This window comes from Bubalus kerabau, chromosome 12 (assembly GCF_029407905.1).
Source record: "Bubalus kerabau isolate K-KA32 ecotype Philippines breed swamp buffalo chromosome 12, PCC_UOA_SB_1v2, whole genome shotgun sequence".
In the NCBI taxonomy this organism is placed as follows: domain Eukaryota; kingdom Metazoa; phylum Chordata; class Mammalia; order Artiodactyla; family Bovidae; genus Bubalus; species Bubalus kerabau.
The window spans coordinates 90,157,649-90,299,994 of NC_073635.1; the positions used below are offsets into that span (position 1 = coordinate 90,157,649).

A 142,346-nucleotide genomic window follows, 5' to 3' on the forward strand; every position below is an offset into this window, starting at 1 on the left:
AGATGAGCGCTGCCCGCTCAGCCGTCGGCGCTTCTGTGAGCACAGCCTCGGGCCCTGAGGAGGCCACGGCAGAGGAGCCTGGCGGGCTAGCCCGTGGGGTCACAAAGAGGCAGACAGCACTGAGCAGCTGGGCACGCACGCACGTCTCATGTATAGACAGACACGTGCATGCATTTTGCTTGTTTACTTGCTCAGTCCTGCCCGCCTCTTTGTGGCCACACGGACCGCAGCACGCCAGCTTCCTGTCCGTCACTCCCGTCATCTCCCGGGGTTTGCTCAGACTCACATCCGTGGGTTGGCGATGCCATACGATCACCTCGCCCTCCGTCACAAGAAGCATAACTTTATCCGTCTCTGTGTGTGTGCAGAGATCTGAAGGTGCCCTCCTCCCCTTCTTATGTAAATGGTAACAGACCACACACCTAGCTCTTCTGACCCTGTCTAGGCTTCCTCTCTGCCTGTGTGAATAAACTATAAATTTACTCAAGATACTAGTTTAGTGAACGTCGCTCAGTCATGTCCGACTCTTTGCGAACCCATGGACTATACAGCCCATGGAATTCTCCAGGCCAGAATACTGGAGTGGGCAGCCTTTCCCTTCTCCAGGGAATCTTCCCAACCCAGGGATCAAACCCAGGTCTCCCGCATTGTAGGTGGATTCTTTACCAGCTGAGCCACCAGGGAAGCCCGCTCAGGGTAGAAGGTCGCTTCCAGTTTGGGGAATGTCCTTGTTTTTGTCTCTGCCGTCACAGTCGTTGAAACAGGGAGCAGCCGCGTGAATCTCCTTCTGTATCTTTGCCCATGTATCTCTGGAAGAGATTTCTGGGAGCAGGACCTGCCATTTTCCCACGTCACCCCTGATTTCCTCCACGGGGGCTGGGCCGCGCGTCTCCCCGCCAGGAGTGAGTGTGTTTACTGGATGGCGGTACCAACAGAGTGTACTGTTGCGAGCCTGGGCTTTTATCTGACAGAGGAAAGCAGGATCCCGCAGTATTGAAGCGGATCAGAGGATGGAATGGGACCTCTGGAGTGCTTCGCTGCGAGGCAGGCTGGAGGAGGGAGGGGACTTACCCTTGCACAGAGAGTGGAGTTTGGTAAACGCGATGGTTCTTTGAAAGAGTGAGTGACTGCCTGAGTGAATGAAGGTTGGGATTAAGCATCGCTAAGTGTCCCCTGTGTCACTTGTCAGCCCGAGCTGCAGGTGGCCGGGGTGGGGGCGTCAATGCTCCCGGGGTTGGCTTCGCCCCGGCCCGAGCTCACCGCTCGGTACCACGTCAGCCTCTGTCTCAGCACGAGGCTCTCGTGGCCTCGGTCCTGGGGATGGAACCTGAAAAGACGCGCCTCTTGCTGCTGAGAAGGGTGACGTTCCCCCCACAGTGAGGCCGCGTCACCAGGCAGCCCCAGTGAAGGTGCCGACACGCCGCTCAATCGCGCCGAGTGATGTGTGTAAATAGCATTGATTAGCGTGTGATTGCAAATGAATGGCATGATCAGGTCTTATCACAAAGTGTCTGCCCCCGTCAGTCACTGCTCCCCACCAGGTGTGGGCGGTGTCCCCCGGGGCTTGGGTTCTCATCCCCCCCACCCCCCGTGGACAAGGCCTCCCCTCGGGGCCGCACATGGGCCTGGAGGGGACAGGCGGGGAGTGAGGCCCAAGGGTGATGCTTCCCCGACGATGCCACCTCGGGCCGCACCGCCCTCCCGCCCTCCCATCCATCCACGACGGGGTGGGGACCCCACTCAAGCGAGCAGCTGAGGTCCCGAGTTCCTCCCTCTGGACCCAAAGACCGGAGGCTTTGCCCGAATCGTGGCCGTCTGCAGCTGTTGTGCTTAACGCCACGTTCATGATGGAGGCCCAAGTTCTGCAGAGCTTTACTGAATCGCTTCGCTACCAAGACAGGTGCAGAGGGCAAAGCGGCATGTACACGGAGCAGAGATCTGTCCCCCCATCCCCGGTTGTTGTCAGGAAGTTGTTGCAAAGAGCTGAGCTTCCTGAATAGTCATGGCTTTTTAAATGACTGAAATGCATCTAGGTCTCCATGTGCCACAGCCCTGGCCCTTCTAACTTTGGGTGCAGACCCCAGATCCTGGGTCTTCCTCTGAGAAAGGACCCCAGTCCATTCCTCACATGCCAGTTCTTTGGACACAGTGAGGAAGTGCTCAGACGTGAGTGCTGGGCTTCACAGCCCACCGTGAGATGGAGGGCATCCCTGAATGAAACAGACGCCCTCTCAGGCATTGAGGAAGCAGAGGCCTCTCCTCCCTCATCGCCGGTCAGTTACTCAGCTTGAGAACCACTGCGAGTCCATTCTTGACGTGGGGCCAGGTGGGCACATGCAGTCAGGAGGCAAGATCTGGGGATATTTCCCAGCCTTTGGGCATCCCAGCGAATAGGCACCAAGGGCAGGGCTTCCCCTTTCATCTCTTTAGAAGATAAACGTCTGGGGAAAGAACTAACTGCTTCAGCTGCCGCTTCCCTACCAGAAACACAACAGGAGGTGCTTCCCGAGGAAAAGGTGAAATTTATGCTTCTGCTAGATCCCGAAAGAGCCTCCCATTGGGGCGGGGCGGGGGTGTATGTGTATGTGTCTGTGTGCGCACATCTCAGTGTATCAGCCTCTCTGCCTTCTATCAGGTGTGTGTGTGTGTGTGTGTGTGCGCGCGCGTGCATGTCTCTGTGTATCAGCCTCTCTGCCTCCTGTCAGGGGTGTGTGTGTGTGTGTGTGTGTGTGTTTGTGTGTACATCTCTGTGTATCAGCCTCTCTGCCTCCTGTCAGGGGTGTGTGTGTGTGTGCACGTCTCTGTGTATCATTCTCTGCCTCCTGTCAGGGGTATGTGTGTGTGTGTGTGCACGTCTCTGTGTATCAGCCTCTCTGCCTCCTGTCAGGGGGGTGTGTCTGTGTGTACACACGTCTCTGTGTACCAAGCTCTCTGACAAGACAAGAGAAATGGATGGGTTAGTCCTGAAAGTCCGTAACTGCCACAGTGACTGAGACAGGTAAGGTGGCTGCCTTGTGTCCACCATGAGTCCGTGGTTGGAGCTGTGCAGGGTCGTCATGCCCAGGCCCACAGCTCACAACACTGGGGCCAGGCACCCTGCTGGCTGTGCCACAGGCCCAAACAAGTCCCACATTTGACGCGAACATGGGATACTCAATGCAGTCCTGTGCAACCTGTGTTCTGGGGTGTGATAGAGTCATTTTAGGAATAAACAAAGTGAAAACACATAAAATGACTTATTAAGTCATAATTTAACAATTATAATCTAACAATGTAGAACAATTTCCTGTGATTTTGTGAGACCCCAGACCTAACACTGCAATGTTCTTCTCTCAGCAGCAAAACCAGATGGTGGTTGGAAGCACCTCCCCAACTGCCAGCAGCACAAACAGCCGGCTGCCCCCACCCCACCCCAGTTCTTCTGCGTTTATGAGGTGCGAGGTTCAGAACCCCTGTAAACTGAGCTAATCAGCCAAGAAATCAGAACACCGGTTCTCGAGCAATGCCTGAGGATGCTGCCATGGGGTCCGAGCCTCTGAGCCTCGGGGGTGAGACGGTCCTCGCCAGGAGGCAGCAGAGAAAGCCCAGAACCTCCCCCCTCTCTGGGTGGGCAGCTTCTGGGAGTGGACTGTGGGGCAGGAAGAAGGAAATTTGGAGCAAATCCTAGTGACTTGAAAAACACGTTGTCATCCAAACTGGAAGAGAAACACTGGAAAGAAGGGAAAAGATGAAAGCAGGAAAAGATAAAAGCAGAGGGCGTCAGCCAGCCCTCTTCTCTGCACCCTCCTAAGAGGGATTCAAGCCCGACACGCTGCATCTCTGAGGGCCGCTAACCACCGAGCGCTTCACACCAAGTCCAGTCCTAGGGTCAGCTCCGTCCCTGGAAACGGGCAGCTCACGGGGAAGGGCAGACGTACTGAGGGCCCCCCAGGACCACTGGGGTCCTTGACAGGCCCTCCCAGCAGAGGAAGAAGAAGCCTTTGCTGAGAAATATGTCTCACCCACCCCCTTCTCCTTGTTTTTCTCTAGGAATATTTGTGCTGAAAACCACAAGAGCCCGTTGTCCCCAGCCCCCACCCCGCCCCCTGCGTCCCCCTCCCGAGGCTGAGCGCGCATGCCCGGGGTCCATTCCTGCTGCAACGCGCACTGATGTCCGTCTTGGAGCATCTCTCCTTGACCCGTGGTTTTCATATTTGTGATAGTGAAATACCGTCGGGCTTTCCGCAACTCTGAACAGGATTTGCAGCTGGGAAACGTGGCCATCCTCGATCGTGTTTGAATTTGCATAATTGTCATGATGGTTTTCTAACGCTTCCAGCCACAGACTCGGGGAGAGGGCCATTCCTCGAACTACACCATGTAGGGTTCTTATTGAACAAGATGTCCAACCACGAGCAGAGAGGAAAAACGGAGAAGGCTGATATATATTTAAATGCAGGCAGAATCCCATGACATGGTCATTATTTCCTGGCTCAAATCAAAATTTTAAACAGTTTACTTCCTTCATGTCTTCTCAAGAGTTTCACGCACCAAACTTTCAGTGTCACGACTAATAGCGGCTCTTGCCGAGGCTCACGCTCTTAAAACCCTCTCCAGCCTCCGTGATGTGCAGCGCCTTCCTTATTACGGGATGCATTATGCCAGACGCGCCCGCGCGGTGATGGGACATGGCAACCCTGCTGTGAGAATGCCTATCAGAGCTTCTTTTAAGGCCCTTTCTCAATTGTCAGCAAAGTATTTTTTAAGGTTAAAAGGTGTAAAATTATTCTGAAATGCTTTTCTGACCTGTCGCCTATCATGGCAAAGAGCTAGAGTTCATTTTTTTTTCTCTAAAATTGTATTTTTTGAAATGCAGTAATATTATAAGAATAAGCTTTCTATGAGGAAAATAGTCCCCTGAAATGTTCATGATATTTTTTTGCATGCCTTCTGCTCCAATGACTGCAATATTAATCACTGTTTCATGCTTAGAATTTTTTTTTTTCCGATGCAATTTTTCTTATCTCAAGCCTCGGCGGCTGCGGAGAAATTAATATAAATGACCGCTACGTTTCTGCATCTGCTTCTTTTCTCTCTGCTTTTTTACCCCCCTTCCTGTTTCCGTGGTTGCTTCATATTCCATCAACGTCAAGTCAGATCTGTCGCTGGCCCGAGGTCCAGCCTGGTTACGCGGAGGCGGGGGCCACACACTGGCGTTGATGGAAACCAGCTGAGGGTGTGGGGCCTCCTGGTCTCGTGCCTTCCTGGCCCCAGGCTTGCCCACCAGCAAAGGGCCTTGCCAGGCACCCTAGGCCGGCCAGCCTGGCGTTCCCTGCTCCGGGCTGTGAGGCCCCCTTTGCTACAGTGTGGACTCACCAACCATCCTGACCATTTCCATTCCAGTAAAATGACTGGTAGGTTTTGAAATCTGGCTTCTGCCAAGGCCTGCAGGGAGCTTCCCAGGGACAGAAAAAGCCCCAAGAGGCTCCCCTGGGGACTACGGAGGCCCACATGGAGCACTGGGGGACAAAGAGGGAAGCCGCTAGTGGGGGACAGCCTGCGCTGAGCCCGCCTCCCAGAGCTGCTCCCATCCCTTAGCAGCCCCCGGCGTCCGTGCCTGGCCCCGTGCAGGCTGTCTCTCACCACCGGGGCCCAGGTTCCATCCCTGGGTTGAGAACTGAGGTCCCACAAGCCATGCTGCACAGCCAAGAAAAAAAAAAAAAACCTGGTCGAAAAACATTTTTCACATGATCAATAACTGAAAACAAACTTGCATTGCCCTGAGAATAAAGACTTGACTGTGCTCCTCTCGTCTGTGTGGGAAACGCCGGAGCAGGCAGGCAAACGGTGGTGGGGGAGGTTCCCAAAGGCAGGGCCAGGTGGGTAACACAGTTCTCCCTGAATTTTGTGATGTCTGAAGAGCTGATCAGAGCATTAACATTTGTGCTCTGCTACCATTTCTCATCCTTTGAAACAAATGCTCACGTTGGTCCCTGACTTTGTGTCTTTGACTTTACATTTTCTTTCCTACAAAAGCCTGAGAAAGCCGGCTGTTAGCTCCTGATGACCCCACTGACGTGCACCAAGTTCACACCGAACGTGCTTTAAACGCGACCCTCAGCTCCCCTCCACCCGACCTGCTGTGACGGGGACGAGGCTCTTCTCTGCATTAACGTGGCATCGTCTCCTGAGGGCTCAGCACCCACACGCTCGGCCACAGCTCAGGATGAAAGCAGACTGATACGGCTCTCTGTGCCTGGTAGACACGAGGGGCAGATGCTGCGACGTAGAGCACTCAGCCTCCTGCCTCTTCCTTCTGCACGCCACGTCACCCCCGCAAGTCAAAGGCTTCCAGCGCCCCGGTCCACTCCTGAGCACGTGTCCCCACGCACTGAGCTGGGCGTCGTCTGCCTCACTCACACGGGGCTCATGCGCTTCTAACCCTGGTTACCACATGGCCCCTGACACTCTGGGGCTTGGGAGACCATCCTGATGAACGACAGTCTTAGAGACCCGAGACGGAACGCGGACACATTTCCCTGTTCCTACGTAGGTAAGCGGGAGACGTGGAAAGACTCATCCCCAGTGGTCACTTTTAACCACGAAATCTTGCTAGAGAGTATCTCACGGCTCTTGTGCTCTTCAGAGGCATTCCTGGACACGTGGCCTCAAGACAAACCATTCCCCACGCCAGAGAATACTTACTTACAGTGGATGAGGACAGGAGACAGCATTTTCATCTTAATTTCAGAAGAGAAAGGCTGGATTAAGACAGCCAATAGTCCACCAGCGGTGGGGAGTTCCGTGGCCCCACATCCTCACCAGCCCTGCCTCGAACTCAGCCCACTGACCTCAGCGAAGTGCCCTTCCCTATTCCGTGCCATTCAGATGTGCTTGCTTGTGGCAGCTCTTTTTGCTCATTTTATTATCTTTTGGCCTCTTTCTTACTGACACGTAAGACTTCTTTTTTGGAGAAGGAAATGGCAACCCACTCTGGTGCTCTTGCCTGGAGAATCCCTTGGATGGGGGATCCTGGCAGGCTACAGTCCATGGTCACAAGAGTTGGACACAATTTAGTGACTAAACCAAGGCTTCCTCACTTGTTTTAGATAACTCATCTTTTGTTGTTCTGCTTGTGCTGCAAATATCTTTTCCTGGTTTCTGGCCTGTGGTTTTGTCCTCTTTGGTAACTTTAGACTAAAAACAACTTTTTTTCTGTATAAATTTTTTAAATTTATTTTTAATTGGGGGGAAATTGCTTTACAATGTTGTGTTGGTTTCTACTGTACAACAATGCAAATCAGCATAATTATACATATATTGCCTCCCTCCCCTCTCCCCATCCCACCTTCTAGAACATCATAGAGCTCCAGCCTGGGCTCCCTGTGTTATACAGCAACTTCTTACCAGCTATCTATTTTACGCATAAAAAGTGAAAAAGTGAAAGTCACTCAGTCGCTTCAGACTCTTTGCAACCCCATGGACTGTATAGTAAAATTCTCCAGGCCAGAATACTGGAGTGGGTAGCCTTTTCCTTCTCCAGTGGATCTTCCCAACCCAGGGATCAAACCTAGGTCTCATGCGTTGCAGGCAGATTCTTTACCAGCTGAGCCACAAGGGAAGCCCTTTTTTTTTTTTTTTTTTTTTTTTTTTAACACATGGTGGTGTTAAAAAGAACTTCTTAAATTGAATGGAGATATTTCCAAGACACTGCTGAGCGGATGTGTGGACCCTGGTCCCAGGGTGAGGTCCCCTGCTCTGGAGTGGGTGATGTCTCTCTGATTCTGCTCCTGAAAGTGGCTCTGGTTCACTCTTCTTCCTTCTAAAAGCTTCCTCCTTTTCCTTCAGCCCCATTGGCCATATTCATTTCAGACATCAGAGATACAAACTCCTTCCCAGTCTCCTTCTGGTTTACAGGTGGGGAGAGGGGGGCAAAAGTCATCTTGTACCTAAAATCACTGCCTCTTTTAGCCCTGGCTGGTGGCTCCTTGGACTGTAAAATGCACAGAAGTTTAGTTCATTTTTATCCATTTGATTTCTCTGAGCCCCAGGTGCTAAGAGCTGCACCCTGGGTTCTTATCCAGAACTTCCTCGTAGATTTCCTTATTTTTTTTTTTTTTGCTATTTCGCCCTTGTTTTTTTCTCTGTGGCCTGCCTGCGGGGGGAGCCCCATCGGGGCCTCTTCCCCAAGCCGTTCTGTGTGCACTGAAGAGCCGCTGATGAAGCGGTCCCCGTACAGCTCAGTATGCTGAGCAGGGACCCGGGCGTGAGCTCAGTCTGACGTGAAGCAGCCTCAGCACTTTGCAGCCCTTCTGAGTTCCCTTTTCACTGTGAGGAGTGGAGAAGCAGCGACCTTCTCTAATCTTATAAGCCCATGAATTTGTGGACTTTCCCATTAATTCTGCTTGTAAAGTAGCCAGATCTTCTCTGAGCTACACCCCATGTTGTAATGCTTTGTCAAATGTGGACAGCGTCAGCTGTTGTGGGTTTGGTGGTGTTTCCCTGCAAAGAAGAGATGCTGAAGTCCCTCTCCTCGGGGGTGCCCGTGGACGTGACCTTATTTGTAAATAGGTCAAGGTGAGGTCACAGTGGATTAAACGGACTCTAAATCTAATCCCTGGCGCCCACAGGGAGGATGCCCCTCGAGGACACCACCACCAGTCACCCAGGGAGAGGCCCTAGTGACCTGAGACAGAGGCGGAGGGTGCCGCTGACAGGCGAGGAGCACAGGGTCCCCAGGAGCCGCCAGGACCTGGGAGAGGCGAGGAAGGACCCCCAGGCCCATCGGAGGGAGCCCGGCCACGCCCACACCTCCCTGACTTCTGGCCTCCGCACCCCTGCTGTTTCATGCGTTTTGTTACTGCCTCGAGCAAACCAGCACCAAGACCCAGCCTCCGGTCCAACAGCCTCCTCTGGACCCGCACATCTGGAGCAGGTGAGCCGAGGGCCCGGGAACCGGAGGCGCTTCTTTCCCCTGAGACCCTCTCCATCCTCACACGGATCCTCGTCTTTTCAGCCTTCACTAAGATTCCTTTCTTCTCAGCACCTCCCTACAATAACAGCGCTGCACATTGCGGGATTTTTAAAAACAGGCTTTTTATTTTATTTAAGATTCACAGTAAAATTGAATGGAACATACAGAGATTTCTGCACGTTAGTAAGAGGTAGTCTAAGCGTACATATCTTCATCACCAAAGAGAATACACTCCAGGCTTCCCTGGTGGCTCAGAGAATCCACCTGCCAATGCAGGAGACACAGGTTCGATCCCCAGGTCGCAAAGATCCCCTGGAGAAGGAAATGGCAGCCCACTCCAGCATTCCTGCCTGGAGCATCCCATGGACAGAGGAGCCTAGCGGGCTACAGTCCATGGGGTTGCAAAGAGTCGGACACAACTTAGCAACTAAACCACCACCGCCAAGTACAAATGTCTTCATCACTGAGGAAAATACACTCCAGATTAAATGGCCTGGTGGGGCTGGGAGGTCACTTCCTCAGTTTCTCCATCTGAAGTGAGTGGCGGGACAACCTCGGATTGAAATGCTGACTCTGCTGTAGCTCCTCCTCAAGGATCTTCCTAAAAGACAAGTGGCCCCACACCCTCTTGGACACAAACTGTCCAGTTTAAGCCACAGTGAAGAAATTCTCCTGATAAAGTCAACAGAGACATTCTTCAAGAACCACGGGGACTGGGTTCTAAGCCCTCTGTGGGAACAGCCCCTAACAAGCAAGGCCTTTGGCACCTAAACACTCAGCCCCTGACGGTGGGTAGAGGTCAGACGGAGACGGTCTGGATGTGGCTGGCACTCAGTGAGGACCCTCTAAGGCAAGGGCACCGTGACTTTGGACCACACAAAGACCAGAAGGCCGGTAAGGTATATATTTTTTCTGCCAACCCTCTTTTCTGATTTACAGATTTGTACTTCTCTTCTTTAAATGGTCAAGTTATTCTTGATGTGTAAAGACTAACAATGTCTTTTACTGGGAATAATCCATTTTGGATTAGAGAATTAATGTCCTCCTGGTATTTATATCAGTTTCCTTCAGTCGCTCAGCTGTGTCCAACTCTTTGCCACCCCATGGACTGCAGCAGGCCAGGCCTCCCTGTCTATCACCAACTCCCAGAGTTTACTCAAACGCATGTCCATCGAGTCAGTGATGCCTTCCAACCATCCCATCTTCTATCATCCCCTTCTCCTCCTGCCTTAAATCTTTCCCAGCATCAGGATTTTTTCAAATGAGTCAGCTCTTCAAATAAGATGGCAAAAGTATTGGAGTTTCAGCTCAGCATCAGTCCTTCCAATGAATATTCAGGACTGATTTCCTTTAGAATTGACTGCTTGACTCTCCTTGCAAGGGACTCTCAAGAGTCTTCTCCAACACCACAGTTCAAGAGCATCAATTCTTTGACGCTCAACTTTCTTTATAGTCCAACTCTCACATCCATACATGACTACTGGAAAAACCATAGCCTTGACTAGATGGACTTTTGTTGGCAAAGTAATGTTTCTACTTTTGAATATGCTGTCTAGGTTGGTCATAACTTTTCTTCCAAGGAGCAAGCGTCTTTTAATTTCATGGCTGTAATCCACTCCCACAGTAATTTTGGAGCCCCCAAAAATAAAGTCTGTCACTGTTTCCCCATCTATTTCCCATTAAGTGATGGGACCAGATGCCATGATCTTAGTTTTCTGAATGTTGAGTTTTAACCCAACTTTTTTACTCTCCTCTTTCATTTTCATCAACAGGCTCTTTAGTTCTTCAGTTTCTGCCATAAGAGTGGTGTCATCTGCATATCTGAGGATATTGATATTTCTCCCAGCAATCTTGATTCCAGTTTGTGCTTCATCCAGCCTGGCATTTCACATGATGTACTCTGCATAGAAGTTAAATAAGCAGGGTGACAATATATAGCCTTGACATACTCCTTTTCCTATTTAGAACCAGTCTGTTGCTCCATGTGGAGAAGGAAATGGCAACCCACTCCAGTGTTCTTGCCTGGAGAATCCCAGGGACAGGGGAGCCTGGTGGGCTGCCGTCTATGGGGTCGCACAGAGTCGGACACGACTGAAGTGACTTAGCAGCAGCAGCAGTTGTTCCATGTCCAGTTCTAACTGTTGCTTCCTGACCTGCAGACAGATTTCTCAAGAGGCAGGTCAGGTGGTCTGGTATTCCCATCTCTTTCAGAATTTTCCACAAAGTCAAAGGCTTTGGCATAGTCAGTAAAGCAGAAGTAGTTTTTCTGGAACTCTATTGTTTTTTTGACAATCCAGCAGATGTTGGCAATTTGATCTCTGGTTCCTCTGCCTTTTCTAAATCCAGCTTGAACATCTGGAAGTTCATAGTTCATGTACTGTTGAAGCCTGGCTTGGAGAATTTTGAGCATTATTTTGCTAGCGTGTGAGATGAGTGCAATTGTGTGATAGTCTGAGCATTCTTTGGCATTGCCTTTCTTTGGGATTGGAATGAAAACTGCCCTTTTCCAGTCCTGTGGCCACTGCTGAGTTTTCCAAATTTGCTGGCATATTGAGAGCAGCACTTTCACAGCAACATGTTTCAGGATTTGAAATAGCGCAACTGGAATTCCATCACCTCCACTAGCTTTGTTCATAGTGATGCTTCCTAAGGCCCACTTGACTTTGCATTCCAGGATGTCTGGCTCTAGGTGAGTGATCACACCATCGTGATTATCTGGGTCATGAAGGTCTTTTTTGTACAGTTTTTCTGTGTATTCTTGCCACTTCTTCTTAATATCTTCTGCTTCTGTTAGGTCCATACCATTTCTGTCCTTTATCGAGCCCATCTTTGCATGAAATGTTCCCTTGGTATCTCTAATTTTCTTAAAGATATCTCTAGTCTTTCCCATTCTATTCTTTTCCTCTATTTCTTTGCATTGATCACTGAGGAAGGCTTTCTTATCTCTCCTTGCTATTCTTTGGAACTCTGCATTCAAATGGGTATATATATCCTTTTCTCCTTTGCTTTTTGCTTCTCTTCTTTTCACAGCTATTTGTAAGGCCTCCACAGACAACCATTTTGCCTTTTTGCATTTTTTTCTTGGGGATGGTCTTGATCCCTGTCTCCTGTACAAAGTCATGAACCTCCATCCATAGTTCTTCAGGCACTCTGTCTCTCAGATCTAAGCCCTTGAATCTATTTGTCACTTCAACTATATAATCATCAGGGATTTGACTTAGGTCATACCTGAATGGTTGAGTCATTTCCCCTACTTTCTTCCATTTAAGTCTGAATTTGGCAATAAGGAGTCCATGATCTGAGTCAGTCAGCTCCCAGTCTTGTTTTTGCTGACTATATAGAGCTCCCCCATCTTTGGCTTCAAAGAATATAATCAATCTGATTTTGGTATTGATCATCTGGTGATGTCCATGTGTAGTCTTCTCTTGTGTTGTTGGGAGAGGATTTTTGCTATGACCACTGCATTCTCTTGGTATTTATATATGACAGCCTCATTCAATCACCTTCTGACCTAAAAATGTATTTGTTTTAGGACTGAAATATGGACATTGTAACCTGAATCCCCTGTGTGAAGAATTCTAAAAGCAAGGGGTCATAGTGCAAACATTTTTTTCATCTTAAAAACATACACAAACAGGAAAAGAAAATGGAAAAAATTCATGTCATGCAGTGTGCAAAAATTCATTGTGCCAACTTCAGAATCTGTCTTAATCTGTTTTGAAATGAGCTTGATCTTTGACACTTAATTCCTTCTATTGACAGCAAGATTCAAGGCTCTAATTTTTAGAGGTTTATAAAACAGGGGAAAAAACCTTTCTAAATATCAAGTGTTCAGTTGCTTCAGCTGTGTCCTAGTCTTTGAGACCCCATGGACTGTGGCCCACCAGGCTCTTTTGTCCATGTGATTTCCCAGGCAAGAATACTGGAGTTGCCATGCCCTCTTCCAGGGGATCTTCCCAACCCAGGTATTGAACCCACGTCTCCTGCATTGCAGGCAGACTCTTTACCAGCTGAACCATCAGGGAAGCCCAAATATCAAATAGTGCTCACAGAACCAGAACGTAAATGAAGTGGATGCAGTCTAGTGCCAGATTTAATTCATTTGCATATACATGGAATCTTTTTTCCTTAAGGATCAAACATTTGGGGCCGTATTGGGATCTCCTTGGAACTGAAAGTTTTAGAAGTGGAGGCGCTGAGAAATTCTAACAGCTCTCGACATCCAAGCTCTTGATGGCGGCTCTGTGTACTCTCCTGCATCTTGGAAAGCTTTTTCTAAGTAGAAGACTTTTAAAATTCAGAAGTTGAAATCCCCTCTCTGCTGAAGAGAAGACAGAAGCCACTCTTAGGCATTACAAATATTATCCATCCTATGTTCAACATCAAAAGCTACAAACCAACAAAAAGACAAAATAGTCAAGGGAGGAAAGAGCACACAGGAGAACACATGTTTTCCCCTTAAAATGTCGATGGGTCTTCACAGACCCACTTGCAGGAGCCACAGGGCAATGGCACCCCTCCTGAGAGAGAGACCCCAGGCTCTGAGGACCCCTCGCCCAGCAAGAGGCTCAGCCCCTGTCCTCAAGCCCCTCCCCTCCCAACACGCACTTGGCTTCCAGAACAGCTTTAGAGCAACCCATGCACGTTTACTTCACAAGCACGCACTCGACGGCACACGCAACTTGTGCTTACTAAACATTTCTCTGCCTCGCCACACACCGTTGGCCAAAGCACAACGAGATTAGCAGTGAGTACCAAAACCCAGAGGATAAATCAATTACACTTCCATGTAATTCTTTTTGGCTCTAAATTCTGTGGGTGTTTCTAATTTATAATAGTTTCCCTGCTATCATGTTCCGATTAGCAAATATAGAAAAAAATCATTGTACTACAGCAGCCTGGATGGCGTTTGGTTTTCCTTTTTTCTGCTTCCACAGTCCCTGAAGCTCATTCAAAGGGTCCACCCCCCATAATCCAAACCAAAAGCATTTACTAAATAACTAGTATAGTGATATCTCACTCAAGTGATTTTAAGGACAAGTGAACAAAGATAAAACTTTACCAAGAAAACATGCTAACACAGGGTCTCGGTGGTCTCCGGGTGAGTCTGAATTTTTGTCCAGAACATTCCTGTGATGGACAAGAGAGTAAGCGGGGAGGAGGGATGGGGGAGGGAAAGGACAACCAGAACTTCTAATTCAACCTTAGAAGGCAGGCCCACTCCAATCTCAACTATATTGTATAATAAAATTGATGCTTCATCTGATGGTACATAACACTTTTTACTATATTTGCAAAAGTGTCTTTTGGTTAAATATTCCAAAACCTTGCAAAAATAAATTAGCAGTTTCTCATTAACTGGGCCTTTAAAAGGTTTAAAATGACTGGGTTTAGTTGTGGTAATTTAGTAATAATGCTATCTCGGTTTTGACTTCAGATTTTGGAAGCATCTATCTTTATGTCTGTCTTCCCCCAACAGAACCCCTAGAACAGGTCTTCTCAAACCATCTGTGGGGAAGCCCTGTTTGCTTTTTGATTCCAGCCCATTGAAGACACTACTCTGCAAATTTAAATGAAGCTAAATTGCTAGAAAAATAAAAAGCAAATACAAAACACCAGCCTTAATCAGAAGAAACATCCTGTGTCAAGTGACTGAAACGCTTTCTAGGCTGTCTCTCCATTTCCATGTTACCGTGGACTAACAAGCAGTTTGGAGCACAAGTCATCTGAGACGGGGCATTGCATTGTGTGGCCTAGACTGTGGTTCCCAAAGTGTGTGCCTGGGTACCCAGGGGTGCCGCAGTAAACCCACAGGACACAGAGAGACTGTTTGCATTTTCACAGGGAAGACCCTGGCTCTCAGCTTCGGTGGCCCAGCTGGTGCACCCCACAGACTATCCACTGGCTGGGCTAGTTCACCATTTTCCGTATCAGGCTGTACTCCATTCCTTCCCATAACAGCGTGTTTGCAAAGCCTGATGTTCAACAGTTGCTGACATAAAAAGCAAGTATGCTCTGAAATCCATGTTGAGCAGGAAGGGACTGGGGCAGAGCCCAGTCTGATCACACGTGGCCACATGTCATTCAGCACCCAGTGGACATATGTCACCCCATGGACATCACATCCCCTTGATAAGGAATTCTGGTGACTGGAAAATGAAGCAAAAATATTGTTTCTTTTTCCTTCAGTTTCATAAATTCTCATTGTTTGGACCTAACTACCGAATAAACAGACCTGTTCGGGGTTTGTTCTGGCCTCAAGCACTGAGGAAAAAATCACTGCAGCTCTGCAGCCACCAGGAAGGAGCGGGTCACTCCGTGCTGTGCGTTCTGAGGGGGTGCCCGTTAGGCGCTCACTGAGTGAACGGATGACTCGGTCCATCAGTCCTCCTCCACCTCAGGAATATGCAGGGTCTCAGTAACCTCCCAGATTCCATGCGGAGGTTTCTGTTGAATCATGAAGACGCCGTAAGTGGTGCCCGCTATTCCCCCCTCACCTTTAAGTCTCACATGTCCAGTGGGAGACCTTCTCCTTACCTTGACACCACCCGGGACTCTCACATGCTATTTTGCTCAAAAAGGATGAGAATGAAGCGGTTGGGGGCAGAAGGTGATGACTATTCTGGAAATTCTTATTTGTGGAGAAAGTCTCGCATCTTCCGGGCAACACATCGGTCCAGGGTGAAAGGAGGGCAGAGCCCAGGAGGGGCCTAGAGAGCTGTTTTGAGTGCGGGATGCAAACTGTCCGCATTGTTAAATAACGAATTAAAACAGAAAGGTTTAAGTCTCCTCGGATTTCCTTCTCCTCTAAATCGTTCATTACTCCGGGGTGTTTTAACTAATGTTTTCCCCATTTGACATTTGGACCCACTCGACTTTTAAAAAGTCACAAATTGTCCCTAATAACAGCACAAATTATGTCAGCTGTTGACTATCACGGCATTTTTTAGCACTTTATCTTTTCCACGTTACAGTGCAATCATTTTCATTAACCATTCCTCTATCCAAACAAAGTGCCCATTTAGCATAATAATAAAGCAATTTCCTGTTCAGTGATGTTGACTGAGTCCACGGAAGTGACACTTGGTGGCTAAAGTCACAGAGCAGAAAAGCACCAAGGCTCAGTAGAATCATCCCCCTAGCGCGGCCTGGGCTCCAAGGGGACACCCCCCCCCTGCCCGGCGTCATGCGGCTTGGGTACTGACCCCCCAACTGCAGGCGATGGGGAGCAGCTGACCCCCGGCACCCTCAGCCTCACTGGTTTTGCCAGGAAACTGAATTTGTTGATCCAGGCCTCCTCTGTTTCCCTCCTCACTCCAAGTGCATTCCCAGGGGCCATGCCGCAAATGCTGTTCACTGCATCCTTGGAAATTGACCTCAGATCCCCCCGGAGCAGATGAAAAGGAGGAGAGGGTTCTTATTTTAAGAGAAGAAAAACAAGCAGAAAAATGTGATCATTCAAAAGGGAATCTGTTAAGGACCAGTCATCACAGCGGTGTTTGTGGCCCGCTTCCTGTGCCTGGAGACACTCTCCACAGACACGTGGGTGGTGCCAACCCTCACCGCAAGCCCCGCTGAGTACCAGTGTCACTGGGATCTCAACCACTGCCGACAACCAGGAACAGTCCCCTGGCACACCCACCAAAACGCCATCTTCATCAGCTTTGACAAATCTCTTTGCAACCAACAGCTCCCGAAACGGCACTTGCGATGGAATCCTTCAGTTCTTAGTCCCACACGGTGGACACTGTCACCATCGCACAGATGGGAAACAGAGGGCGAACACTGTCAGTCAGGGCGCTCCAGAGGACCCTGCTCATAAACAAACCAGCTTAAGCAAACAAGCAAATGAACAGAGACATCCATGTCTACCCACGTGCATCTATATACATTTCTACTTAAAGGTTTATCTCAGTGATCCTGGCGGGGGCTGGCAAACCTGAGACCCACAGAGCAGACCACAGGTGGGAACTTTAGGGGAGTTGATGCCACAGGGATTTCCTGAGGCAGAATTTCCCTTCCTCTAAGGAAACTGACCAGGGGAAGCCCAGCCACGTGAAGAAGGCTGACTGTGGGTGTTACCACATCTGCAAACACCTCCTAGTGACATGCGGGTGTTTGACAGAGTACCTGGGCACTACCCGGGCACTGCCTGGGCACTGCGGCTGGCCAAGCTGCCACCCACGCTCTCACCACCAGGGCTCTGCCCAGGCTCACCAGGACCCGCGTAGCAGGGTAGACTCAGAGGCCTGGTCCAGTGCATGAAGAAGAACATGGGCTGAAGCAGAGCTCGGTCCCAGCCAGATGCTGAGAAAGAGGTGTCCTCCCGACAGCATGTGACCCACCTGAGCCGAGTGAAGGGCAACCTTGCGGGGCCAGGGCTGCAGTTCTGCCCTTAAGTATCGGGAACTTGGGGTGCCACCGCGTGCCTCTTTCTGACATATTCCTGCACCCCCAATGGCACCAGGCATGGCCCCAGGGAAAGTTTTGCATCTGGCTCAGTTGATGCTATTAAACAAGCCACCATCCAGGCAACATCAGAAATTACCAGAAAGAGTCAGGTGGGGTGGGAGCAGCTGCTGACTCAAGCCCCAGATGCCCCAGTTCAGCACGCAGAGCGAAGCAGACGGGGCGGCCGGAGCTGCCGGCTGGACCCACCTCCCGAAGCCAGGGAAGATGGGGACCACCATGCAGGTGGCCTGGGCAGCTCTCCAGGGACTGCAGGGCGTCCTCCTGCTCATCAGGAGGACTGCCTCCTGTCTCCCTCCCCAAACTGAACATCTTCAATGCCAGCCTCCATCTTCCTGCGTCTCTGGATAGGCAGCTCTGGGCAGTGAGACGCGTAACAGGAGAGGGGGTGACAGGAGAGGGGTGATATGGAGGGGTAACAGGAGAGGGGTGACAGGAGAGGTGACAGGAGAGAGGTGACAGGAGAGGGGTGACAGGAGAGGGGGTGACAGGAGAGGGGGTGACAGGAGAGGGGTGACAAGAGGGGGGTGACAGGAGAGGGGTGACAGGAGAGGGGGTGACAGGAGAGGGGACATGGGAGAGGGGTGACAGGGAGGGGTTGGCAGGAGAGGGGTGACAGGAGGGGGTGACAGGAGGGGGTGGCAGGAGAGGGGGTGAAAGGAGGGGGTGACAGGAGAGGGTAGTAGGAGGGGGTTGGTAGGAGAGGGTGTAGTGATTTTCTTTCTCCCTTCCTTCCTTCTTGTTTTTTAGAAATGAAATTTTAAAACAGCCAGCAACTAAGGCAAACCCCGAGGATAACAGTCTCAACCTTTTGCATAATGCAGGGCTCAGGGGGAGGACGCAGGCAGGCCTTTGACTTGTGTGACACAGTCTAAAACAGGGAACCCTGGCTGGCGTTAACCCGCGTCCCCGGAAGCACGATTATCACGCACTTAGGGCCCCGGTCTGGCTGCGCGTCCCCAGCCTGCAGTCTTGGGGGGGCCGCGCTCTCTGCGGTCCGGCGCCCCCCGCGGACGGTCAGCGCTGTGCGCTCATGGAAGGTCACCCCTCCCGCTTTGGTCCCTGTTCCCAAGGCGCCAGTCCCGGTAACGGCCCTTTGTTCCTAACGACACTGGTCCCCGTGGAGGCCGCGGGCTGGGAGCCGGTGGAGCCCGGGGTCTGCACTCAGCCCTGGGCTGCCGACGCCGAGGCTCCTCACAACCTGGCGTGGGCCGCCCGTGAGCCGCCCTTCCGCCCGCCGGTGTCCTCACCGCCAGCGGGCGACGCAGCTCCTGCGTCCCGCCAGCCCGGCTGAGGGGTGACCGCGACTGGGCCTCGGGCCACCGAGGGGCCACTCGCTGGTGCGTCCAAGCTGCCGGCCTTTCCTCAGCGCCCGCCCAGGGGCCACTCGGGGCCTCGCCCAGCTCCTCGGTCTTTGCTCACAGCGTCCGGGCGCTCACCGCCTCCTCGTGGGCCTCAGGAACCTAAGGTCTCGACACCGTCTGATGAGTCAGGGGGGCCAAGGGCTCTGGGAATGAAGCCCTGGGAAGCCCGAGCCCCCGTCTCCAGCCCCCAAGGCCGCAAGAGATCGAGAGACTGTCTGCCTTCTCTCTGTGGCCGAGCGGACAGCAGTGAGGTGCCGTCCATGCTCGGGGAAGGGCCTGTGTGGCCAACACCCCACAGCGGGTAGAGAGCTGGCCAGGCGTGAGGAAGCCCTAACCCATCACCTAACCCTGGAGAGCAGCCTCCCAGGTGGCGCTTGTGGTAAAGAATCTGCCTGCCAAAGCAGATGTAAGAGACCTGGGCTGGATCCCTGGGTCAGGAAGATCCCCTGGAGGAGGGAATAGCAGCCCACTCCAGTATTGTTTCCTGGAGAATCCCATGGACAGAGGAGCCTGGCGGGCTACAGTCCGTGGGGTCACAGAGAGTCAGACACAACTGAAGCGACTTAGCACTCACGCGTGCATCCACAGAAAAGTGGCCGAGGGCTAACCCACCCCCCTGGGCTTTCAGATGTCCAAGCAGAGTCCCAAGCCCCAGGCCCCTCTGGCTGGCAGGCTGGACCCTCTCCAACGGTCTTTCCACTCACACGAGGTTCCCGCACTCACCCTCCTGTGCCTCCACCCTGGACCATCTTAGGGTTTAGGGGGAGTGACTCGGGGAGAAGAGAAGGAGAAGCGCTGACCACCCCAGGGAGAGAAGCCGTGTGTCTGCCCGACTCCAACCCCACAGCCACCTGCTTGTCCAGGCAGGTGAGAGGGGGGCGGCTCGTGGCCCTGTCATCCACGTGACCTGAGACCCCAAGCCAGGTCCAGGGAAGAGTTTTCTCCTTCAAGATGGCCCCTGGACACTCAGTTAGGATTGGGATAAGAACCACACTCTTCATTCTCTGAATAAGTTGGCAATTTCTAAGAATAAGGAGAAAAAATAAAACTTCAATAAGAAGAGGGGTCAATTTTGTTAATATACAAATTACCTATAAAGGAAAGATATTCAGGCTGGCACTTGATATTTTCAACTGCAGCACCAAATGCTAAATAGCAATAAAGTCATATTTGCAGAGTTACAGGTAAAGGATGATGAATTATATGATTAGTCAATTATGGTTTAAATGTTAGGACAAATAAGCCTGTATTTAGATGGGCAAGAACTCAGAAACCATATACTCACTTCTAAAGAATTACTCAAGCAGGCACTCCATACAAGCGAAAAATGAATTAGTAAAGGAACTTTGCATGAAATGCAGAAAAATGTGATGTTGAACAAACAGCAAAAGTTACCAGGTCTAAACCTCCATCAATGATGTAGAGCTGATACAACAGTTAAGCCCAAGGTTTTGAACACTTTTAATGTGTTTTGCTGGTTTTTTAGTTGTTGGGGCTGGAAAGCAAATTCAGCTCCTATTTCTCCATCTTGACCAGATGCAGATTTCAACTCATTCTTATCAATTAAGATTTCTAAATGTTTCTGGTAGGAGAAATGCCATTTGGTTTTTAATATTGATACACATTGCTCAACATTGGCAGATGTCCTGTGGATTCTAAAAGAGATTCTAAGTGTTCGTGGGGGGTGATGTCGATCCACAGTCTAGTCACCAAGATGGTGACAGTTTGGGTTTTCTTCTCAGTGTTTACATTTCCTACTTTTTCTTGTCTTTTATGTTAATTCAGTGTTGAACAGAAATGGTGATAGCCAGCATTCTGGAATTGATCTTGATTTTTGTGAGAAAAATTCTAAAATGTTTTACTATTAGCAATGAGTTTTGTTGTAGTTTAGAGTTTTTCTTTTTCTTTTTTTCTTTTTGCTGTTATTTGAGTGATTCATCCACTTAAACATAATTTCTATTTTAACAAGATTTTTGTGACATATGTATATTGAATCTTATCAAATGTCTCTGAGAGTTTTAAGATCACCAGGCTTTTCTTAATCTGGAAGGACACTAAACTCAACTCATAGGATTTTCTGAAGTTGAACCAACTCCAGAGAAACGCCCTTGGGTGGGGCCTTTGACATATTTAAGGTGTTCAACTTGGGGTTTTGCTCAGGACCTGTGCCCTATGCAAATGTACGAATGCCTGTGTGCACACTCAGTCGTCCAGTCGTGTCCGACTCTGCGACCCCAGGGACTGTAGCCCGCCAGGGTCCTCCATCCATGGAATTCCGCAGGCAAGAATACTGGAGGGGGTTGCCATTCCCTTCTCCAGGGGATCTTCCCAGCCCAGGGGTCAAAGCCGCGTCTCTTGAGTCTCCTGCATTAGCAGGCGGGTTCTTTACCACTAGCACCGCCTGGGCAGCGTGAGTCCAGTCAGCCTGTAATTTTCACAGGGGATCCTGCCTCTTCACCCACACTGAAATGTGAACATTTTTGGAGCCCAGTCACTCGGAGACTGTGGTCTTCCTTATCCTCAGCACAGTACATGACCAACATCAGCACGAAGCAGACATCTCTCACAAACAAAATCGAGAGGAAAAGGACGGGAAGACAGAGGTGGGTCACGACCACCGGGGCGCACCAATGATGCGCATCCTCCGGAGCAAGCGGCGGGGGCGTCCGGGGTCTCCCAGCGGCAACGGCAGGGGTGGAGGCGGGGCCCGGCAGAGACGAGGGAGAAGCCGACTCCAGCTGAACTCCGCCTCCGCGGGGCCGAAACCTGGTTGCCATCAGCTGAGTGACGGTCAAGCGCCTCTCTGCTTTCCGCCAAGAACCCAACTCCGTGTAGCGGTTCCCGCACACTTAACGACAGTTGACCTGAGCATGTCACGCACGACAACCATACGCACCCCCCAGAGGTTCTGACTGGGGCGCCTGTCCACCCGCTCCCGGCAGGGCGTCGGGGGGCGCGTCTCTGCTCCGGCCGGGTCCAGGTTTCTTATCTGCCAGCACAGAGCCCCTGGCTCCTCCTGGGCACACGCTAACCTTGTCGTAAGCCGGTCTGTACGAGGGGCCGGCTTCCCCGAGCCGGGCACCTGGCTCCCATCCATGTAAACCGCTGGCGTCCGCGTCCGCAGTGACTCCAGGTTCACGCGGAGCCCTGCGACTCATCAGTTACTAACGAGGCTCCCCTCGGGTCTGCAGAAATGCTTCTGGACGCGTTCGGGGCCACACAGGGAGCCCTCTGCGCTTTCCGGACGAGAGTCCATGCGTGATGATGAGGATGGTGGTGACGACAATAACCTGTCTGATCTCACCACGAGCTGGACGCGTGCTGAGACCACGTGAACATCATCGCTCATCCTCATGGCCCCTTGAGACCTCACTTTACCAATGAGAGTGCTAACTCCCAGAGCTTGCGGAGGGGCGTTTGCTCGAACAAAAGCAGCCTCGGTCGCCCAGGGGCTCCCCTTTTGAGCCCTCCCGACGGGCTCGAGGAGCTGCTGCGAAGGTGCTGGGCGCGGCTGTGGGGCAGCCGACCTGGAGGAGGAGATGCTTGGTCCCCTTCGAGCCCCTCCTTCAGGGGCTGCTCTGACCCCCCCAGCAACCGACATCCCCCCGTGTCCTGCAGGCGCCCTCCCCCAGGAGTGGGGAAGTCTCCCTTCAGCCAAAGGCATGTCCTGGGGAAGGGCCGAGCTGTGTGCCCTCGACGGGCCTGGGGGGCTCAGCCCACACTGCCCACTGCGGGGGCCCAAGCTCGACCACCACTGGACCAGAGGGAGGAGAGTGGAGAGCTCTGAGCCCCCCGTGTTTGTAGGAGTGTTGCTCATAACTCTGTAAGTTTTACAAAGATTTTTAACAGCAAGTAGTGAAAATGCCCCTCACACTCGACACAGGTGGAAATAAACTAAGGAGCGCGCCCCGGGCAGGCAGGCCCACAGGGCAGCGGGTCCGGGCAACACGACGCACAGCCCCGCTGCACAGCCCTGCGCCTGCAGAGCCTCGGGCCCTCCCAGCGCCTGCGGCCCCCAGCGCGGCCTTCTCCCGCGACGCGGGCGGGCTGGGGAGAACCCAGCCGCAACCAAAGTCTCTCCCGAGACAGCGAGAGGAGCCTCCTGGAGAGGCCGGTGAAGAGTCGCTGGGAAGGACCCGAGAACAAGAGGTAACGTCAACTGCGTAATGATGGCACAATTTCCAAATATTATGTGCGAGGCAGCCTCAAGACAAATATTTTTGAATTTTTAATGGAAAAATGGCATTTCTTTTATTTATTTTATATGTATTTTTGAGTGTTAACAAATAGTTCTAGTGGTAATTAGCATCTTTGTATATTTATTGAAAACCAGCACTAAATCTGTATATTTACAGAAAAACGCCTTCGACATAGATAATAGCACAATTCCATGTTTGTGAATTGACAGTTTCCTCTAAACACAGAGGAGAAATTCAGCAATCGTCACTACAGCTGTTTGTGAAAATTTGACAATAGATAAATAATGACTAGAAATCAATCTTTTCATTAAAATGCAAGAACCAAAAAATATCTAAAGGAATTTTATTATCCCTTTAGCAAGTCCAGGCCGGTCTTTAGGAAGCTCCTACACGTCCGTCGTGGCCTTGTTTCTGTCTGTGGATGCCGAAGCGTCTCTTTCATTTCACACATGCGTGGTGGGGACGCGGTGGGGGCGCGGTGGGGGCGGTGGGGGGGCCCTGACTTCCTCTGACGCTTAACTCACCTTCAACATCCGCTCCTGACTTTTCCTCACTCACTGAAGGCCTGGGCTGCACATACACACAGTACACACATTCACACACACAAACATGCACACACACTACACACATTCATACACACACGTGCGCACACACACACTGTACACACATTCACACAGACACGTACACACACTGTACACACATTCACACACACAAGCATGCACACACTGTAGACACATTGACACACAGTGTACACACATTCACACATACACACACTACACATTCACACACTGTACACATTCACACACATGCACATACACTACACACATTCACACACACACTGTAGACACATGCACACACATGCACACACACCCTGTACACATTCACACATACACACACACTGTACACACATTCACACACACGCACATACACTACACACATTCACACACACATGCACACACACACTGTACACACATTCACACACACACTGTAGACACATTCACACACACGCACACACATACACTGTACACACATTCACACACACAGGCATGCACACACTGTACACACATTCACACACATACTGTACGCACATTCACACACACACTGTAGACACATTCACACACACACATGCACACACACACACCCTGTACACACATTCACACACACACACAGATGGCGGTTCAGCCGAAGTGTTCACACTCCTTATTCTGTCCACTGACCTGACCATCAAATGTGTTCCATATATAACCCTCCTCCCCCTCAAAAAATAAAACCAAAACAACAAACAAACACAGACCATTGGCTTACATCACAGCTGTTCATTCATTGAGAGCATTGACTTAGACATTGTCTGTGCGGGAGAATTAGCTGTGTTGCGGGGTTTTCTCACAAGGAGGCAGGAACCACGTCTGAAGCGAAGGTGGACCAACATGATGAGCCACACGCTCTTGGCCGCTCTCAGCAGGTGAACGCCATGGCCGCGTGGGCAGCAGCTGAGAAAGACCCTCTCCGGTAAGTGTCAGCAGGGTCTGTGTCTGGTCCCGCTTGTAGGCATGAGGGCAAAAAACAAGAAAAAAGAAGAAAGATGCTGATTCTAAACCAACGTCCTTCCGAGGACTGGGCCCCAGGAAGCCCCTCCTCTGGTGGCCTCTGGCGTTTCTTCATCGTTTCCATCCCACCGGCAGCACCTATGCTCAGGCGCGTGTGAGCGGACGCCCACCCTGAGCTGTGGGGTGAGCTGCAAGGCAACCCTTGCGCTGGAGGAGTGGGCTGATCCCCATCACCAAAGCCCAGCGTTGACAGACCTTCAGTTTCCAGCTTCCCTTAAAGGAGAAACAGAGCATTCTCCATTTTGGAGCTGGAGACATTTCCTGCCTCTCTCCATTTGTACCCGTCTTAAACAGTCCAGTGGGGTGCTGCCTCTCACAAGGAAATTTTAGAAATGTAGCAATTCTTCGGAAATCAAGCAGCAAGCCCGGGTGTGTCTGTAAGTTGGCTTCACCCGTCCCACCAGATGAGGTGCCTGGGGCCCCCTCTGTGGCATGGCTTCCGTAACTGTTTGTCGGGTGAGCCGGCCAGGACCCTGTCTGTAGAATATGGTTCCCGTCTAGGTCAGCGTCTTAGGAGAGAGAAAAGCCCTTGAGCGCCTCTTCGCAGAGGTCTCCGTGCTGGGCCTGGCAGGGGGGCTGTTGAAACTGTTCGTCGGGAAACATCTCGGCTTACGAGCTATGTGAGGTCCTTTCTGCTCGAGGCCGGGTGCTGGGCTCCCGGAACAGGCGCATGTACATCCGTGGTGTACAGACACGTGGAGTGGAGAAGGACAGGGAGGTGACCAGGTCCCCTGGGGGAGCCAGGTGGTCTGGTGACTCGCTTCCGGGTCTACTTGCAACTCACCCTCCCCCCACTTTGCAAATCTTCAGTGAGACAGAGATGAGTCTAAAGCTTCTTCTTCCCTGATGGCTCCAAGCAACCAGGCAAGGCTCGTGGGCCGGAGGAGTTGATGCCCCCCACTCCCCTCCCCTCTGTGCAGGGCTCTGCTGACCCACCACCCCCCACCCCAGAGCAGGTGTAAGGGTCAACCTCAGCACCCACGGGCTGGTGGGAGGAGGGGACGTTGTCTCCTCAGGGAGGCTGGGGTTCTGTTGTCAAATGAGGGGGCGTAGTCCTGCCACCCCCAAAACTCCCCTCAGCGGCCTGCAAGCTGTCACTGCTTCTGGTCTGCTGAGAAAAAGCCGTTGGGCCACCATCACCAGAAGTAAAAGCACGAAGCTGCAATTCCAGCCCGAAAAGTTGCAAGATTGATGAAAATCTAGATGTAATCTGCTGTCCACACCCGTGATGGGGCCTCATCATAGAAAGAGGTGAGACGGGCTAGGAAAACGGTCATGCTCTTTTTGAAGAAAGCTGTCTTCCCCGTTTGTTTACAAAAACAAGTAGCTTTCTTCAGAAGTGGCAATAGATGTGGTCAATGGGGTGGTTTTATCAAAATGTCGAGTAACATACAACAATTACAATTAAGCACCGAAATCCAACCAAAACCAAGCCCTTTAAATGAACTCGAATGCATAAGAAAACATCAGACTGGTATAAAATGTGGGGTTGAAACTTTCCGCGATCCCTCGAGTGGTGTCAGTCACAGCAGCACGGGGTCTGGGGGAGAAGCCCCTCAGAGCCAGAGACGGTCTCCAGAATAAAGTGCTGCGGGAGCCAGCATCCTGTGTGCTTTTAATAAAGCAGAGAGATGGCCCGGGCTCCGACAACACTTTCTACATATTTATATTTGGATTGTTGCATGTTTAACGTTAATGCTGTCTATTTTCTGCCTTTTAGGTGCTTAGGCGATTGTAACATTTTAACACTGCTCTGAAATAAGTGCTTTTTGTGAGAAGTTCATCCTCCAGGTTCAGACAGACTGCATTTCCTGGTAAAATTTTATTTTGCAATTATTACACGTTTTTTAAAACATCTTCATGCCACAAGATGCGAAGTCCAAAATATTTATGTTCCTGATTGTCAGCCTTTCCTTCTTATAGATGTCGAAGTGAAAGGAAAATAGACAACTCATTTTGTTGAATCAATACAGGCGTATTATCACAGCAAGATTATAATTCAGGTGCACAAAACCTGCATTTTCCGAGCCCAGCAAGGAGGCGAGTAGGTGCTCAGAGGCACAGCAGGTAACTAATATCAATAAAGTAGCCCAGATTCGAGTTCCAACAACAGAGAAGGGGTCAAGCGGCCACCCACAGAAGCGGTGAAAAGCAGAGTTAAGGCCAAAGTCCCCCCTAAGCCCACCTCCCAGCTCTGGAAGAAGTGTCCACCCAGGGACACGTCCACACCTCCTCCTGGCACCCACAGGACAGAGTCGGGGCGGAGGCGCCTCCAGCAGTGATGACTGGCTTTCTGTCCAGAGCAGGTGGGAGATGGGCGCCAGCACCCCGTCTGACACCCCGTCTCTCCGCGGCTCTCCCCTCGAGCATCTCGGCCGCCCACCTGTCACCTGGCACCCCGTCTCCTCGTCGTCCCTCTCCATGCTGGGGTCTCTCTTCACGGCCATGGTCTCTGTTCCAGAAACAGCCGTGTAATAGGGTAGAAGAGACCTCAGTCACACTCGAGGAAAGCAGTCTTCTCAGTGTCTAAGCTCACTTCTGAACGCACTGAATGTACGTATACTTTGAATATAAATGCTATGTCTGTGTTGGCTTCCAGAGTCGGTCTCTAGAACTTCAGCTCCACGCAGAGTTCCCTCCGATGAGTCAACAGCAGATCCCAGATATAGGACGTCTAAATGGGCTGCCGACCCAGCGAGACTCTGAGTTTGCAGGGCCAGCGTTCAGAGAGGAGAAAGCACCGTGTTCACCAGCAGAGGCGTGGGCTGACCCTGACCTAGGCCACGAAGGGCCACCAGGGTGACAGTGGGGACCCCAGGGTGTTTCCCAGGGAAGCCATGAGCCCCGGGCCCGCACAGGGAGGTCGTGCGGAGGTTACGAGAGTCTGGGTTTAGTTTAAGGAAATCAAGACGCTGTTTTCAGATGTGAGTCATCACAAGGCTCCCTCAGAAGACCATCTCGTCCTGAGGGCGTCTGCACGCGGGCCCCCGCTCGGCGCCAGGCCAGGCCTCCAACTATCTGCCCGGGGTGAGCGGCCTCAATCACGGGCACCAGGCTGGCCCGTGAGTAGGTGGGTGTGTGCCAGCTGGAGCCTCAGGGCCACGTGTCCAAGTCCGCAGACAGCCTGGGGCAGCGCGGCGGGGCTCGGTTGCCCGGCGCCGCCCCCGATCCCCAGGGCCAGGGCTGGGGAGGCAGCACCGCCCAGCATGGCGGCGCCGGGACCGTTAGGGACAGAGGGTCTGGGCGCAGCTCCACCCGGGTCCTGGCCTGACGGCCCCACAGCCGACGCCCCCGTGGGTGAGGACCGCCGGGGAGCGGGCATGTCCAGGCGCTCATCACACCGCGCTCCCAGCCTCCCCGCCTGCCTCTGCCCCTTTCTCCCCCAACCCCTGAGCTGACCTCTGACCGCACACCCTCTGAGAACACAGCCGCCTCCTGGGGATGGGGCCAGGGAGGGTCGGAATGCAGCGGGGTGTGTGTCTCCACCCTTCTTAGGGGATTCAGAAGCCAAAAAGGTGGACTCTGGTCTCATGTCACTTCAAGGGTCCCGGGCACGCCCAGCACCCTGAGCGCCCGGGGTCTCACTCTGCCGTCGACACCGGCTGTGAGCAGCGTGCAGAGACTGAGGACAGACCCGCCGGGCCTGCTCTCCGGGCCTCGGTGCTGGTGGGTCTGGGTGGGCGCTGGGCCTCTCTGCCGGGATCCTGCCGCACACCGAGTTGGCAGTGCCTGGGGTCGGGGCAGCCCCCTTTGCAGGCGGCCCTGGACACTCCCAGCACTTTCCGGGTGGTGCCTGCCGGCCACGGCCCCCAGGCCCACCTGGGCCCTCGACGTCACCACCCACCTGGGCTCCTTCCCTGCAGACCCAGCCTGTGCTGAGCACATAAACCTGTGCTCCTTAAGTGACGGGAGCCGTCTGCTTTTTAAAAGAAGACGCGAAGGCTGCTCTCCAAGCCTTGGGGACGCCCCCGCGCTGTCGTGCGGCGGGTCTGCAGCTGTGCCGGCAGGTGACAGAGCCCGTCTGTGACTCCAGCAGTTCGCCCTGCCCGACTCCGCGTCTCGGCCCCACAGACGCTGATTCCAGGCAAGTGTTGGGCAGGCTTGGTCCACCAGGGGCCCTGGGGGGCCTGCCCTCCAGAGTGGCCGAGGTGAGACCACCCCCACAGAGCTGCTTTAGTTCTGTGATGTGGACGAGAGACCATGTGAATCCCCCAATCCCTAACTCCCACCTCCCAGTCACGGGGACCCCCGCTTGGAGCTTCTTCTCTTCAAAGAGGCCTCTTTGCATGCGAGCTCCCCTGGGGTGTTCCCAAGGCACACCCTCACGGGGCGGGGGGACTCCCCCAGCGACCTTTGGGGCCACAGAGACCCAAGAAAACTGCTCTTCCAGCTCTTGGAGGCTCTGAAGCTTCTCAACAGGCTCCTGGCCTCTGCAAACGAAACTGGGGACATTTATCAGCATCAAGTTGACACGGGCTCGGGTTAGATGTTAAGGCAAGCCTCGTGGACGTGGCAGGAAGGGGACCGCAGGGCCATGAGATTGCGAGTGCCTCCCACGGCTAGGCCAGGGACTCCGGACTCTGTCTATGGGCTTGTGAACCCCCTGAGAGCCGGCGACAAATGCCCGTGGGCCACTCCACGAGGACCCAGACAGTCAGAAAGGACGCCCATCGCTGTGCCTGCAGCTCCCGAGGCCACCCTCCGGCCACACGTGGCTCCAGGGCCGCCCGGGGCGCGGCACGGCCTCTGCCACCGCCATTCACGGGGCAGCCTGTGCCGAAAGCCAGTCCTTTCTGGCTCAGCAGACTCCAGGCTGCCTCTGGTGGTTTTCGTTGCTTTAATTTAATTGACTTTAAAAGACCGGCAGGGTATTGGTAAACTTGCTCCCCCGTCACATCTCCAGGAGGGTTAACGACCTGCCCAATTATAGGAGGGGTCCCGACCTGCACCTGGTAATTAAAATTGCTGATCGCCTGCAGTTATCTGGCTGGGCTTAGAGGCTGAAGAGCCGTCTGACCCTTCGCCGCCGCGGGAACAATGCTTGCTGCCCGCCGCCGGGCGCTCGGCCCAGCTCGCCCGGCCCATTAAGGGCTCCTAATGGGGAGCAACAAAGACCCTGCGGCATCTGCGGGGGCGCGGGCCCCAGGTCTGCGGCACAGGTGCCTCGCGGGGCTGCCAGGAGCGCAGGCCGGGAGACGGGCAGCAATTAGGCGGCTGTGCTTGTGCAGAGCTGGGAGCGGGCCTCCAGCCTCCCCCGGGCCCCAGGCCCCCGGGGAGGGGACGCCTGCGCCTTTTGTCCCAAAGGGCGCTTGGTCAAAGGCCCTGAAAGCGGGTCTTTCTTCTCTTTTTTTAATGTAGCTTCTCCCTGCTCCCGCGCAAGTGGAGAGGCTGGGCAGGCTCGACTTCGGGGAGATGGGGGCTTCCCACTGTCGCTCTGAGAGGTCGTGGCTGAAGGGTGCATGGGCCAGGCGCTGCGTTCAGGCCCCCAGATGGCGGCTCCCACAGCCCCCCCGACCCCCCGGTGTCAGCACGGCTCCTGAAAACACACCCCTCCGTGCAGCCCTCTTCTCCTCAGCGTTTAGGGGTGAGATGGTGCCAGTTTAGAAATCTGTGCTCCAAGTGGCCTCGACTGCTTTGGACATAAAAGCAGTGTAAGTCAGTCTATGAGCAAAAGATCTGTTCCAAATCTGGTGGGTCTCAATGCAGCAGAGAATGAGGAATTCATCAATGGAGCCTTAGATCCATCGGTGTTAGTACTTCATCCATGTTAGGTTAGTAACCACCTCTCAAGAAACTACCACTTGTCTGGACTTCCCTGGTGGTCCAGAGGTTAAGAATCCACCCGCCAGAGCAGGGGACATGGATTTGACCCCTGGTCCGGGAGGATTCAGCATGCTTCAGGGCCGCTGAGCCCATAAACCACGCCTAGAAAGTAGCCCCCCACGCAGCAGTAAAGACTGAGTGTGACCAAAAAGGTAATAAAAATAGAAGAAGCCTCCACTTGTCATATTGTGGCGGAGCGTCAGAGCAGCTTATCCACATGTCCTTTTTCCAACCACATGTTGGAGGGAATCTGAACTGCCTTATATCTCAACCAAAACAACATAATTAAGAAAGAGAGGAGAACTCAGCACCCTGCTCGCTAAGTCACACATTAAAAAGACTTGCAAACATGTAAACCAAGACTATCCTTCTCATTAAATTTAATTTCGGTTTGGAAAATATCGCCTTTCATAAAATTATGCTATTTCAGCTCAGTTCAGTTGCTCAGTCAACCGACTCTGCAACCCCATGGGCTGCAGCATGCCAGGCCTCCCTGTCCATCACCAATTCCCGAAGCTTGTTCAAACTCATGTCCATCGAGTCCGTGATGCCATCCAACCACCTCGTCCTCTGTTGTCCCCTCTCCTCCCGCCTTCAGTCCTTCCCAACGGCTGTGTTTGTACAGAGCTGGCAGCTGCGCTGAGCAGCCGGCCTCCAGCCTTCACTGGGTCCCAGCCCCCCAGGGAGGGACTGCCAGGGCCTTTTGTCCTGAAAGGCGCTTGGTCAAAAGCCCTGGACATGGGTTTTTATATTTATATAGTTATATTTATCTTGTATGATGTATTATGATTATAAATAAATATTTTAAATTATGAGTTCTAATATCTATTATTGTAACTATGAAAGTGAAAGTCGCTCAGTCATGTCTGACTCTTTGCAACCCCGTGGACTAAACAGTCCATGGAATTTTCTAGGCCAGAATACTGCAGTGGGTAGCCTTCCCCTTCTCCAGGGGATCTTCGAAACTCAGAGATCCAACCCAGGTCTCCCGCATTGCAGGTGGATTCTTTACCAGCTGAGCCACCAGGGAAGCCCAAGAATACTGGAGTGGGTAACCTACCCCTTCTCTGGCGGATTGTAACTATAGATAGGTGTAAGTCACGCAAATAAGAGCTGTCTGGTGTCTCAGTAGCTGTGGAGTGTGCAAAGCTGCCCACAGGCTAAAGCATTTGAGAACTACTGCTCCCCACCCTGCATCGGCACCACCAAACCGCCAGTGGCGGAAAGGAGCTTAGCTATGAAACAGGAACAGACTCAGAGAACAGGCTTGTGGCTGCCAAGGGGAGGGAGTGGGGAGGGGTAGACAGGGGGGTTGGGGTTAGCAGATGCAAACGATTGTATACAGGACGGATAAAGAATAAGGTCCAACCGGGGAGCCCAGGGAACTGTATTCAGCATCCTGTGATAAAGCATAAGGGTGAAGAACATGCAAGGGAGCGGACGCATGGCGTACACACGGGCTTCCCAGGCAGCTCAGCAGTGAAGAGCCCGTCTGCCAATGCAGGAGACAGGGAACGTACACACGGGCTTCCCAGGCGTCTGCCAATGCAGGAGACACAAGAGACACAGGTTTGACCACCGGGTTGGGAAGATCCCCTGGATGAGGGCATGGCAACCCACTCCAGTGTCCTTGCCTGGAGAATCGCAGGGACAGAGGAGCCTGGTGGGCTGCAGTCCACGGGTTGTAAAGAGTGGGGCATGACTGAGCAACTAACACTTTGACACTTTCCTCATTCATCTCGAGAGCTATTCAACTTGTAGCTGGGTTACCGGGAGTAGACTTTCTATAGAGTCCCTTCTCCCAAACCACAGGCCATGGTTTTCTCTCTTGCTGAATGTGCATTTTTCCTGTACGTATTTTACTTAAAATTCTTAAGGGTTCAGAACAATCAGAATCTCTGTTTCCATCCTGGCCACCTGCAAAGCATTCCTTCCTTTCTCTTTTTTAAGGTCATGAGCCATCCAAGTCATGAGCAGGAGGAGACATGCAGGGCCCCTCCACTCACGTGCCTCCAGAGGCGTTAATAAGGCTCCTGGACCAAGAATGAAACAACGGTATCCATCATCACCAAGAATGAAAGAATGGTATTCACTGTGCACTTCTCATGCTAAACTGTTGATCTTCTCATCAGGAATCCCTGAAGGGAATGGGTCAACCTAGACAGCATATTAAAAAGCAGAGACATTACTTTGCCAACAAAGGTCCATCTAGTCAAGGCTGTGGTTTTTCCAGTGGCATGTATGGATGTGAGAGTTGGACTGTGAAGAAAACTGAGCACCGAAGAATTGATGCTTTTGAACTGTGGTGTTGGAGAAGACTCTTGAGAGTCCCTTGGACTGCAAGGAGATCCAACCAGTCCATCCTAAGGGAGATCAGTCCTGGGTGTTCACTGGAAGGACTGATGCTGAAGCTGAAAGTCCAATACTTTGGCCACCTGATGTGAAGAGTTGACTCATTGGAAAAGACTCTGATGCTGGGAGGGATTGGGGGCAGAAGAAGGGGATAAAAAAAGATGAGATGGCTGGATGGCATCACCGACTCAATGGACATGAGTTTGAGTGAACTCTGGGAGTTGGTGATGGACAGGGAGGCCTGGCATGCTACGATTCATGGGGTTGCAAAGAGTCGGACACAACTGAGCAACTGGACTGAACTGAGGGGGTCACTTTGGCAAGGTTGCCCCTGCAAGTGAGCCCACGGAGGCCAGGGGGACGGGGTTCTGGGCAGATGTGCAGCATCCCTCAGGACAGTGTCCCCAGCAGGCTCCACACACACAGGCCCCTGGGAGCCTGCCTGCCCCCGAGCGGGCACCATTCCCACATCCCAAAAGGAAATGAGCACGGACGTTTGGAAACCAGGTGCCGTTGGGGCCGGGCCTCCGCCAGGCTGTCCCAGGGATGCCGGAGCTCATCGTCACCTCCGGGGGCTCCAGGCCGAGACCAGCCCAGGGCTGTGTGGGACCCAGGGCTCTCAGAGGCCCCGGGACCAGGCTGTCCGCAGACCTAGCTGCCCCCGGGGACGCTGGAGGCCCATGCCCTCTGGCAGCCCAGCTGCCCTCTCATCCCTCATCAGAGGCTGCGGGGAAACCGCTTTGCGTGAGGCAGGCGGGAGGCAATTCCCTGTGACTGATAGCACTAAATATGAAAGCGCATGTACCTTATCCTCGGAGCGGGGGATCAGAGGCTCATTGTTAGTGGGGAGATGAATGGAACTTGAGATAACCTTGGCAAATTAGGCGCATGTTAGCGTCAGGCTTTGTCACTGAGCAGGCTATAAATTACAGGCATATTGTAAGTCCGTAAACTCTTCTAATGAATTGAATGACAGTGGTAATTCAATGCGGGACATGCCAGCTTAACCCTTTTAAGAAATTAGCCCCAGGTTGCTACGCTGTTACAAGCCAAGATGCCTGTGAAGTTAGAGTCTGATACCTCCTGAGGGAGCGTGGCCAGTGGATAGAACACCTGATTAAGTGCTCCGCAGATGGAAATGCAAGTCCCAGCCCTGTGGGCAGCTATTTACTTCACAGTTCACTCTTTTAGGAGTTTTTCCTCCCGCTTGTCATCTTCATTACGGTCCTTTCCCCTGGAACGGTCCTGCTGACTGTACGAGGGATAAGACGGTGCGCAGCGCGCTTCTGCGTGATTACTGAGCGCGTGGGGCATCTTGTGTGCTTCCGGGCTAAAGGATCAGACACTAACAGAAACGGGGCAGAGCTCCATACAAAGGCACCACGGGCGGAGTCCTGCTGCACCTACGAAGTGGAATTTATAAATAAAAATAAGGTGCCAAGGCAGCCCCATGCATCTCGCAGCCGTTCCTGACAGGTAGGCCGCTGGTGACAGCCACGTGGGAAGGTGGGACACGGTTTCAGAATGTGCTGTATATTGGAGTAAAAGTTGCACCTAGAAATAGCTGAGAAATCAGGGTTGATCAAAAGAAAAGTTTAAAATCGAATGGGAAAATTAAAGGTAATATGTCATGATTTAACATGTGTTGACATAGTGAAAAGCCTTCCTTCGTTCTTGTTCAGATGGAAGTAATACAAAGCAGGACCTGCAGATATGATTATTGTACAACGGGTACCGCTCTGGTGCCTAGTGTTACCAAACTCAGGATTTTAAGAACAAATCGCCCCTGTCTGGGTGCCCTTTCTCTTACAGAACACGGTTATCTTGTACTGTAGGTGTTCAGGGAGAACGTGCCTTTTATTTCCTTTATCTTGGGGCAAGCACTCTGCAGCTGTCCGCCACGGCGAGGAATTCCAGGCAGATTCGATGCCTGCAGCTCTTATGTGAGCAGATCCTAAGTGGCGTCACTTCCTCTGCCTCCAGGAGGAGGTGTTCACAGAACACTCTGTCAAACTGAACTGAGGAACTTACGCCGCCAGGGAAAGCGAGCAACAATCGTAGCTCTTTACTCAGGTGGTCTTCAAGGGTCTTGACCACAAATGCCGGATAAGGGTCTGTTTTAGTAACTTATGAACTGGGATCACTAAAGAATCTGAGTCATTTGCCTAGAAATCTAACTCAGGAAAACGAGCCATGAGGCTGCCGTTCGCCGTTACGTGAGAAACGAGAGACGCTGCGCACCGTGGGGCTGCTGTCGCTTCTCTGGGGCTGCACAGACCGTTGCGTTAAACCGGACCTTCATCTTGTCAACGGGCATCCTTTCAGGCTGTGGGCGGAGCAGACGGCTTCCTCTGGGAGGTCAGTCTTGAGGGGCACTGGCCCGGGCGCCCCACCCGGCTTCGGGCCCCTCGTGACCGAGGCGACAGGCATGGGTCAGGGTCAGGGAGGGAGGGAGTCCTGCTTGAGGCACCCTGGGCTTGTGGTCCCGGCTCCTGGCCACCAGCCGTGGCGGCAGAGCCCGCGGGCACAGCTGTGGACGGTGCTGGATCCTGTGAGTGAAGAAGTGCTGCTGCCAGATGGAGCCCCCAGGGCATAGGACCAGGCCCAGGGAGGTCTTCCCGTCCTCAGGAAAACGCTGAACTCCTTAACCGGGGGCGTCTGGGTTTCCTCAGTTAACAGTAACCTTCTGCTGTTCTGACCACTGGTCTGTTTCCGGAACTATACACCCTGACCCCTCCCTCGCCTGTTCCAAGGATGTCTCAGAGCCATCTGAGAGGCCACGTCCTGGGCTGCAGTCCTCAGAAAGTCCCCCACATAAAACAGGACCCTCAACTTTTGCATGCATGCATGCCAAGTCGCTTCAGTCGTTTCCAACGCTCTGTGACCCCATGGACTGTACCTGCCAGGCTCCTCTGTCCATGGGATTATCCAGGCAAGAATCCTGGAGTGGGTTGCCATGCCCTCCTCCAGAGGATCTTCCTGACCCAGGGATAGAACCCACGTCCCTTGGGTCTCCTGCATTGGCAAGTGGATTCTTTACCACTATGGCCACCTGGGTTGTTTTTAAAAAGAGAAAACGTTGAGTGCTTCACCCCGAAGCCCATGCACTTAGCGCCTGGCCCTCCCCCCGACCTGGCATTTTAGACCCAGGTCCTCCTGGCTCTGGCCTGCCGCGGAGGCCCACACACCTGCGGCTGACACCCCCAAGGCCTTTCCCTAGGGAGCAGGCACGGGGTGCCCACAGAGCCTTCGCACCTGCTGCGGCCGCTGTGTGCAAGTGACTGCCGGGGCTGGGGGTCAGGGGACGTGGGCCTGGCTTCTCACCTGCTGCGGCCGCTGTGTGCAAGCGACTGCCAGGGCTGGGGGTCCGGGGACATGGGCCCGGCTTATCTAGGGAAAACCAGTTTGAAGCCAAATATAATTGTGTAAATTGAGTCATTTCAGATTAATTCTGCTAAAACCACATCATGGAACTAGAGCGTAAAACTAAACCACAGAAGAATGGTTTTCAGAAAGAAACCAAAGTCTCTAAATATCGGGTTCACACCCAATACCGACGACCAGGCATCACAACTGGGGCTGATAAAAATGAACGCAAATACAGAGATCACGTACCACAATTTGAAAATAACAAAACTTCAGTGCCCCTGCTATGGAATCTGGTGGGGTGGGGAGGAACACTAACATATTCTGACTCCCGTTGGAGTCATACTGAAAACCTCGAAAGCATATGTATTTACACCCGAGAGTGTTAGAGCAAAACTGTGAGAGCAACGTTAGATCTGAGCAGAGAAAGCCTAGGCGTGTGGGAGGGAGTGGAGTCAGGTTTCCTTCGCACTGAGGTCCCATTTTCAATCCACTTCAGCCCAAAACAGACGACAGCCGTGGAGAGGGAGCCAGCTGACCGAGCCTCCAAGTCACACCCAGAGAGCCTGCACACACGTGTATAAATCACAACGGCAAGCTGCACCTCCAGAATTCTAAGACGGGGCCGGGGTGGCGGGATGAAGTTAAGGAAACTGGCCAAAGTCAGCAACGCCTGGTCTTTAGCTGCGCTGTGCGGAGGACTGGTCTCACCATCAGTCCTGGGCGTTCCGTCCCCTGGGCCCACAGCTCGGGGCCGCCTGGCCGGGCCAGGCGAGAAGCGCCTGACGCCATCTGGGCGAGCCCAGCATCCATGTCCCCAGGGACACACCAGGCAGAGCAGACTCACCGCCTCCCGCCCTCAAGCCTCTGTCTGTCCGCCCCGGGTGGGCGCCTCTCCCAGCCCGTCTAGGGGGAGGCCGGGGGAGGAGCCCAGGCCCTGGGAGCCCGCACAGGCCCGCGGTGGGGAGAAGCAGCCTCCAGCCGGCGCCCGCAGATGGCCCGGCCTGAGAGCCGCCCCCAGGCCCGTGTGGCTGCCCCCATGTGCGCAGCGGGGCTGGCGTTGCGGCTGCCGTTGTAGAAAGTCGCTCTGGCCACGCGGACCCAGGAGGTCTCCATAAGGAGTGCACACCAGGCCGGTCTTACAGCAGCGGGATCCGGGTCGCTGCCCACTACCACTGTCTGCCCAGGCCCAGTCTGCCCAACGATCCTGAGTCCAGAACAACCTGGACAGGACTCTCCTGGGGCCCACATCAGGACAAACCGCAGGAAGGTCTGGATGCTTCGAATCGGCTGAACCTCCACACTCCCTGCTCGTGCTGATTCCCCTCCTGGGGGCTCAGACACCCGACACCTCACCCCAAACCGACCATCAGCCTCCCCTCACAACCCCCACCCCAGGCCCACCTGGCTGCCGTGGAGAAGGCCCACCGCCCCGCTGGTCTCCAGCACCCAGCAGTGCCCCCACGTGACTCACGACTGCTCAGCTCCGTGGGCTCCTGAAGGTGGGGCTGGCCTCCCGGCTGGCAGCCCACCTGCCCCACACACAGACCCCCCTCCTGGAACAGCTCCCGCCCACGGGACCTGCCCACCCCCCAGGAGCAGGGCGCACCTGCCGGGCCATCCCATGATGCTCCCAGGCCAGAGGAAGGCCACAGGCTGCTGGGGTCAGAACAACATCCTCTTCACACCTGCGGGTGCAGAGCTCCAAAGCCCCTGCAGCTCTAAACCCCACCACCAGCAATGGCCACGCTCGGACTGTCTCCCAACCCCCTCACCACAGGCGGCAGCGCCAGCACGCTGGGCTCGCTGGCAGCGCCTTTGCAGCTCCGTGTTCAGGCGTGTGTGTGTTTGTGGATGACTGTGGTGACTGGCCATGGTTGTGTATGGTTGCCCAGCACTGTGGACGGTAGTCACTGGTTGTGGACGGCTGTATATGGTCGTGGATGTAGTGTACAGCTGTCCATGGTTGTATATGGTTGTCCATCACTGTGGATGGTTGTCCTCGGTTGTGGATGGTTGCATATGGCTGTAAAAGGCTGTGGGTGGTTCTCTATGGTTGTGGATGGTTGTCCCTGGTTGTGGTTGGTTGTGTGTGGCTGTAGATGGCTGTGGGTGGTTCTCTATGGTTGTGGATGGTTGTCCCTGGTTGTGGTTGGTTGTGTGTGGCTGTAGATGGCTGTGGGTGGTTCTCTATGGTTGTGGATGGTTGTCCTTGGTTGTGGTTGGTTGTGGTTGGCTGTAGATGGCTGTGGGTGGTTCTCTATGGTTGTGGACGGTTGTCCCTGGTTGTGGACAGGGGTGGATGAGCATAGCAGCTGTCTGTGGCTGTTCAAATGATTTTGGAGTGCTCAGTTCATCTCGCTGACTTCAGGTGGGTGAGTCTCCACAAACACTGCAACCCTTTGGCAGCCTCCGGGGCCACAGGCTTTGGCCCAGGACCATCTGAAAGTCGCTCCACCCCTTAAACTCCAACAGGCTCCCACGGAGGAGGTGCCAGTGTTTGTCCATTTAATCTTGCTCTATTACATTTTCTTTAATGCATTACATTTTGAAATATATGCTATTACTAACTAACTCCCTTTTATTACAGTTGATTTTGATTAATTTCCCATTAAGCATAACACGGGTTTTCAGGAGCACAAGTTATTCATATTAGCCATGACTCTCATTCCAGAAAACACAGGTTACAACCTTTTTTGTTATAAAAGGGGGCTTGACTGGATCGGGGACCACATGGCCCCACTTGGGTGCCCCTTCGAGTCACCAGCTGATAGACTGGGCTCAGGCAGGCGGCCCTGTGGCCACTCAGTGGAAAACACACAAGCTTCGCGTGGTAAATGGGTCACCCTCCTGATAAAGCAAGCAGGCCATCTGCAGTCGGCCTCCGCCCGCACCCAGAGGCTGCGCGTGTAACAGAACTACCGGAGTTCTGCACGCTGACTCAGGTGCACAGAGCCGTCCGAGCGCCGGAGCTCCGACTTCAGCATCAGCGCGTTCAGAACAAGGAGCACTCGGGGACTCGAGGCTGAGCCTGCCCAGCGCCTCTCGTCCTTGGAACTGCGCGTCTGCCAGGCATCGTGGGGACAGTTACTAAGGACGAGCCGTCTCCTTCTTAACCCCCAAACACTCATTGTTTTCAACCAAACAACAACCAAAGTTTTTTTCAGATATTCTTATTAGCCTCCCCTCTTGAGGACGCTTCGTCTGGAGACTTCCCTTGACTCGCCCTCTCTGAGCCGCCCCCGAGGAGCCGGGACCTTGCAGGGCCGCCCACGCTCAAGGGCGCCGTGGGCGGACTCCGGGTCGTGTTTTCAGAAGGAAGACTCTTGGAGCTTCAGAAGTGCGGGCAGCGGGAGGGGACGAAGTGACAGGCCCCAGGAGGGTGAGGAGTGTGGGAGACGCAATGGGCTCAGCTCCAGGCCCAGGGGGCGGACAGGTCACCATCCGAAAGCCACGAGCTGCTCGGCAGAGGGGATGATTTCTGTGCCCGTGGGGACATGCCATCTCACTAGCCCTTCCAGGCTCTGCACTTTCCACAAGGGCCAGGGGGAGGTCTGACCACATGAAGGAGCCCGTCTGGCCAGGCCCGGCATCCAGGGGGGGACCAGCCCCTGCAAGGGAGCCTGGAGCCTGGCCAGGGAGCAGCTAGGGGCGGGAGGGTCAGGGAGCCATGGGGAGAGGCAGAGGGCACAGCAAGGCCAGACTCTGACCCCCAACTCCAGGGGCGGTGCCAGACCCACCTCGGAGGAGTCTTGGAGAAGGAGCTACTGCTCTTAGAGCCGCCAGACAGGAGGCCTGAGGAAGTGACCACGACCTCTGACTCCTCCTCCACTCCCCCAGCAGGAGGACCCCGGCAACAACACCCACGCTACCCGGTATTTGATCCGCACGCCTCCCAGGGGCTGCAGGTCAGCGGGAGGGTCTCGGATGCCCGGTCAGGTGAGCTCTGTCTGGATGGTGCAGCCCCCCGGGGGCTCCCGCCCGCCCCGCCACCCCTCCACCCCCGCCCTGCCGCCCCTCCACCCCCTTGCTCTGCGCCCCTCGGCCCTGGCCCCTCCGGCCTTCCCTCCCTTCTCCCCCTCCTGCTGCACCCAGAGAGGGGGCGCCCATCCAGGACCAGGCAGTGTGCGGGCGGGAAGGAGCCCAGCCTCAGGTCCCCGGGGCCCGAGCTCCCCACAGGCAGCGGGCTCAGCCCAGGGGGCCCCGGGGGCGCGGGCACTTGGCAACCCCAGACACTGTGTCCTGGTAGGAAGCGTAACTGCAGACAAATGCGTCTGAGCCTAGAGCAAGCCCTGCATTTCCTTCCCTTCAAGGGAAATTTGAAACTTCCAAGTTCAAAACAACTCCGTTGTTCAGGTTTTTATTAATTCAGACGTTGCCTCAGGATACTAAGTGAAGGTTTTCCGCCCCGGGCCATGGGCTGTCCACGGAGTCGGGAACGTGACCGGCTGCAAAACACGCCTGTGAGGACGCAACGTCGTGTCCCCACGACGTAGAGTCGGGACGGCGGGAAGCGTCACTGGGCCGGGCCAGGGATCTGTCCACCCGGCTTCCCAGGCTAAGGACACGGCATCTTGCTTTTCAAGATCAAAGTTAGTTTTTAAAATTTTAAGCGCTTGTTTCAAATAAAAACATGAAGACACATCCAAACACCATTGGTTTTTGAACCTGCAGTCGATCGGGACAGGTTTTTGGCAGGGATCGTCCAAGCCTGGCTCCGTGGCCCACAGAATTACGTTCCCCGGTTCTGTGCGCTCCAAGAATACAGATCCAGACGCTGCGTCTTCCTACCCTAGCCGCCAGTCGCTGGACTTTGTGCTTCAGCAGCGGCGTTGGCCCATGACCTGCTAAGCGCTTGGCACGAATCTGATCTCACAATAACATTAGCCCTGGATCCCTCGTCCCCGTGGAAATCATATGGCCTCTCCTCTCCACTTCCTTAATGGCTCCTCCACAACAAAGCCGCAATTGAATGACCAACCTGGCCATCATTGAGATTTGGAATTAGATGTACTGAGTGCAAATCAATAGAAAGGAAATCAAAACTAAAAGGCCAGGATTATTTTTGCACTCGCTTTGTGCAAAACAACTTTGCATTGAACCCCGGGGCCACCTGGAGACCCCAGGACAACTCTGCACGCCGGCTCAGGCCACTAATGTAATGAAGAAAGTTTTATGAGCAGACTCAGTGACAGGTCTATTACAATGGGATCATAAATCTGGCCGGTTCACCTCCAAGAGCAACTAGATAACAAAATTAGACAATTCAGGATTCCAAGTGTTCGATTCTAAATTGAAAGGGACGATGCCCTTGGAAGGGTCTCAGCTGTGTCTCCTGGGTTCCTGACTTGGATTTCCATGGAATTTCATGTTCCTGGGAATTTTAAATGCATCGCTTTCTCGATTCTATGGGGGTAGGGGTGGGGGTGGGATGCGAGGAAGCCCTCCAGGCACATCTGAGGACCTTTGGCAGCTTTCTCCCTCCAGGACAGCCGGCCCAGAGCACTGGTCTCCTCCAGCAGACCACACCAGGTAGGGTCCTTCCGTCGTCTCTGATGCCCACCCTGGGCCTGCATCTTCAGACTTGCCTTTATCGCGTTGGGAAAGCCATTTTCCAACCCACTCAGCTCTTGGATATCAACAGCCGATAAATGATTAACAGGCTATCCCTTCCAGAAGCGTTTCATGTGACGTGGTACCCCCCATAGCATACTACTTTAAGCAAAGGAAGAACTCTCTAACGGTGAAAATTCAACCACCTGAGCCAATAAGAAAACGGTTAGTACCTTTGCGGTAGGAAGGAGCTGCGTACTGTGTCGCCATCTACAGTTGGGTCTGGGAACTGCGGGTCCCGGTGGCGTTTCCACGGCGGTTAGCGGGGCGGGGCCGAGCACAGCTGCTGCCCTGTTCTGAACTCGTGTCCGTCAAGAGAGGTCTCTCTCCCACCCTTCCTTCTAGTCCCAGCGCACGGGGGCTTTCATCTATCCTGCATCCTGTGAAGAACATGGATGCTCACAACGGAGCGTGAATGCTGGAGCGCGGGTGCTGGGGGTGGAGGATTTCGGGGTGAGAGGAGCTGCAGACGCAGCCGGGTCTGCAGGCTGCGCTGGGTCAGCAAACGAGAAAGCGGTTTCCACCAATTCGTCCCTGCAGCGTTTCACGGCAGGCAGAGTGAGCTTTTCTGCTCGGGTGATCTTACCTGGAAAGCACCAGAGTGACAGAAAGAGACCTTAGCACTTTAAAGAAGAAAAATAACAAATTCGACCTCTTTTCTGGAATCTCTGAGGTCTGGGACGCACTGACCTACGTGAAGAATAGAAGAGAGAATTTCTCTGGGAAAACATGGGAGAATTGAAACGAAACATGAAAATGGTGTTAAAAAAGAAAAAAGTGTGTGTGTGTGTATTTAATAAACACATGACCGATCTGCGTGTTTTGAAATAGAGCTCCCTAATTCTATTTTGCAAGTGAGATTCTCTCTGTGCCCAGACAGCTGTAACTGATAACCTGTGATATTTCTCCAAGAATGATTTCAGGTTAAAAAAAAAAAATGTTCCATGTTAAGCTGACATTCTCACCAAATGTACAATTTTACTGCCAGTTCACACATTCAGCCAAAATTCCCTGGAGTTAATTATACATTATCTGCACACGTGTGTACACATTCAGTCTCTTCATATCTGTACACATTTTCTAGCACTTCTGCTCTGATTCGTAAAGAACCTTGACTGATTCACTTTAGCCCACAGCTAATCCCATACCGTAGGGCTAAGTATAAAGCAAGTGACATTCTCAAAAGGGTGACAAACATGAGCAGGCTGGGACCCTTAAGTGCTCGTTAGCTGTGTGTTGTCACATTAACTACGGGGTGTAGCACCAATTTTCTCTTCTTTGTCATGAGCCAACACTCTCCCCTTTCACGGAGCAAGTCTCCTCGCGATGCCATGCCCCGCGCACACCCAGCTTCAGCTGCGTGCGTGTGGGGTCCTCTGGGCCTTATTTCCTTCACCACAATGTTAGCAGACCACCGGCAGAAAGCTGCCCACCCCCACGTGTGCTGGTCACAGATGAGTAACTGAAACGGTCAAGTATCAGAAAAAAAATAATCTAGCCATGTTATCATTCAATCCACACAGCGCTTAGAGCCACAGCCGTGGACAGAGTGGTTTTATTTCAAGTTGTGATTTTAGGATCTTTTTCTGCCATGTGAAATGTGGGATCTTAGATCCCCACCAGGGACTGGACCCGTGCTCCCTGCATTGGAAGCATGGAGTCTTAACCTCTGGACCTTCAGGGAAATCCCAAGGGTTTTAGAATCCTAAAGACGGTTATGAGACCCAGACATGTAGGATCTCCAGTTTCAATTCTTAGTCGCTTAGTCCCAGTAACTAGGACTGACAACTGGATTTGTGAATGCTCCTCGAAGAAGGCCGGGGTATAAGCCACGGTCTGCTTCCACAGTGACGGGGAAAGCAGCAGTCAGGCTGGAGCACACGCATGACTGTGAGTGCTGCTGGTTTAAAAGCATCTTTCAAGTTTTTTTACCCTGTTTCCCTGTTTGTCTTTTTCTAGTTAATGATGTCCTTTGGGGGAAAAAAACCTGCAATTAAGCTCAGCTAACAGAGGTCCTACTCCATAGCGGTATATTTTGCAAGGAGTGGGTCTGGATAAATATATCTAGCACAATATTACGTCTAAGCCCTGATTGCTTGATACTAATCTATATAAGCAATTTTTTCTCTTTTTTGTAAAGTGATCTGTACTCAAACCACCGTGTGTTTTGTAGAATATATTGAATTTTGCCAAACTTATTCCTTAAAGCAATACTACGTTCTTTATCTGAATTCAAAAGACTTATACAAAACAAAGCCTGCAAATGGAGGTGGTCTTCTAGGCCAGTCTTTGCCTGGAGATGCTCATAGCCAAGCATCTATGCCAGACAGCCAAGAGACTGGGTCTCATTGCAAGTGTGTGTGTGTGTGTGTGTGTGTGTTTTAGTTACTCAGTCGTGTCGGACTCTGTGACCCCATGGACTGTAGCCCACCAGGCTCCTCTGTCCATGGGATTCTCCATGAATACTGGAGAATACACTCCAGAATACTGGAGTGGGTATCCAGTCCCTTCTCCAGGGGATCTTCCCTACCCAGAGATCGAACCCAGATCTCCTGCATTGCAGGTGGATTCTTTACCAGCTGAGCCACCAGGGAAGCCCTTATTGTATGTAGTAACATGTAAATAATTGGATTTCCTGTAAGAGCAACATTAAAACATCTTCCTCTCAGAAGACGCAGACCATGTAGAGACGAGGAAAATGAATGGATGGATGCGTGGATGGGTGGATGGATGGATGAGTGGATGGATGGGTGGATGGATGGGTGGGTGGGTGGATGGGTGGATGGGTGGGTGGATGGGTGGATGGCTGGACGGATGGGTGGATGGGTGGGTGGGTGGGTGGATGGGTGGATGGGTGGGTGGATGGGTGGATGGCTGGACGGATGGGTGGACGGGTGAGTGGATGGGTGGACGGGTGGATGGGTGGGTGGACGGGTGGATGGGTGGGTGGGTGGATGGGGGGATGGGTGGGTGGGTGGGTGGATGGGTGGATGGGTGGACGGGTGGGTGAGTGGATGGGTGGACGGGTGGATGGATGGGTGGACGGGTGGATGGGTGGGTGGGTGGATGGGGGGATGGGTGGGTGGGTGGGTGGATGGGTGGATGGGTGGACGGGTGGGTGAGTGGATGGGTGGACGGGTGGATGGATGGGTGGACGGGTGGATGGATGGGTGGGTGGGTGGGGGGCCGGGTGGACGGACGGGTGGACGGGTGGACGGACGGGTGGACGGGTGGGTGGATGGGTGGACGGGTGGGTGGATGGGTGGAAGGGTGGGTGGACGGAGGGGTGGATGGGTGGACGGAGGGGTGGATGTGTGGGTGGACGGGCGGGTGGATGGATGGGTGGACGGGTGGATGGATGGGTGGACGGGTGGGTGGACGGATGGGTGGACGGGTGGGTGGATGGATGGGTGGATGGGTGGACGGATGGGTGGATGTGTGGGTGGACGGGTGGGTGGATGGATGGGTGGACGGGTGGGTGGATGGATGGGTGGATGGGTGGACGGATGGGTGGATGTGTGGGTGGATGGATGGGTGGATGGGTGGATGGATGGGTGAGTAGATGGGTGGATGGACGGGTGGACGGGTGGACGGACGGGTGGACGGGTGGGTGGACGGGTGGGTGGATGGAGGGGTGGACGGAGGGGTGGATGGGTGGACGGATGGGTGGACGGGTGGGTGGATGGATGGGTGGACGGGTGGGTGGACGGATGGGTGGATGGGTGGGTGGATGGATGGGTGGATGGGTGGACGGATGGGTAGATGGGTGGGTGGACGGATGGGTGGATGGGTGGGTGGATGGATGGGTGGACGGGTGGATGGATGGGTGGATGGGTGAGTAGATGGGTGGATGGACAGGTGGACGGGTGGATGGATGGGTGGATGGGTGGGTGGGTGGGTGGGTGGACGGGTGGATGGGTGGGTAGATGGGTAGATGGACGGGTGGATGGGTGGGTGGACGGGTGGATGGGTGGGTGGATGGGTGGATGGGTAGATAGGTGGATGGGTGGATGGGTGGATGGATGGGTGGATGGCTGGGTGGATGGGTGGATGGGTGGGTGGATGGGTGGATGGCTGGGCAGATGGGTGGATGGGTGGGTGGATGGGCGGATGGGTGGATGGATGGGTGGATGGGCGGATGGATTGATGGATGGGTGGGTGGATGGATGGGTGGATGGCTGGGCGGATGGGTGGATGGGTGGGTGGATGGGTGGATGGATGGATGGACAGATGGGTGGGTGGATGGATGGATAGATGGGTGGATGGGTGGATGGGTGGATGGATGGGTGGATGGGTGGATGGATGGGTGGATGAATGGATGGATGGGTGGATGAGTGGATGGATGGGTAGATGGGTGGATGGATGGGTCGATAGATGGGTAGATGGATGGGTGGATGGGTGGATGGATGGGTGGATGGGTGGATGGATGGGTGGACGGATGGGTGGACGGATGGGTGGACGGATGGGTGGATGGATGGGTGGATGGGTGAACGGATGGGTGGATGGCTGGGCGGATGGGTGGATGGATGGGTGGATGGGTGGACGGATGGGTGAACGGATGGGTGGACAGATGGGTGGACGGATGGGTGGATGGATGGGTAGATGGGTGGATGGATGGGTGGATGGATGGGTAGATGGATGGGTGGATGAGTGGATGGGTGGACGGATGGGTGGGTGGGTGGACGGATGGGTGGATGGATGGGTGGATGGATGGGTAGATGGGTGGATGGATGGGTAGATGGGTGGATGGATGGGTCGACAGATGGGTGGATGGGTGGATGGGTGGATGGACGGATGGGTGGATGGGTGGATGGGTGGATGGGTGGATGGATGGATGGATGGGTAGATGGATGAGTGAATGGATGGGTGAATGGATGGTTGGATGGGTGGACAGAAGGATGGGTGGATGCATGGGTGGATGGGTAGATAGATGGATGGATTGGTGGACGCGTGGGTGGATAGGTGGATGGGTGGACGGATGGATGTAGAGGTGTTCTCAGGGGTCTCATTACTCAGACAAACCCTCCCTCCGCTTTCTCGGCAGCGGCGGCCTTTCCCCGCAGCGTTTCACTTTTGCCACCTGCCCTTAGAATCCTGGAGGAGGAGTCCTGTGAACTCAGAGCTATTATAGGCCACAGAGGTCAAGACTGGGGTCCCTAAGCACAGTGTCCAGCATTGCCGCTGGGCAGCATCAGGGCTGTTCTGCTTGGACTCACTTCCCATGGGCCCTTCCCAGGAGAAAGGGTCCCCAGAAGGAAGGCCCACTGTCCCCCATGACTTCCACGTGAGACCAGGTCCCTCCCGACCTTTACAGCATCGGTGTAACCAATCTCTACAGTTAATCTGTGAAGCATCAGAATGCAGTGACTGGCACAGTTCATCTTTTCCAACAAGTCTATTTAAAGCTTTCTGAAGACAAAAGTAAGAAGACAATGGCACAGATTGCGGAGACCAGAGAGAGAGAGCGGGAGAAGGCGCGATGGAGCGCTGCAGCCGGGCAGCGTCACGGCCCTTAGGCTGGCGGCCCAGCGCCTGAGCGCACCCACACGGCTGACTCAGCGCCACACCGGGCAGAAGGCTGTGCCTGCAGGGAGCAGAGGTGCCCGCTGTGCGCTCCTCCAGTTACAGAGCCCTCGTTCTCTCACTTAGAAGAGCTCACAGTGTAAGGGCCAGCCTCACTCCCACTTTAAAACAGCCGATTACATGGCCTTTGCCAAACTTCGGGTCCACTGGCTACTTCACAAGTGAAAACAACTGCGAACATGCTTTGAAAATGATCTCAGGACTTGCTGTGACCAGGGTCGCCTCCCGCCCAGGCCCCAGGAGGGTGGCATGAGCCAGAGATAAATGACCCAGCCCTTTGGGAACGGCCGTCCCTGTGGGACCAGCCCATACATGGCTAAGCTGGGGAGGAAGTCAGCCCTGTGACTGGAGCTGAGCTCTTGACCACGGCTGCTCTGAAGCATAACCCCGCAGGACACGGCCCCACATTTCACAGAGAGCCTGCATGGCCTCCTACGGCGTGAACGTTGGAGCAGATGTCCTTTTCCCTGTTCTTCCCGCTAGGTACCACGAAATGGCCCGGACGTCACAGATGAGGCAACCGCAGGAAGCCTCTGGAAGGAGCAGGCAACTCAGACACTCAAGGACCCGAGGACCAGCCTGGCCAGGAGCCCCTAGATCTGCGGTTTGGCCCAGGGCTCCCACCAGGCACCAGAGAAAGCGGCCAGCAGAGAAACACGCAGAGATCCGAACACAAAAGCCTGCTCTCCAGCCTAAGGACCGAGAGATGGGTCGGCTCCCCAAGGTCAGCGGTGTCTCCACAGTAAGGCTCCTCTCTAGCCAAACAGCACAGAAGAAATGTGGACCTGCCCCGAGCCCACCGGCAGAAGGCGGCTTGCACCACCATGGAGCTGAAGACAACGTGGCCAGCACACCTCTGGGGTCAGGGTGGAGCAGGCTGAGAGGGGAACCCAGGCTTCCACCCCGGCTGACAGTAATAAACACCCCAGCCTGGGGTCAGCAGCCTGCCTGCTATGGACAGGTTTCAGAGATCCACGTCTTACAAGGTGATCTGCACACCATCCACGCTTCCGTAGATGGCCGTCTGCCACACTAAGAACCAGGAAAGCAACAAGTGCAACAAGAACAGAAGCTCAGCAGATGCCAGCCCTGAAATACCAAGCGCGAGAAGTCTCTGAAGAGGATGTGGAACCAGCGATGGTAAAAATGCTTCAACAAGCATTTACAAACGCAGTGGAAACAAATGAAAAAATAGAAAGTCTCAACAAAGACAGAGAAGGTTTCAGCAAACAAAGAGAAAATACAAGGCCGAAGCATACAGACATTTCAGAATTAACAAACACTGCATCTGAGAGAATTTAAAACTCAAGATGGGCTCAACAGCAGAATGGAGAAAAGAGAAAACAATCAGTGATAAAAAGATAAAACTATGGAAATTTCTCAGTATGACTGGCCATCTTAGCAAGCTAATGAAGAGGCACTCAGTCATATCAATTCAGGCAGAAAAAAACATTTAACAAGTCTCCTCAAATTGATGTACAGGTTTCACACAAATTCCAGCAAAACATTTTGCAGATATAGAGCAGATTATCCTAAAATACACTCGTGCATGTGTTCTCTGCCACTTCAGTCATGTCCGACTCTTTGCGACTCCGTGGACTGCCGCACTCCAGGCCTCCCTGGTCTTCACCATCCCCAGGAGCTTGTTCAAGCCCATGTCCATTGAGTGGGTGATGCCATCCAACCATCTCATCCCCTTCTCCTCCTGCCTTCAATCTTTCCCAGCATCAGGGTCTTTTCTGAGTCAGTTCTTCACATCAGGTGGCCACAGTATTAGAGCTTCAGCTTCAGCATCAGTCCTTCTAGTGAATATTCATGTTTGAGTTCTGGGATGGACTGTTAGAAGTTACTCTAACCTGTCTTCTCCGGGAAGCCCGTAGGTATTTATAGAGATTTATTTTAAGGAACGGACTCACAAGTGTGACGGCAGGGCAGGCGAGCAAGCTGGAGACCCAGGGAGCAGCTGCTGCTGCCTTCCGTCTGCACGAGTCCCTCTTGCCTGAACGCAAGTCTTTTTTTTTTTTTTTTTTCTATCCAGGCCTTCAACTGATTGGACAAGGAGCACCCACAGTCACCCAGTTTATTTTTTAGTTTCCTCTCATGCCTAGCGTTTACTGAGCACCTAACACATGCCACAGACTCTTCCATGCACTTTCTCTCTGTATAGCTTTCCCTCCCAATTTGGAAAACAACGTGACATAAAACTTCACACTAGAAGCATGCTCAGGTGTGAGGTTCAGAGATATAAAGTACAGTCACGGGCCTGTTCAGTCATCACCCCCATCTATCCCCATAGCTCCTTTTAAGAAAAAAAGACATTTCTTTGAAGAGCAGAATATACTTAGAATTATTACCTTCTAAAAAGCCCATTACCGCCAACCTTTAACTGTAATTTCATATTTTATACAAATACGTTAAACCGTTGAATGGGAACAGCCCCATAATTCTCTTTATCTTGTGAAAGAGAAAGTCTGTCCCCTTTAAACAGTCCCCATTCCACCCCTCCTCCATCCTTCTACTTTCTATCTCTATGACCCTGACCACTTCAAGTATTTCATATAAGTGGAATTATACAGTATATGTCTTACTGTAACTGCAAAGCCCCCCACTTTAAACATAAATCTCACTCTGAATAGCCTCACAGAAACATCCAGAATATTGTCCCATCCATGCAGGTGGTGTGGCCCACTCAGCCTGGCACACGCAGGCGCCAACCAGAGCTCTACAAGTCACGCAGGATGGGCAGGACGGGCTTCGAGGAGGGAGGGCAAGGACTACAGCCCAGGAAAGCGGCGCCTCCCAGGAGCAGGAGGAGGAAACAGCTCCACGGGGCCCCCGGGAGGCACGCGGCGCTGCGCTCACCTTCACCGTCGCCCCGGGACCCCGGCGGGGCTTCTGCCCCCAGAACCCGCAAGATGACAGCTCTGGGTGTTTGGAGCGAGTCTTCAGGACAACCCTGCCCGAGGCGGGGCTCCCCACACCCTCGCAGGGAGACGTCCGGAGCCTCCTGTGTGTGAGCCGGCGGCTCTGCTTGGTCTGAGCTCCAAGTGGAGGCTAAACCTCGGGAAACTGTCGGTTTCTGACCCGGTCCAGGCGGGGGCTGACCTGGACGGTGATTGACAGCTTCACCTCCGGGGCTGGTTGCTGCAGCGAAGCTTCCACCTCCTCGGTTTGCTGTGGGTGGTTCTTTCCCTCTGGACGGTCACTGCAGACGCTGGCCTCCCTGCTGCCTCTGGCTCCCACAGACAGCGGCTCAGACTGTGGTGCTGTTTTCCCCTTGAGGATGCTGGTCCAAGGTCCTCAGACCACTGACTGGCCCACGTAGGACACGAACCCACCATGCCACCTGCAAACGCGAGCTCTGTTCACATTTAATAAGGCTACGGACGCTGCAAACGCTCGCAGCATCCTCCGGGGCCGCTCCTCAAGGTGGACTGCTGCCCGCACGTCCACATTAGCTCCTGGTATCCTTGAGAAAAACAGCCAAAGTCCTCCAGCAGGTGTGCCATCTTTAGGCTCCGTCCCAGGCTTAGGGGGCACAGCTGTTGTGTGTCCAGGACCACCACCCTGTAGCTGGAGGACTGTCCACCTGGGCCCACCCCGCCCTGGGGGAACCAGCCACCCCACTCCGACCCCAGACACGGGAGGCGGTCCAGGATTGGGATGTGGGATGGCTTAAGGCCCACAGGCTTCCCTGGAGGCTCAGTGACAGAGTCCACCGGCCAATGCAGAAGATGTAGATTCAATCCCTGGGTCAGGAAGATCCCCTGGAGGAGGAAATGGCAGCCCACTCCAGTATTCTTGCCTGGAGAATCCCATGGACAGAAGAGCCTGGGGGGCTACAGTCCATGGGGTTGCAAAGCCAGACATGACCGTGCACACACGGGGCCCAGCTGAGCCCGCCTGAGGGCCTGCCACGGGGTCGTCTCACCAGTGCGAGTGGAGCGAGATTCCCCCAGGGGTGGAGAAGGCGGCTGCTGCTGCGGGGCCCTGGGGGCGTGGGGAGGCCTGGGCGCACCCCCGCTGCCCTGCCGGCTCCAGCTCGCGGCTCGATGAGCCCCGGCCTCCTTCCAGCCACCTCTTTTGCCCGAAGCTGAATTGCTGGGTTTTGCCAGGTCCCAGGGCCGACAGGCCTGAAGGAGGAGCTCACCAGGGGTGAGGAGAAGGGTCCCCGCTCCCCCCGACCCCAGGGGGCCCCTCTTCCCCATCACGACCCCCCCACATGGGCAGGACCCGGCTCCTCTCCTGCCGTGATGTCACACACCCTGGGCATTCCACTGTGTCCCGGAGACCAAGGCGAGAGAAGCTGAGGGGCCTTCAGGAGAGGGTCCTCCTTCTGCTGGAGGGGCATGGCGGCCACCACGGGAGTGACCCTCCTGGTCCTGCTGCTCTACTGCGGGCAGGGAGCCGAGCTGCCGCCGATCAGCGTGACCTCAGGTACAGCCTCGGCGCAGCCGTGGCCGGGAGGAAACGGGGCCCCCGGGTGAGTCCGGGGGCATGGGGTTCTCCCAGGCCCTTCCCCTGCGTGCGGCCCCAGATTTACCACTTATTCCTGGAGGATGCAGCAAGCTGCACAGCTATCCTATATTCGAAGAGTTTTTCGGATGGGAGAGTAGCATGCATTATATACTTTAACTTTTATGATCGACATTTCTAGCTTACCCAAAAGTACAGGAGTCCTGGAAAGAAACTCCATTCCCTGGTTTCAGTCGTACACATTTTGCCATCTTGTTTGGCACACATACACACTTTTGTGGTTATTGGAGTATTTTAGCATCGCCCAAAATGTCTTATGATTCCCTGCAAATGCGTCTTGCTAAGATAAGGGCATTTTTCTTTTACGCACCTTCAGCGTCACTGAAGCACTAACAAAATGAAGAAAGCCCCCAAGCAGGGCCAATCCTGGCCCACGCCCAAACCTCCCCCGGGTCTCAGAACGTGCTTTACAGGCGGCGGGTTCGAATCCCACCCAGGCAGGCCCCGCTGGGCTCCGGCCGCTGCACCCTGACCCCTGGGTCGAGGAAGGCGACAGTGGACGCCACCCTCCTGGGATGTGATCGCTGCCCGAGGACTGCAGGGGGCAGGGTCCCCCGTGACCCCACTTTTCTGCCGGGAGACCTGAGCCCAGGCCCCCTCCCACCCTCCTCAGAGGGACGAGCCCAAGGAACGAGGCCCTGCCAGGCCCCCTGCCTGGTGCCCAGTGGACGAGTGGCCCTGGAGGTCCCCACAGGGCTTGAGCAGCTCCCCTGAGAAGGACACGGCCTCAGCCCAGCCCCAAGTGACCAGGGAGGCCCAGCCCGCTCCAGGTCTGGCGGGAGGGCAGGGGGTCCCCTGCCTGAACTTGCCGTGAAGAAGCTGGCATTTCTAGCGATCTTTCCTCAGGACACTGAGTTTTGAAGCGCCTGCAAGGAGGCATCCTCTGGGTACTGGGGCACGGGGTCTGTGACGGGCAGCAATGGGGGCTCACCCCGCGCTGGGTTCCCCCTGCCGCTGCTTTTGTGGCTCCCCACCCCTGGCGCCCACAGGAACGGCTCCCGCTGGAACTGACCCAAGTCTCCCGACGCAGCCCTAAGCCTGTCTGGCTCCTCGTCCCGACAGAGCGTCCATAGCAAGCCCGAGGGCAGCTCAGGGACGGTCCTGGGCCGTAGTCTCTGCTCCAGCCTTCAGCCTCGGTGGACACTGGGCTGGCCTAACCACGAGGGCAGCTCAGGGCTGGTCCCGGGCCGTGGTCTCCGCTCGAGCCTCCAGCCTCGGCGGACACTGGGCTGGCCTGACCCCGAGGGCAGCTCAGGGCCGGTCCAAGGCCGTGGTCTCTGCTCTAGCCTCAAGCCTCGGTGGACACTGGGCTGGGCTGACTCCAAGGGCAGCTCAGGGCCGGTCCCGGGCCGTGGTCTCTGCTCTAGCCTCAAGCCTCGGTGGACACTGGGCTGGCCTGACCCCGAGGGCAGCTCAGGGCCGGTCCCGGGCCGTGGTCTCTGCTCCAGCCTCCAGCCTCAGTGGACACCTGGCTGGCCTGACCCCGAGGGCAGCTCAGGGCCGGTCCCGGGCCGTGGTCTCTGCTCCAGCCTCCAGCCTTGGCGGACACCGGGCTGGCCTGACCCAGAGGTCAGGAAGGGGGTGGCCCTGGCCCCGGGAGGACAGAGGTCACCGTCCTGCTTTCCCCGGGTGGAGCAGAGCACACCCGCAGCGCTCCACGGTGAGCCCGTGCCGGGGCCAGGACACACACATTCAAACACGGAGCAAGCAGCGTCGTCCCTGCGCGGGCACAGGGCACAGGGCACAGGGCACAGGGCACAGGGCCGGCGGACCCTGGACGGCGGGAGGAGACGCAGGCAGACAGGCAGCCACACTGGACGGGCCGGGCGGGCGTCACAAACATCAATATTTCTCTGCACACGCGCACGGCGGGCTTGCACAATGGCCCCATTATAATTAGGGACAGACGCGAAATGAGAAGAATGTTTTTAACAAAGCGCTCACAGGAGCAGCTGTGCCCATCCGTGATGGCTCGCTAACGTCGCCTCCGAAGAGGACTGTACGTTTGTTTGCGGCGCTGACGGGGGTCGCGCACTGGGAAGCGATTGTCGTCACGGCGCAGACCTTTCTGTGCAGCTTCCCTGCATTGTTCTGAGCCCGCGTGTGCGCAGATGAGCGATTGCTATGCAGATTGTCCGTCATTAAAACCATTTCAAAATCAGCGTCGTCATTGGTTTAGTGCTGGAACTTGAATGCCTGCAGACACCACCTGAGCGCTCTGTGTGAAGCAACGGGAAGCTGGCCTGGCCCGGGGTCCGGGGGGCGGCCGTCTTCTCTCTGGTCTCCCAGAGTCCCTGGGCGGCAGCCGTCTGCTCTCTTGTCTCCTGGGGGTCCCTGGGGGTCCTGGGGGCGGCCGTCTGCTCTCTCATCTACCCGGGGTCCTGGGGGGGCAGCCGTCTGCTCTCTGGTCTCCTTGGGGTCACCGGGGGTCCTGGGGGTGACCGTCTGCTCTCTGGTCCCCCTGGGGCTGAAGGACAGGGCTGATCTTGACCTTGAGTGGAGGACGTGGACCCCGACACCAGCTCTGAGAAGAGTGGAAGGCACCCTGGGGGTGCAGTGGGGACCAGTGCTCAGGGTCTCTGCACCCTGCCCGGCCCCGCATGGCTGATTCAGGTCAGCGAGGCCGGGAAGGTGGAGCCAGGGGTCCAGGGCCCCACGGAGGACTGGCTTCCAGAGGCCAACCCCCTGGGACCAAGCCCCCCAATGGGATTGCTGTTTACAGACGAGGAGCCGCAGAGGCCGGACTCTCAGGTCCCCAAGAAGAGGGGCAGAGGGCAGGTGGCCGTGCCCATCTCCCTTCCTCCACGTCACGTCCTCAGCCCCAGACAGGCTTGCGGCTGGACACGTCATCGGGGAGGAGAGTGTGGTTTTCACAGAAGGATGCATGTGCCCCTTCCTACCCTCCCCGAGGGTGGCGCCAGTGAGCCGGGCTTGGTTCCCAGAGCAGGGCCACCCGTCATCACCCTCCAACCTCCTTCCAGACGAGCCCTGAGTCCCCAGATCCTGTGCAGGGCTCCCCCGCATCGAGCAGGCTGGTGGGCCCACAAAACCAAACCCATTTGGAGAGAAGTTGGTGCCAGTTCGAGGAACACTGTTAACCTACGAGGCTCCTTATTCCCCACCCCAGGTTCAACCACTGCAACGAACAATACACAAGTTCAGGAGGACATGCCTGGAGTATCCGGTAAGGGAACTCCTCCTCCCAAACACGGCCGCGTCTGGGCGGGGCGGGGGGCTGGGGGCCGTCGCCCAGACACCCCGGTGCAAGCCTCACAGGCGGGGAGGTGGCCGGGTCTGAGGCCCCGCCAGACGGGAGTGGTGACGGGGACGCCGCTGAGCGGGGCTGCAGCTTAGACCTGGGGCTGCGGTCATGTGCCCGCTTGGGGAGGACCCTGCTCCGCCAGGTCAGGGAGCGGCTGTGACTCACGCTGTCCTGGAGGGTCTGACGGTGCCGCTGCAGGTGTCTGGTCTCCGGGACCGTCGCGGGGACGGCGGTCAGCGTCCTGCTGGTGTGACATCCAGAGCCCGCCGGCTGCCCCACGGGCGTTCACACGGGGGTCAGCGTGCTCGCTGTGGGATGCAGGTCTGGTTGTTGTCCGTTTGCACATTCAACATCTCATTTCTCTAAAGGGAAAGTTTAAAGTAGAAAATACACGAGGTTTAAAAGCACAGGCGTTTCTCACCTTGCACGTCTGTTGGGCTCATCGCTACCTGGGATTTTTTTCCAGAGACAATTGTGTGTATGATGCCCACAACTGTGGACGTTTCCGGGGGCCCAGCCGGCCTCCTTGCTGGGACCAAGGGGCTCCTGGGATGTGGGACTTTCTCGCTAAAACAGGAAAAGCAGGGCAAGCCGGGGCGGGCTGGTCACCCCGCTGGGCGGGAGTCAGCACAGACCCAGCGCGTGGACAGGCTGGTCGGCTTGGCCGCAGGGTTTGAACCTGGGGCTCGGCATTGACGTGTGTTCACATAGCCCCCACCCTGGACCCTGACTGTGTCAACCGTGTCCTACACGCACGGCTTCATTTGAACCTCAAACAAATCCTGATGAGGTAAGCGCAGACCCCGTCGTATAGACGAGGAAGCCCAAGGCCCGAGAGACATCAGAGGACGTCCCGTGAGCACAGAGCCAGGTGTGGTCCAGGGCTGCCCGACACCAAGTCCAGGGCCCGCGTTAGACGCTCCCTGGGCGGGCACGGGGATGCACAGGCAGAAAGCAGGCCACCTTGGGTAGAAATCAGGAAAGACGCTCGCGCCTGCCTGCCTCCCAGGGCGCAGATCACAGAGGCGGGATGTCTCAGAGGGGACAGAGCGGCCCCTGGGGCAGAAGGAGAATCATGACCAGGCAAGGTCAGGTTTCCAGCATCTTATCTCCAGCAAGCGTGTCCAGGTACCCGGATGAGCTCAGGTTTCCAGAAATTACTTAGGGAGGCAGTGGTCTCCCTGCACCTGAACAAGGTATTTAGAAACCAAGTCCGTCTCCCCATGTCCTTGGGTCCCTGTGTCCAGTCCTGCTCTCACCAACTGCCTTAGGGCCGCGCGGAGCAGAAGAGTGTAACATGCGTCCATGTGTGCTTTTCCCAAGATGAAATTCTGGTCAAGGAGATGTTGGATCCAAACAGATCATCAATGCCGAAAATACAAAATAGTGGAACAACGTCATCAACAAGATTATTCAAGGAGAAAAGCAAGTATACATTTTTCGAGCCTTAATTGCCTGTATTCCTGGAGGTGTGTGGTGTGTATGCACAGTCCCATCTTGGCAGCATCTTTGAGATCAGCTACTCCTGGGGCAAAAGCAGATGGAGATGTGAAGGACACAGTAGTCCCATATTTTCTGTAATCTTCCCGAGGCAGGAAGGTCAAACCGACGGGCAGAGATAAGCTCCAGTATCTGGGTGGTCTCCGGGGGCACTGCAGGAGAGGCCTGGTGCTTGGGGTGCATGTGGGGTTTAGCCGCTGCAGGACCCCAGGATGCATGCAGGCCGGAGCTTCCGACTACCCCGAGAGTGTGACGCTCCCCTAAGCCTCCTGAGAGCAGGGGCGGGGACTTGACCCCAGCCGACAGGAGACAAAACTAGGGACTGAATGGACTGGCCCCCGGCCACAGAGCTGGTAGCGAACAAAACAGCGTGCTTTTCCCAAGTGCAGTTTTGTTGTTGTTCAGTCGCTCAGTCGTGTCTGACTCTTTGCAACCCCATGGAATGCAGCACTGAAGCCAGGCTTCCCTGTCCTTCCCCATCTCCCAGAGTTTGCAGCTCAGCGTAGTCCAAACACACAGAAAAGGGAAATAGCACCCTGAGGTCCAAACAGAACACGCGGTTAACCCGCAACGACAGTGAGAGCCGTGTGTCTGAAATCTACAACAGAGCACGGAATGCGTTCGGCAGCAGGAAGGTCAGCGTTTTCTTGAAATTCTGCATCCAGACGTCAATGCCACTTCCTGGGATTACCTCTCAGAACATCCGCCAAACGGCTGGGTTCACAGAGGTCAGAGAATGCCCGCCTGTGCATGTTGGCTCACTGGAGCACGTTGTCAGGAGAAGCTGGAAAGGGTGTTAGCGTTCCCGCCTCAGGTTCCGAAGCGCAGAGTGGGTCAGAGCATCCCTGCATTCATGCTTTCCCCCATTTCTTCCATGCTCCTCCTCAAGATGCTGGCATTGATGAGAGCGACCAACTCAGTGTTCCTGAGGGTTTCCACGAGTTTGCAGACATGTCACCAGTATCTCTGGAGACGGAGGACAAAATTCTCAATGGTAAATGCACCCTGGCGGGCCCCCACCTGACCTCAGATGTGGTGGGAGGACTGCAGGGTGCAGACAGAGACGCCTCTTCCCGGGACGAACAGCCCAGGCTGGAGAGCGAGGCTGCTTTCCACAGATCACCACTGCTCGGGAGGGGAGCTGCCTCAGAACACGTTCCGGCGGGCCAGTTGAGCGTCTCCGCAGGCGGGGCCTGGGGATGTGCATTGCAGCCCGTCCCCCAGGCTCTCCAGTGAGCTGGAGGCTGGCGTTTGGAATACGGAGCAGGCAGAGGGCTGATATTCTAGTGTCTCGGAAGGCGTCGCACACTCGGACTTGTCGGGTCACCCGCAGCCCGGTGTGGTGTTGGCCAAGAGGGGTGGCGTTCTGTTTCTATCAGGCATCTCTGCTTGTTGATTGGGATTCTGCTTTAGAAAGAGCTTGCCCTTTATAAATATGTGTGCATGTATGTGCATACTTAAATGCTTCTTAATATCCACTCACACTCATAAATATTTACTCATTCTGTCAATTTTAGCACGTTAATGCGTTATTTTCTTTGTCCACATTGCCCCGAACTTGCCTTGGAACGCCTTCCATTTAGTTTTTCTGTCCTTCGTCGCCCCAGCCTTTCAGGCACGTCCTCACTCTCTGGCAGCACAGCACGTCCTGGGCAGAAGCAGACTCAGGCACGCGCGCACACACAGACACCCACACGCACAGACACGCACCTCTGTGCTGGGTCCCCTGTCTGCCTCCCTGCTCCCCTTCTTTCTCTCTAAACCACAGTGCACCCCTCGAGCACCACAGGGTTCTTTCAGGACCCTTCTTGAAGCTCCTTTTGGTACCACTTTGTCAGAAACCTGGCCCCCACTTTCCACAACATATTCAATCACTGCTCAGTCCTGGATTCAGGATGCTGCCCCCCCCAACCCTAGAGAAGACCCAGGCTCCCCGCTGCAGAATGACACCCGTGATTTAGCGTGGCCCGGGGCTGCCCCTCCCCACCAGGCATTCCACACGTGGCTTCTTTCCATCATCAGCTCCCTGCTGCTGTTTGCTCTCCATGTCAGTCCCTTCTTCCTGTTAATTATAAATACTTATTTACAGACTTCCCGGGTGGCCTAGACGGTAAAAGCCTCTACCTACAATGCAGGAGACCCGGTTCGATCCCTGGGTCGGGAAGATCCTCTGGAGAAGGAAATGGCAACCCTCTCCAGTATTCTTGCCTGGAAAATCCCATGGACAGAGGGAGGAGCCTGGCAGGCTACAGTCCATGGGGTCACAAAGAGTCAGACACGACTGAGACTTCATTTCATTTACGTTTGACTCTGTGGCACCGCCCCCACCTCCATGACCCCACCTGGTCGCAGGGGAGCAGCCTTGTCAGTTCCACCTTGCTGGGTCTCGTTTTGCACAGATGAGGAGATGAGGGATATTTGTGTGTCCCTCCTTTATTGCTCCAGGGGTTCACACCGTAAACCCCCTCTAGCCTTTTTCTCCCACTCAATCTTGAAACCTGAGAATCACTCCGCGTGAGGACGGTCTCGTCTAGCTCTCGCAGCTGCGCGGTGTCCACAGGCTGTGAGCCACTCTGCTGCTGCTGCTGCTAAGGTACTTCAGTCGTGTCCGACTCTGTGCGACCCCATAGAAGGCAGCCAGCCAAGCGGGCAGGGCGAGCCGCTCCAGTGCCCTGTGGCCTGTGCACCGCCTTTTCACTCGTTCCCACCCTCTGCAGCTACGAGCACCACACTGCCGCGATGGGCAGCCCGCACGTGCGGATGCTTCTATTGTTGGCGATGAATCTCCAGGGAAAATTCTTAGGACTGGGATAAGGGGTCAAAAAAGGAGTGACTCTGTAATCTAAATAGTCAGATAATGCCTGACCCTGGTATTCATTATACATAATAACTTCCCAAAACACTTTCCAATAAAATCTGAAAACAAGAGTGGTGTTTTAACCCAAACTTCTAAAGAAAAAGTATGAGCCAAGATGTAGATAAATATGTAACCACGCAAATGTTTCCCCCTTTTTCCCCATGTTCTTCATCCAAGAACCCAGTTTGGATGCGTCTTACCGAGGCAGTGGCCCCGAGGGTCACCATGACTCACAGACGTCCTCAGGCGCCGCAGACAGTCTGCACAGCAACGGTAACAGTAGCCCCTCCCCGCTCACACCCACATGCAGCGGAGAGGCTGTGGGGCCCGGCCTCCCCTCCGTGCGTGCTCACGCTTGTCAGCTACCGCCAAGCTGATAGGCGAGGAGCGTGTTCCCATCTTGTTTTAATTTGCAATTTTCTAATTAAGAGTGAGTTTGGACAGCTCATATTTTAAAGGCCATTCTTTTCATCAAGATCTTTCCTTTTATTCTTTCCCTTCAGTCATTTTTCAAGGCTTATGTTTAAAATATAGTTGAAACATACGGTATAAACTCTGTAACTTGCTTCTTCAGGCAACATTGTAGTGATCTTCTTTCTCGCTTCCAGTTGTATTGAGGCAGGACTGACACGGCTCACTGTGCGCGCTCAGCTGTGCAGCAGGACTGTCTGACTCACATATGTCACGGAACCACGACCGCAGCTCAGGAAGCTCCCCGAGTGCCCTGCTGGTGTCCACGTTGAGGAAGCCCCAGGAGAAGCAAGCATCCGGGTGCTTGAATCCTGACAGAGAGAGAACGTTCTAATTCCATTCTTTTACATGTCGCTGTGCAGTTTTCCCAGCACCATTTATTGAAGAGACTGTCCTTTCTCCGTTGTATAGTCTTCCTCCTCCGTCGTGGATTAATTGGCCGTAGGCGTGTGGTTACTTCCGGGCTCTCTTCTGTTAAATGGATGTGTGTCTGCTTCTGCACCAGCGCCACATGGCTTTGATTACTGTAGCTTTGTAGCACTTATCTGAAGCCCGGGAGGATTATGCCTCCAGCTTTGTTCTTTTTCCTTAGAATTGCTCTGGCTATTCTGGGTCTTTTGTGGTTCCGTGTAAATTTTAGGATTATTTGTTCTGGTTCTGTGAAAAGTGTCGTGGGTAATTTGATATGGATTGAGTTAAATCTGTAGCCGGCTTTGAGTAATATATCCATTTTAACTGGACTAATTCTTCCAATCCAAGGGCCTATCTTTCCTTTTTTTCTTGGAATCTTCAATTTCATTTATCAGTGTTCTATGGTTCTCGTCATATGTCTTTCATCTCCTTTCCTTTATTTCAGCATCACTTTAAATGCACGGCACATGCTTGGGTATTGCTTTCTAGGGAGTGTTGCCAAAAAATAACTTTAATGCCTGAGTTAAGCTGATGGGCATCGTTGATGTGACTGGTAAATCCTGAGAGTTCCACATCGACAGAATTTTAAAGCAAACTGGTAACTATGGGGTAAACCCAAACAAGGCTTCCTGAGACAAACATTAATCAAAATGAAGTTTAATATGTGGCCATTGTACTCCGATTCGGAAATGGACTGAGGCTCAGGGAGGCTCATCTTCCTTCCTGTGTTCCTTCCTCCCACGCTGTCCGGTCGCGGCCCGGTGAGGGTGACGTCTCCGAGAAGAGGGCTGCTCAGGACCAACCCGCCGCAGCTCTGGGTGGTCACAGCCCACTGCAGTTTCAAGTCCACCCGAGCACCCCGTGAGGAGGCTGTGGCCCCAGAGAAGCCACGACTCAGGTCCTCCGGCATCTGAGCCTGGACTGACTTTTGCTCGGGCAGGGCGCCTGCGGGCCACACCAGGAGCAAGGCAGCTCTCATCTGTGGGCTGAGTGCGTGTCTGCTTGGAACCTGATTGTTGGACAGGAACGTGGAGCGAGATTCACCCAGGGAAACAGCTCAGCTCTCGGATGTGAGATCTGAGGCCACGCAGCCCTGCCTGCGAAGTCCTGGGGCCAGAGCCCGGGAACCTGCAAGGGGCCCCTCTGGGGGATGCCAGGAGAGCCCCCAGCAGAGAGTTTCCCAGAGGCCGCTGGGGCAGGGCAGCGGCTCTGACTGCTCCCCACCACACTCCTTCCTGCTTTTCTCTTGGGGGTTCCACTCGCGCTTTTTAATGAGCTGGAAACGTTGCCGCAGAGAACGAGGCAGGGTCTGCCATGCTGGTGTGTGTTCACAGTGGAACTGACATGCTCAGTCCAGAAGCAAGCAGCAGCGCCCAGAGAAATAGATTTACCTAGAACTTCCTCCAGTTGCCAGAGATAAAGCCGCCTCCATGAAGCTGCTCCTGATCCCGTGACAGTGCTCCGCCTCCTGAACTTCTGCGCCGTCATCTGGGAGCTGAGGCTGCTGCTGCTGCTGAGTCGCTTCAGTCGTGTCCGACTCTGTGTGACCCCAGAGACGGCAGCCCACCAGGCTCCCACATCCCTGGGATTCTCCAGGCAAGAACACTGGAGTGGGTTGCCATTTCCTTCTCCAATGCATGAAAGTGAAAAGTGAAAGTGAAGTCGCTTAGTCGTCTCCGACTCTTAGCGACCCCATGGACTGCAGCCTACTAGGCTCCTCCGTCCATGAGATTTTCCAGGCGAGAGTACTGGGTGGGGTGCCATTGCCTTCTCCAAAGCTGAGGCTAGCAGTACATAATTCATCTACCAACACAAGAGGTTTGATCCCTGGGTCAGGAGGATCCTCTGAAGAAGGAAATGGCAACCCACTCCATCCGGTATTCTTGCCTGTAGAATCCCATGGACAGAGGAGCCTGGTGGGCTGCAGTCCACAGGGTCTCAAAAAGTCAGACATGACTGACCATGTTGTTGGTGTTCATTCTCTCAGTTGTATCCGACTCTTTGCAACCCCATGGACCGCAGCACGCCAGGCCTCCCTGTCCATCACCAACTCCCGGAGCTTGCTCAAACTCATGTCCATTGAGTTGGTGATGCCATCCAACCATCTCATCCTCTGCTGTCCCCTTCTCCTCCTGCCTTCAGTCTTTCCCAGCGTCAGGGTCTTTTCCAGTGAGTCGGCTCTTCACATCAGGTGGCCAAAGTACTGGAGCTTCAGCATCAGTCCTTCCAATGAATATTCAGGACTGATTTCCTTTTGGACTGATGTGAACATACACACACACAACAGAGCCTTCACCTGTAGAGCTATTGTGAGGATTAAATACAGGTAAAGAACTTGGGCAGACAGAGCCTTGATCGTAAGAAATGTCGGCCTTCATGAAGGTATAATTTCATGCAGTGAAATCCACCTTCCTTAGCGTCCCGCTTCCTCAAGTTCTGACAAATAGCGCCGTGTCGCCAGCGCTGAGAACAAGACACAGAAAAGGCCCATCGCCCGAGTACCACGCCTCCGTGTAGTCAGCCCCCTTCCCCTGCCCCCCTACAAAGGCCGGCCTGTTTCCTGTCCCTCCAACGTTGCCTTTCCCGGAATGTCGACACGAGGTGAGGTGTCGTTTGCTGTGTAGACCGAGTCTGGTTTCCTCCATCAGCAATTTGCCACGTCATGCGTGCGTCTGCCACCTTCCTCCTCCTTGAGTGACGCTCCACTTGAACCACAGCTTGCTTATTCCTCACCGGGGAATGACATTTCAACTGTTGTCAGGTTTGGGAATGATAAATAAAGCCACTGCATCCGTCTATATAGTAGCTTTGGGGTCAATACAAATTTTCATTTCATTTAAATAAATACCTAGAGGCAAGGTAACTATGTTTTACTTTGTAAAAAACTGCCGAAACAGATTTTCCTGGATCCTCCCCAATATTTGATATTTCTACTATTTAACAAATCTAATGAGCCTGCAGGAGTATCTTCTTGTAGAGCTAGTTTTCATTTCTCTAGTAACCAATACGTGAGCCGTGAACTTCCTGATGTTCAAGCTGGTTTTAGAAAAGGAAGAGGAACCAGAGATCAAATTGCCAACATCCGCTGGATCATGGAAAAAGCAAGAGAGTTCCAGAAAAACATCTATTTCTGCTTTATTGACTATGCCAAAGCCTTTGACTGTATGGATCACAAGAAACTGTGGAAAATTCTGCAAGAGATGGGAATACTAGATCACCTGACCTGACTCTTGAGAAACCTATATGCAGGTCAGGAAGCAACAGTTAGAACTGGACATGGGACAACAGACTGGTTCCAAATAGGAAAAGGAGTACGTCAAGGCTGTATATTATCACCCTGCTTATTTAACTTATATGCAGAGTACATCATGAGAAACGCTGGACTGGAAGAAGCACAAGCTGGAATCAAGATTGCCGGGAGAAATATCAATAACCTCAGATATGCAGACGACACCACCCTTATGGCAGAAAGTGAAGACCAACTAAAAGGCCTCTTGATGAAAGTGAAACAGAGTGAAAAAGTTGGCTTAAAGCTCAACATTCAGAAAACGAAGATCATGGCATCCGGTCCCATCACTTCATGGGAAATAGATGGGGAAACAGTGGAAACAGTGTCAGACTTTATTTTTCTGGGCCCCAAAATCACTGTAGATGGTGACTGCAGCCATGAAATTAAAAGACGCTTACTCCTTGGAAGGAAAGTTATGACCAACCTAGATAGCATATTCAAAAGCAGAGACATTACTTTGCCAACAAAGGTCTGTCTAGTCAAGACTATGGTTTTTCCTGTGGTCATGTATGGATGTGAGAGTTGGACTGTAAAGAAAGCTAAGAGCTGAAGAATTGATGCTTTTGAACTGTGGTGCTGGAGAAGACTCTTGAGAGTCCCTTGGACTGCAAGGAGGTCCAACCAGTCCATCCTAAAGGAGACCAGACCTGTGTGTTCATTGGAAGGACTGATGCTGAGGCTGAAACTCCAATACTTTGGCCACCTCATGCAAAGAGTTGACTCATTGGAAAAGACCCTGATGCTGGGAGGGATTGGGGGCAGGAGGAGAAGGGGATGACAGAGGATGAGATGGCTGGATGGCATCAGTGACTCCATGCACATGAGTTTGGGTGATGGACAGGGAGGCCTGGCGTGCTGCGATTCATGAGGTTGCAGAGCCGGACACAAATGAGCAACTGAACTAAACTGAGTAATCAATAATGTTGAGCATCTTGTCCTGTTTATTTGCCTGTAGGAAACGCCAATCCACCTGTGTTCTTACCTGGAGAACCCCATGGACAGAGGAGCCTGGTGTGGGCTACAGTCCATAGGGTCACAAAGAGTTGGACACGACTGAGCATGCCCGCATACACATATCTTCTTCGGACAAACCTCTGTTCAAATATTTTGTCCATAATTAGTTTCTTTTCTAATTGCATTTTGAGAAGCATCTGTATGTTTTGGATACAAGTCCTTCATCAGATATGTGATTGGAAAATATTTTCTACCAGACTGTGGCTTGGTTTTTCATTTGCATAACATTGCTTCTCAAAGATCAGAAGTTCTTAATATTGATCAAGTCCAATTTATCAATTTTCATTTTCTGGATCATGTTTTTGGTGTCAAATATGCGAAATCTTTGCGTAATTCAAAGTCACAAATACTTTGTGTTCTTTTCTTTTACGTTTGGGACTATGCCCAGTTCACGGAGCACATTATGAAAGGTACAGACGTCTTGCACTGGTCTTTCTCGCACATTGAGGTTCCACGGTTTCAGCACCATTTGCTGCCCAAACTCAGCTTCCTCTGTTGAGCTGCTTTTGCTGACATTTTGCTCTTGAGTTGCCAGATGGTGTCAGTCAGCCGATGGCTGGGTTGACTGGGTCTATTTCTGGGTTCTCTCTTATCCCACTGACATAAGATCCATTCTTTCTCAGGTATCACACTGTATCAGCCACTATGTGTTCACAACATTTGAAATCAGGTAGTGTGAATCCTACTTTGGTCTTGATTTTCTAAATCAATTTAGCTCTTCTGGTTCATCTTCTCATAAAAATTTAGGACACAGCTTTTTAATTTCTACAAAAAAAAAAAAGTCAGATGTGGATTTGATTGGGATTTCTACAACTCCACAGAGCACTCGGGAAGAAGCCGACATCTGGACAATATCTAGTCTTCGAACCCGCAGTGACCGCGCTTCTTTAGGTCTCCCATGACTCTTCTCATCAGCGATTAAAACCATGCATACATTTGATCATATTTATACAGACACATTTACTAATTCTTGGTGTTGTTACAAATGGTACTTTTCACTGCCAGTTGTCTGCTTCTAGCGTATGGAAGCGTGATTGTTTCACACTGATCCTGTAACCATCACCCTGGACAACCCGCCCTTCAGTTCCAGGAAACCGCCTGCAGAATCGTCAGGATTTTCTTTATAATCATACCATCTGTGAACAGTTTTATTTATATACATATACATACATATATACCTTCTATTTATTTTTTTTTGCCTTATTACCCCAGCTGCAATACAATGCTGAATGTTAAATAGGAGTGGTTAGATGGACATTCTTTCATAACTTACAACATCAAGGACGCTTTTACTGAAGATGTCAGCTGTGGGTGTTTTTAATAGAGTCCTTTCATTAGGCTGAAGAAGTTCCCTTCTACTCCTAGTTTATTGAGCGTTTTGATGGTGAATGGGCGTTGAGTTTTGGCCAAGTCTGTTTTGGTACCTGTTGTAGGCACAGTGAACTTTTTTGGTAAAAAGCCAGACAGTAAAGAATTTAGCCTCTGGGGGCAACGTGGCTCCTGCTCTCACTACTTACTGTATCCTGGCACAGAAGCAGCCAGAGACAATGCACAGAAGCCTGGGTGAGCTTCTCATTCAACAAAACTTCATTCATTAGAACAGGTGCTGATCCACTCTCATCAAGAGAAAAGAGGCAAGGAACAGAGGTCACTGCTTTTAACATAATAACTTACAGCCCATAAGTCATCGTTCACCAATCGCTGATCTTTGGAAATGATCAACTGTTTTGTTTTTTTAATGCTGTTTATGAGTTACACGAAATTGATTTTTGAGTGTTGAACCAGCCTTGTATTCCCAGAATAAACCCAGTTGGGTCATGACAGTTTCATTTCTATACATCTTGGATTCAGTTTGCTAAGATGCACTGAACTTTTCCACCTGTATTCCCTGGTGATGGCTGCCTGGAAGGAAGGATGTCTCCTGGCCCTGCCCGAGGCCACAAGCACGTCACGAGCTCTGTGAGGTGCTGCTGCCTTGGAGCTCATGGTTTTCTAACATTTAAAAGACGTTTGGAATCTTGCCTTAACTTTCAAAAGACTTGATTGTTCTATTAATTTTTCCCCCAGAAAAGAAGTACCCCAAAACTGATCAACAATTGAAACAATCAGTTCTGGACACGATCCTTCAAAATATCGGAAAATCTTCAGGTAAAGCGAATAAACGATGTGTTGACAACAGGGGTCATCCCCTTGGTGAGAAGGGAAGCACTGAGCCCACTCAGAGGACCCACGGGAGCCATGAGCGGCTCTGGAGAGGAGACTCCATCCCAGGGGGACCCTGCAAGCCCCACACCAGAGTCCACAGTCCCGGGGTCACCAGCCACCTGCAGGATCCCCACCCTCCTTGGCTGAACTGAGCGAGACTGAGCCTCTTTCCAGAAATAACGGGGGTGAGGGGCTCTGTCACCCACCCACGTGACCCGCTGCCCAGGCCCAGGGAGGTCATCACACGGGTGGGCAGCCACGCCCCTCGCCGCCGGCACCTCCCGCCTGGGACCTGCTTCCCAGGCCTTTTCAGACACGTCGGCCTCTGCTTCTCGTGCCTCTGAAGCTGCGGTTCTGCTCTTCACTCACTAACCTCCCCTAAACCCACGCTCCCTACTCCTCCTCCATGCAAACTCACCTCGTAGCCTCACCGCCCTTCCCCTCGCTGCCTGCAGACCAGGGCATTGCCAGTCGAGCCGCTGGGATCCCACGGGAGGCTCAGGGCAGGGGCGGAAGTCCTAGAATTTCTCAAGGAAATCTCTCTCCACACAGGAAACTCTCTCCAGTAAGTGGCAGAGGAATAGAGCGGCCCAGAGGCGTCTTGGAGAGCAGTCCAGGGCTGTGCGCTCCAAGGGAGCCCCCCGAGCGGGGCACCCAGACTGCGTGAGCACACACCCACCCTTGGCAATAAAGAGCTTATGTATGTACATACGTCACGCTGGTAACCGCTCCGCAGAAGGACAGAGTTCTGTTCTGTGACCTTAAGCAGTCCCTTTAAATGTTAAGCTAGAAGGTGAGGGTAGGTGGTTTTCTTTTAGTTTTTGTAAAGAAACAAGAAACAAACAAATACATTTGAGAAGAAGAGCATGGAGACCTGCCTCTCTGCTACAGGTAAGGCTTGAGACCCTCGAGGATCCTGTCCATGAAGAGCCAGTCTGAAGGCCTGAGTGTCAGCCTTCCCACCTCCCTCCTCTGCCACAAAGTGTGCACACATGTGGGACATGCATACGTGTGTGCACACACACACACTCACACACACACACACTCACAATGCCACTGCATCGCCACGTTCGCCAGGCTGGGGAAACGCAAACTGGGGCTCCCTGCCGGTTTTATGAAACAAGCGTGGACCACAGAGGAACACGGTGCGGGCTGCGAGAGGACCCCGCTGCCCCCACCACGGCCGGCCAGGGTACTTTGCTGTGCTCCTTCTGTCTGCGAACCCTCCATGGATGTCTCTCCGCTGGATCCCATTCAGCTGAAAAGGCGCTGTGTGCAGCTCAAAGTCAACCTCTCCGCGGCTAAGCCGATGTGTTTGCAAAGACCTCCGCTGCACAATTACCAGGGCAGCTTGCACTGTCTTTGTTGAGCTAAAGAGGACAAGAAGAACCTCTAAGGGAGGGCAACCCAGGGAAGAAGGCAGGACAACCTGGAATGGAACAGCTTGTCATTTACTAATTTGATCACTATCTCTACGCTCCAGCCTTAGTCAACACGCGGACGTCGTCCCCACCAAAAATCTGAACTGGGAGGAAGCAAGGTCTGCGTGGCGGCCAGGAGGAGGGGATGGAGACGCGAGGGCCTCGAGGCCACCACCGGCAGCCCGGTGTGCCCGGGAGGTCCAGGGCCTTCATGGAAACCCTTGTCCAAGTTTCACCCCAAGCCAGACTCAGCGCCAGAGGAGGGCTAGAGGTAGGCGCCAGCCGCCCACGCCTGTCAGACCAGGTCCAGAAGGCCTGGGTCGCAGGGGTGCAGCTGTCCGGAGAGGAGCAGGCAGGGGCCAGGCCCGGCCCCCATGGGGTAACAAACCACCAGTGGGACCAGCCCTGTGCTCACAGGGGCGTCTCCAGATACCCGGGTAACATGGAAGCCGTGACGGCTGCAGGGAACACCTGGAGCAGGGCGGGTCCCCCGTGAGGCTGGTCTGCACTCCAGTGGGGAGGGGAGGCCTGACGGAGGCGGCCGGCCAGCATCCCCGCGAGGCAGACACAGGCTGTTGCGCCCTCTGGGGGACCCTCAGGGGTGGGGGCCGTGGCGAGGTTAGTGGTGGAGCTGCTGAACCCCTGGGAGGACACCAGGCGGAAGCTGCCGTCAGCAGCATGAAGCTGGGCTCCAGGCAAGTTGCTATGCGACTTTCCCTCATTGCGATTTTATTAAAACCTTAAACCGGAAGAAAGGCAGAGAAATATACTTCTCTTCTTGAAGAGACACCTGGCAACACTGCCTCAGAACAATATCCATTATCACTTGGTCGGATTTCCATACCATCTGACTCCATTCTCTGGAGGCAGAGATCCCCGTGTGCTCACGCCCCTGCTCCCCGGTCGGCAGGGCGGGGCAAGGCATGAGGCTGTGGCGGTGCACCCCCCGCGGTGCCCCCTCCAAGCAGGCGGGGGAGCTGACCCCGAGGCCCGGGGCGCTCAGCCCCAGCGCAGGGCCAGGTGACCCCGGCACGGCACCTGCTGCGCCTGGGTGCCCCCAGAACACACAGCAGTGGAGACGCCCCCAGGGCGGGGGGCCTGCCGGGTCTCCCAGGCACCACCCCCCCGCCCCGTGGCCGCTGTGGTTTCCGCCCCTCGCCCTCATGTGGACGTGGCGCCCTGTGACCCAGTCTGAGTGTGACCGTGGCTATTCGACCTGACTCTTTTCCCTGCAAGTGGGGTTTTCCGTGGGCTGTGCCCTCCTGTCCCAGAGTCCAGTCTGGAGGACACGCCCTCCCCAGAGATGGGGCGTCGCCCACGATGGAGTCTGCTGGGGACCAGGCCCGGGGGACAGGCCACTCGCCCACCAGGACAAGCAGCCAGTCCTCCAGCAGGAGCTCAGCCTTGGGGCTTCAGCCTCAGCAACTGGCCTCCCTGGGTGGCAGCAGGGGCAGCGGGGGCGGGGGGCTCCTGCCCACTGAGCACAGGGCCCCCTGACCAAGGACTGTGCCCTGGCCCCAGGAAGGCTCTCCCCCGTGACAATCTGGAAGCTGCGAGCAGTGATCATTTTCTGGTGGAAGCAGTGACCTCCTGGGGCCGTGGGGGCTCCTGCCTCCAGACAGCTCACTCACAGCGGGCTCTCCCCTCCCCCGCCCCAGGTGGAGCCCCCACTCAATGCCAACTCTTCTGGGCGAGACCCTGCTGGGTGACAGGCTGCTTGACCCTCGGGGGCCAGACCCACAACCCGTCCTGAGGTTTGAGAGCCTCCACTGGCCCCACCCCGCGGCCCTGGCCCCAGGAAGCTCCCTGTCTTCAGCCTACAGTGTCGGCTTGACTGCTTGATAGCTCTCTAGATACAGAGCGGTGTGCGAGCGTGCTTTCTGCCAAGGACTCATCTCTGAGAGACGCTCGGGACAGAGCAGAGGCAGGCTCCGAGCCCCGCGGGCTCTGGGCAGCCCCTCCGGGGAGCTGTGCACTGGGGAACCTGCTTCCCAGCTCTGCCACGCGAATTTCTAAACCGAAAGTAAACGTGTATCCTAGGGAGCTCTGAACCTCATCCTGGGTCCGCTGCTGGGCAGCCGGGGCCCCTGGTGCCCCTCTGTCCTGCAGGACCCTGCGCCCAGAGGAGCCGTGTGGGTGCTGGAACACCGATCTCCCCACCCCCGGAGCGGGGGCCCTCGCTCACCCGAGCCCGAGGGGTGCACACGGCTAGTTTCCTGGCTTCACAGATGGTGGTTCATGTGCTGAGCACACACCCTGCCGACACCCGGCCCTGGAGCCTGGGGCTGAACTGTCCTCACAGACAAGTCGAGAAAAAACCAACACATCTGAAAGATAATTGCTTTTTAATTGTCTAAGTTTTCACATACGCAACATAATAAAGGCAGATTTATGTGACTTGATATGACATTTTTACAAAAAATGTCCCCCCAACATCTGGGCAGCAGTATATAAATATTTACAATGAAAAAATAGGCAAGGAAAAAGGAAATCTTCATTATTCAAGACAATTTCTTTCCAATGCTTATCAGAATCCTGAAAATAAAATACTTCGTTAACTTTCCAGGCATCCATATTTACACGGTGCTTCAGCTGATGGTTCAAAGAACTGAGGCATCAGGACTCTGCCCTTTTCTACACTATTTCCCAAGTTATCTGAGAGTAAATGAGATACAAAAATGTAAACTTTGAAGGAGAGAAAAAAAGAATAAACGTGTAAACACACTGATAGAAAGGTCCTTAGAGACGTTAGTATTTTACAACACTAAAAACCAAAATAAAATGCTCTCTATATTTCCTTAGTAGGGACATTAGATTTCAATTTAATTTGGTTATATTAACAAGAATTGCCTCTAAAGAGGATGTTAAAAAAATAGCAATGACATTACCATCGTAACTGATGAATATCCATCGCCTTAATTTTCTCTAAAACAAAGTGTGATCTTTTAAAAAGTGACAAATATGAATTATATCGTGGAGGGCTTAGGAGCCTCAAAGTATGGTATCTTTTACATATGAAGACTTTAAAAAATAAATTCGGATAGTGCAAGCCAGCCCGTTTAACTTAGTGACGTCACGAACACGGTCAGTTCCGACGTCTACAGGCCCGCCCCGCCTCTGGCCGAGCCGGCGTCCCGGAGGCCCCGGGGACGTTTCCGTGGTGGCCCCCGCGCTGGGCCTCAGGTGTGGGAGCTGCGCCGGCCCCGGGCGCCCAGGGACACACGCAGCCTCGGCTCCCGCGCCCGGTAGTGCTCGTTGAAGTCCAGCCTGAAGCTCAGGAAGCGCAGGCTCTCGTCGGGGCTGGTCGTCAGCAGCACCAGGAACTGCTGCACCACGCCCTGCGGAGACAGAGGGGGGCGCGCTCGCTCAGGCTCGGGCGGAGCCCCCGCCGTGCAGCCCGTGGGGGCCTCCAGCAGCTCCCACCCTGGCAGGTCCCGGGACCAGGGGTCACACCATCAATGAAATTCACAACAGCAGCTTCACGGGAAAGGACTAACCCACAGATTTTCCTCCTGGCCCTTAAGTTCTACAAGAATCAGTGCAACAGCAAAGCAAGCACGGAAAGGGCACCTGCTGATTTAATTCCGAGCAGGAAAGCCCAGCGCTACGCTGCTCACCTTCCACGTGACTAGAAAGCACACAGAGTCAGGAAGCCCGACGGGAGACACTGGAGAACTTAAGGAGCAGACGCGCGCTGGGAACCACGGCCTCAGGGCCCAGGGCAAGGGCTGAGTCACCAGAGGGGCCCGCTCACACCACAGATCCTCCTCCACTCGGGGGACGCGCCTGGGAGCTCTGACCCGTCTCTGACCGCAGGGACGAGGCCACACTGACCGAGTGAGGCCTGTCCGCCCCTCGACAGCACATGTCCCTTGCGGGGACAGCACGAGGTCTGGACACGCACCTGGTAAAAATGGGTCAGGATGCGCAGCTGGGAGCACATCTTTGGGATGGACTCCTGGAACTCCCGGACCCGCTGGTTCTCTTGCTCCTCCTCTGCTGCCGTCACGCCCCACTGGCCCTGAGTCAGGAGAACCAGAGGTCAGACTCCGGACGAAGATGCACGCGGGCAGGGGTAGACGTGGGCGGGGGAGCTATTTCGGGGCCATCTCCTTGTGGTTCTGACACGCGCGGTCAAGGACCCGCAGCCAGGAAATCACCTTGCTGCTGCACCATGGGGGAGAGGCCGGGACACCCGCTCCGAGACCATGGCGTGCACACGTGTGTACAGGTGTGTGTGTCGGGGGCGGGGAGGTCAGAGAGCAAAGAGAGGGGTGGGCTCCTGCTGGAAAACAAGACTTCCAAACACGCGACACACAGAAGGGTCCTGTGTGTGTCCTGGACACCTGACCACACCCACGGGTGCTTCGGGAAGCTAGGAGACAGCAGAAAGGCTCCCCGGGCCCCCCACGTGCAGGGGCCTCAGGTCTGACGGTGGCTTGCTGGGTCACGGCCTCCTGAGCGTCGATCACTCTTCAGGCACGGTTTCAGCTTTGCCGGCTCCTGCCGTCTGGACACAACACACCCAACAACCCGCCTCACTATGTGAGTCTGCTCCGCGAGGCGCTGGCACGCACAGCGGGTACCGTCTCCGGGGGGCCTGGGCCCAGAGCACAGGCTCACGGCTCCCGGGAAGGGCAGGCTCTCCAGGCCGGGGCGGTCTGGGAGTCAGCACAGCTGGCTTTCCCAACACCGCCTGCCTGCCCAGCAGCTGACACGCGCGAGCACGTGAGAACGGGCGCCCGGGGAGTGTGTGCATTTATCCTTACTCCCACTTTGTGAATCAGGAAACGGGGCTCTGGCAGGGCAAGTCAGCAAAGGCAGGAAGCCGGTGACGGGCCTGAGCCTCAGGCTGCCCTGGCCAGGAGGCCCTGGGGGTGTCGCCAGCTCTGATGTCTCAGCCACAAACCCTGCTCCTGGCAATGCAAACGGAGTGAACACGTGTCCAGGACACACACAGAATCCTTCTGTGTGTCTTGTGCTTGGAAGTCTAATTTTCCGGCAGGAGCCCACCCTGCTCTCTGCTCTCTGACCCCACCCCCCCACACACACACCTGTACACACCTGTGCACACCACGGCTTCGGAGCGGCATCCCGGCCTCTTCCCCATGGTGCAGCAGCAGAGTGATTTCCCAGCCACAGGTCCACGACCCCGTGCGTCAGAACCGCGAGGTGACGGCCCTGAAACACCTGTCTCCACGTACACGGGAGACAACGTGCCAGACACGCTGGATTCTTACAAGTTACACCCCCACTGGCACAGACGAGGAAACACTCAACACAGAACTGAACCGCGTCAGCTGAAAACCCATCTGTCACCGCCCCGAGAACAAGCGCCTTGAGAAAGCCAAAGCCTGTACAGATTAAACCCAATACAAGAAATCCCATGAAGACCCAAACTTATTCAGTATCTGTACTTCAAGGTTATAAATGAAACACTGCAGTGAGGTTGCTAGGAACAGCCGAGCGCAGAAATGCAGTTCCTGTGTGCACACCTGAGCCTACCCGCTCCAGATGAGCGTGTGTGGTCAGGCACCACCCAGCGGAGACACCGACGCAGACGGACATCTGGACACTCCCTGAGGGACACGGGGCAGAGCCCTGAATTTCCTGTGCGCTTGGCCTTCATTTGTTTTTGAGCTGGGTGACGGTGACCACCCAGCCCACTCAGGACCCAGCGGGACACAAGGTGACCGCAGCAGAGTCCCTGAGGGCTTGCAGTTTCCATGGCAACTGCTTACCACCTAAACCAACATGCCAGCCGCCCCCAAACCACACCTCAGCTTCCCGCTGCTTCTTCTTGTCCTCAAACTGCAGGCGTCTCTGCAGCTCCTCCAGAGCGGCCCTGCAGATGGCATCCTGCGTGCTCTGAAGCTCAATGATCTGGTCGAACACGGCTCTCAGCTGGTTGAGAAGAGCCTGGAGAGAGAGAACAGCCTTTTCTCTTATGAACAGAGCCCCCAACATACGTATTAATCACTACACTTTTCAAATAATACACTGACCATTAGCGAAAAACCACTGTAAACCCAGACATCAACTCTGACTCTCAAGGCCTCTTAACTGTTCTCACTCATCCACATCGGTCCCAGGAGCCTCCACAGTGACGGGAGCGGCCAGAGCCAGCCCTGCCCACCCCACCTCCTGGCCCCGCCACGACCTCGAGAGCCCCCACGTGCTGCCCAACCCCTGGAGCCCAGAGCCATGTCTGCAGTGCAGCTACTCTGAGGATCAGAAAGAAACGGGAAAGCAATTTTTTTTTTGGTGACACATGCCAAAACCAGACCCAGAGAATATGAGAGAAAATTCTTTAAAAAATGTAAACAGATTCTGCAAGGATTTTTAGAAAACAGTATCATACCATGCTTTGCACCAGGAATGAAAGGGCAGTTTTGAACAAGTGGGACAGTACGTTCGCTTAATTCAAAGTATCTTTGCCCAGTCACAGATGGCTAACCAGCAGACTCAAAAACTCAGATGGAAGGAAAGCCGTGCAAACATCACGCTCCCCAAAAGGGCCCCTGAGGTGAGCAGAGGTTTAGTGGCGGGCGGCCCTCAGTAAGCCTGACATGTCACTGAAGTCACATAGTTAAACGTCAAAGATGCGCTTGAAAGTCTACTTCCTACTTCACATTTATCTCAAGTGAAAGCAAAGTGCTGCTTATTTCCCCAGATTTTTGAATAAAATCAAAGATCCCAGAAGCCTCAGCAGCTCCCAGAAGCCTCAGCACACGTAAGACACAACGTTCAGAGCAGGGCCTGCAGGAGGGACAGTCAGCAACAAGGGGTTATCCTGACAGATGGCCTGTCCTGACTGCAGCCGGGGCCCGAGGTCAGGCTTCCACCTGCGCCCCCAACGGAGGAGCAAGCCCTCAACGCTCGTTCCCGAGCTGCCTGGGGTTGTATGGGTGTCAGAGGTCCCCGTCCCTCAGGAAGGCTCCCCGGCCCCGGAGGTGGGCGGGCACCAGCACACTCTCCCCGCCTCACGCCCGCTCCTGCCTCAGCCCCGCTGCCCCAGCAGACACACACACCGACCCACGCTGTGATGGGCCCGGCCGGCCGCCTTACCCTGGAGTCAGCGTCCAGCAGGCAGCGGGAGATGACGGTGCCCAGGAAGGCCTCGTGCGCGGCGATGATGTGGTCCAGGTCCTGCGCCTGCTGCACCTGGTTCCACAGCTCGTCCCAGGAGCACTCGAGCACCTGGAACCGACACCCAGGCCCGAGGGAGTCGTCCCAGGAGCACTCGAGCACCTGGAACCGACACCGAGGGCCCGAGGGAGCAGGTAGCGCAGCCCGGCCCGGCCCAGGGACACCGCGCAGGGCGGCTGGACCACGGTGCAGGGCTGACCAGGACCTACCTCAAAGGTAATGTAATACTGCATCTGGTGGATGAAGTGGACCATCTCGGACGCCAGGATGTGGCAATGGTGCAGCACCCCAGAGAACTCTGCAAGAGAGCAGGGCGGCTGTCAGACTCCTGGCAGGCCGCGGGGCAGGGCAGTCTTCCTGCAGGGCCGGCTCTGCCGCTCGGCCCCACGGCCGGCAGCCTTCCCGAGCCAGCCTCCATGCACAGACAGACAGGGCCACCCAACCGAGCAGCACTACCACAGAACACAAGGATCTGACAAGAAATGCAAAGATCAAAGTTTAACTGAACTTGAAAATTAAAGAAAAAGTTATTTTATAATAACGCGGTATCTTGAATAAGATCAATTTTATGGTTTCTTTACAGTTAAGTCAGCCTGCCTACAGTGTGTGAGACTTTTACTATTCCCTAGCTATTTGGAGACAAAAATGACATCCCCTTAAGGAATATGACCTTGTCACCTGGGAGGAACGTGAACTTGGAAGGGATGGGCAGAGTCCAGACTCCACTCCTGTTCTTCACAAAACCAGCGAAAGGCTGGAGGGTCACCAGGGAGCAGCCGCTGTCTGCTTGGACTTCTCACTTATTCAGGGACTCCGCTGGACCATTATGGGACACCACTGTCCCCAAGGCCCCATCAGGGACTGGCACAGGAGGGACGCCTACAAGGAGACGTGCCCCGGGTGAGATCTGGCACACCACTGGGGCTGCTCCAGGCCTGTGCTGAGCTGCCCAGAAAACCCGCTTGCTGCAGCCGCGGCTCCGGGAGGAACCGTCTGCATCCCTCCTCAGAGAGGAGCGACCATGCGAGACACACGAGCAGGGTGAAGAGAACTGCACGACGTGAGCCTAACACTCCCCTCAAGCTGAGGCCAGGCCACACGTGGGGGCTCTGCGGGCCACAGCAACTCCTGGCCGGGGAGAAGCTGAGGCACGAGGCCGCTGGACTCACAAGCTGTCAGCTGGTCCTTCACTCCGAGACATACAACTCACACATGAAGCGGCCCTGAGCCTCTTCACCCGGCGCCCTGGGAATACGCTTAAAGCACAGTTAAAACATAAGTACTTCTGTTTTTACGACTGATCCACAAATATGCACATAATCTAAAAATCCCAAGAGCAAAGCAACCTTCACCCTGAAGTCCAGTGAGGACACAAGTAAGCACACCTCCCGCTGGACTCGGTGGGCAGCAGACACCACCTCCCCTCCGGCTGACCCAGGCGGCAGACCGCGTGTGAGTCTCTACTGCCCCCTCAAGGCTGCAGGAAGAACTTCAGGGCTGGCTTTAGACACACCAGCTCTCAAGGGCTCGACCCCTCCCGGCTTGGCTGGCCTCTAAGCATCTGCACCAGACGCTTCTGCCAACTGGAGAAGCACCGGAAACAGCCTTGAGAGTTGTTAAAAATACAAAAATACCCTAAAACCAGGTACTCACAAATTCAAGATCACCTCCTTCCACTTGGATCTACAGCTGATGCAGCAGTATTTAAAAGTAACTTCACCAATGACCCTCGCGGCTCATTTCTCGAGGCTCTGGAGTCAGAGGACACTGGTAAGACCTCAGGTTTCCCCCGGATTCAGGGCCCCCGATCAGGGTCAGGCCTCCTGCAGACCCATCTGACATCCACCGTCCACTGGGGACCCTGAGCGCTACACAGACCCCTTCCTGACGGCCGGCCCAGTGCCCAGGTGTGGCACTGAGGCAGGAGACCAGGAACCAGCCAAGGCCACGGCCCCGCTGGGCAGTGCTGCCCGGCAGCTGGGCGGAGCGCTAACCACCTGGATTAGAAGCCAGTAAACAGATGAGCACGACCTACTTGTCCACAGGGAAGCTCACGACGAGAAGGCCCGCTGGCCTCAGAGCGGCCTCCACAGCCTGGGCCGCTCCAAGGGTGAGGGCAGCCGGCCCCGCACTCACCGCCAGGAAAGGAAAGCAGTCCCGAGGGGATGGGGGCCCACCACTCCTCCCTGCTCAGTTTTATTTCCAACAAGGACCAAAAAGGGGCTGTTTGAACACTACTCTTTGGGGAGGGGGCCTCCCTGCACTTCCCCCCCACCCCTGACACAGAAGCTCAGCAAGAACACAGGAAGCTCATCCCCAGTGATCTGGACGCACCCGTCCATCTCTTCTGGTTACACCTCATCTGAAATATAAATCCAGTTGCCACTAACAGCAACAGCTCTGAGATTCACTGAATCTAATGAAAGAATTTCCATTTCTTTTTAAAGAAAAAAAACTCTTTAAACCATTTCAGATCAACATTCTCTTTTATCCAGCTAAATATATATAAATGGATTTAATCATCTAGGCAGACCATTATCAAAAACTCTTTTCCTAAACAAATCATTTTCAGGCGTGAACAATGGGCCTGGACGAGCGTCACCGAAAGGGCCCCCGGCGACCACCACTGACACTGAGCGCGTGGCCACACAGGCGGGCTCACGCGTGAGGGGCTCACACACTGTCTGCAGGAGCGTTTTGTGAGTCTTCCTGTATTTCTGCCTCAGATTTACAGTGGGAAGGACATTTCTAAACCTGCCGTGTTAACAAGTCGAACCACCCGATGGATCTCTGCTCATCAAGCTGCCTGGCCATTAACAAGTAAAATACTTCCGTGTAAGTTAAGTTAAAAATAAGAACACTGTGCCCGACAGAATCACGGGCAAAAAGGGCAATCTGCTGGAAAAAGGAACACAAATGACACCAAGAAGAGTCACCGGTGATTTTAAAGCCTTAAAGGAAGTGAACATGAGCTCAGGGTCCTCCCTGGGAGTCCAGTGCTCAGGACTCTGCACGCCCACTGCAGGGGCACAGGTTTCCCTCCTGTATACAGAACTAAGATCCTGTATGCTCTGGGGCATAGCCAAAAAAATAAAATAACAAATAATGAAAATAAATAAATGAACCTCAATTTTCACCTATCAAATTGACAATTTGAACGTAATATCCAATGTTAGCACCCCCTGCCCAAAAAAACCCCAACCAGCAACACAGACAACTCTCGACCAGTGAGAGCTGTGTTTATGGGGATGTAAAGTGAACTGGTACAGCTTCCCTAGAAAGTAATCTGACAATATGTACCAAGAGAGTTAAAATGTAAATACTAACAAATATAAATATTAGTAAGTATAAAGTAAGAGCAAGAGTCATACCTGTTAACCCAGCCATTCCATTTCCAATTCACCTATTCTAAAGAAATATTCAGAGGCATATAAATATTTTATTTATAAAACACTTATGGCATTATTTATATTAGTGGAGAATAGTTTAAAAAAAAAAACTACTAACCAAAGAGAAAAGATAAAAGATGTCCACATGAGGCAATGTTATGCTATCAGAAATGTTTTACAGAGATTTTAATGACAAGGGAAAAGGTTCAGTGAAAGAAGCTGAAATCGAACACGACATAACAGAATTGTGTTACAATTACACAGAAAATTGACCAAATGAATGTATGCGTTATCTCCGAGGAGTAAACTCACTGATGATTAGGCAAAGTAAGAGAGCAGCCAGTTCACAGACACTGCTGACGCTCCCATGAGAAGAGGCGCCACAAGCGGCTAGCGTGCCCCACCGCCAGGGCGCAGGTCTGCCCGCATCTCTAAGCGGCTAGCGTGCCCCACCGCCAGGGCGCAGGTCTGCCCGCATCTCTAAGCGGCTAGCGTGCCCCACCGCCAGGGCGCAGGTCTGCCCGCATCTCTAAGCGGCTAGCGTGCCCCACCGCCAGGGCGCAGGTCTGCCCGCATCTCTAAGCGGCTAGCGTGCCCCACCGCCAGGGCGCAGGTCTGCCCGCATCTCTAAGTATCACAGTTCTTATTTAGAAGAGTGAAATGGCGACAGGGTCCATCCACCACACTGAACGGACCCACATCAGACAACGGGGAGAATGGGAACCCCGGGCCCACAGGGAGGACGGCAGGGCAGAGGGAAGGTGGGGCAGGCCGGGAACACGCAGGGGTGCTCCTCCCGAAGGGCCCCCAGGCGAGGCATGGTACGGCCACTAGAGAAGGTGGACGCTGAAGGCGTTTACCGTCCACAGCCACCGCAGGATCTAACGGGACACGTCCCCTCTGGCCTCCGCCCCAGCTACTTCAGGGGCCCCACTACCTACCTTCTTGGAAATAAGCCCAGAGGAAGCTGGGCCAGGAGCACAAGGGCACCACGAGCCACCGGCCGGGTCCCGGGGATACAGGCAGTGAGGGCGCCCAGCAAGCCCTCGACTCCGCACGATCAGACAGGGCTGGGTGCCTGCCAGCCACAGCCCTGGGGCTGCCCCTGACCTGAACTCGGGGGCCTCCGCCTGGTGAACAGGCAGAGCCCACATGGGCCCCTTTACAGAACCTGCTTCCACCACCAGAGGACTAAGGGTATGACCGCTTGTTCTGGTGACATCATTGGTGGAAATACTTTCTAAAAGGTTCTGACCAAATCCCTTTCAGTATAAAGACTTCAAAATTACAACTGAAGTCATTCAATATTTATAAAATTAAAATAAACTTATCTGACAATGAGAGTTTTATTACAGCTTTTAATTGTAAAAATTATAGAATCTTTTCACGTTCTGGTTAATAATCCAAACCAGTATATAAAGCAATTTCCAGATAGACTTTAATTAAAACACTAATTAAGTGAATTTTAAATGAGCTGGTGATTTACTAAACAGCTTTCCTTAGTATTTTTTTTAAACATGTATGAACACCATATGATTCTGTAAGAAACTTCATGGCCTAAAAAAAAGCTAACTTGACTCAATTTGCTTTTCCTGATTTGTACTGAAGTCAAGATAGCGATGTTACAAACGAGCCTCTTCACAAAAGACAGACCCAACGGCACAAGAAGCAGCCACTTTTCAATTTCTTTAAGGACCCCGCTTTAGAGAGGCTTCGGACGCCATGGGCGGGCGGTTACCTGGCAAGTTTCTCAGGAGCTTGGCGTTGCACATGTGCCCCTTCCGGATGTCCGTGAGGATGTACTCCATGCGCTTGGCCCGCCACAGGAAGTTGAAGACCCGCAGGTAGTGGCTCATGCACTCTCGCGTGAACACCTGCAAAGGGCAGAGCACAGACTGACGGGATCCCAGGACACGAGCATGCTCCCGGGGCAGGGCTCCGTCTTCTTTTTCTCCTGAAACAGAGCCAGAGGACACAGAGCCACTCTCACACCTCCTAAGCAGCAGGCAAGCACACACACAGGACATTGTAGGAAAGCTTCATCGCGTGACAGCCTCTCTGACGACCAGCATGCCAGAGCACACTCCACGGCCTGGCCTGACGACCAGAAGTTCCGTGTGACAGACGTTAGCTGAGCACGCACCAACCCAAGACGAACGCCCACCCTAGGGCTGGAGGGCAAAGACCGGATGGGCAGCGGCCACTCCCCTTCGAGTCCTGGGCAGACCCCCACCAACCAATGACGAGACCCCTCGTCCTTCCAACCCAGACTCTCTCATCGGACCACCAACCCACTGGAGATGGCATGGAAACCCAGGCCTATCAGCCACAGGTAGGATCTATCCCAAACTTCTTTTCAAATACATTTACGATACTAACTTCTTTTCCTAACTCTACTCGAGCTTCTAAAAATCTAAAATTCTGAAGACATAACACTGCACGATCAATTGTTTATGCACAAGGTGCGCAGTGCACAACCTCGATACTGCAAGTCAGGAAACCACACATGCACACGTTCAGTTCAGCTATGATTCCAGGCACATTTTGTGAGATAATCAAGGCAGCTGGCTTTGCTATGGTATCATTTATACTACGGAAAAAACACATCGATATACAATATTAACATGGTGTATGATATGACAGTTTCCAACAACTTGTTAAAATATCTGGTTTTGTACACTAAAATTACTAAAACTGTTAAAGATATAAATTAATGAGGAAAAACTAATTTGCATATGACCAAAGATAAAAGCTTGAGAGCAACTATGTATTGAAAACACGGTAGCTCTGATCTGGGAATCTGAGTGTAAAAACATGGCCCAGCAGCTGGCACCTCAGAGCAGACGGACGGCAGAGCTGGCAGCCGAGGGGGAGCCCAGCCTTGGCGCCGATGGTCCACCTGGCCGGGCCGGGCCATTGGGGACAGGCAGGCCAGCCAGGACGGCACCCGCAGAGGCCACAAGGGAAACGCTGCAGAGCTGGAGACGCGGTGCCTCAACACGGGATCTCCCAAGAATGAGAAGAAACGGGTGTCCATCTTCAATACTTCAGAGGGAAAGCGACAAGCAAGGCCAGAGGGATCTCGGTCAAGGACATTCACCCGAGTCTCAGAAGACAGACTGGGCGTGAAGAGGGTGTCTAACTACAGAGGCGGGAGAGCCGTGTGGTCACTCCCATTCAGGCAGACAGTGCTTCTGTTTAAACCCAGTAAAAGCACCGCAAGCGACAGCACAGCCATTCCCTTGGTCGTTTAAATGAATAATAAACACCAAGTGTTATCTAAGTAGTGAAAATACGACTCCCCTAAAGTACACTTCATAGTTCGCTTCAAATGATCCTAAATTAGTCGCTCCAGTCTAAGAATAATGGAACAAAATGAATAATCCATTTATTAAGTACCTGCTGAAACCTATGACAGGATAAATCATATTGTTAATAATTTTTAAAGTATTAGAGCACTTCAGCACCCACTGACTGTCTCACACTCTCACACACACACACACACACGATCCTGGCTGCAGTGTTCATTCAGCAGGTATGTCTTGGTCCCAAGTGATCACTTCCAAGAGAAGCAATCTCTGTCAGAGCAGCAGCAGCTCGAAGCCGCCCGCGGGTCTTACCGTGGCGATGGGGCCATCCACATGGTAGTCCAGGCTGAACACGTCCCAGCCGGTGTCCCCCGGAGAGACCTGCACGAGAGCACACACCACTGCAGGGCCTCCCGCCCTGACGCGGCCACAGCCCTCACGGTCACACCCCGAGAACACAGGAAACGAAGCCCTGTTTCTAAACCCACTCAGCGTGTGAAGCGCAAGCTGTGCGCGAGCAGAGACGCGCACCTCTGTCCACACGGCGCCCTGCATCTGGACGGTGACAGGCGTGCGCGGGAATGAAGGGCGTGTCCGGCCCAGATTCACCCCTCCCCCTCCAGACCACCCCCCAGACCAGAGCAGACACGACAGCAGGGTCCACCCGCGTGGGGACGCTGCCCGGGGCCCGCGTGGGGCCCAGCGTCGGCACCTCCAGCAGCCTCACGTCCAGTCGCTTGAGGATCTCCGGGCTGTCAAACTGGGCGTTGGTGGCTCTGACGGCGGTCTCCAGAATTCCAGTCAAGTTGTGCTGGTACAGAGTCGTAGCTGGACGGGCAAGCTCTGGTCTTCACAGATTTGTATAAAAGTAAAATAGAACGTTACTTGAATTCACAATAATCTCTGGAGAAACTTAAAATTATAGAGTCCAAATAATAAAAACTAAAAAGACAAGTGGAACAACACAGCACGGGCACAAAAGCTTCACAGAATCAACGGTGAGACTCCATCGAGCATCGGGGGAGTGAGAGAGTCCTTTAAAAATGAATTCTGATTCAGCTTAAAACTGGGTCTTGAGGGTTTTGATTCCTAAAACGCTGACACACGCCACATTAGCAAACATAGTTCCTAACTTCAGCCGGTCCTGGAGCAGCACAGCCCCCTGCAGATTCCCCGTGGAGGACAGGCCTCGGCTAAACCAGAGCAATGGGACGTGCAGACGCCCAGAGCCGCGCTGCCAGCAGACCCTGAGGATGAGCGCCACCTGCGTCCCCACACACCACGCTAACAGCTCTCTGGCCGAGCCCGCCCTCCCCAGCGGTGCGCAGAAACTGCCCCGCAGCCTTCAGGGTGCAGGATGTCGGCAGGAAAGGCTGAGGAGACCAACAACCCCAGTGTCGCTCAGGTGACCTGAGGCAAGCTGGCCAGGGATGGCGCCTCCTTTTAAATTAGAAACTGGAAACGCACCTTTGAGAAGAAACAAAGCTTTTGTTTGATATCAAGGATGAGATGCTCCAATTATTAAAACCAAGCAGAAGGCAAGTCACCCAGAGGACGAGATCTGTAACGTGGCCCTAAAGGTTCAGACACCCATATCCCCGCCCACCCCCTCACACCTGCTCCCCCCCAACACTCACGATTGCTCCCATTTGCCCTACAGACAACTTTCACCCAAAGCTAAGCCAAAAGAGCAGGGAACGCGCCCCTTACACATCCGTCGGGGCCTGTACTCACAGGCACATGAACCTCTGCGAACAAGGCAAACAAAGCTAGAGGGAATAACATGACGACATGACAAGGCTTTATCTCCCAAGACTCTACGAGAAGTCGACAAAGTTCCTCTAACGCCCTTCGTTCTTTAAACAACAACTCAAGACCCCTGGCCCTGCTGAAATCTACCGCACGCGCGTGGGCACGGTCTTACTTGAGCAAGTCCATCAGGTGCCGGATGAAGTCCCCCTGGCCGAGCAGCAGGTACCGACGCACGGCCTGCATGTGGTCCAGCAGGCTGTACTTCCTGTTCAGGACGTCCAGGAGGTACTTGCTGGTCTCAAAATAAGCTGCGTCAATTTTCCCCTGAAACGCATTTTCCAAATCGGTGAATAAATCTGCAGCTGTGAAGACAAGGGAAAGCACACACACACATGATCACGTTTCACGGAGGAGGAACAAGAGGCACACACGCGCACGCGCCAGCCCACGCCCGCCCGCGGCCCCTCACACGCACACGCGCCAGCCCGCGCCCGCCCACAGCCCCTCACACGCACACGCCCCCGCCCGCAGCTCCTCACATGCACACGTGCCAGCCTGTGCCCGCCCACAGCCCCTCACACGCACACGCGCCAGCCCACAGCCCCTCACATGCACACACGCCAGCCCGCGACCCCTCACATGCACACACGCCAGCCCGCGCCCGCCCGCGGCCCCTCACATGCACACGTGCCAGCCCATGCCTCCCCGTGGCTCCAAAACAGGCCATGGGAGCTGTCGGGGTCACCAGCATCCCCTGCTGTGACCCCAAAACGCTACCAACGCTGGACATGGAGCAGACGCCTGTGTTCCCATCTGGGGGAGCCCAGAGGGCACTGCTCACCACGTCACAGATTTAAAGGTCACAGCCCTTCCACAACAGAGCCAACTCCAGGCCGCACTGAAACACGGGTTCAGAGGGCCCGGGGCGGGTCAGGCGTGATGGTGTCGAGGATAAACCCGAGATGGCACGCGTTACAGGCATCCTGGCCATGACACTTGTTGGCGTGATGGCTAGGTGCCGTCAGCATGCAGCCACATCAGGGCATCACAGGCCGCAGGGAGGCCAGACAGCACCCAGGGCAGGTGGGGGACAGCACACGGGGCCCAGAGAGGCCGAGCCTCAGCTGGTGTCCCCCAGCTTCCGACAGAGGAGGAGGAGCACCTGGAGCTGATTCACACAAGCAGCTTCTTAATGCGGGTTTGCACCCATGTAGCCCAAAACCATTTGGAAAACACATGTCAACACTGGATTCTACTGAAAAACCCTGACGACACGTGAGCGAGTGAGGAGAGACCCCCAGCATGGAGCAGCAGGCGCCCTGCCACCGTCACCCTCGTACCATCCTGCAGGGGCTCCGCAGACCTGGGCACGGCGATCATCTTTGTAGGGGGCGTCTGGTCGTGGCACACCTGGTACAGGAAGTTGATTGACTTTCCTATCAGAAGGACCTGGCAGAGGGAGACAACCTGGAGTTACCTTTGTTCAGAATCAAAATGATCACACATCCAAGTTCTACAGACACTCATAAGCCACAGATTTCTACTGACTAAAAATTAAACAGCAGGAACACTGGGGATAGTATCAAGGAAATTTCAGGACCTGAAAAAACTGTTATTAACAAACACACACAAATACACGTTGATGCAATTAACGTACGCTTCACCTCAAGAACGCAAACCCTAAAAGGCCACAAGACGTGTTTCACTGCAGACCGGCCTTGTCCGCAAAGGCAGGCAGACACGGACGCCCGAGCCGCGGGAGCCCACCTTCCGGGACTGGTCCATCGTCATGAAGGACGGGATCATGGACGTGCGCAGCGTGTACTTGTCATGCCACAGCCGGTCCGTCTTCACGGTCGGATCTGACGCCACGAAGAACTGCAAGTGAGGAGGCAGTAAGACGCGACACAGCGATGCTTCCGGCCAAGTGCTCACTAATTGTACAGCAGAAAACAAGCAATCCTAGAACTCCAGATCCAGGGGGACCCACCACTTACACAGAACTTGTTTTGAAGGGCACCTTGGACAGCTGTCTCTAAACGCAATCACTTATTCCCCATTTCTTATAACAAAGGGGTGGGTGCTGAGACAAGCTTTTTCCTTAAGACACGAGGTGGTCCTCCATTCACAGCCTCTGCTCTGCACATGGAGGGTGGGTGGGGACAGTGCTAATCCACAGGGACTCTTCTCAGACCTCTGGGCCCCGCTCAATTTTCAGTTCAAGCCGACTCAGAGTTTTCCCGCCCTCCTGTGTCAAACAACTGCGTCTCCCCCACCGGGGTATCCACCCCAGCCCTGCAGGGGCCCAGATCTGGAGCACAGGCACCTTGCCTGAGGCACACAGCTCAGAGGGCAGGCGTGGCCCACCCAGCAGTGCCATGGGGAGTGACCTTCTCGGGGCGGCTCTGCCCTGAGAACCGCCGCGCTCGGAAGCTGCCCGGTCCGCTTCCTCAGCCTCACCAACCCGGGGACCAGCCTAACGGCTGACGGCAGAAAGGACGCAGGACGCGAAGGAGGAAACTAAGTCACTGCTTCCAGCTCCTTTGCTACTGCACCGAGGACATTCTCCTTTTTCAGTCACAGTCCTAACAGACTCACGCTTTCATTTCTGCATACTGCATCTTATTCTCCACGTCCAAGTCTGCTTCCTTCCCGTCACACTCATCAGTTTGCTGTATTTTTTAGATTCCACATGTAAGTACTGATTCATACGGTATCTGTCTTTCTCTGTCTTATTTTACTAGCATAATGTCCCTCCAAGTCCATCCGTGTTGCTGCAAATGGCAAAATCTCACTCTTCTCTGGCTGAGTAGTATTCCACGGCAGACACACCTCTTCTTTCCTCATCCACCTGCTGACGGGACACTTAAGCTGCTTCAACACTTTAGCAACTAGAAGTAACAGTGCTACAAACATCAGCCTGCACCTCTTTTCAAATGAGTGTTTCTGCTTGTTGGGTGAATACCCAGAAGCGGCATTTGTTGAGAAAGCTCTATGCTGTCTCCACAGGGGCTGCGCCAGTGCCCATCGCCATCACAGATTCCCTTTTCCCCTCCCTCGCCAGCATTTGCCATTCCCTGACGGCCAACCTGACAGGCATGAAGTGCCGTAACGTCTCACTGTGGTCTCGGTCTGCATTTCTCTAACCATAAGTGATGCTGAGCATCCCTTTACGTGCCTGTGGACCATCTGTACATCTCCTCTGGAGAAATGCCTCTTTCAGAAGATTCCCTCAGGGCTCTAGTCTTGCCCAACTAGTGGACCCAGAGACAGTTTTAATACTGCTGCAGAAGTAGCAAAGCTCAGGGGTCACATGGAATTTTTTCTTTCAGGGAAAAGGAATGAAAAATCATCCATGGGGGGCAGGTCAGTCCCACCCAGAGGCGGCCAAGGCGGGACGTTGGGCCTCACTGTGCAGCAGCAGGAGGAGAGGGGAGTGTCCCCACAGCAGGGAACGTGGTGCTCAAGAAGGCTGCCTGGGAGGCCCACGCGATGAGCCCGGGGCCAGGGTTAGATGAAAAGCAGTCCTGTTCATGGCGAGTCATGTGAAGCGCACAGAAGGGGGATAAGCCAATGGGGTGCAGGGTGGGTGGGGGACAGTCCCCAGCACGGGAGACAAAATCAAAGCTGCGGGTGCGACCACCCTCTGCCCCCAAGCCAGCCCACCTCCCAGGACCGGCCTCAGAGAAGCTGTGAATGCCCGCATGGAGGCGCATGAAGGCACGGGCACCTCGTTCATGCTGCTGGAGACGTACAACCACAAGAACACCATCTGCTCAGACAGAGGCACCGGGGAAAGTGCCGTGTCCACACAGGAGCCACGCCACGGGGGCTGCAGGGCGCCCAGAGCACACTCACGGGGCCCCGAGTGCGCTCCCACCAGGGACCGGGCACCCAGAGCACACGCACGGGGCCCCGAGTGCGCTCCCACCAGGGACCGGGCGCCCAGAGCACACGCACGGGGCCCCGAGTGTGCTCCCACCAGGGACTGGGCGCCCAGAGCACACGCATGGGGCCCCGTGTGCGCTCACACCAGGGGACAGGGCCGTGCGGTCCTGTCTGCTTCCATCACTCACATGCAGTTTCAGCCATGAGAACCGAAGTGAACCCAGGAGCCCAGCCACAAGGGCCAGGACCTCCCACTGCCGCTCCGCCCACGCCCACCTGCCAACCCCTGGGCTTTTCCAAGGTCAGGGCCACATTTATTCTAGAATCTGCGTGTTTCTTAACTGCTTACTGTGTGTTAAAAGCTACAACTTCCACTTAGTCCTCTTCTTTACTAACATAACGCAGTGACGAGGTCGAGCGGGGAGCCCTCTCTACTTCTGGTCAGGAGCCTGTGGTTTCAGGGACGACTCTGAGTAACAGTGACTTTCAGACAAATATGCTGCTTTCTAGCAGAATTAAGAGTGTTTCAACGTGCAGAATACAAATACACATATAAATAGCCTGGCTCAGCTGACCAGTAACCATGCGAAGCATCAGAACACACAATGCCTGTCTCCAGGACAGACCAGGACGCAGGACACCCAGACCCCAGCTCTGCCACCAGCGCGCTGAGAAGCAGGGACATGGTCCAGGCTCCTGAGTTACGGGGAGAACCATTTCCCACCAAGCACACATGGCTCTGCTCGACGCAGTGTCGGGAGGACAGGCTGGCCCGTGGGTGCGCCCGGCGCCTCGCTGCTCCAAGGAGATGCCCAGAAGCCTGGCCCATGGGTGCGCCCAGCACCCCGCTGCTCTGAGACACCACAGGCCCAGCCCATGGGTGCGCCCGGCGCCCGGCTGCTCTGAGACACGGCAGGCCCGCCTCACCTTGGGGTGTGCCCGGCACCCCGCCGCCTTGAGGAGCCGCCGCCTCACCTCGTGGTGTGTGTCCTCTAGCTCGCCGTCGTAGATCCAGCGGTACAGGAAGCTCAGGACGGGGTGTGACACCAGGCTGAGGATGTGCTGCACCAGGGACCGCATGGACGGGTCCCCTGTCTTGGTGTAGGCGTGGACGGCCGAGGCCAGCTCGCCTCCCTTCCTTCCTGGGGACACAGAAGCCACAGTGAACACAAACACTGAGGCCAAGACGCAGAGACAAAGGGAGGCGAAAAGGGCAAGGGGTTCCCGGCCAGGAGAGCACGCACGCTGAGCAGGGTGCCGAGACCCAGACGGGGGTGGGAGAGGCCCAGGCAGACGCGCACGGGGGCGTGCGACACAGCTGCTGAGCCAGACCTGGGGCGGGGCCGGGGGTGCCTAGGAGAGGCTGCGCAGTGAGGGCAGCCCCGACGAGCCCCGTGACCCGGGGGCCTCAGGAGACCTGACCCCCCTCCCACCTCATCTCAGGGAGCCCTGAGCACCACAGGTGTAAATCCTGGCCCATGGGTTGCTCCCCCCGGAAGTCCAAGTCTATCCGTCCGTCTTTGGTAGCACCCTTCTGGCTGTTATGCATAAAAGGCAGACACAGAGACAAGCCTCAGTGACATTCCCTAGAGCTGCCTTGAAACTGAGCAGAATGACCTTGGCAGTGGTCCACCAGGGCCGCCAGGGTCTTCAGTCTTATCTTGGGGTCGTAGGTCCACACCAGGAGGCGCCGGAGCGTCAAGCTGCTCTCGAAGCCCAAATTCACACCCTGATCGTCCTCCAACTGCAGCTGCAAAACAGGAGCGAAAGAGCTGCGTGCAGCCACCAGGAGCTCCGTCACGTCTTGACCCGCGTCAAGTCCCGGGGAAGGGGCAAGCCTCACGTCAACGAGGCAGAGGACCTCTGGGAGAGGACAGCTCCTTCAGGACACAGGCGGTCTGCCTCAGGGGGACAGGACCCTGAAAGTGAGCCGCAAGCTGACTCCAGGACACCCCACAGCTCTACAGGGGCCCAATCCCCCCAAGAGGACCGCCAAATCTTACAATTACGTAGGAGGAAATGTAGGAATTGTGGAGAGTGGAATTTTGTAACATTTCAGATCGTGATGAAATACAAACAAGGGCTTACCTGGGAGTGCAGAACGGAGAGTAACCGGTAGTACTCCTTGAGTTCCTGGTGCAAGGCCGCACAGAAGCTCTGTGGAGAAAGAGGCCGGATGTGGTCGCCACGCTCAGGACAGCCACCACACACCTGCGCAGGCGGCTCTCTGAGGCACAGCTCGGGGCCGAGGTGAGCCTGCTTCTGTCCACGCGCTCGTGCAGGTGAGCCGCCACCGCACGCTGACGGGAGTCAGGGGTCGTCTCAGCGCTGGCTTTGCAGGAACACAGCAGAGACGTGGCGCCTTGCTCATAATCTGAAGGGTGATTCCTTTAGACCCTGATGCTGTATTTTTAGCCACACCTGTAACCTGGCTCAGGGAGGCCCCGCTGATTCACAATGCTGCGTTAGTCTCAGGTGAGCAGCACAGTCAGGAAGACCCCCAGAGGAGGGCATGGCAGCCCACTCCAGTGTTCTGGCCTGGAAAATCCCATGGACAGGGCAGCCTGGTGGGCTACAGTCCATGGGGTCACGCGGAGTCGGACACAACACAAGCAACTTAACACATATACATAACCGAATCCCTTTATATATACTTGAAACACAACACTGTAAATCAACTACCCTTCAATTAAACAAATTTATTTTTTAACTGAGAGAATTTTAGATCAAAGGGAAATCATTAAAATACGTAAAGTGACTCGGACAGGTCAGTGTTCCTAACATTAAACATTAAAAAAATTTCCTGTTTGGTTACCTGTGTCGATATTTACTGTGTTTTCTATTTTCTTGAGAGAACCGTGGCTGACACAGTGTATCATATCAAACCTGCTTCATGGAAAAGGAACCCGCCTCAGGATGACGTCACATGAGGTTCTAAGGACATGAAGCGCTTCCTGAGGTGAGCGCCACCCAAGTTCCCAAGAACACACCTGGCCAACAAGTCCAAACGAGCGGTCCAGGCTTCTCTGGTCCGTGTACTTTCTGATTTTATTGTGCAGCCACCCCAACTCGGCCAGCCTCATAGCCGTATCCCTCAAGGATTTGTTCAGGTTTGCCTAAAAAGCAAACACGTCAACACTTTAAAAAATACTTTTACTGCTGGGATCTTAATTGTTACTTCTTTCCAACCACTTGTACTTTCATGTTTGTAATTCTTAGGCTTCAACACGGGAAACTTGAAAATCACTAACACAGCGTCCCCGAAGTGAGGACAGTGAGACCGGGACGCAGACAGCACCCTGTCGCGGGCAGCGTCAGGCTGGAGGCCCAGCGCCCAGGAGGGCCCGGCGCGGCGAGCTCCGTCTGCGACGTCAGCCGCCTGAGTCTCAGCCAAGAGACGCGGAAGGACAGACCGTCAACAGAAGGACTGTGGAAAGGCAGGCTCCGGAGGAAGCAAAACCAGGCAGGAGCGCCTCACGTGGGACCCGTGTCAGGGCACGGATGCCAGGACAGGTAGTGTCCGACAGGATGTCCGTCAGGTAGCCCTGGCACCGGCATCACAGGAGGGAGGAGGTGCGCACGCAGGACGAGCCGGCACGGGGGCCAGGACCCCCGCCTGCAGACCACCCGCGTCACGGAGCAGCACCGGCAGACCAGCGGCCCCCGCCCGGCCCCGGGGACAGCCGCCCTGGCTCGGGAGGCGGCGGGTCCAGGCCCGTACCTTTCCCTCCACTTTGTAACAGTTGTCAGTGCTGCTCATCTTGACGTTCCTGCCGTCTATGCCCTGGAAGACGTACAGGATGTCTCTGACAAGGGCTGCCTCGGTGACCTCCACGGCACCTGTAACATGGTTTCCGTACGGTGAACTGCACGACACAATTCGTTTTAGGTAATATATTTGAAACCAGAACAAAATTTAAAAGCTAAATGAGTTTAAGATGAAAAAGAATATGAAGTTATATTTAAAAAAAAAAAAGGATTTTATGAAAAGCATATGGAGATCATATAGTTTGTCTTCCAAAATCTTTTTTAAAAAGACAAAGCAATCTGTGGGAGTTTAACATATGATCTAGGAACAGCACAAATCAGTCCCAGAGGAATGGATGATTATTTCATATGGTGTTAGAAAACTGACTGACTATACAGCAGGCGTGTAAGCCTGACCCCATCCCCACCAGAGCAAAGGCATTAACACACCAGAAGAGGTTTACGAGCCCCACAAACCCTGGAACAAAGGCCAGCTCAGAACGTAACTGTCACCCAATATCACAAGAAGGCAAGGCCCAGAGAGGCGAGGCTCCAGTGGGAGAAGCCCCGTCCAAGCACAGCCGGGGGCCCTCGGGACGGCCGCCAGCACGGGCGACCCTCCACAAACACCAGGTAAACAGGCCGGCCTGGCCTGTCGTTGGGGAGGAGGGCGCACACCCAGGGCCGCGCCCGGCAGTCCTGAGCACGGGCGGGGCTGGGCGCCAAGGCCCCTGAGCACAGGCACCCCCACGCAGCAGGCAGCGCGCGGGGCAGTCTCGGCTGCAAACCCTGGAGAACCCGGAGCCCGTCCTCACTCACCGCCTGCATCCCCGTCTCTCCGTGGCCGCGTCACACTGCGGGAAGCCGCGCTGGGGACGCCTTTGGAGGTAGTGGTTTGTAAGGAAGGCTGGCTTGCAGTCAATGTCCACGCCAGACGGGCGCCCAGCTGCTGCCGGAGACAGTCGCCCGTCCCCGGGCCCGGGTGAGACTGTCTGAAAAGAGGAGGGGCCTGCTGGGTCCGCACGCCGGGCTAGTCACAGAGGTCGCTGAGACGCTACAGACACGCCTCCTGAGTCACCACCCTGAGCCACTGGCCCGTGTGAGCCCGAGACCCGCACGGCCGTCCCTCCCGACCGCGGCCCCCCGGCTCCTCCCGCCTCCTGCACGGCCCTCCAGGCGCTGTCACCGGCCGACCCAGCTCTGCCTGCAAACACCCACATGCATTCCCAGCTCAGACTCTAGGGTTCACTGCTGACTTTACCCTGGAAACCCACCCACGTATGTTGAGTAAAAACCGATGGCACTGCCCCTGCCCTGTCCTCTCTCTCAGCCTTCACAGCACTTGATGCAAACAGACACTGTGATCTGCAGCCCGCGTGAAACACACAGCAACATCAACCGTAGGCAGAGGCCCACCCCCGTCAGGACGGCGCTCAGTGACGCCCGCGGGCGGCCCACCAGAGAGTTCCAGAAGGACCCGGAAACAGCCCTCCCCCCACTCCACCCCCGGCAGGGGAGACACTGAATCAAACTATGGTTTTGAGTATAGTTCTGAATTTAAGCAAAAGTCTAAAAGACCACTTCAATTCACAGTTCTCTATACAGCTTTTGTCAATATCATGACAATAATTATTTCAACTACTTATATTAAAGGCGAAAAAAAGAAAGTCTGTTTCAGCCAGACCCTTTCAGCCAGAATATGAGTCTGAGATTAAATTTTGGGGTATATGATGCTGTCTTTCTAAAATCCTAGACTCTGTTTATAATCCCTGTGTCTGGACACACATTCTATTTTCCAGTATCTTTAATAAAATCTCACTTGACTAATACAGTGACAGAACTATCGCGGGATGACGCTCACGTGCAAACACTGTCTCATGGTGGCTGTGCGAGCCTAACCCAGTTCCCACAACGAAGGCGCCGCACACCTTGCTGCGGGCCGGCCCTGCCGCGGCACGTGCGTTACCAGGTCAGGAGGCCGCCGACCCGACTGTCAACGCAGACAGGAGCGGCCCGGAGGGTGTGCTTAGACGGCGGACTCCCACCACAGAGCACATGGGACCCAGGGCCGAGACACCCCAGACACACACGAGGCTCTGAAGACTGAACGCCAGGCTGAGAGCCAGGCCGCTCCCGCCTCCACCGCAGAGGCCCCGCGCAGCTGCCTGCTTACCCCGGCAGCAGGGACGGGGGCGGCGGGGTCGGGCCGTTGAGGGTGTGCACGCCGATGCTGCTGATGCCGCTGCTCCCCAGGCTGCCTGAGCTCTGGGCCGACGGGGCGCTGCGCTCCTGGTAGTTCAGGGGCAAGGTCTGAGGCCGGGCGTAGTAGTAGGGCGTGGAGTGGGCATCGCGTGGTAACGCCTGAGCGAACAGCGTGGCATAGCTAGAGACCTGAAAATAAACACATCACGAATGCAGGTACAGAATCACCTGACTCTCCCCAGCCAACAAGACATCTCACACTCCATCTCCCTTTGGCTGCGTTTCTGTGCCTGGAGTCGCACAGGCAGACCTCAGATAGTCCAGACCGGCTCCAGAAAGCCAACGACAGAGCAGGTCCCACGAACGTCCGCCTTCCCAGTGCACCTGCAGGTCATGCTTACGCTACACTTCGTCTGCTGAGCGGACACAGCACCAAGCCTCTAAAGCAACATGCACGTCTACCTTCTTGCTTAAAATGCTAACCATCCCCCGACAAGGCACATTTGCCACAAAGCTTCAACTTACAAAAAAGCAAACAAACGCAGCACCTGCGAAGCACGATAAAAGATGTGCTGAATTCATTAAACGGTAAATTAGTCATATTTCTGAAGTGTGCCTGAAGCAATAAAAGTTTTAGAAAACTTCCTGAATCCCAAGACTCTCACATGAAAGTGAAAGTGGAAGTGAAGTCGCTCAGTCGTGTCCGACTCCTTGCGACCCCAAGGACTATAGCCTACAACGCTCCTCCGTCCATGGGATTTTCCAGGCAAGAGTACTGGAGTGGGTTGCCATTTCCTTCTCCAGAGGATCTTCCCAAGCCCACGTGCTCTGATAACTAAACACTCTATTCAGAAGCTAAGCAAACTAAAAGTCAAATAATTACTCAAAATAGCTTTAAAAGTCTGGCATTGTTATATAACGAAAGAAGGCTCGTTACTCAAGGCTGTGGCTTTCCAGGTAAACCTGACTCCTTCGCGCATGCTCTTCGACCTCCTAAGCTCTCAGATTTCTGGAGTGGGGCACCTCGTTACACCAGACCCTCGGGGACTCGGGCAGCTGCCCAATCGCACCTTCAAACACTGCACAGGTCAAAACCTGAACCCACAGACAACGAGCTTTTCAGGATGTAACAGTAATTAATGCTCATCATGGCATCTGAAAACAAAAGAAAACCCTAAAAGTTCTTCTGACTCAAAGACAACAAAGCTAGGCTAACAGCAACTGTACACAGCAGGAATCTGAGCACCGAAAGCTCTGCTCTACCTAACGAGCGGCGGCATCTGAAGTAATGTTATAACGTGATTCTCAAAGACACCCTAAGGAAGCACAGCAAGCACAGAGACCACAAATGCCCTTAAAGGTAAAGGAAAAAACCTCCTGACCCTCATGGCCACCCAGACACCTAGACAAGTTTTTTGCTTTTCTAATATTATTTTCTTAAGTACAGAAGCCAATTCCTATCAAAACTTGGCACAACTGTCCCAACAGACACCGTGCCTTCAGACGGCACCGCGATTTGAAACAGAGCTCACCTTGCCGGGCTGCCTGCGTGGGTCTTCACTGAGGCTAAGCAAGAGGTAGAGAATTGACCACTTGTTTTTCAAAACTCCCTGTTGAGAAAGAAAACATTAGAAGAAAAATGTTGTGCTACTCCGCAGCTTCACCTTCCCCTCTCCTAAGTTATCCTAATTCCCCAAAATAGACACGCATTTTAAAACCCCCCTGGCGACATTGCACTGAAACGCACCCGTTTTCAGGCACCGCACAGTGCCGCATCAGCAGGCGAGAGAACGTTCTCAGAGCTCAAGCCCCTGGGAAGCTTTAACCCCTGAAATCTAAGCCCAAGTCCCGAAGAGCACAAGCTTTTAGATTACCCTATTCCCGACGCACGGCACGTCATCCCTGCAGTAACCCTCTCAATAGCCGGCTTCCCAAACACAGGAATTATCAGAATAGTGCCATCATAAAACATGTGAACGCCTCCCCTACGTGAGCCTGACTTCAGTTCAGTTCAGTCGCTCAGTCGTGTCCGACTCTTTGCAACTCCGTGAATCGCAGCACGCCAGGCCTCCCTGTCCATCACCAACTCCCAGAGTTCACTCAGATTCACGTCCACCGAGTCAGTGATGCCATCCAGCCATCTCATCCTCTGTCGTCCCCTTCTCCTCCTGCCCCCTATCCCTCCCAGCATCAGAGTCTTTTCCAATGAGTCAACTCTTCGCATGAGGTGGCCAAAGTACTGGAGTTTCAGCTTCAGCATCATTCCTTCCAAAGAAATCCCAGGGCTGATCTCCTTCAGAATGGACTGGCTGGATCTCCTTGCAGTCCAAGGGACTCTCAAGAGTCTTCTCCAACACCACAGTTCAAAAGCATCAATTCTTCGGCGCTCAGCTTTCTTCACAGTCCAACTCTCACATCCATACATGACCACGGGAAAAACCATAGCCTTGACTAGACGAACCTTTGTTGGCAAAGTAATATCTCTACTTTTCAATATGCTGTCTAGGCTGGTCATAACTTTACTTCCAAGGGGCATGCGTCTTTTAATTTCATGGCTGCAGTCACCATCTGCAGTGATTTTGGAGCCCCTAAAAATCAAGTCTGACACTGTTTCCACTGTTTCCCCATTTATTTCCCATGAAGTGATGGGAACAGATGCCATGATCTTCGTTTTCTGAATGTTGAGCTTTAAACCAACTTTTTCACTCTCCACTTTCACTTTCATCAAGAGGCTTTTTAGTTCCTCTTCACTTTCTGCCATAAGGGTGGTGTCATCTGCATATCTGAGGTTATTGATATTTCTCCCGGAAATCTTGATTCCAGCTTGTGCTTCTTCCAGTCCAGCGTTTCTCATGATGTACTCTGCATATAAGTTAAATAAACAGGGTGACAATATACAGCCTTGACGTACGCCTTTTCCTATTTGGAACCAGTCTGTTGTTCCATGTCCAGTTCTAACTGTTGCTTCCTGACCTGCATATAGGTTTCTCAAGAGGCAGCTCATGTGGTCTGGTATTCCCATCTCTTTCAGAATTTTCCAGTTTATTGTGATCCACACAGTCAAAGGCTTTGGCATAGTCAATAAAGCAGAAATAGATGTTTTTCTGGAACTCTCTTGCTTTTTCCATGATCCAGCAGATGTTGGCAATTTGGTCACTGGTTCCTCTGCCTTTTCTAAAACCAGCTTGAACATCAGGAAGTTCACAGTTCACGTATTGCTGAAGCCTGGCTTGGAGAATTCTGAGCATTACTTTACTAGCGTGTGAGATGAGTGCAATTGTGCAGTAGTTTGAGAATTCTTTGGCATTGCCTTTCTTTGGGATTGGAATGAAAACTGACCTTTTCCAGTCCTGTGGCCACTGCTGAGTTTTCCAAATTTGCTGGCATATTGAGTGGAACACCTTAACAGCATCATCTTTCAGGATTTGAAATAGCTCAACTGGAATTCCATCACCTCCACTAGCTTTGTTCATAGTGATGCTTTCTAAGGCCCACTTGACTTCACATTCCAGGATGTCTGGCTCTAGGTGAGTGATCACACCATCATGATTATCTTGGTTGTGAAGCTTTTTTTTGTACAGTTCTTCTGTGTATTCTTGCCACCTCTTCTTAGTATCTTCTGCTTCTGTTAGGTCCCTACCATTTTTGTCCTTTATCGAGCCCATTTTTGCATGAAATGTTCCCTTGGTATCTCTAATTTTCTTGAAGAGATCTCTAGTCTTTCCCATTCTGTTGTTTTCCTCTATTTCTTTGCATTGATCACCGAGGAAAGCTTTCTTATCTCTTCTTGCTATTCTTTGGAACTCTGCATTCAGATGCTTATCTCTTTCTTTTTCTCCTTTGCTTTTCGCTTCTTTTCACAGCTATTTGTAAGGCCTCCTCAGACAGCCACTTTGCTTTTTTGCATTTCTTTTTCTTAGGGATGGTCTTGATCCCTGTCTCCTGTACAATGTCATGAACCTCCGTCCATAGTTCATCAGGTACTTTATCTATCAGATCTAATCCCTTAAATCTATTTCTTACTTCCACTGTATAATCATAAGGGATTTGATTTAGGTCATACCTGAATGGTCTAGTGGTTTTCCCTACTTTCTTCAATTTCAGTCTGAATTTGGCAATAAGGAGTTCATGATCTGAGCCACAGTCAGGTCCTGGTCTTGTTTTTGTTGACTGTATAGAGCTTCTCCATCTTTGGCTGCAAAGAATATAATCAATCTGATTTCAGTGTTGACCATTTGGTGATGTCCATGTGTAGAGTCTTCTCTTGTGTTGTTGGAAGAGGGTGTTTGCTATGACCAGTGCATTTTCTTGGCAAACTCTATTAGTCTTTGCCCTGCTTCATTCCGTATTCCAAGGGCAAATTTGCCTGTTACTCCAGGTGTTTCCTGACTTCCTACTTTTGCATTCCAGTCCCCTATAATGAAAAGGGCATCTTTTTTGGGTGTTAGTTCTAAAAGGTCTTGTAGGTCTTCATAGAACCGTTCAACTCCAGCTTCTTCAGCGTTACTGGTTGGGACACAGACTTGGATTACTGTGATACTGAATGGTTTGCCTTGGAAACGAACAGAGATCATTCTGTCATTTTTGAGATTGCATCCAAGTACTGCATTTCGGACTCTTTTGTTGACCATGATGGCTACTCCATTTCTTAGGCCATAACAAAAGAATATTAGACAAAAAGAAAATAATCCTAAAGTCTAAGATGTGGGTCTGGGCATCAGGCATTCCTGGGAAACCCAGGTCCTGAATTCAGAAGTCAGCAGTCACGCCACGTTTCGTCCATGGCTGTCACAGAGATCCCATTAGTTCCCACGGACACCCTGATCAGAGGCCCTGACGGGCAGGAGAGAGGATGCAACAGCAACCACAACTGCACTTTCCCAAACCAGACTTTCAGCAGCAAGAAGGAGCAGGCACGCGGCTCCCTGACGCCGCCCATCCCCCTTCAGCCACGCCCCGAGCCCAAAGGGTTTCCCAGCCCCAGGAAGTCGGCTACTATTTAAAACATGACTATTTCAGGAATAAGCATTCAGGGTTCCAAACTGAACTGTGGAAAGCAACCGTTCAAATCAAACCGCCCAAATGTGTGATCACAGAAGGGCCAATGCTATCGGACACGACAGGTTTCACTGATTAATCTCCCGTTCAGGATCTTGAAAGTGAAAGTTGCTCAGTCGTGTCTGACTCTGCAACCCCATGGACTAGACAGTCCATGGACTTCTCCAGGCCAGAAAACTGGAGTGGGTGAGACGTTCCCTTCTCCAGGGGATCTTCCAACCCAGGGATCGAACACAGGTCTCTCACACTGCAGACTTGGTAAGGCTTATGAGCACCTTGGGATATGACATCTGATAAGCAGACCCTAGTAATTTTCAATGTACAGATGGAGCTGCTTTTACAAATAGAGAAAATTTTAGGAAAAGCAAATGATACAGCAGTTTAAAACTATCTGCCTAAAAATGACCATACGAAAAAGTTCCTGTTTCGTAACTTCATATATATTATCAAAGATGAAAAATAGACTTAAAGCAATGAATCCAACTAAACCCAAGTGCATTAAGGAACCAAAATGGTCAGCAAACAAGGCCACGCTTATTGTGAGGTCACAACAGACGAAGCAGAGAGGACTGGAGAGGCCTGTGAGCCCTGATCCCGGCAGCTCCGGACGCGCTCCGTGGTCCTCCACGAGACGGAGCACGGCCGCGCAGAGCAGCCGCTCCTCCGCATTCCGCGCGGTACCTGCGAGTGCAGCTTCCTGTGGAGCTCTGAGAACAACGCCGCGTCCGCTTCTCGCCTCTGCCGGGTCACTGAAAGGCCGGAGAGGAGCGTGTTAGTGACACGAAGCTCACTCCCAGGACACCATCCCCACAGCCACAGGTAACTGACGTCTGCAGGCACGCCTGAGCTGAAGAGTCGGAGCAACCAGTCACTTCCGTTCCATGAGTTTCATCAAGTCATCAAAAAAGTGAAATTTGTAAAATATGGACACAATTAGGCTGGAATCAAAGAATTTACGTGAACATTAGCTAAAGTAATAGAATCTTTGAAAACCCCATCATTTCTATCCAGTGAGGCAGAGTGCCGCCAGGCTAGTCAGCTGACAGAGGCAGCCGGGGCCCACGTCAGGGTCGGGCACTCGGGCAGGGGCCCCGAACAGCTGTGGACACCAGCAGGTAACTGGCAAAGGAAGAGCATTGTGTCTACACAGCAAGCCTTGCTTCAAACCACAGAGAACACGCAGAAGAATAATCTGCACACAGTTACAATTTCCTTCCTGAAAATAGATCCTCAGGACCCACTCGACAGCATGGCTGCCAGGCCTTTAACTCTGAAGACAGACTATTTTCAGCTGCTCCCAGGGCATGTAACATGCCCACCAGGGGCCTGGATCTGTGCATTTGCAAAGCAAACGGTCTGTGAACACACCCAGTATCGGGGTTCTCACTAGTGATCCAAAATGTGCTAAGCATCAGAGATCAGGAAGGAGCTACAGTACTCTCAGGTTCAGTTCTGCAGACAAGAAAGGAAAGTACGTGCTCACAGCAGGACAAACAGCCTACCCCCCCCCACCCCGCACCTCACACACAGCTACACGCTAGGTCATCCCAAGATCTGAACCACCACAGTCCCGCACAGCTCACCAAGCCCCACCAGGCCCAGCCCTCACATGCCAGGGCCTCACTCCCACCCCCAGCGGCCACAGCACTCAGCTCTGAAACAGGACATCCGCGCAGACGCCGCCAAACATAGTTAATAATGTAACAGCCGGAGCGGGTAGGAACCGTGCCGTGGAAACCTCCTCCTTGAAGGCATCGTTACCACCTGCAATAGCCAGGCCTGCAGGGAGAACGCACTGGCCAAGGTTGCGTCCCGGGCAGCTGGGACCCGCTCCTAAGTCCCGGGAACTATGAGGAAAGGGGACCTGGCGATCAGAGAAGACGACCCTCTGACCGGGACAGGAGCAGCTCTCACAGGGGGTCCTGGTCCTCAAAGCCTCTCCAAGAACACATAGTCAGAGACCCATTCATAACCAGGTGCTAACATATGGATAGCTTTCTTCTCTAAGGTGACAAGGTGTAGGAGAGCTTCGGTACCATCTCAGAAAATGTTCAACAGGAAGTTCCAAAGCACTGGAAGTCTGGATGGCGACAATCAACAGACATGGTACTCAACTCACACGGCTGTTTAAACGCCAAGATAATATGCTAGGTCATCTGCTCAAAAGGCGTGTAAGGTTAAAACTGTGAATCACAAGAGAAGCAGCAAGTGATATTAAGTCTTCTCATCTTCCTCACATTCTTAACCCAAATTGCATTGTTGAAACAGTATTTAAAACACCCCCTCCCCCCATGTTCTAGTGAAAGAACTGAGCCGTCCCTACATTAATATGTACGTACAGAAATATACAGATACATATCTGGGTGCACATACACATTCTTAAGCTTTGACAAGTTTAACAACGCAACACGAGATAACACTTAAGAAAAATACATACGTTCCTTCTTGATTTTTTCAGCTACTAGAAATTCATCTCTTTCAACAGTTGGGGCAAAGTTGCTGCCAATGACACGCACGGCATACTGGAACTGCTGGGCCACATCGGCTGGAAGGTAAACAGAGGATGCAAGTTACGGCCAGTCGGGTTCAGCGGTGATCACCTGAAGCTGCCGCTCCTTCAAGACAGCGCACTGGGCGCCACCTCGCACCTGCCCCAGGCCCTACCTGATCGGACTGAAGGGCCACAAGGCAACAGGATGAAGGGCTAAACAGAGTTTTATGGGCGAAGAAGGACGCGACAGGCCACCAGCTCTGAAAGCTGCTCAGGGCCAGAAAACCAACTGGACAAATAATCCTACGGAGCAGGCAAAGCCCCAGCCACACCACGGTACTTGCAGAGCAGGGCTTACTCACACACACGTGCACACACACACACCACGGTACCTGCAGAGCAGGGCTTACTCACACATGCGTGTACACACATACACACACCACAGCACCTGTGGAGCAGGGCTTACACACACGTGAATGCACACACATACACACACACACCACGGTACTTGTGGAGCAGGGCTTACTCACACGTGCGTGCACACACACACACCACGGGACCTGCAGAGCAGGGCTTACTCACACACTCATGCACACACATACACACACACACACACACACCACGGGACCTGTGGACCAGGGCTTATTCACACGTGCGTGCACACACACACACACACCACGGGACCTACAGAGCAGGGCTTACTCATACACTCATACATACACATACACACACACCACGGTACCTGCAGAGCAGGGCTTACACACACACACATTCACACACACCACGGTAGCAGCAGAGCAGGGCTTACGTGTGCATTCACACACACACACACACACACACACACACACACACACCAGGAGTGGCCACAAGCTGCCAACAGGGGCAGTAACTTTTGACCACGTGCGCCATTCCAGATAAGAGGACGGCTTAAACACAGATGCGTGTCGCCACGCCCTTCAGAGACCCCACTAAACTGAGAAAAAGGGAGATTGAAGGCACAAAGCTACGAGAGCAAAGAAAACAAGGCGATCAGTAAACCCTGCTGTCGGCCGTGTCTCACTGTTGGTTGAACCCGGGGAGGGGAGGCGGGAGCGGGGAAGCTGAAGACGACGGAAGGAGCCGCGGGAACTGCAGACGGGCTCGTCCTCCCGACTGGCAGCGCAGCCGTCGCAGCAGGTTCACTGTGTTCCCTCGTGGCTGACCCAGCGGACACGGCCACAAGGCAGCCGGCCCAGGGCGCGCGCGGCAGGTGGAGCTTACAGGCTGCACGCGGCCTGCGGCCTAGCGGGTCCATTGAGACGCGCAGTGCTGTAGGGGATCCTGGCTGTTACACAACCACGCATTTACAGCACGTGGGCGAGAGGGCCTGACCACCGCCATCTCGGCTAATTTGCTCTCTCCCTACACCTGCCGACTCGGCTTCTTCCAGCATGTTCCTCCATGACCACGCCACAGCCTCCAGCCTGTTGCAGCGCGTCTCCTGAGGAGCAGGCGACTCCTCCTCCTGCCCCTGGAGTGAACGCCCCTCCAGCCACGGCGGTCCTGACCAGAGCCGCAAACCCGCCCCTCGCCCCTGCCAGCCCCCAGCCCGGCTCACAGCACCAGCGAGGACTCGCTCACGTCCACTGAGACCCTCGACCTCCCCCCAGCTGCTCAGAGCGCCGCCCCGCACGCGCACACGCGCACACACACACGCACGGTGTCTTCCTCGGACACCGCCACACACAACGCAGGTACTGACACGGTGAGACGCGCAGAGGGAAGAGCAAAAGGGAGGAACGCGGGGTGCTCCCGTGGGGTCACGGGGCTCGAGGGGGATTTTCTTCCTCACGCTGCTCCACACGCAAACAATTTCCTACATCAAGAATACTTTAATTTTATAAATATTAAAAGGGTCACTGAAATCACATATTTAAAAGGAGAGCTGTGTAACTATTTTCATTAAAAATTATTTTGACTACCAGGATCCTGAGTTCTACAAACAGTTCGTTAACAAAATGCTCAGGGACGTCAGACAAAAATCCCAGTCTAAGAGTTTCATAAGCTCTGAATTTTCTCCGACCACAAATCCAGGCCTCCTCCGTACCAGAAGCACACCCCCACCTTCACACCCTCTCCACATGTCCACATGTCTCGCATGTCCCGCCTCCACAGCCACGCTGCAGTTTCCCTGTCTGTCCGCCAGCCACGCTTCCAGTCTGTCTTTCCTGTTAATGATAAAACATTTGGAAAATCCATCAGCTTTTTCTTAAACCAATCCCCAGCCCGGATGTAGGTCGAATGCCTGTGTGCCAGACACCACGGTCTCAGCAGACGGGGCGCACGGACTCGTACGGAGCAAGCGCCACACTGAGAGGATTCGCAGTGGAAAGGCCACCATCGGGCACGGGGAGGCCTCCCCGCCACCACTGTCTGGCCACCAGCTCCTCTCCCCAAAGCAGCAGCGCTACATCAGCTTCCCATGGGACCACAGGCCATTCTGATCACACAGCTAGCTGAAAAGCAGTACTCAAAACAAAACCAGAACACTGCTCTAGGTTTGTGGTTCCCAAACTTTTCAGTCTCAAGCCCCCTTTATACTTCTAAGATTGAGGACCCCTGGAAGTTTTATTTATGGGGGTTACATCTATCTATTTATACTGTATTAGAAACATAAACCAAGATTATTTTTAAATACTAATTCATTTAAAATAACAAGCCCATTAAGTACAATTTTCAAATGAAGCCTAAAGCTTTAAAAAGTAACATACCCATTAATCAACATTTAGTGAACATTTTAATAATACATGACAAGTTTTAATGTATAATACACATTCATTTCCCCAAGAGTAAGACTATTCTTTATTTGGAACTTCATGAAGAGCTCTTCATCATCTTCAAAAATCATAAAACCCAACAGCAACACCACTTGCGGCCCATGAGCTACCAAGACAACGCCCATCCCTGCCCGCACGGGGGCTCACACGACCCTCACACAGGGCTTCCAGGTCAGGTCATCGTCGGACCGCACTGTGCAGGGGACTGTAGTCCCACCTAAGCATTTGCACTTAAACACTCAACAGAAACTCCTGCACTTCTCCTTAATCTCCGACTAGAAACAGGACTACAAAGTAAGAAAAGGAATGTTGCCTCTGGCAGAGGTGAAGCGATGTAACCTCAAGGACAATGTTTCCAAAGACGGGAATACTGACTATCCAAAGATGTAATAATAAGTACAATGTTCTCCAGGGGAGGCTTAGGGGTGCTGAGACCTCCCCTGTCACTGGCTGGCACTGGGTGCTTCCAGCAAACCCACACGTGTTATAAGCAGGAAAAGGTGGGGAATAATGGTTACACTAACTTTATAAAAATGTCAAGCACCGTTAGAGCTCAGGGCTTGGCTTCTGAAGGTCTGTTGAGGCCAACTACAAATTTTTAAAAATACGAAAAAATAATTCATATGAAATTCACATAAAAAGTAACAAGCATCTATAATGCTTCAATTTCATAGTATTAAAAAAGCATATCATAAGAAAGCCTAAGGCCAGTGGTTTGTAACATCACTAGAAAATGAAGTAATCAAATGTTCTCCTTAGTGAACAAACAAAACACCCACTAATGAAACTCTTTTAAAACCTCAAACCCTGTAAAGGCAGCAATTAGCACTGCTTCTTTGCTCATGAGGTAGAACAAATTAGAACAGAACAAGGGAAGCGATTAAAGACTTATAAATTCTTCAGTGAACAGAAGCATAATTTGGAAACAGGAATACAACTGTTTGGCAATCCTAGTTGTCCAGAACAGAGGAAAGAGAGCATCATTTTAGTGTATTTTATATTTTATTCTGAGAGGATCTCATAGGTTATTTACTTTTTTTTCCTTCTAATTTTGTAGAATTGTAACTGACGTGTATCACTCTGTAAGTTTAAGGTGTGCAGGAGCCTATTTACTCTTAATTTACACAAAATTCTAAATGAGAGGGTGGTGCAGAACTTTCTGAAAAGAAGTTTTTCAACCTCCTAGAATGGGTGAAGCTAAGTCAATCGACAGGATCCTCAAATGTTAAAAAAAGTATTCTGAGAAACACGATGGGCGCCGTGAGCGTCAGAGTCCAGCTGTGACCACGGTAACGCACGGACGTGTGGCTTCACTCTGGGAAAACCGAGGGCCCGCTGGTTCAAAGCAAACCCCAGTGAAACATGACTGAGTCCCGACCACCAGGGTCAGTTTCCCGGTGTCTACGGGTATCCTCAGGTCTGGGAGATCCGGGTGTCAAATCAGAAAGGCAACTCAGAGCGCAGAAGAGCTGGGGGCAAAGGACGAGACAGCCAGGCCCCCACCCGCCTCAAGACCTCGGCCCAGGGGTGCCGGGGACCCCCCGTCTGCACTCGGGTCTGCGTTCGAGTTTCCTTAGCTTTCCCTCAACAGCCGTTTGCCCTGCCTGCTTTTTCCCCAGGCACCCCACTACTCAGCACTGTGCGCGCGCTGATTTTGGGGGCTCCCCTCCACGGCCAACAGGAAGGAGGCGGCCCTGCCTCCAGCTTCTGCACCTCCGGCACCTCGCGCAGTGCCTGCAGGTGGGGGAAGCCCAGGCTTCTTAGAGAACAGAGCGGCAGAGAAAAGCTTCACAAACGAGCGAGAGCTGTGTGGAGTCAGGGTCACCGCACGGGCTGAACCGAAACAGCCCGCGTCCGCCCCTGAGGCTATCACAAACCGCCAGACAAGTCGCGCGGGCCAATTCAAGAGTCGCGGGAGGACCAGGGGCCGTCCCAACGCTCCGGTTCTGCTTCACGTCTTCCTGCAAAACCTGCAGACTCTCTTGCCCACGCTGGTGCATAGGGCACAAATAACACAGCGCTCCAGTGCCCGCAGGGCCCTCACAAGACCGCGCCGTCGCCCCCTCCCGCCACGAGCGCAGGAACGGAGGGCAGTGACGCCCCGCGGGCCCGGGGCCGCACGGCGCTCATCCCGGGTGCCCCTCTGCCCGCACCGCGGGGACCGAGACCGCGGGCGGGCCTCCGCGTCACCCGGGACCCGCTCCTCGCCCGCGTCAGGAGGCGCCGCGCGCGGCCCGAGCAGCCGGAGAAGCGCGGGGGCGCGCGCCCGGCCCTGCGGCCTGAGGCGGCGGACGCGCCCCGGGCCGCCGTGACTCAGCCGGCCCGGCCGCCCCAACCCTGAGAGCCCAGGGGCGCAGCGCAGCCGCCCGCAGCCCCGCTACCTTCGCTCCTGCCCAGGATCCGGCAGCACAGGCTCTGCAGCAGGACGTTGGGCGACTTCTGGTCCGGGGTCGCCATCCTCGCCCGGAGCTGCCCGCGCCGGCCCCGCGGGCTCCAGGCTCCCCCACCGGCTAAGGCCCCGCGGGCAGCGCCGGCAAGAAGGGCGCCATTTTAACGGAACCCGCCGAAACGCGCGCCCCTCCCACAATGCCCCGCTTCTTCCGGGCGCGCAGGGGCCTCGGGGGCGCAGGCCTCAGAGTTCCCCCCGAGCACTGCGGCCACGGCGGAAGAGTTCCGGCTGTAGGCGTGGCAGCCGCTCACGCGCACGGTGCTCAGACGCCCCCAAACGCGCCCGGCAGAGGGCTTGAACCTGCGGGGAGCGCTGGGCGCCCAGGAGCGCCTTCACAGGGCACGCCGATTTTACAAGGTCGTTGGTTCTACTTTCATTTTGGGTGGAAGAAGCCCGTTTATGGAAGCACGAGGGTGTTATGATTTTCTACACTGGCTGAGCATCCGCACCTGCCCCAGGGTCTTGTTATTTTTCGGTCGCTCAGTCGTGTCAACTCTGTGACCCATGGACCGCAGCACGCCAGGCCTCCCTGTCCACCACCCACTCCCGGAGCTTGACTCATATCCATTGAGTTGTGATGCCATTCAACCATCTCATCCTCTGTCTTCCCCTTCTCCTCCTGCCTTCAATCTTTCCCAGCATCAGGGGCTTTTCAAATGAGTCAGTTCTTCGCATCAGGTGGCCAAAGCATTAGAGCTTCAGCTTCAGCATCAGACCTTTCTTCAGTTCAGTTCAGTTCAGTCACTCAGTTGTGTCAGACTCTTTGCGACCCCATGAATCGCAGCACGCCAGGCCTCCCTGTCCATCGCCAACTCCCAGAGTTCACTCAGACTCATGTCCATCGACTCAGTGAAGCCATCCAGCCATCTCATCCTCTGTCGTCCCCTTCTCCTCCTGCCCCCAATCCCTCCCAGCATCAGAGTCTTTTACAATGAGTCAACTCTTCACATGAGGTGGCCAAAGTACTGGAGTTTCAGCTTTAGCATCATTCCTTCCAAAGAAATCCTAGGGCTGATCTCCTTCAGAATGGACTGGTTGGATCTCCTTGCAGTCCAAGGGACTCTCAAGAGTCTTCTCCAACACCACAGTTCAAAAGCATCAATTCTTCGGTGCTCAGCCTTCTTCACAGTCCAACTCGCACATCCATACATAACCACTGGAAAAACCATAGCTTTGACCAAACGGACCTTTGTTGGCAAAGTAATGTATCTGCTTTTGAATATGCTATCTAGGTTGGTCATAACTTTCCTTCCAAGGAGTACGCGTCTTTTAATTTCATGCCTGCAGTCACCATCTGCAGTGATTTTAGAGCCCCAAAAAATAAAGTCTGACACTGTTTCCGTTGTTTCCCCATCTATTTCCCATGAAGTGATGGGACCAGATGACAGTCCTTTCTAGCTTCTTATAAAAGCGGTGTTGGCTCCTCCCCACCCCCAGCTGAGGTTCCAACACTTTGAGTCAGACAAGACTTAGCTATTGAACAACAACAGCAATGCCCCCAGCCCCAGATAACTAATCACACAGCAATGAGAGAGGGGGCCAATCTTTGGACCACCGAAAAGGCTTATATGACTGTGTGGCTTCTTGGGACAAAGACCTAGCTGATGACAAGACATTGGGGATTTCAGCAGCCACTGTGATGGGGGTTGGCTGCTGTGGTGATGACTGCAGAGAGACCGCGTGGTGTGGACTGTGCTGCAGAAAGCTGGGGCCTTGCATTTCTAGCTAGAGGCACAGTCATGGACAGAACCAGAGAGCCCCAGTAACAGCCCTAGAAGAAATCTCTTATCCTGTACCTGTGGAGTCATCAGAACTGAGGACCAGACTCCACTCCTGATTGTTCGAGTTGTAAATTATGGTGTGAGTTGAATACACAGTCCTACCAAGTCTCTCCTATTAAGGGTGGATTGCTTCTTGCCTGGAGAATCCCAGGGACAGGGGAGCCTGGTGGGCTGCCCTCTATGGGGTCGCACAGAGTCGGACACGACTGAAGTGACTTAGCAGCAGCAGCAGCAGCTAATTAAGAAGAAGTGGACCCCAAGATCTGGGATGGAGATGTTTGAGTAAACGTGATAACCCAAACTGCCTGAACCTTCCTCAACACAGCAGGATCCCCCTCCTCATGTGTGTGCAGAGTCTGGCCTTTCCTTGATTTGCTAAAGAACCAGGGTTGCTCTTCTCAGTGGCAAATAAAGCAGAATTCAAAATGACTCAAATCATCCAGAAGAAGGAATGAGAGAGTGGACAAACAAAACTCATAGAGGGAAACAGAAAGGCTTTCAGAACTCTTCATAAATCCAGCCTAAGCACACTGGTGGCTGCAGCACGTGTGTCAGTGGGTGAAACGCCCTGTAAAAGGCCAAGGTCGCTGGCATGAGTGAGGACAAAAGCAGGGTTTAATCACAGGCTATGCGAGGACCTATTTTAATACAAAGACATACACTGGTTGGCAGTAAATGAGCAGAGGCGAGATATGCCGTGAAACAGCAAGTGTGGCACGGCTGGAGTAGTCACATCAACATCGGGGACGGAGAAGGCGCTGGCACCACGCCAGTGCTCCTGCCTGGAGAATCCCATGGCACTGGCACCCACGCCAGTGCTCTCGCCTGGAGAATCCCAGGGACGGCGGAGCCTGGTGGGCTGCCGTCTGTGGGGTCGCACAGAGTCGAACACAACTGAAGTGACTTAGCAGCAGCAGAATACACTTGGAGACAAGGAGTGTCAAGAGACAGAGAAGGACATCTCGTGCTGCTGAAAGGGTCAGTTCATTGGGAAGACACACCTGTAACTGCGTGTGTGCCTGAGGACAGGCCCTCAAAGTACATGAAGCCAGTGGGACTTACAGAAGTGATGGGTGAGGATGCAAGTAACTCATTTCCACCAAAAAAAAAAAAAAAAAAAAGTGAAACTGGACAAAATTGCCCAAATGAACCAAAACATGGCACGCGGAATCAACCAGAAATGGACCACAAATTGGCAAGCACTCGCTCCTGAAGGAGTGACGTCTCCAGGGAGACACGTGCACCCATGGTCTCACCAGGGCTTTTCCAGGCCCACCGCACAACGGGAGCCAGGACAGTGTGTGCCCCCGCGCAGGGCGGCTGCCGGCCGTCAGTGGAGGTCCCAGAAGGGGCAGGCTCTGGCGAAAAGCTGTGGCTCACCAGGTGAGTTGACAGCGTGACACTGCAGCCCAAGCTTAGCCCAGAGTTGGGGGCCCACTTGGTACAAGTGGCAACCCCACCAGGATCTTCATGCTGTGAGGGTGGGTTTCGTGTCACCTTGACTGAGCCGTGGCACCCAGATGTGTGGTCAAACACTGTTCTAGGTGTTTCTGAGAGAGGGTTTGGGGGATGAGATTTACATGGAAATAGTGGCCTTTGAGTAAAGGTATGGATGGGCCGCATCTGATCAGTTGAAGGCCTGAGTAGACCAAAAGTCTGACCCTCCTGGAGGTGGGAGTCTGCCAGCAGGCAGCCTTCAGACTCAAGCTGCAACACCAACTCTTCTCTGGTTTCCCAGCCTGCAGCCCACCCTGCAGACTGTGGACTTGCCAGCCCCACACTCATGCGAGCCAGTCCCTTAAAATAACTCAAGCTCTTTCCCTCACTCTAGACAGGTGATACAGTAGAATATCGGAGAAGGCAATGGCACCCCACTCCAGTACTCTTGCCTGGAAAATCCCATCGATGGAGGAGCCTGGTAGGCTGTAGTCCATGGGGTCGCTAAGAGTCGGACACGACTGAGCGACTTCCCTTTCACTTTTCACTTTCATGCATTGGAGAAGGAAATGGCAACTCACTCCAGTGTTCTTGCCTGGAGAATCCCAGGGACAGGGGAGCCTGGTGGGCTTCCATGTATGGGGTCGCACAGAGTTGGACACGACTGAAGCGACTTAACAGCAGCACAGTAGAACATAGAACAGTAAAAAAAAATAAAATCATCCGTTAAAAATAAGGAAGAAAAGTGAACACAGAACAGGAGGAATGAGGAAACGTTTTAAGAAGGTATGTTGAAACCAAAATTGGTCACAAATGGCTTAAACATAAATGCGCTGAGTCCGCAGAGGCCAGGCACAGTCCTAACCGCAGCTCCTGAAGGCGGCAGTGCATCGGGGTGTCCCCCTGCTGCTGTGGACCTCGGTCGGCCGCCCTCAGCGGCGTTGGTTGCTTCTCTCTTTCTTGCTCTTTGGGAGGCCGTCACCGTGCAGCCCCACCGCAGGGAGGAGGGTGCTGTGGTCCGCTCCCCTCAGCGTGGAATATTCACGCAGATTCTTTAAGTTTCTTCTGCGTGGAGATTAGTTTATTCTCCCCCACTTGTTTGTTCATTCAACGATGCACTTACGTCGGTATGCACTTGTGGGTGCTCAGCATCAGATCACGCACCACCCATCTTCTTGCTCAGACTGTTCCAGCCTTGGTCCCGGGAGCCCTCTCAGGTGAATCCTGGGCCCTTTGACATTCCCACGAGGCTGTGAGTTCCTAAAAAATAAGGAGTAGACAGTGGGTTTTAGCATCATTTTAGACTTAGAGAAAGTTGAGTAGATAGCACAGAAGCGCTCATGCCCCCATCCGCCCCAGGCACACAGTCTCCCCTGTTATGAACCTTTTTCATTTGGTCATTTGGGGCTGTGCTGGATCCTTGCTGCTCTGCGTGGGTTCCTCTCTCATTGCGGTGGATGGGGCCGCTGCTCACGGCAGGGCCTTCCCTTGCCGCGGAGCACAGGCTCCGGGGCAAAGACTTCAGTGGCTGCGGCACACGGGCGCGGCGGTCGCGGCAGGCGGGCCCCAGCGCAGGGCCGCTGCAGTGCTTGCCACACGAGGGTGCGGTCCTTCCAAGGCGCGTGGCATCTTCCCAGACTGTGGATCAAACCCACGTCCCCTGCGTTGGCAGGTGGGTTCTTATCCACTGCATCATCAAAGAAGCCCTATCTACCTGCATTAGGGCAGTGCACAATTAATGAAGCAATTAATGAAGCCCAGAGTTTATGTTGGCCCAGTGCTTCGGGGTGATGGATGTTGCGAGGAGACGGTGAATTCTGTGGTCATATGCTGCTGCCTCAGTTTCCCTTATCTGAGGCTGAGTCCCGTGGGAGACAGTTTCCACGCCTGGCTACTCACCTTCCCTTCATCGCCATGTGACGAGGTGCTCTACCTTCCCCTTGACCTGGGCCAGATTTAAAATTCTCTCATTTCCTGTCTTTCATGTCACACTTGACATGGTCGGAAAAACGCATTCAAGCCACCTCCAAGGAAAGCTTTGTGATTACCGAGCTTTCGGTACACAACTCCATCATTATAAAGATTGTTAGTGAGTGATTGACTGAAACTAGTGAACAGTCTTTCAAATTCCAATGAACTTTTCAATTAATATTCACTTTTCTTTTTCAAGACCATAATGATTTGCTGTTCTGACATCAGATCAACAGAGAGAAACTCCAATTAGGCTTTGAAGACGCACATATTTCAGGAACTTGTCATCCAGCCCTTGTAAGTAGACGGATAAATTACTTTAGAAGTCAAGAAGTCTTTTGAGGCGCTGTCCGTTCTGTTATCTTGTTTTGTGAGTATGTTATGCTTCTTCTCGTACGTTTGAAACATTGGCCTCGGTTTTCACAGGCTGACACCTGACGTGGCTTTACTATACGCACCACCAGGACTGAGTCCTAACTTTCCTTCTCAGCCCAGCTTGGGAAGTAGAAATCCTCCACCCACCCTGTTTTCCAGCATCGTTTTTGCCTGTGTTCTTTGATCTTCTTTCTCTATATTTACAGTGTTTGAAGCATATCACGTTTTTTAAATATGATGTTCAACCAGGATGTTGCTTCTTTGATTTTAAACATATTTTAAATTAATTTAAAAACACTTTTAAAAGAAAATAAATGACTTTTCATAACAGGGATCTTGCTGCTACTGCTGCTGCTGCTAAGTCACTTCAGTCATTTCCGACTCTGTGCGACCCCATAAACGGCAGCCCACCAGGCTCCACCATCCCTGGGATTCTCCAGGCAAGAGCACTGGAGCGGGTTGCTATTTCCTTCTCCAATGCATGAAAGTGAAAAGTCAAAGTGAAGTCACTCAGTTGAGTCCGACCCTCAGTGACCCCATGGACTGCAGCCCACCAGGCTCCTCCATCCATGGGATTTTCCAGGCAAGAGTACTGGAGTGGGTTGCCATTGCCTTCTCCAAACAGGGATGAAACATCCTTTTTTGGATACAAAATTCCATCCTGCCCTCATCCCTACCCATTTGACCGTGCGTTTACCAACGTGGACATCCCCGTTCATCCACCATCTTGTGAACTGTTTGCTCTGTTGTCTGGGGGTGACTGGGAATACGTTGATTCTGTTGGTAGAAGGTTTGAACAACTTTTTCAAGATTCCCCAAGTCTAAGAAGAGCCATCATGAGGCGTGAAGAAGGTGGAGGTGTGCAGTGGAGAGGCTGTCCTGGGAGCTGGGGCCGCGTCTGCAGTGTCTGGCCTGAGGTCGGCACGGGGCACTGGCCACTGGTCTTTGAGACCTGGAACCTGCCTCCAGGGTTGGGGACCGGACACACCTCTCGGGTCAGGTTGGAGGTGGCAGTGGCTCCTGCCTGTCCCCCCTTGTCCTCCGCCCTATTCCATCACCCCAGGCACCGTCAGTAGGCTTGACTTAGGGAATAGATGGGCTCCAGATTGGATTCCCGTTTGCATTTGTTGGGGCACCAAGTGGGCTTCAGGCTGGATACTTAGAGCTACCAGCATTTTCTGAGACAAGCGATAGGTGGGCTCCAGTTGAAGCATTTATAATCAGCCTCCTGCTTGCCCTCCGAAGCGGAAGTAACAACAGAAACAGGGCAAACACCAGCGTTTGTCTTTTGTGAGCACGTTAAGGTAACAGTCATGGCAGTAGTCAAGGCGACGACAAAGAAGGACAAAACCCTGTGTGAGTGAAGGCTTAAGGGGTCTCCGCTCCGCCCTTTTTGGGACAAAAGAGGCACTACACACGTGCAGAAAGGCTCCTTGTGGGTCAAAAGTCAAGGGCTAATGCCAGGCCGTAATGTGTCTTGCTCTTCCCAGAAGCCTTCACTCCGAGATCCATCTTGGCTGAGGCGGGTGTGCTCACCCAGGGGGTCCCCGGGTAGGTCCGGTGTGGAAAAAGAAACCAGTAACTGGCTGAAGGGAGACAAAGCCCTGGAAGACCCGACCGACCTGAGTGCCTGGCCGCCTCTCCTCGCACCCGGGGGCGCCCGCGCGCGCTCTCTGCGCGGCTGCCCCGCGTCCGACTCGGCCGAGTGCACTGCCGCTGCGTGTGCTGCCCCGCTTGCTCTTGTGCTGTGTCTCCAATAGTGAACTTTGAACCTACATTTACAGTTTCTTCCTCCACGATAAACGCGTTTTTCACGGGGGACAAAGATCCAGGGAGAAACGGCTTCTAGCCTGTATCCTTTGCTGGTCTGGTGGCTAGGATTCTTGGTTCCCTTCCAGGCTTCCCAGGTTCAATACCCAGGCAGAGAGTTAAGATCTGGCTTCACCACTGGTCACAGCCGCCTTGCTGAGATCAGGCTGAGGTGTCCCAGGCTAAATCTGCTGCAGGCCCAGGCTGGCCCCAGTGCCCCAGAGCCCGTGATGCTACTGGGACCCAGGCCGCCTCCGTCGACTCAGGACCCCCAGGGCCTCTCCGCAGGGACCGCTGGGTCATGGTGCCCACCAGGCCAGCACAACCGCCTGGCCCAGCGTTGCCAGGGTTGTGATGGGCCCCGCAACCTGCTCTCTCTGTCCAGCACGAAATAGCCCCTCGCCAATCTCCACAAGCCCCGTCCCATTCCCCCCGTTGGCCCCCAAAGCCATGAGTCCCTCTGCCGAGGTCTCAGCTGGGGGTGGACCCAGGGTTCACATCCAGGTGGCAGGACCCAAGGGTGGTCCGTTTCAATCCATCCTTAAGACACTCCTGAGCGCTGATAACCTTTTGGAGCGGCTCCTGGGTCTTCAGCCCTTCAGTCCTGAGGAATCCGAGGACCGCTGCAAAGGAGAAATCTGATCAAGTGTTTGAAAAGAAGAAGTTAGTTTTCTGGATGATCAGAGAGCTTGGCCCCCTTTTGTGGAACAAACAAGCCGGGGGGGCCTCCGTGGGCCACAGAACCTTCGGCTGCAAACCTTCCAGGAGCTGTCGTGGCCGCTGGGGTCTCCCAGGCAGTTTGAATAGATTCTTTCTCCTGGGCTGGGGTTTTGTGCTCCGGGCTTGATTTGAAGCACACGAAATGACTGGACGGCTCACTCATTTCTATAAATACCTATCCTGCGTTACCTTGGCAGCAGCAGAATTCAGCTCATCTCTGCAGAGTGGAGAACAGCATTTGCTCTTGGTCATAACAGTCTGTTTGCTGAGCCTCCCAAGGCAACGAGACAGACCCAGATCCCATCGTGCACAACCCCACTGCTTGTTCTTTTTACGTAAAATTGGCTTGAGAGTGTTTTTAAAGATATGGCTGGGACCCACAGGGCAACGTGAAGCACAGAATCGAAGCGTCTTACACACTAACGCTTCAGTGTGCACAAACCACACACCCGCACAGGCCCTCCCCGGGGCTCACATTCAGAATATAATGTAAATATAAAATTACCATGAGGATATTCCCAAGGCAAGGTCTGCAGTCTGAAGCCTCCCTGTGTGCAAACTCAGCTTACGGTTTAGAAGTTACAGACGTAACACGACGTTGGAAGCCCACTGCATTTCCATGAAAGATTATTTTCTCTATAAAAGCAACAGACTTACTAAAGCGCAGGAAGAGCCCGGAGACCAGAGGCAGGTTGTCTGGCGCCTCTGCTCCTGACAAGGGCTGGTGGTTTAACTCCTCCTTGCCCACTTTCTGATCTGAAAAACAAAAGCTGAGGTATTTTATGAATTTGGGACTCTTGTTGAAAGAACCGAGAGGACCACACCTCGTCCACTCTGACCTCATCTGACCTTGGCTCCCCAGCGCCCCTCACCAGCAGTCAGAGAAGCACTTCCCAAGAGTGCTGCGCTGTCTGCAGCGCCCACGGCTGCCTTTGGGCTGTAAGGGGGCTGCTTCTGAGTTTCCTTCTCCTCAAACTAGGCAAGTCTTTGTTCTTTGTGGGTAATTTAATTACTACTTCTCTATGTTTGGGAGAAATATCCATAAAACTCAGATATGCAGATGACACCACCCTTATGGCAGAAAGTGAAGAGGAACTAAAAAGCCTCTTGATGAAAGCGAAAGAGGAGAGTGAAAAAGTTGGCTTAAAGCTCAACATTCAGAAAACGAAGATCATGGCATCTGTTCCCATCACTTCATTGGAAATAGATAGGGAAACAGTGGAAACAGTGTCGGACTTTATTTTGGGGGGCTCCAAAATCACTGCAGATGGTGACTGCAGCCATGAAATTAAAAGACACTTACTTACTCCTTGGAAGGAAATTTATGACCAACCTAGATAGCATATTCAAAAGCAGAGACATTACTTTGCCAGCAAAGGTCCGTCTAGTCAAGGCTATGGTTTTTCCAGTGGTCATGTATGGATGTGAGAGTTGGACTGTGAAAAAAGCTGAGTGCCGAAGAATTGATGCTTTTGAACTGTGGTGTTGGAGAAGACTCTTGAGAGTCCCTTGGACTGCAAGGAGATCCAACCAGTCCATTCTGAAGGAGATCAGCCCTGGGATTTCTTTGAAAGGAATGATGCTGAAGCTGAAACTCCAATACTTTGGCCACCTCATGCAAAGAGTTGACTCATTGGAAAAGACTCTGATGCTGGGAGGGATTGGGGGCAGGAGGAGAAGGGGACGACAGAGGATGAGATGGCTGGATGGCATCACTGACTCAATGGGTGTGAGTCTGAGTGAACTCTGGGAGTTGGTGATGGACAGGGAGGCCTGGCGTGCTGTGATTCATGGGGGCGCAAAGAGTCGGACACGACTGAACTGAACTGAACTGATGTTTGGTAGATTTGTTTTGCTTTGCTTTTAAACTTAGAAGCCATTAATAATTCAGGAGAGGGGTTCCCTGGTGGCTCAGTGGTAAAGAATCCACCTGCCAACGCAGGGGACACAGGTTTGATCCTTGGTCCCAGAAGATCCCTCGTGCCACAGGACACCTAAGCCCGTGAGCCACAACTACCGAAGCCAGAGTGCCTGGAGCCTGTGACCCGCGACAGGAGAAACCACAGAAAAAGAAGCCTGCCCACCGCAGCTAGGGAGTAGCCCCTGCTCACCAGGACTGGGGAGCCCCGCGTGCAGCAGTGAGGACCGGTGCAGCCATAAACAAACGCGTAAGTAAACCTTTAAAAAAAAGAATTCAGTATAGCAATCCTACACGCGAACATCACCCACTTATCTTGCCCAGTTTTTCACCTTTGTTTACAGATGGGGGTCGAAGGTGACGTGTACACGAAGAGGCCGGGGGGTGGCGGGGGGTGGGGGAAGAGACCTGACTTTGCTCCCTTTACAGCCAGACTGTCGTCCCGCTGACTTTGCTCCAAGCCAACCCTCAGCTCTTTAATCGTGAGACCATCCACTGTCTCTGATCAGATCACTGTTTCTCCCTGGGCTCTCAGAGCAAATTTCCAGACACCACATCACTGCCTAAGCTCTATTTGTGGAACTCCAAACAGCATTTTAGCCGTAACCCGATAGGATTTCTTGTTTTCCTGGGAGAAAACAATCCAATCAATGCCAAATGCTTTGTTCTAATTTCTACTAGGTCTTATTAGGTTTTACCCCATTTTCCATAGTGTCTTGGCATTGTGGCCTCTTATTTTCAATTTAAGCATTCATTTTGTATTTCTAGAGTTTTCTTTTGTCATCTTTTTAGTTGGGGAAATGGTATCCATGTATTAACTTACAAAATTGTTTTTATTTCAGTGGCAATATATACATATGATTATTTTAAAGTAGACTTTTTTCTGCCCCCAAAATAGCAAATGTACATGGAAAAATTGAGAAGCCACAAAAATACCTGAAGGATAAAAATCAGGCATAATTGTGCCCACTGGGACAGCCCCCATTAGTCTTTTCTTTTTTAAGATTTTTTAACGTGGACATTTTTTAAGCCTTTACTGAATCTGTTACAATATTGCTTCTGTTTTCTGTTTTGGTTTTTTGGCTGTGAGATGTATGGGATCTCAGCTCCCCAACCAGAGATCGAACCTGAGCCCTTGGCATTGAAAGGCGCAGTCTTTACTACTGGACCACCGGGAAGTCCTCCTCCAGCAAACTTGTTTTGTGCATTAATGTCTTAGCATCTACACGCCCAGTCCTCCTCTGGCCCTGGATGGCCATGGAGCATTGTGTAAGGACATGCCACAGTTCACGTGACGAACCTTCCTCTCCCCCATCTTAGAAGTCCCGTTGCTTTCAAACGCTTTGTTATTATATGTAAAGAACATTAAAGCCAGTGAAGTCAGCCTTGGACCCAAACTGTCGGCTGAAGTCCATTTGGAAAGCTGCGAGTTCAGAGGAGACCCAGACACTGAGTCTTTGTCAGAGCCGTGTCCCTGGGGATGGCGTTCTCTTAGCCCGTCTCCTGAGCAGGCAGGGTGTCGGGCCGCCTCCACTTCCTAGGCCAGCCAGGCAGCACCACAGGGCAGGGCCGGGGGGGCAGGGTGTGGGCGCACGCACGCTTCCCCCCCCCCCTCATGCCGTGGACCACCCACGGGACACCGCAAAGGCTCGGCCACACTGGAACCGTGGCTTTCTGGCCGGGACGGTGGAGGCAGGCACACTGCGAAGGGGAACACAGCTTAATGCTACCCAGGCTGAGCTCTGGTTGGTGATCCTGAGCATCTGCATGTTACATCTGTGCTCTGAGACAGCTCTCTTCGCCAGGCCTCCCTGATGAGGATATTGTGACCTCAGCTGTAGAAATAGGGAGCCTGAGGCTCAGAGAAGTTGAGGGTTTTGCTTAAGCTGGCACAGTGCCAAGTGGTCAAGCAGCATCTAGGATTCATGTCTCTTGCAGGCTAGGTTCTTTCTGCTCTTAACACACTACCTAAGAGTAACTGTAAAAGAAACCTAAATAACTAACTGGAATGTGATTTTTAAATCTCTATTTGATGAATGATGGCCTATAAAATGACTTCCCTGGTGGCTCAGACAGTAAAGCGTCTGCCTACAATGCAGGAGACCCGGGTTCAATCCCTGGGTCGGGAAGATCTCCTGGAGAAGGAAATGGCAACCCACTCCAGTATCTTGCCTGGAAAATCCTGTGGACGGAGGAGTCTGGTGGGCATTGCTTCCCAGGTGGCGCTAGTGGTAAAGAACCTGCCTGCCAGTGCAGGAGACACAGAGACATGGGGTCAACCCCTGAATTGGGAAGATCCCCTGGAATAGGAAATGGCAACCCACTCTAGTATTCTTGCCTGCAGAATCCCACGGACAGAGGAGCCTGGTGGACAACAGTCCATGAGTGAGTGAGTGCGTGAGTAAAATCACTCAGTCATGTCTGACTCTTTGGGACCCCACGGTCTGTCCATAGAATTCTCCAGGCAGGAATACTGGAGTGGGTTACCATTCCCTTCTCCAGGGGATCTTTCCGACCCAGGGATTGAACTTGGGTCTCCTGCATTGCAGGCAGATCCTTTGCCATCTGAACTACAGTCCATGGGTCTGCAAAGAATCAGACACAACTGAACACGCTAACATAAAATATATGAATACTTCTAATTTTAACACTTCATTTAAAAATTAGGTGATAAAAACATAAATATAAAACTTATTAAAGATAAAAACTTCTTAAAGATAAAATTGTGTATTAAAACATTTTGCAGGGCTTCCCTGGGGGCCCAGTAGTTAAAACTCAGCACTTTCTCTGCTATGACCCAGGTTCAGTCCCTGGTCAGGGCATGACGATCCCACAAGCAAAAAAAATATTCTTTGCCAGTTGACATCTGCCATGTCAAAGCTGCTGTCTCTGTATGCTTTTTTAAAGCAGCATGCTATTTTTTCTTCCCAGTGAGTGCTGTTTCCTTTCCAAAAGTCCCCTGTGGGCTGTGTGACAATTTAAGGTTCTTTGTTCCTGGGAAATGATTTGGAACTCTTGCTGCAGGACATACAGTAGAAACATTTTTGAAGGAAGAATTCACTACGTGGGATGCAGAAATCTGACAGGATCACTAGGTGGAGAGAACGTAGTTTGGTTCAGAATTTTCGCAACTCTTTCCTCCATTCTGCAAACCCGCAGAGGACCAGCGAGGACTCCCCTCTTTGTCTTTATAGCGCCGGGCCACCAGCGCCCCCTAGAGGCCCGAGATGGGCTACCCGCGGGTAATCGGGAGACACGCCGGGTGATGGTGCGCACTGCGGACGGTCTCCGTGAGCCTGCCTAGTGCTGCCCTCTGCTGTTCAGAGGGGGGAATTGCCACCGGGATACCTGGGCATTGCAACTTAACCCTGTCAACCGGCTTTAGAGAAAAAGCTAGCAGTTAATATCCTTCACTTTTCTATCTGGCCCACAGCCCCTGCCTCACTGCAAAGAGCTAATCGGGAGTGTGTTTTTGCTGTGTCAAATGAATTGAATGCTATCTTCAAAAATGATGTTGGAAGAGTCTGTCTCATCTTCAGAATGCTTCTGAGACTTTCACCTGCCGTCAGTAAGAGAAAGGAGACGGCGAAGTGTATTGAGGCTTCACCAGAAAGATGGGGCTTAGTGCCTGCTAGTGGACGTATGACTCCGAGCAGCTTTCTCATTCCAACTTCAATTTTCTAATTTTTAAGATAGAATGAACATATTCACCTTGCCAAACTTTGAGAGGATTCAACAAGTTAATGTTTAAAAAAATACCTGATAAACGTTTGAAAATTAGAGTTTATATAAGAGGTTATGGAATCCCTACTAGTAGATTCAAAAATTCACTATTTGAATTTTTCAGGATTACATTAAAAGGAACAACAGATTAATTTTTTCATTGAGTCTATTTAAAAAGGAAGCCTACTTCAGCACTACATGTATGCGAATATTGTATTATTACTTGTATTAAAATTAAAGATGAAAAGTAGCAAAACTTCTAAATATATAAAATTATTTCAACAGTCATAGTACTTAGTCATTCTGTCATACCCAACTCTTTCCAACCCCATGGACTGTAGCCCACCAGGCGCCTCTGTCCATGAGATTCTCCAGGCAAGAATACTGGAGTGGGTTGCCATGCCCTTCCCCAGGAGATCTTCCCAACATAGGGCTCACCTGTGTCTCCTGCACTGCAGGCGGATACTTCCCCATCTAATCAACGAGCAAGAGTCTGGTCTGTAGAGATTATTGATTCCACAGCAGGGATGGTTTTCTCTGCAGGGGGCGCCGGTCAGTGTCCAGAGCTCTGCTGCCCATCTGAAACACACGAGTCACAAACAATGTCACAAATATTAGGTGAAATTTCCAGAGCCATGTTGTCAGTGTGGAAAATTATTGTCAGTTAGTGAAGATTGCGTTGTCTTTCATCTCACTTTCTAAAGGAGAGCATTCTGGCCTCAGAGCCTGCGGTCCTAAATCTGAGTCCAAGTCTGATCACCTCGCAAGCACCTCTCAGGTGCTGGACAGGGTCTTAGAGACGGACGTCTTAACCCAGCGGACACAGAGGCCAGCAAGCCGTCCCTGCCGGGTGCGGCCGGACCGTCCCCTCCGCCCCAGCCCAGCACACGCCCTCTGCTCCCTCTTTCCCCACCGTGACTCTCTGCCGTTTCTCTGACCCTGGTGTCAGACTTGGCATCTTCCGTGATGATTTAGGAGGCAGAAGACAAATGTCACACTGAATTTTCATTTTATTTTTCTAATTACAAAGTGAACACATGCTTCGTAACCTTTTGACCTTGCTGAAATATAAGCAGGCCACAATGGGATTGAAAGGGCCCCCACAGCTACTTTGTCACTGAAGATGAACGTGCAGCGCGTCAGAATCTGCGGAATGCAGCTAACGCAGCGCTGACAGGGAAACTTCAGAAAATAAGAAAAGCTTCAGGCCAATAATAGAAGTTCCCAACTCAAGAAATTAGCAAAAGAAGGCCAAAACAAGTGCAAAGCAAGAAAAATGAAAAAAAAAAATGATAAAGGCAGTAATCAATATTATTTAAAACAGAAAAACATCAAGAAAATCAATGAAACACAGTCAAAACAAAATTGACAAACCTTTAGAAAGCCTGAGAAAGATAAATAGAATACACAAATCAGCAATATCAGGTATAAAACAAGAAACATAACTGCAGAGGCTGTGGTCACTAAAGGACAAAAAGGGAGCTATGTGAACAAGGCCCATACATGTGACAACTTGGAAGAAAGGGGCCAGTCCCTCAAGAACTGCACACTGCCAAAAATCAACCGAGATGAAGTGGACAACTTGAATAGGGTTACAGCCTTCTTAAAAAACTGACCTTGCACTAAAAGTTCTGAAAAGGAAATATCCAGAGCCAGATGGCTTCACTAGTAAACCTCAGCCAACCTCCTCTAGAAAATGGCAGAGAAGGGAAGACTCTGTGAACCCAGTGTGAGCAAATACCATCCAAAATACACAGGGAGCTTCTACAACTCACCAACCAAAACACACAAGTAATATGATTTTAAAATGGGCAAAAGGCTTGAGAGGCATTTTTCCAAAGAAGACATACAAATGGCCAACAAATACAAGGAAAGCGGCTCACTAGTCATCAGAGAAATGCGAGTCAGAGCCACGATGAGAGACGCTGCCCACCTGTCAGGATGGGCAGCATCAGAAAGTCAGAAACAGCCGTAGCAAAGGGACGCGAGCAGTGTGGGTGTGGACGCAAGCCGGTGCCACCACCGTGGAAAACAGCATGGGGGGAGGTCCTCGACAATCAAAACGACCACCCCACTTCCGGGTATTTATCTGCAGGAGGTGGAGTCAGGATCTCAGAGTTGCTGGCTCCATGTTCCGTGCCGCCTGATCCACACTAACCGGGGCCGGGAGGCAACTAAGCCTGCATCGGAATGAGTGGACCAAAGAAGCGGAGCACGTCCCGCTGGATGCTATTCAGCCAAGAGAGAGGGGACCCTGCCGTTGGCACCAGCAGGGGTGGGCCCGAGGGCGCTGTGCAGAGTGACACCCGGCAGACAGAGAAAGACAAACGCCGCACAATCTCACGAATCATGATGTCCCAGAAGTCCAGCTCATGGAGACAGAGAGTAGAGGGCCGGTTTCCAGGGACTGGGAGGTGGAGGAAATAGGGGAGGGAGTATTTCTCAAAGGATACAGACTTTCAGTTATAAGAGGCATGAGTTCTGCGGATCTGGTGGTCAGTGTGGGAACCGAAGCTATTAAAACTGTGTCGAATATTTGCAACTTGCTAACACTACAGACAGGAACTAACTCATTGGAAAAGACCCTGATGTTGGGAAATATTGAAGGCAGGAGGAGAAGGGGACGGCAGAGGACGAGACGGTTGGATGGCACCACTGACTTGATGCACATGAGCTTGAGCAAACTGTGTGAGACTGTGATGGACAGGGAGGCCTGGCATGCTGCAGTCCATAGCGTCGAAAAGGGTCAGACGCGACTGAGCGACTGAACTGAACTAAGCACCACAGAGTTTAAATGTTCTTGCCACAGGTATGCACACACAAATGGTAACTGTTTAGAGTGGTGGGTGTGTTAACTCATCTGATGAGGTAATCATTTATACATGTATCAAATCATCCTGTCCTGCCCCCTAACCTTACACGGTGTTACTGATCATTACATCTCAATAAAACTGCAAAGAATGAAGGTCACACATAAACAAGCAAAAATGTGTCCTTCGCATTTATTTTTATCCTTTAAAATCTTCGTGTCTCAACACACAGCTACAAGCTCCTTTCTATATATACATAAAAAATGCGCGAAGGTATTTCAAAGGAAGGAAAAAAGCTGTTGTTTATTTTAGGTTAATGAGCATTACCTCGCTCAGGAAATGTCCTTTCTATCCACCTCAAGTTCCTTTTAGCATCTGGTTGAGATGAAGAGAAAATGGCCCTCTGATATTAAATCAATATCAAAGAAGGGGTGTTTTAGATCAGGTTTCCCTCCGCCAGCGTCGTCTTCGCGATAATGCTTAGAAACGGTGCTGCGGTCCCTGCCAGCGGCAGACTCAAAAGTGCAATTTTGGCAAAATAAATAAAATGATGGTTAAAAAATGATTTTCTTCTGCAGTGATCTCATAGGTCACCAGATTGTAATCAAGGACACATTTCTTGCAAGGCTTGTAGCACGCATGGCAGATGGTTGGGAAGAAAAGCCATTGTCGTATATTTAAATGATGCAGGAGATAAAAGACAAGAGGCGACCACACTTACTGTGCACCTACTAAGCGCAGGAGTAACATCTCCCAGCAGCCCCAGAAGACGGGATCGCTGGCACTGTCCGCCATTTCCAGTCCCGGCTGCACAACTGCATGAAGAGGCCCACGACCCCACCGGGGTCTCGGGGGCCTGGCCCAGGGCGGGTGCTCTGTGTGCAGCCCAGGCCCCCCTCCTCTTCTCCGTAGAGCCTCGCTCTCAGCCGCCGCAGTACCGAGGCACCTTTCTGCTCGCTGACTCCTGCCTGCTTCTGGCCTGTGTACGCCGCTGTGCAGTGTCCCTAGAGGCCACCCCCGACCTGAGCCCTTGGTACTGACACCCTGGGGCCATCCCCCAGCAGAGGCCCACGACCACCGCCCGCCCAGGACCCCTGAGGCCAGTCTCACACCACCCTTGACCGAGTCCTGCAGAGTCTGGGCAGGCGGTTGATATTCAACCAGGAAAAGAAGTTCAAAACGCAGCTAAAATGCCAGCTCGCAAGTTTTTCATTCGCATCGCTTTTCACTGTGGACGCTTCCCTGGAGCTGGGGATGAGAGGAGCTTCCCGGCCCACCTCACAGGGTTGGGGCAAGGAGACGGCTCAAGCAGCGCAGAGCCTGCCCCGGAAGGTGAACCGCTTCCCCAGACGCTGAACCACCGAGCAGGGCGGCAGCTGTCGCTCCCGAGGACGAGGCTCGGGCGGCCTCCAGGGAGCGGACCCACGAGCGGCGCTTCCCCGCCCCGCGGCCAGCACCCCAGTCCCCATCACCTCCCATCTGCCCAGATGACTGCCTGTGTTCAGGACCATCTCCTTCCACGGAGTCAGGACCGTGGTCCCCCGGGTCCATGGAGCTCCCATCACTGTCCTTGCCTCCCCCCGGGTTCCTGCTCCATCAGCCGCCCCTCGAGGAGCAGAGCACCCAGGTTCACACCCTATCTTCACTGAGAGTTTATGTTCCGTGTACACACAGCATCGTCATTCCCCCACCCACCAACTCCGGGGCTGCTCCCAGGGTGTGGACCCCCACACGTCTGGACACCAGAGGAGCCCTCGGGAATGGGTCTCAGGTGCCAGGGGCGGTCAGCTGGCCCGCCAGCCTGTGGGGGCCGAGTCCGCGCTCTGCACGGTGCCCTTGGCTCTCGACCTGCGGTTCATCCATTGGACCATGAGCTCCTGGAGGGCAGAGGCCACGTCGTGTTAATACCTGCCTCCCCTTATCGATGCATTGCCTTTCAATAAGTGTTTGCTATGAATAAATAAATGAATGCTGATTAAATAAAATTCAAAAGGCACTCAGGGGAAAGACCATTCATGAGTCATAAATATTTTGAGGAAGGGCCAAGGCAGAAGCATCCGTAAGCGCTTTGGGAGGCTGAGAAAAGGCACCTTTGCTCCTCACTTTGTCCCCGTGCAAGAGCAGAAGTGCAGTCTGATGTTCCTTAGTTTGGAACATCACCAGTAAGTTGAAAGTTGTTTTCCTCTGAATCGATAGGCCGTCAACCAGCCTTCAGCGCTCGCCGTTTCCGGGCAGCCTCTCCCCACGAGGTCGTCATCGCAGAAGCCCGAGGTCCACCGCCCAGGACTCTGTCCCCACGGTGATGGCACGTGGGCTCCTCAGGCTGACCCCAGGGGAGTGAAACCCTGCTTCCCTGCACGGGACTTTGCATCTCAACCACTAGTCACGTCTAAAGCCTTCCAAACCTCCCTGGTGTTAACTATATGATCAGGGGCCCCATGAAATTACTTGCTGTGAAAAATTAATGGCTTCTTTGGAAAGTACTAAGTGTGTCTTTTCCAAACTAAATAAGTTTCCCCAGGTTCTGGGATCTGGGTTTAGGGTCAGTCTGTTCACTCTTCTGACCTTCCTGGCTTTACAGAACTCAGCCTTGCGCTCAAAGGCTTCCGTGTTCAGACAGGTGACTCCGTCCTTCCAGCTTGCTTTCTCGCGAGAGGTGATCGACTGCGGCTGGTCTTTGCTCAGCACATCTCTCACTCCCTCTGTGCCCGGGGTGGACTATCAGCGTCTCCCCAGCAATTCCAGCATGGACTTCACGCACTTTGTCCCAGAGGAGGCCGGAGCTCCTCCCATCCACCTTCAGCAGCTGTTTGGTGACCTGCGGCATTTCTCTGTACTCACTGAGCTCATAATCTGTCTACAAGACACCAGAGCATTTTCTATCTTCTGAATTTCCTCCCATAACACATGCAAACAAATCACTCACGAGCCCCAGCAAGGCCCCCTCAGACCTTCCAGTTTTCAAAATGCATTTGGAATTGCTTCTTCCTTACTTCAAGTGGTTGGCAAATCCAAGGGATTATGGAGTCAGGAAAGACCTAGATGTCTCCTATGGATTCTTTTTTTTTTTTGCCTGTGTGACTTCCCTGGTGTCTCAGACAGTAAAGAATCTGCCTGCAATTCAGGAGAGCCAGGTTGGGAGGATCCCCTGGAGAAGGGAATGGAACCCACTCCAGTATTGTGGCCTGGAGAATCCCATGGACAGAGGAGCCTGGCGGGCTCCCGTCCATGGGGTCGCACAGAGTCAGACACGCCTGAGCAACTAGCACACACACACAACATTCAATTATTTGCGCAGCTATTTTTATGTTTCAGCACTGTTTCGATGGCACATTATTATGACTGGCTCATCTAAATAATGAACCGCGGCTAAATGGATTTATTGGGGAAAAAGAGAAATGTGATCTCGACGACTCAGATGGTGGTGTATGCTCGCAACCAGAAGAATTTGTTCGGCCAGTGAGTGAAGCACAGAACACGCAAACTCATCAGTATCTTAGACAAACCAGGACAGCTCATCTGTTATGACGAAATGATGTTCATTCGGATTTTACTGGTTCTATAGCTTTGTCTTATTTAGTTTCCTATAAGTATAAGGAGCTCATACATAATTTAATATTTGTACATATTTGAAGTATTAGTTGCTCAGTCGTGTCCGACTCTTTGTGACCCCGTGGACTGTAGCCCACCAGGCTCCTCTGTCCATGGAATCCTCCAGGCCAGAATACTGGAGTGGGTAGCTTTTCCCTTCTCCACGGGGTATTCCTGACCCAGGGATCAAACCCAGGTCTCCTGCATTGCAGGCAGATTCTTTATCATCTGAACTACTGGGGAAGATCTGTCCATATTTGAGTATTAGCATAATTAAAAAACAATTTATTGAAACTTTAGAGCCAAAGTATTTTCTTTCAAGCGAGATACATGTATTTCTCAAGTTTTAGAAAAAATAACCTTAGCTTACATTTCTACTTTATTAAATATACAACACACTATATGATATGTATATAAACATTTGAAATATTGGTTCCAATCTATACTTTGAGGTTAATAGACTTTGATTTTTTTTTATTGCTGAATGTATTAAGTAATACTTACTTTGTTTTAAAAGTTCCTCCTGTGTCTAACCAGGTGACTGAAGCCGCTTCGTTTCGCCAGGATCCAGTCTGCCACCCACAGGAAGCGCTGGGAAGACCCTGCTGGTGTCGGGGGCTGTGAGGACAGCCCTCTGCTGGGTGTGGCTGTGCTCCCTGTGGGAACGTGTACCCAGAGTTTCATTTGTTCCTACTGAACTTCTCTATTTAGTCTTCAGGCACACTCTCCACGCTTCCTGTTCTGAAACCGAGCAAAGAATTTACCTAATCGATGTATCACATGATGGACGTGAGTTTGAGCAAACGCCGGGAGACAGCAGAGGACAGGGAAGCTTGGCGGGCTGCGGTCCACGGAGCCGCAAAGGGTCGGACACAACTGAGCGACTGAGCAGCAACAACAACTAACCACCAGGCTTCCCTGGCGGCTCAGATAGTAAAGAACCGCCGACCAAGGCAGGAGACACAGGTTCCATCCCTGGGTCGGGAAGATGCCCTGGCGGCTCAGATGGTAAAGAACCCGCCGACCAAGGCAGGAGACACGGGTTCGATCCCTGGGTCGGGAAGATGCCCTGGAGGAGGAAATGGCAACCACTCCAGTAAGCTTGCCTGGGAAATCCATGGACAGAGGAGCCTGGGGGGCTGCAGTCCATGGGGTTACAGAGGGTCAGATGTGATCTAGCTAATCATTGCACCTTCCCAAGCTAGATTTCTTCTTTCGTTGATTTTCAGACAGAGAAGTAGAGCCGTTTCTCGCCTCAGTCTCCCTGTGAAAGCCTCCGGTGGCTCCTCACTCTCTGCCCCGTGAGTCATCCCTCAGACTCAGCAGCCGGAGGCCGTGCAGACATCAAGTGTGGGGCCGGCAGGATGGTCCTCCCACCCTTCTCCCGCGTCCTTCCTGACAACACTCAGGGGTGGTTGCTGTCATTTCCTGTGGCCACAGCAGGCTGTCCCACTTAGATGTCCTTGGCCTTGGCCAAGGTGCTTCCCTTGGACGCCGCCCAGAACCACCTCCCCCCCGCCCCACCACCTGCAGCTGCTGCGTCGCCCCCCACTGGCCTTCCTGACCCCCGGCCCAGCAGTCCTGTTCCTTTGACCTTTACCCCTGTTGCCACCAGACTCACCATCCTCGCTGCTGCGTCCCCTCCAAGCCTCTGCTTCACCCATGCTGCTGCTGTGAAGTCGCTCCAGTCGTGGCCGACTCTGTGCGACCCCACAGACAGCAGCCCACCAGGCTCCCCCGTCCCTGGGATTCTCCAGGCAAGAACACTGGAGTGGGTTGCCATTTCCTTCTCCATGGATTCATCTAAAAAGCTTATTCGGTGCCTGCGACAGGCTGGGCCCTGGGTCGGCGCTGGGAGCCTGGCGAGAAGTAAAGTGTACGTCTGTCCTCAAGGGCCTCGTGGGTGAGGCGAACAGATAAGGACGTACTAGGTGGGAAACGGCTGCCCTCCAGCCCTGGCTCCTGCCTCGGGTGTTTTGACCACACCTGGGAGCCCTCGTCCCCACCCCAGACCAGGAATTTACTAGCAATGGGTCAGATAAGCCCCCACGTGGAGCAGCGTCTGTGCACGGATGCACTGACATGCGCTGCGCCCGTGGGGAAGAGAACGGCTCGTAGAATGCCAGCAGAGACCTGGGCTGGAGCAGGGAATGTCGTCCCCTTAGACCCCGCTAGAAGAGCAGGCTCCACCCATCGCTGACTCCCCAGCCTTCTTCACCCCCTTCTTCCCGAGTTTCTGGAGGTCTGACTGCAGCTTAAGTTCAGGCTGGGGTCAGAGGTGAAGGAACACATCGGTGTCTGGGGCCAGGGCGGGCTGTGGCTCCTGTGCCAATGACTGTCCAGTTCCTTCTTTTCTGTGTGGAACTGAGGCTGCTCTTGACCTGGAGGAAGAAAGAGCCCCAACGTACTGTCCTGGGGCGGCCACACCTCCCAGCAGGAGGCTGTGCTGAGAACCCCGTCCCCAAACTGGCCAACGGAGTCCGGGGCCAAGAGTCAGGCACCGTGGTCCCTGCCTGCCCGGGCGCCCAGGGTATGGGTGGTCTCTGAGCCGCAGTGAAGCTTAAACCAGAGGCAGGGGAGCATGGCGCCGACCCGCCCGTCCATGGATCTATCCGTCGATAGGTCAGGTATTGCCCAGTGCCAGGCAGGGTGGTGTTCAGGGAGCCTCCTGCCCCTCCCTGAGCCTTCTGCGATTTGTAACAGGATCCTGGGCTCAGGGACAACTCTGCGGGGGCTGGGAGCTCAGGTCTGAGGGCAGGCTCAGGACTTACAGATGGAGGGCTCTGGAAGCCAGGTGTCGGTGGGGGGTGGGGGGAGGGCGGCAGCAGGGGAGGCTGCTGCCCTAAGTATCAGGCGTGGGTCTCCCCCCACAACCCTGGCTTCTAATCCAATTCCCCCGGTCAGGTCGCTTGTAAGATAATGAAAGACCCCCTCATTCTAGTGCTGATTCCAAGGCCCCCGCTGAGTTCTTGAGGGACCCCTCCAACCAAGGCTTCCTTTCCTTTCCTGTGCCTGCCTGCCCCCGCCCCCCGCAGGATGGAGAGAGTCACAGAAAAGGGGTCTTGCAGCCAAGCAGGAGCCCGTAGAGGAGCCGGAGCTCCTCCTGTCGTTTCTTACTTGTAGAAAACGGCTGTAGTGCCCTGGGCCTCCCCCGATTCCACAGCGTAGACTCAGCAGTTAGTCAGCGGCTCCCAGGGCCTCCTGCAGGGACGGAGATAAGATGATGAATATCTCCCTGTGGAAACCGAGCGCCACACCCGCTTCCCGGGCATGATGGTAACCACGTGCTGGCCGGCCGGCTGGAGCCAGAAGGCTGAGGCAGCCTTGGACCTCACCACCAGCCCTGGTGTGGTCATGCACCCGGAGACCCTCGCCCCCCAAACTGCCTGGAGGACTGCGGGGAGCTCGGGGTTTTTAACATGAGCTGCCCGTTGGCCTCGCTCGGCGCCTGCAAGTGAACCCTGACCGCGGCAGACACCGGCTCGAAGGGCTTGCTGTCCGTCACAGGCGTGCGCAGCCTCGCTCCGTCACCCCCTCACACGGGGAAATTTGTCACGTCCCTGGTGCATCTGCTTGAACACCGACCTTCTCAAACTAGTTCTGCCAATGAAACAGAGCCGTGGAAAACCAGGCCTGCGTGCCCTCATGAATGATGGGGGAGGGAAAGTGAGAGAAAAAGTGCTGTGTGAGAGTGTGTGAGTGTGTATGTGACTGTGTGAGTGTGGGTGTGAGTGTGGGGGTGTGTGAGTGTGTATGTGTGAGTGTGTGTGTATGAGTGTCAGTGTGTGTGTGAGTGTGTGTGTAGGAGTGTGTGAGTGTGTGTGTAGGAGTGTGTGAGTGTGGGTGTGAGAGTGTGTGTGTGAGTGGGTGGGTGTGAGTGTGTGAGTGTGTGTGTGTCAGTGTGGGTGAATGTGTGAGTGTGGGGGTGTGTGTGTGTGCGTGAGAGAGTGTGTGTGAGTGTGTGTGGGTGAGTGTGGGGTGTGTGTGTATGATGTGTATGAGTGTGTTTATAAGAGTGTGGGTGAGTGTGTGCATATGAGTGTCGGTGAGTGTATATGTGTGTGTATGAGTGTCAGTGTGGATGTGTGTGAGAGTGTGTGTGTGAGAGTGTGTGTGTGTGTGTCAGTGTGGGTGTCAGAGAGAGGGGCCTCACAGAGAGATTAAGATTCATTGCAGAGACTTGATTTTATTTGGAAAACCTACAGCTTAAAGGTGTATGTAGGATCAGCTCAGAAATGACCATGAGCATTTTGCCCAGGCTCAGCTCTTGTTCACGTCCTGCCCTGTGTGCTTGGCAAAGGCGTCCCCACTCTCCCGGACACACGTGTGTGCATGCACAGTCAGTCATGTCTGACTCTGCGACCCCATGGACTGCAGCCCGCCAGGCTCCTCTGTCCATGGGATTCTCCAGCCAAGAATACTGGAGCAGGTTGCCGTTTCCTTCTCCCAGGGAGCTTCCCAACCCAGGAATCAAACCCAGGTCTCCTGCATTGCAGGCAGATTCTTTACTGCCTGAGCCACCAGGGAAGCCATTGCAGGCAGACACAGGTGATGGTGTGTATACATGCACCCTCCCCCGAGCCACCTGACCATGGCCACACACGTCAGCGGCCCTCTGCAGACTTCGGAGCAGGCTTCGTTAGCCGACAGAAGTTCTCTTAACAGCCACAGAGCGGTGGTCGAGGTCGGTAAACTCGGCACTGACATGAGGTTGCCATCTAATCTCCGACCTGACCTGTGTGATCCGGTTGCATCACTGACCCCAGAGTGTCCTTCATCTTCTTTGACTCTGGGACAGTATCTCTTCCGGAGCCACACGTGGCTTTTGGATTTCTCGGCCTCTGGTCTCCTAGCCCCTGCCTTCCCCTGCAGACAGCTTGGCGGGGGTGGGGGCTGCACGTGGCCGGGGCCGTCCACTCCTCCAGCGAGGCAGACCCGGCGTCAGCACCCTCACCTGGCCCCCAGCGCGTCCCTGGATTTCGACAGGCTCCTTCTTCCCTGGGCAGCTGGGAGAATGCCTGAAGGCAGAGGGCTCATCCTTCAGTGGTCTCCAGGCCGCCTCAGATTTCTGCCCTGAAAGGACGGGGGTCCAGGGGAAGAGAAAGAGAACTTTAGGACCCCAGCGTCCCATCCCCTGGCCCAAGAAGGCACTGAAAATGCTGTTGCCAATGGCCAAGGGGCCGGAGAAACAGAAGGGAATCACGGCCCCGAGTCACTGTCTCGCGGTCACTGACACAGTGACCCCGAGTCTGGTGGTCACTGATGGAGAGGCATGGGACAAGCAGAATGCCCGCGGGGCTTGTCAGGAAGGCCAGGCAGAGCCACGCAGCCCGTACTAGATGAAAATCCCCCAAACCCTTTTTTAGGTGAAATGTAATAAGGCAATGGCAGCCCACTTCAGTCCTCTTGCCTGGACAATCCCAGGGAGGGGGGAGCCTGGTGGGCTGCAGTCCATGGGGTCGCTGAGGTTTGGACACGACTGAGCGACTTCACTTTCACTTTTCACTTTCATGCGTTGGAGAAGGAAATGGCAACCCACTCCTGTGTTCTTGCCTGGAGAATCCCAGGGACGGAGGAGCCTGGTGGGCTGCCGTCTCTGGGGTCACACAGAGTCGGACACGACTGAAGCGACTTAGCAGCAGCAGCAGCAGCAGCAGCAAGCAATTTCAGGCTATCTGCTCTCTGGGCCAAATCTAGCTATTTCAGAATTTGGAAATCTTCAAAGGAAAAGCGAGAGCCCTGGGAGCATTGCAGATGCTCAGAACCCGAATGCCTTTTTAAGATAAACCGTGTTTCAGAGTCATATGCTGGCGGGAGATCTGATCTGGCTGATACTGGTTATTCACTCCTGGGGGCTTCAAATATATCCCGCCCTTTCATTTTTCTGATGGAAAAAAATCGGCCTCTCTTTCAAAGATCAGGTCCTATTTTCCTTCACTTAGCACTTAAATAGCCGTCTCTGCAGCGGTCCCTCTCTTTCTGGGGCTCTCCTTCTCATCTGTGCACTCCACTCACTGTCTGACAAGCCTGTGTTTGTCAACTGGTTCTACAAATTAACTAAACCGCCAATCCGGAATTAGTAGGACTGGGCTTCCCTTTTTATTTTGAGACTGTGATGGAGCTGAGATGCAGCAGCTGGGCCGTCAGGCCACTCTCAGCCTTGGCAGACAGAGGGGACCACGCTCGGCAGGTCCAAGGCCAGCTGGGTGGGCGGTGCCTGCAGGCTACTGAGTTCCTCCTCTGGGGCCCAGGCTCCCTGGACGGGAGAGATACGAGACTAGAGAGCAGTTGGACCGGTCCCCCGCCCCCCAGGCTTGGGGCTGCCTGTTCCCTCCTGGACGGCAGGGACGGTCAGCCGGCGCTGATGGCACTCAGCGAGTGACACGGTCCCAGGAGTGCTTCTCACGGACTGTTGCAGTCCCCGCGTCACAGATGAGGAAGCCGGAAACATAGCACCAGCCAGCAAGTCAGGGTGGACCTGGGTGAGACCCCCAGCGGCCTGGCCCAGCCCCGCGCTCCCTGCGGCCTGCTCCTCCCAGGGGTCCACACGTGCCCAGAGAGAGGCACGCATGTCTCAGCCACGCAGCACAGGCCAGCACTGTGATGCTGCCCCGCCAGCTTCCCGGGCTCCCCCAGCGTCTGCCGGGTCCCGAGCCCGTCCCCAGGGCACCGGGAGACCAGTGACAGGTGGTCTGGGTGTGGATGACAAGGTCCCACGGGGACCTCCATCCCCACGTGGCCCCGCCCTCTGTGAGGCCGTCTCTCTGGAGCCCAGAGCCCCCGAGTCTCTCCCAGGGAGCAGCCAGGAGGCTTCAGGCAGCTTCACAGCCCCCCAGAGGCTGGGGTTCCTTCCCCGAGCTCAGCCTCAGGCTCTTCTCTCTGTCAGCACGGTCAGCTCCAGTGAGAAGCCCCAAGTCTAAAGAAACACAGGAGACATGGGAGAGGCCCCGAAGGAGAAGCTGAAACCAGCCCGGCTTCCACAGCCAGGTCGTCACCTAGGGATGCTGCGCCAAGCTGCAGGGACCCAGGCCTTCCCCCAGCCACCCCAGAATCTGAGAAACCCCGGACAGAGAAGCCTCGAGGCCCAGGGCTGAGCCCCTGGAGACTGGAGAACCCCTGTTTCCCAAGTGCAGCTCACCAGGCACGTCCACTGCTGATTGAACCCCAGGACACGTCTTGTGGGTGCGCCCTGCAGGAGCTCTCAGGACACCTCATGCAGAGAACAGGGGCCGCTCTCAGCCAAGCGGGAACAGGGGCTGCTCTCAGCCAAGTGGAGGAGGCAGAAGGGGACGGCGGGCCTGACGGATCGCGATGGCGCCCTGGTCTGCGCCCTGGCCTGCGCCCTGGCCCTGCGACACCCTGGGCCGGTGCTGAGCAGACGGCAGCAGTGGCCGGGCCTCCGGCCTGTCCTAGGAGCCTTCCACACCAGCCTCGGCCAGTGCTGGGGCCCTGGCCCCGGGTTTGCCTCCGTCTGCCTGCTGAGGGCTGGGACCCCAGGTAGAAAGAGCTGTTGGGTCTCTGTCCTTCAGGCGAGGGCAGGAGAAGCTACTCAGTTCAACTGAGCACCGACTCCATGAACGCCGTCTATATCCAGGCCCACGTGAGGTCAACCCAGAGCGCATAGCAAGCGGGCTGGACAGCTTGTGAGGAAACAGACGCCTGGAACCACCGGGATTCTGCTGCCCTTGTTGTGGCTGTGGCCTGGCAGGGGCTTTTCAACACCCTCTGGGGAGCCCCAGGTATAGCTGAGCCCAAGAGCCACTGTGCCCGGGGTAGGAGCAGTCAGACTCTGCCTGGGGGTGCCCCTGGAATGTCCACTTCTTCAGTCACTGCAGAAGCTGCGAGAGCTGTTAAGCAGACAGTCCTGGAGGGAAATGGGTTCTTGAACAGATGAGTCTTTTCAGCTCGATTTCAGCCAGGGCCTCGTCCCGTGCTACAGCCTGAGCTTGCTCCTTCCTGGAACTGTGTCCCTTCCGTCTGCCCTGACTTTGAGGCTGAATCAGCACAAACACGCAGTCAGGTCCATGAACTGCCGCTCAACGCTGCAGGCAGCTGGCATGCATCCTGGCGGCTGCGTGGCCACGGTCACTTCGGATAAAATGACCCGAGAGGCAAAAACGAGGTGCAGCCACCCACCTCCCGTCAGTAGCCTCCGCTCCCTGTCCACCTCCCGTAACTCGTGGACCGAAATGCTCCCCGTCCTGGGCTCCACTTTAAAGCTCAGCTCATTTACCTCGAAAAGTGGTAAAAAGCAGGTAAGTTCATTTTTTTTAATATGCAAATGGATGGAAAAGGCCCGGGAGGTTTACTTTCTTTGAGATGCTTCTCTTCCTTTAGCAACAGGACCTGAAAGACTGAAACCTGGTTTCCCCATTTTCTCTCACATTCTACAGGTCCTTCAGGTAAGGGACCACCTGCCCAGGTCCCCACAGGCTTTACCAAAAGGTTCGTGCGGCTCACAGCCTTGGCGGTGGTGTGGCTGGCACCCCGGATACCACTCGCCTACAAGGAAAGACCCCCGTCCCCACTGAGTGTGCAGCCCCGCCCGGCCGTCGGCGACCCCCGCATGGGGCTTGGACGAGGGGACCACGTGGTTCTGCCGACGCCCGTGCTGCCTGCTGGGCCAGGAGTGATGTGTCCTTGGTCCCTGACAGGGTCTTCTGACCCCTGCTGGACCTGTGGCCCGTGGGCTGCCATGAGAGCTCGCAGTTGGGTAACACAGCTCTGGACACAGCCTTCCTACAATGACTGTCAGAACAGATGATCCACAGCAAGATGGAGCAACGTGGGGAAACGGCAATTTAACAGGTAAATCGGCAAGTCTAGAAACACTGCAGGGAGGCCAAGACCCTTTTTACAGAGTTAAAAACAACCACACTCACACACAATTTTTAGAAATACCTACGATGCAAAGCCACAGGGAGATGAGGGCAGACACGGGATTCAGGGGGGTGGGTCCCTGGGGTGGGGGAGGGGCTGGCGTGGGCGGGGCGACGTGCAGTCATGAGGTTCAAGGTCAGGTGCGCTCAAGCCCTCGCTGTGCTTGGGGCGTGCGTTTATAACACTGCGTTATCAGAAGTAAACAGCGAGGGACTCACCCACCATCCACTGGCCAGGGATGAAAGTGTGTTAATCCAATGTGTACATCCGAGTCTGGTTAGACAGGAATTGATAATATATTGATTAATAAAGTGATGGGTAGATAGAAGAATGGATAATCGATAATACAGAAAAGCTTGACCACCCCCAGAATCTTCCTTGCTGATGTGATATCTGGGAGGAGAAGATTACAGGGAACACTGATTTAAGACAACAGAGAACCAGGGCCAGGCCGTGTTTCTTTTTTCACGAACCAGAACCAGGTCGTGGCCCGATGGTATCGATGTCTCACACTGCGGAGGCCAGACACCCCCTTCCAGTCCCACCGTGGGCCTCCCCAAGCTGTGCCAGGTGTCTGCAGAGACTTGTCCGTCCCATTAGCAGAGCTCCTAGAAAAGGAGGCCCCTGGGTGAGGGGGCCGGGGGTGGCCCCTAGAGCCCCAGAGGTGTCAGGGAGCCAGAAAGAGCACAGAACCGTGGTTCGGCTCCTGCGGAGTCCACTGGGCCCAGAGAGGAGCACAGAGGACCCAGGGGCCAGCTCAGGCGCCCGGGCTAAGACACAGCGTCCTGACGGCGGCTCAGAGCCCGGCCCAATCCCCCAGCGCCGCCCGCTGACGGGCAGTCTAGGCAGCCTGGGGAGCTCTGCACGGGGATGCCTCTCTCGGGACCTGACCTTTCACCCACGGCCCCCAGCAGAGCCAGGTTCCCCCTCAGAGCCCACGCGGCCTGCACTGACGTGCTAGGAAGGGATGCAAGTTACAGACTTGTGCAGGGCTCAGGCTTGAGGGCACCTTCCCAGCGGGTTTTCCTGGAAGGCAGGACTGTCCTGGGCCGAGAACGGCTTGCATGATCCCGGAACAAGGAGTTAGTGTGCAGCTCCACGTGGTGCGTGCTAAGGTGCTTCAGTCGAGCCTAGAGAAGGAAACGGCAACCCACTCCAGTCTTCCTGCCTGGAGAATCCTGTGGACAGAGGAGCCTGACAGGCTACAGAGCCAGACACAGCTGAGCAGCAGCAGCGGCGGACTGCAGCCCTCCGGGCTCCTCTGTCCATGGGACTCTCAGGCAAGGATACTGGAGAGGGTTACCATGCCCTCCTCCAGGGGATCTTCCCCACCCAGGGACTGAGCCCGCTTCTCATGTCTTCTGTGTTGGCAGAAGGGCTCTTCACCACCAGCGCCACCTGGGAAGCTTTGTTTCTTCACAGGAAACAAGGTAATAGCCACCCTAGAGCCAGGCCATCTGGGAGTTTGCCGGGGGATTCGCTGTCAAGCAGCTTTGTGACCTCCATGAGCCCCGACTTTTGTAGTCCCCGTGAGTAAGGCAGACGGTGGCCCCTCTTGTATATTGAGATGCTGGAACTCTGCGCCTGGACACCCCCCGCCCCAGACACAAGCTCTGACTCCCAGGCCCTTGAAGATGCAGAGCTCCTGCAGAGGGATGCCTGGAACCCCCCTCCTTGTCCACCTGCCTGCGCGGAAGCGCCGTCAAAGCTCTGGAGGTTGTAGTTGTCCTTCTGAGTTCTCTGGTCAACAACATCTGCCCCCACTGGTCTGGGAAGCATCGTTAGACACTGTCTGTGAGGCTCCTGACCTCATCGGAGAAAGTGCTCTGTGAGTCCGAGGGATTAAAAATAGAAGCGAAACCAGAAGACGTCTGAGCGCAAGGGTGAAAATTTCCTGTGCCGCTCGATCAGCTGGCGTCTGACCCAAGGTGAAGGGCAGAGCTGGGAGGCCAGGGAGTGGAGGGCGACCGCGGGGGAAGCAGCCGGCAGGGCGGGCAGACGCCAGCGTCCCTGGGAGGCCTGTCCAGGCGGCACCTGGACGCTCACAGTAGCCCGTGCCCTGCAGCTCAGCGCTCCCGGGGATTGCACGGCCAGGCACCCAGGGGGTTGGGGACACGGGCCCCACTGGTCCCTGGACCTGAGCCTCACCCCTCAGGGGAGGGATGACCAGAAACCTCTCAGCCGCCAGCCCGTCCTGTGGCGCTTTGCAGCAAGGATCTGGTCGAACCCCTGCAGGGCCCGGGGTCCCTCTCCTCCTGCCCAGAGGTGGCAGCCTGCGGAGGCCGGAGCCTTGACCCTGAACTCGGCTGCCTTGTTCTGAGCCAGAGTGCCACCGCTTTTTACTGCTTTCCCAACACTTTGTTGTGAAGCATTTTAAGCTTCCCATTTGCAAACAGCTGTATGCCCACCGTCCGATGCTGCACAAACGCCATTCGATCCTTCTACCCAGGCCTCCGCTCCAAAGCCTTCTTGCTATTTATGTTTCAGATTACATCACCAACAGGACACAAGCCCCTCCTCAGCCCAGCTCTGCCACGTCCTGGCCGTGTAATCTCAGGCGGCCAGCCCCTGCCGGTGCCTTGTCTGTAAGAGGTGCCCACACGCAGACCCATCAGGACGACGCTGCATGGACGTGTTAGCGCGCCTCAGCCGCCGGGCCGTGGGCAGGTGCAGACCCTGCAGGACTCGCCTCCTTGTTCTGAAGCTGCTGCTCCAAAGCAGCTTTCCCAGAAGGACCGGGACTGCAGATGTCATTCAAAAGCAGACCCAAGACCGAGGGGAGAGCTGACAGAGGAGCTCAGGGACCAAGTGGCACTGGACACGCAGGGCTGCCCGCGGCCACTAAGCACCTGCCCACGGGGTGAACGCAGGGGCCCCGCGTTTGCCAAGACTCTGGACCAAGGAAGCAGAGGCCAGCCCCACAGTTCAGGCGTCTCCTAATCTGGGCTGTGTCAGAGTTTCTCCTCATGAATAGTTTCAAATACAGAGAACGCTTGAAAAATAAACCATTGCGCTGGACTGTCTGCCTGCTTTCTCCTGTGGATCCGTCTCATGTAGACGTGGTGGCCCTTCACCCCCAAGAACCTCGCTCTGTGTCTGCCACTGCCCAGTCACACTCCTGTCACCAGGAACCCTTCCTGTCCCTGCAGCCCGCCCCACGCCTCTGACCACAGAACTTGTCAGGACTCGGGCCTTGCATCAGTCCTGTTGGCCAAAAGTTCGTTCGGGTCTTTCCGTGAGATTTTTTTCTTTTTGGTCAATTCAATATTCGTTTTTATGTCTCTTTTGTCTCCCCAAACATTCTCTCCTTTTCAGTTCAGTTACTCAGTCATGTCTGATTCTTTGCGACCCCAGGGACTGCAGCACGCCAGGCCGCCCTGTCCATCACCAACTCCCAGAGTTTGTTGAAGCTCATGTCCATTGAGTCGGTGATGCCATCCAACCCTCTCATCCTCTATCGTCCCCTTCTCCTCCCACCTTCAATCTTTCCCAGCATCGGGGTCTTTCCCAGTGAGTCAGCTCTTCGCATCAGGTGGCCAGAGTATTGGAGTTTCAGCTTCAGCATCAGTCCTTCCAATGAACACCCAGGACTGATTTCCTTTAGGATATTCTCCCACAAAAGCTCATTTCTCTTCATCTGGAAGCACACAGACCCCTCACCCCTTCATACCGTTCATGATCTCAGAGCCAGTTCACTCTCACAGGAAAGACAGTCCGTCAGACACACCCGCCTTCTCTAAGAGACACGTGGCTGCCTTCCTTAGTAACTGCTGTTATGATGAAGAGCCTACTTTCTTATTACTTGCGACTTGTGGCTCAAAACAACTAGAACAGGAGCAGCAATTCACGAGAACTGAAGTCCTGAGTCGGGCCTGCTCCAGGGGTCTTGGTCGCTGCCAAAAAAAACAGACTCTTGAAATTTCCTTGGATTTTATCAAAGAATCTTAGTTCCTTTGTATCGCATCCTGTTTAAGAGCCAGATACAGAAATTCTCGGGCCGGTTTTTTGAATGTTCCTGTGTACTTTGTGGAAAGTTTTGGAATTTGCCCTTTCAGCAATGCATCCAAGTCTTACATGAGCCTCAAATACAAAGACGTTCTTCACCTAAAGGGAAGTAATCCCGGTTAAACTTGATACAAAGTGGCCCTGGTGAGGCTGTGCCACCTGGACAGCGACTCTGGCCCACCTCCTGACTGGGGGTGGTGCTCATGTCCTCGCCCACCTTCCCGGGCCATCAGGGTGAGACACGGGGCGTGGAGGCAATTGAAAGCGTCGCCTGAGACGGGAGTGAAGTGGGTGATCTCTCCCTGCCATTGTCCCCCAGAGCCTCAACCCTGGACCACCACCGCCCACCCCCCGAGGATCTCAGCAGTGCTACCCATTCCTCCCTGGGAGCGTCCGGGCCCTGAGCTCACGTCCTGCCTCAGGAGCCTGTCACGGTCCCCAGTGGCGGGACTGGAGGACTGGAAGGTGCTCAGGCATGGACAGTGACCCCAGAGTCACCTCCACATGGCCGGCGTCCTCCCAGGAAGCGGGAAACTTGGACCCAGATGCAGAGAAGCCAGGTGGAGATGGGGGCAGAGACTGCAGAGATGCTCCTATGGGCCGAGAACCACCCGCTGCCTCCACCGGCATGTGGACGGGCCCCACTGGGCTCTGGGGGCAGCCAGGCCTGCAGGTACCGTGCCCCAGACTGGCTGTCGAGCAGGCCTCGTGGCCGCGGTGCTCAGCTGGTGGGCTTGGCGGCCACCGCGGGAGGCACTCACGGCTGGGAAAGGCCGCCTTGTCTGCGGACGGGCCACGGCTGTACCCAGGAGGGGGACTCGCACATGGTGAGAGGAAGCATCAGCCTCACGGCAGTGGCGGGGAGATGGGGAAGCAAGGGGGCTTTCCAGGGCCCCGGCCACACCTCGACCTGAAGAGGACCCGGGAGCTGCTTAATGATTGTATCAGCACGAGGACTCACATGTTCTCTCCCCAAACAGCAGACAGACGTGCCTGCCCAGTCCCCGTGCTGAGGAGGTGTCCTGTGTGGGGCGGGCGGCCACTCACCTGGCACCCAGTGAAGCAACTCACTCACTGAAGAAAAGTTACTGGGTCAAGTAGAAAATGCAGCCAAGTCCAGTCATGCATCGGGGCAGGACGCCACCTCCACATCCACGACAGCAAACACCAGGAACACAGGAGGCCTCCCTCTGTGGCCCCACTGTTCACTCACTAATAAGGAGAAGCCCAGGCCACAGCGCCTGGGTATGGCCACCCCGCTTCTCGCAGTCCTCAGCAAGGACCCCACCACAGCCGACTCCCTGGCATCATGTCAATTCAAGGATTGGCAAATGACACAACCCCGCCTGTGTTTTTAAAAAGGCAGACAAGTATCATATAATATCGCTTATATGTGGAATCTAAAAAAAAAAAGGATTCTAATGAACTTAGATACAAAACAGAAATGGACTCATGGACATGGAGTAACTTATGGTAACATTTGGTTACCGGGCCACACAGGGAACTCCACCCAATATTCTGTAACAACCTAAATGGGAGAAAAGCCTGCAAAGGAATGTTTGTATAACTGATTCATTTTGTTGTACACCTGAAACTAACAACATTGTAAATCAACTATCCTTAAAGTTTTAAAAATTATTTATTGAAAAAGGCAGACAAGAGAAGAGCCTGTGAGACGTGTCTCCTGACCTTTCCTTTAAACAGTGGATGTGCGGAGGTCGGGAGGTGCTCTTTAAAACCAGAGATCTGCACCCCCGGTTCTCGTCCTTCTGTGGCTGACCGCATACACAAACTGTACCCGGAGGAAGCCTGGAGTCTACATTTCCTAATGACCTAAGGTTTGGGGTTGAATTAAATATTGAGGCAAACTCCAAAAATATCTACAAGGAAACACAGCAACAATATTGCATCGATTGTGCTGAGCTGCTTAATAATTAATTCACTCACCTCGGGGTCTGAATGTCTTTCTGTTTGTCTGTCAGCATCAGACAGCTACCTGGTGAGGGGCTGCGGCTCAGAGGCCCCCGACCCCCACCCCACGTCTCCAGTCCCGAGCGGAGTGTGGGAGGCAAGGGCTCTGCGGCGGGACCCTCTAAGTTCAGGCCCTGGAGGGGCCCGGGAGGAGCTCCAGATGAGCCCTGAGGGGCCCCCAGTGGAGTTCTGGTGATGGACTTTGTGGCCTTGCTTCAACCTGATGAGTGTTTTCAACATGGTTAGAAGCATGTGAGCTCAGCTCTGAGGCCATTTCTGTCTCAAAGCTGGGTCTCCAAGGCTTGTTTACATGGCCCCAGGGGAGCTAAGAACCAGAAATACCGGTCTCATCCCAGCCTCTGCAGGAGAACTGTGTCTCACAGCCACACAGAGCATCAAGCTTCTCATCATGTGCCCCGAGATTAGGATCAGACACAGCGCATGGACCCCTGCCTGCTGGCCCTCAGCCCTGAGCCACCGAGCGGGGCTCGGGGAGGCTCTGGTTCCCGGGTCTTACCTAACTCACAGGCCCGATCGCATTACGAATTTAACAGCTAAATAGGTGAAAATAATCTTGCTCTGAGGACTTGCCAACAGGAAGCGCCCTGGATTACCCGGTGGTGTTTTTGCGTTTTGCTTTTCTCAACAAGTACGTGAGATGGTAGACTTCCTCATTCAGGGTGGACAGCCCCTCCCTCCCCAGGGCCAGCTACCCCCTGGAGGGGAGAGGGGCAGGCACCCAGCCCAGATCCCACAGGGATTCAGGGCTTCCAGCAAAGTTTCTGGGCCTGGGGCGGGCAGACAGCTGGCC

General features: G+C 53.7%; 2 protein-coding genes across 3 annotated transcripts; one reads left to right on the forward strand and one right to left on the reverse strand.

The window, feature by feature from the left end:
* Positions 1-51,678: 51,678 nt before the first annotated feature.
* SPACA7 (sperm acrosome associated 7) lies at positions 51,679-68,977 on the forward strand. The gene is made up of 7 exons (XM_055541918.1): positions 51,679-51,766; positions 54,993-55,049; positions 56,451-56,552; positions 57,517-57,621; positions 59,662-59,757; positions 66,737-66,817; positions 68,895-68,977. Exons 1-7 carry the CDS (start codon positions 51,679-51,681, stop codon positions 68,975-68,977), a joined length of 612 nt encoding a protein of 203 aa, XP_055397893.1.
* A 1,646-nt stretch (positions 68,978-70,623) lies between these two features.
* Positions 70,624-106,744, reverse strand: TUBGCP3 (tubulin gamma complex component 3). 2 transcript variants are annotated; one of them, XM_055543049.1, is made up of 22 exons: positions 106,477-106,744; positions 101,226-101,333; positions 99,470-99,537; positions 95,263-95,340; positions 93,702-93,919; positions 92,348-92,520; positions 91,503-91,621; positions 90,772-90,897; positions 89,870-89,938; positions 89,399-89,531; positions 88,757-88,923; positions 85,661-85,771; positions 85,234-85,342; positions 84,066-84,255; positions 82,854-82,989; positions 82,454-82,522; positions 80,572-80,707; positions 75,654-75,742; positions 75,364-75,495; positions 74,074-74,214; positions 72,200-72,316; positions 70,624-71,633 (listed from the first exon to the last, which is right to left on the reverse strand). In XM_055543049.1, the coding sequence occupies exons 1-22, from the start codon at positions 106,550-106,552 to the stop codon at positions 71,475-71,477; spliced, it is 2,724 nt and encodes a 907-aa protein (XP_055399024.1). In that variant the 5' UTR covers positions 106,553-106,744; the 3' UTR covers positions 70,624-71,474. The 2 variants fall into 2 exon arrangements, with proteins under 2 accessions (XP_055399024.1, XP_055399023.1); XM_055543048.1 differs by having other exon boundaries at positions 75,364-75,546.
* Between the last annotated feature and the right edge of the window lie 35,602 nt (positions 106,745-142,346).

Coding starts and splice junctions, on each gene's coding strand:
- SPACA7 (XM_055541918.1), top strand. CDS start 51,679: ATGGCGGCCACCACGGGAGTGACCCTCCTGGTCCTGCTGCTCTACTGC. Junction 51,767..54,992: donor GCCGATCAGCGTGACCTCAG/GTACAGCCTCGG, acceptor TCCCCACCCCAG/GTTCAACCACTGCAACGAAC. Junction 55,050..56,450: donor GGACATGCCTGGAGTATCCG/GTAAGGGAACTC, acceptor GCTTTTCCCAAG/ATGAAATTCTGGTCAAGGAG.
- TUBGCP3 (XM_055543048.1), bottom strand. CDS start 106,552: ATGGCGACCCCGGACCAGAAGTCGCCCAACGTCCTGCTGCAGAGCCTG. Junction 92,521..93,701: donor CCCCCGTCCCTGCTGCCGGG/GTAAGCAGGCAG, acceptor TCCTCTTTTCAG/ACAGTCTCACCCGGGCCCGG. Junction 89,939..90,771: donor CGTTTGGACTTGTTGGCCAG/GTGTGTTCTTGG, acceptor CTTTCTCCACAG/AGCTTCTGTGCGGCCTTGCA.